Source organism: Lottia gigantea (genome assembly GCF_000327385.1).
Source record: "Lottia gigantea unplaced genomic scaffold LOTGIsca_49, whole genome shotgun sequence".
In the NCBI taxonomy this organism is placed as follows: Eukaryota; Metazoa; Mollusca; class Gastropoda; family Lottiidae; genus Lottia; species Lottia gigantea.
In genome coordinates this window covers 1,402,564-1,514,951 of record NW_008709687.1, presented here as the reverse complement: position 1 = coordinate 1,514,951, position 112,388 = coordinate 1,402,564, and the positions used below count along the sequence as shown (strand labels likewise).

The 112,388-nt window shown below is 34.8% G+C and overlaps 10 protein-coding genes across 10 annotated transcripts in view; 4 read left to right on the top strand and 6 right to left on the bottom strand.

Annotated features, from left to right (window-relative positions):
• The window catches only part of LOTGIDRAFT_234332 (hypothetical protein), an 11,063-nt gene extending 10,533 nt beyond the window's left edge, over positions 1-530 (bottom strand). The window contains exon 1 of the mRNA XM_009061630.1: positions 455-530. The gene's annotated coding sequence lies outside the window, so the exon portion shown is untranslated. The remainder of the gene's footprint in view (positions 1-454) is intronic.
• Positions 531-7,250: 6,720 nt separating this feature from the next.
• LOTGIDRAFT_218886 (hypothetical protein) lies at positions 7,251-17,451 on the bottom strand (the record flags this gene model as incomplete). Its single annotated transcript, XM_009061629.1, has 14 exons — positions 7,251-7,484; positions 8,163-8,342; positions 8,826-8,926; positions 9,230-9,329; positions 9,685-9,822; positions 10,135-10,247; positions 10,636-10,760; positions 11,168-11,271; positions 11,620-11,754; positions 11,987-12,119; positions 12,551-12,722; positions 13,127-13,267; positions 14,643-14,774; positions 17,241-17,451. 14 exons carry the CDS (start codon positions 17,449-17,451, stop codon positions 7,293-7,295), a joined length of 1,977 nt encoding a protein of 658 aa, XP_009059877.1. The 3' UTR covers positions 7,251-7,292.
• Positions 17,452-27,769: 10,318 nt separating this feature from the next.
• LOTGIDRAFT_165110 (hypothetical protein) lies at positions 27,770-49,369 on the bottom strand (the record flags this gene model as incomplete). The annotated part of the gene is made up of 46 exons (XM_009061628.1): positions 27,770-27,934; positions 28,085-30,104; positions 30,289-30,521; positions 30,923-30,979; positions 31,430-31,557; positions 31,830-31,881; positions 32,184-32,340; positions 32,573-32,790; positions 33,151-33,241; positions 33,602-33,760; positions 34,091-34,202; positions 34,514-34,654; positions 35,041-35,289; positions 35,452-35,571; positions 35,853-36,030; positions 36,402-36,503; positions 36,825-36,917; positions 37,216-37,272; positions 37,497-37,631; positions 37,864-37,958; positions 38,173-38,301; positions 38,457-38,591; positions 38,972-39,027; positions 39,211-39,284; positions 40,409-40,513; positions 40,755-40,841; positions 41,123-41,343; positions 41,491-41,617; positions 41,825-42,120; positions 42,439-42,622; positions 42,984-43,142; positions 43,359-43,477; positions 43,796-43,911; positions 44,012-44,216; positions 44,481-44,763; positions 44,898-45,098; positions 45,268-45,396; positions 45,516-45,602; positions 45,683-45,818; positions 46,204-46,357; positions 46,614-46,848; positions 47,149-47,309; positions 47,490-47,566; positions 47,825-48,031; positions 48,341-48,536; positions 49,324-49,369. The coding sequence occupies 46 exons, from the start codon at positions 49,367-49,369 to the stop codon at positions 27,770-27,772; spliced, it is 8,487 nt and encodes a 2,828-aa protein (XP_009059876.1).
• Positions 49,370-49,697: 328 nt separating this feature from the next.
• On the top strand, positions 49,698-55,846 carry LOTGIDRAFT_234330 (hypothetical protein). Its single transcript, XM_009061627.1, has 14 exons — positions 49,698-49,756; positions 50,189-50,291; positions 50,503-50,595; positions 50,911-51,020; positions 51,291-51,359; positions 51,833-51,918; positions 52,189-52,279; positions 52,529-52,594; positions 52,819-52,990; positions 53,263-53,323; positions 53,453-53,563; positions 53,877-53,941; positions 54,113-54,180; positions 54,550-55,846. Exons 1-14 carry the CDS (start codon positions 49,704-49,706, stop codon positions 54,566-54,568), a joined length of 1,167 nt encoding a protein of 388 aa, XP_009059875.1. The 5' UTR covers positions 49,698-49,703; the 3' UTR covers positions 54,569-55,846.
• LOTGIDRAFT_125127 (hypothetical protein) lies at positions 55,830-60,244 on the bottom strand (the record flags this gene model as incomplete). The annotated part of the gene is made up of 11 exons (XM_009061626.1): positions 55,830-55,974; positions 56,108-56,232; positions 56,366-56,494; positions 56,767-56,871; positions 57,307-57,408; positions 57,973-58,105; positions 58,200-58,288; positions 58,656-58,736; positions 59,171-59,311; positions 59,781-59,901; positions 60,117-60,244. The coding sequence occupies 11 exons, from the start codon at positions 60,242-60,244 to the stop codon at positions 55,830-55,832; spliced, it is 1,299 nt and encodes a 432-aa protein (XP_009059874.1).
• Positions 60,245-60,763: 519 nt separating this feature from the next.
• On the top strand, positions 60,764-65,669 carry LOTGIDRAFT_204335 (hypothetical protein). Its single transcript, XM_009061625.1, has 6 exons — positions 60,764-60,872; positions 61,935-62,002; positions 62,438-62,521; positions 63,068-63,142; positions 63,469-63,598; positions 63,869-65,669. The coding sequence occupies exons 1-6, from the start codon at positions 60,831-60,833 to the stop codon at positions 63,959-63,961; spliced, it is 492 nt and encodes a 163-aa protein (XP_009059873.1). The 5' UTR covers positions 60,764-60,830; the 3' UTR covers positions 63,962-65,669.
• A 1,622-nt stretch (positions 65,670-67,291) lies between these two features.
• On the top strand, positions 67,292-84,678 carry LOTGIDRAFT_234326 (hypothetical protein; the record flags this gene model as incomplete). Its single annotated transcript, XM_009061624.1, has 30 exons — positions 67,292-67,393; positions 68,818-68,918; positions 69,267-69,335; positions 69,777-69,861; positions 70,121-70,303; positions 72,983-73,225; positions 73,452-73,671; positions 73,976-74,110; positions 74,364-74,547; positions 74,834-74,936; positions 75,204-75,331; positions 75,722-75,853; positions 76,137-76,275; positions 76,552-76,673; positions 77,161-77,188; positions 77,356-77,455; positions 77,707-77,758; positions 77,968-78,121; positions 78,213-78,765; positions 78,897-79,004; positions 79,110-79,396; positions 79,714-79,775; positions 80,047-80,148; positions 80,359-80,505; positions 80,939-81,007; positions 81,556-81,676; positions 82,144-82,288; positions 82,541-82,681; positions 83,439-83,594; positions 83,868-84,678. 30 exons carry the CDS (start codon positions 67,292-67,294, stop codon positions 83,990-83,992), a joined length of 4,296 nt encoding a protein of 1,431 aa, XP_009059872.1. The 3' UTR covers positions 83,993-84,678.
• Positions 84,679-86,488: 1,810 nt separating this feature from the next.
• LOTGIDRAFT_125184 (hypothetical protein) lies at positions 86,489-86,662 on the bottom strand (the record flags this gene model as incomplete). The annotated part of the gene is made up of 1 exon (XM_009061623.1): positions 86,489-86,662. A coding segment is annotated over one exon (174 nt), but the record flags the coding sequence as incomplete, so codon positions are not given.
• Positions 86,663-91,528: 4,866 nt separating this feature from the next.
• LOTGIDRAFT_234325 (hypothetical protein) lies at positions 91,529-100,894 on the top strand. Its single transcript, XM_009061622.1, has 10 exons — positions 91,529-92,003; positions 94,018-94,190; positions 94,641-94,924; positions 95,467-95,659; positions 98,031-98,244; positions 98,514-98,657; positions 99,005-99,106; positions 99,459-99,709; positions 99,857-100,153; positions 100,359-100,894. Exons 3-10 carry the CDS (start codon positions 94,665-94,667, stop codon positions 100,380-100,382), a joined length of 1,485 nt encoding a protein of 494 aa, XP_009059870.1. The 5' UTR covers positions 91,529-92,003; positions 94,018-94,190; positions 94,641-94,664; the 3' UTR covers positions 100,383-100,894.
• A 2,482-nt stretch (positions 100,895-103,376) lies between these two features.
• On the bottom strand, positions 103,377-110,539 carry LOTGIDRAFT_218879 (hypothetical protein). Its single transcript, XM_009061621.1, has 10 exons — positions 110,502-110,539; positions 108,075-108,365; positions 107,723-107,813; positions 107,108-107,196; positions 106,827-106,919; positions 106,155-106,239; positions 105,603-105,878; positions 105,197-105,375; positions 104,753-104,925; positions 103,377-104,324 (listed from the first exon to the last, which is right to left on the bottom strand). Exons 2-10 carry the CDS (start codon positions 108,320-108,322, stop codon positions 104,086-104,088), a joined length of 1,473 nt encoding a protein of 490 aa, XP_009059869.1. The 5' UTR covers positions 108,323-108,365; positions 110,502-110,539; the 3' UTR covers positions 103,377-104,085.
• Between the last annotated feature and the right edge of the window lie 1,849 nt (positions 110,540-112,388).

The window sequence follows — 112,388 nt, the reverse complement described above, 5'->3', positions numbered from 1 at the left end:
TTATTAAATTATATACCAAGACAACAAGATAGGTCTCAAGAACTTTATTATATTTTTATTACNCCGAAAATTTAATGAGAACTTTTTAATAATAGCAGTTTTCTTCCCTTGGACAATATCATACTCTAGGAGGAAAGAGAATAAAATCTAACGCGATTTTGAAATTGAGAGTAGACATAAAAAATCCTGTGTAATCCTTTCGAGGTAAAACCTGTTCCTCAACACATGGGAAAATATTATTTACAATACAAGAACAAGAAATTTCCAGCATCAGAAAATCAAAGGTCAAAAATACTTACGATCGGTGATCACTTTGCTATCGAAATGGGGAGAAAATTCCCTACTGTGTAAAACTACGTTAAGACATACATACTTTTTAAACACATCTGTACTTCTCTAATGTTTTAAATTTAGGGCAATGTACAAAGCTACGATGAAACAAAAAGATAACATACTTTGAGCAACAACAGTCCAAGAGGTTATGCAGAACAGAACCACAGGGTACAATAATCTTCCAGCATGCATCTTCTCAGTTACAAGTGAAAATAAAGCAATAATTTGCCACGTCTATTTATACTCAATTCTAGGCATTTTTAACATAGTTTTTTTCCTATTTGCTTGTTTGATTAGTCCTTAACATCTTGCCTAAGCTATATTTGATCACAGGTTATGTAGTGCAGCACTGACTCATTGTGGCCGTTTATGGTTTTCATTCGCGTCAGTCAAATTTTCCGTCAGATGTCTGTGGTTCCTGTTATCATATGGTTTTTTGTGTGATAGTGTCTTTCAACGCCTAATTCTGCAAGAACCCTGATTGAACATTTGAATTGCGTTCGGAAATCATGGCTACTATGATTATTCGTAACCATACAGTTAACTGGCATTCGCTATGATGTGGGGGTACCTTAATTTCAGCGATGTCATAAAGACTGAACAATACTTTACCGAGACTATGTTTCAGTTATAAGGGGTGATGAACGACTAACACCACAAAGACAGAAATACCGTCCCTTTGTTTACAAAGACAAGCTGTTACTAGGAAGAATAACTGAAATTGAATGTGAATGTTGTATCTTGTATTGTCGTCACAGCTCTTAACCTCGTGGTTTATTTTAGTATATGCAATCAATTTAAAAATTAAATAAAAGTGGAAACGCAATTATGCAATTTCTAACTGTCGAGCGATCTGCACAGCTTGTAGCTCACGGGGTTTCAAAAAGTTGGGATTTGAACATTGGTTTGGGAGGTGAAAAGTAGAATAAATGTTTTATTTTATATAGCCCGAGAGGAAAGGGCAATCACAAGCGCCTAACTGTGCCACTGGACTGTCTCTTATTAATCTGCACACAACAATCATCGTAATTCAGTGAGTTAGACTCTGCAGGGTTCAAACCGGTTTTCTCCTAAATTGGCTAAGCTTTTATATGTAGAAAAATAACTAGACGTGGTAGGGGGAGTGTGTGTGTACAATTTTTTGTGAACGGCTAAAGATTCGTAAACTGTTTATGAAGAATGATAGCTTGATAGACTGGAATAGGGAAATATGACTTATTCAGTACCTATTTACAGCTGGGTAGACTGGAACGGGGGAAAGATGACTTATTCAGTACCTATTTACAGCTGGATAGACTGGGTTTACTGGAATACGGAAAAGTGACTTATTCAGTGCGTATGTACAGTTGGATAGGTTGGAATGGGGGAAGGTGACTTATTCAGCACCAATTTACAGCTGATTAGGCTGGAATGGGGGAGAGATGACTTATTCAGTGCCTAATTACAGCTGGGTAGGCTTCAATGGGGAAAGATGACTTATTCAGTACCTATTTACAGCTGGATAGACTGGAATGGGGGAGAGATGACTTATTCAGTGCCTAATTACAGCTGGGTAGGCTTCAATGGGGAAAGATGACTTATTCAGTACCTATTTACGACTGGATAGACTGGAATGGGGAGAGATGACTTATTCAGTGCCTAATTACAGCTGGGTAGGCTTCAATGGGGAAAGATGACTTATTCAGTACCTATATACAGTTGGGTCAACTGGAATACGGAAAAGTGACTTGTTCAGTACCTATGTACAGCTGGATAGGTTGGAATTGGGGAAAGATGACTTATTCAGTACTATCTACAGTTGGGTAGACTGGAAGGCAGAAAGATGACTTATTCAGAACCTATTTACAGTTGGGTAGGGAAGAAAGATGACTTATTCAGTACCTATCTGCAATTGGGTCAACTGGAATACGGAAAAGTGACTTGTTCTGTACTAATTTCCTGCTGGACAGGTTGAAATACGGAAAAATGACTTTTTCAGTACTATCTACAGTTGGGTAGACTGGAAGGCAGAAAGATGACTAATTCAAGTTTTGACAAAACAAAGCAACAATAACAAGGCTTGCTATATACATTTTATTTTCAATTCATTTCACATGCAAATAATTGAGCTTTTATAGAGCTTAATGACGAAATTTCTCATTGTACATTGCATTGGATTGGACAAACTGCGTCAATCCGTAAGTCAAAGTCCATAAGGCAACTTAATGAATGAGACAGAGATGAAATGAGTTCAACAGCTATTCTGGATCGAGCCCGACAAATCTGGAACTTCTCATTCCTCGGATGAGATATCGACGTGTAGGGGCAGTCATAAATGTAATTTTTTATTCTCTATTGCTCTATTTTTGAATCGCTAGTTTTTGAGAATTTCACCATAACAAAAAACAAATTTGGCATAATACATTAATGGATATTCTCCGAAGTCCCTGTGCCCCACAATACAGGCGAGGGGCAGGCTATTCCCCTTTTAATACAAAACCGCCATGCGATATTTACGTAAACGTGCCGATATCACATTCGTATATATGACGTCTGAGTAACGGGTACGGCAAGATTTGTTGGGTTATTCTCGACCATTGAAAGATGAAAATGAACAGCGCCTGATGTCTGTAGCAAGAGTAAGAACTTTCTGCTCCAATGCATGGAATTCTGCTGCCATATTTAGACATGGTATCGAGATTTGATGAAATGGCAGAAAAATAAACAAAGCTAACCTCAAAATAAATATACTGCTCGTGTTAGTTTTAAATAGGACCTAGTTATTCAGAAATATCTTTGTAGGTTTTTAATCAGTATTTACTTTAATAGTAGAATATAATGTCGAACTATATTCAAATGAGATTCAACTCCATTTAAAGATTTTGAGTATCTTGTACAACCACACAAGAATACTAAACCGGAATCAGTTGAATCCAAATACCTTGAGATTGAAATTAAACCCTGGCTTGAAATTATCCAATCATATAACAAGAATACTTAACTGGTATCAGTTGGGTCAGAATATCTCAATCATGATTGGCTGAAATAAAAGCAAGGCTTAAATTATCCAATCATGTATGTAGTTTTTCAGTCTATCGCTAAAAAAGAAGATTCACCTGACATGCTCCAGGATTGCTAATTGCCTATTAAAGCTTTCAAAATTTTCATTTTAGTCTAATTCGTTGAAACCAACTTAAAGGGAATGGAAAGAGGCTTTTTAATTTGATTTATGTGTATCAGGGACACTGATAGCATAGATTTGCACCTCTTCAAATTTCAATAAAACGTTAGTGGTTCCTGCAATTCCACTTAAACTACGTGTTCAATGAGGTCATTAGTCGTAAAGGTACTTATGTGATACAAGCACATTTGTGATTAGTGACATCTGATTGAAAATTGGAATAGTGCAAATTGATGCTATCAGTGTCCCCTGATACACATGAAATGTTTAGAAAACCTCATTACAATATCGTTAAAAGACAAAAAAACATTAACGAAACAACAATCCATACAACCATTTGAATATGACAGTTACATTATTTTTGTACACTATTTACATTCATTAACTGTACAACTATACATACAACGAAGATTTAGGGCCGTATGCAGCGCTCTTACCTTATCTAAAGTCGAACAAAAATAGGATTAAGGCTTTCATTTTCTACATTTGATAGTCAAAGCACGACTTTCGTAAAGATCGACCGGTGCATACCTAAAGTTCGACTTAAGTCTAACTTTAGCCAAAATTTAGGTAAAGTACGAGCGCTGCATACCTTAGTTCAGCGTAATTTGTGCAATGTTTAGAAACATTTCAGAAGTGGATTAATTTGTTCTAATAAAAATAAAAACCTGTTTCTTGATAAAATAATTAAAACCATGGGATAGCGAAAACCAAAAGGGGCTGCCATATTGTTCTATTATTAAGATATCCCACAATTCCTTAATTTAGTAAAAAACAGGTTTTACATGACACGCTTTTGATTGGCTGAGACAAACACGTTTGGTAGAAAAATTGTTAGATTACAATGTAGACTAAAAATATCAGAAAACAAAGAAAAAACGAAATTGTTATCTAATTTTAATAAGATATATATCTTTGTAGACTATTGTGTAAAATTTAAAAAACAGGAAATCGATATTCTGATTAAAAAGAATCAATACAAAAAAGCGGAAAGTCCTCTGACTAAAATCTAGAGAGTAGCTACAGGTTTTTTAACATGGTGAAACTGCTGGACATTCATCCTTTATGTACAGCTAAGACAAAGACAAAAGCGTTTAGTCGTTCGAATGGGACAATAAACCGAGGCCCCGTGTGCACGTTAAAGATCCCTCGACAGTTGGAAATTGAAAAAGAGCAGGCTTATGCCGCTGTCCTGGCAAAATTTCACTCACTGCACCCTGCATGACGTTGCCCATCTTCATTAGCCCACATGGTGCAGAAAAGTAGGACATAAAACTCCATTTCATTTCATTTTCATTTTCATTTTCATTTCATTTCTTTTCTAAAGGCTACTTAACTTGATTGCACCAAAATGAACCAAAATACCAAAACTGTTTCAATATACATGTAATCTGATAAAAGATTTGATTTTGCATATTTTCTGTGCATTGGGGTGATTTAAAATAAGTAAAGTCAGTGGAAAAAAATGAACCAAAATACCAAAGCTATAGTTGAATCAAAAACTGTTAAAATGTTTTTCAAAATATATATCATATTTACAAAACTAAACTTAAAACACATGATGTCAAAGTAGAACATAAAACTCCATTCATTTCATTTGGTCTGATTCAAAACATAAATGGCCTACTTTATTTTTAGGTAGTGCGAGTAGCAATGAACAGAATAAATCCAGCTTATTACGTGTCAATCTCTATCTATTCTACCTAAAAATAAAGTGGACTGGTCGAGTTTATGTTTTGAATGGAATCTGTAAGAGCAAACATAATTATCTTGATAATAATCACCAAGTATACTCTTTCAAAATAAAAATATAATGAACACATTTTTAATTCTTGCATTTAGATTTCAATTATCACAATTATAAGCATGAGGTACTTCAACAGGTATTTATATGGGTGAGGTTATACATAATTTACATTTTTAAGTTAATTTATACATTATTCTGGTTTTTATATTACTGAGGTTATACATAATTCAGGTTTTTATATTAGTTAATTTATACATAATTCAGGTTTTTATATTAGTTAATTTATACATTATTCTGGTTTTTAATTAGTTAATTTATACATTATTCTGGTTTTTATATTACTGAGGTTATACATAATTCAGGTTTTTATATTAGTTAATTTATACATTATTCTGGTTTTTAATTAGTTAATTTATACATTATTCTGGTTTTTAATTAGTTAATTTATACATTATTCTGGTTTTTATATTACTGAGGTTATACATAATTCAGGTTTTTATATTAGTTAATTTATACATTATTCTGGTTTTTAATTAGCTAATTTATAAATTATTCTGGTTTTTATATTATTGAGGTTATACATAATTTTGGTTTTATATTAATGAGGTTATAAATGATTCATGTTTTAAATTGGTGAGGTTATACATAATTGGTGAGGTTATACATAATTGGTGTGGTTATACATAATTCTGGTTTTTATATTAATGAGGTTAGACATAATTCTGGTTTTTATATTAATGAGGTTATACATAATTCTGGTTTTTATTATTATATTCATATATAGAACTTCAGAATCTCAAGCTATTGCATACTGCATCTAATACCTTGACTGTAATAGCCACTTTCTATTATCATCAAAGTAAAACAGGGATATGATTGAATTGTACACTACTGAATACAGCCAATCAGGAAGTCTGTGAACATTGAAAGCTGTGTATTCTATCATACAATCCAATCAAATTGCTGCATTCCATGATACAAGTTATTGTAGTTAGGGCTGGGTAAAAAGATTTAAATAATGATTATCCTTGCTAGGAATTTAGAATTTTGATTATCGAATATCAAATTTCATTATCGATTATCAAAGTTTCATTTTTTCCACTGTACCCATTAAGACGTAGAAACTCTTCCATGCGTTTCCTGTCAGCACATAACTTACCCACAATAAGCTAAAACAACCTATCAAAGCAAGAATATACTTCTATGACTCAAAAGTAACCAATGAAATTAAGAATTTTGCCATGTTTTTAATTTAGTATTTATAGGCTTTCTCAATTGAATTATTTCAATTACTCATAGATTAAAGATCAGTAGTCTGCCATTGAAAAATCAATCTCAATTTGGTTATTGATAACCAGACCTAATTGCAGTCAAACTTTAAGAGGCAGTTTGTAATTGCTTGAGATTGTCAAGATGGGTAATACATAGTTAAAATCTTACAATATAAGTTATCATGTTTCACTTCAGCAACCAGGTTTATCTCTGTATGATCCAATACAGTAATGCAGAAAGTTCATCTAAGGTTCATACAAGAACCAAGACCATATAAAATTTTGTTTTCACATGAAGAAATCAGGAAATAAGTCATGGATCTTGATATTGCGTATTACTGGGGGTGACTTAGAGTTGAGCTAGAGTTGATGGAGAAATCAGAAAAGTGAGGGTTGCAGTCGAATTTGATCGAATTACGGCAATATGACAGGATTTTTGACCATATATAGACATTTCATGCTACCATGTTAACTCGTGTTTGACTTTCCAAATAGTGAGTGTCCGACCCGAGCTTCAATTATTACATCACATGAATCTCAACTCTAGGAAATATTACAGTTCCGTTGTGACTCGAGTGTTACCCAGGCTCCAATTGAAGTCACCTACTGCTGCAAAATCTCTCACCATTATAAGAGGAGTTAAGTCTTTCCATTTGTTGAACTCAAGTCATACACACGTTCTATTCATGTATCATAGCACATCACGGCCAACTCCATCCCTCCTTTCTTGTCTTTTTTTGTATTTATTTCTTTTTATAAAAAAACACTAAAACACTAACTATCAACACTTAGTTGTTGGTTTTTCAGTAACTAAACTACTAAATTCACTACCATTGTTGGAAATTGTTAAAGGTATTCGAGAATTAAACGCTTCCGTTGGGTTTCTTGCTTTAGCTAGATCTTTTCTAGCTATTTGATCCTCTCTCAATGCTGGTCCCCACAATAATGTTGGTCTACTCACTGTTTTTATGGCCTGAAAATACAAAGCAACGATGCTGTAAGAAATGCTGGTATTCTAAAATAACTTAATTTAAACTATTTCATTGAAATACACTTTAATCTTTAATTTTCAGCAACTTTTGCAATAGTGCTTAGTTTTAGTGGGATTGCAATAATCACAGATGTCTGACTGAGTTAGTGGTGCAAATCAGTGCTATCAGTAACTCTGAAACATAAAGTCAGATAACCTCTTTGCAATTCCTTTCAGAATTTAAACTACCAGTAATCCTCATCTTTTCATGCTCGATTTTATCAATTTATTTTTTGTTGTTCTCTCTCTTATAAAGCTTTTATGCATATCATTCTACCAGATACCCAAGTAACGTCATAATCTAGATTGAAGTGTGAGATACCACGACAGTTGAAAATCGAAAAACAGCAGGCCCGTCGTCATTAGCCCACATGGTGCAGAAAAGTAGGACGTAAAACTCCTTTCATTACATTTCATTTGTAAGTAATTGTGGTCTTAACACATCAAGTCTTTATTTAGAGTTATCTCCGTAGAGAGAAAGGTGATGAATCTGAATAAAGATGGTGGCAGAATTTCATTGAGTCTGTTTTATCTTTGAATCCAAACCATCCTTGAAATCTTAGCTCTCAATATAAGTTATCTTCATGCCCCTTCCATTGTCTTATCAATAACTACCCTTACCTGAACCAAGCCCATCTCTGAGGATCTATATTGTTTGAATACAGTCCAGATTGCAAAACCAGGAATACACAGTATGGAGGACAGAGTGATTAACCAACCAATTCCATCAGCCCAACCTGGGAACGTTATATCACCATAACTTGTGGGGGTAAAATCTACCCACGTGAATATTAATATCACCTGAAATAAAATGAAATGGAATTCTATATAAGACTCTAATGCTCCTTAATGGGATTATGAAGATTAGCAAATTTATTCAATTTGCTAGAATAGTGGCATTAGTCCAATCTTCTTGATTATTAAATGATAATGAATCTTTAACCTATGTAGGCAGATTGCCATACTCTTAATATAGCCAATTGAATATGAGTAACTTTATGTCAAAGGTTCATCAGCTTACACAAATTACAGCAATATGAAGAAGGGGAACACCATGCAGTGTACAATTGGGAGAATTTTGCGACAACAGCAGCATTAGCCTCGTCTTTTCTATGACCTTCAGATTGTAAAGAACCAGACAATTTCCCATGTCAGCCTCTCTAACCTCTGATCATTGACAGAAGGGGGATCTGGTTGTAAAATCCAAAGGCTTAAGGATCCAACCCCTCACTTCTACGTTAGCTAACAAGTCTCCCCAACCCCTCAGAAAGAGTGAATACATACCAGTAATGCTGCAGGGGCAATAAATCTCCAACTAATTGACCATATAAGAGGTGGTCGTTTTCCTAACATTGTTTCAATATCAGTTAAAAATCTATCTGCTCCTGAAATTTTATAAATTCTCTTTTAATCTTAATCTAAGAGATTGTCTAGAGGTTTTTAAGTTTTTGAGGTATACTGTGGTTCCCGCAATTCCGCTAAAACTCAGAGTATGTTTATGCATATAGGGGACACTGATAACGTCAATTTGCACCATTCCAATTTTTAGTAAGGTGTCTACATTTCCTGTAGTTTTAAACTAACCAATCTTTGAGAGTCATTTTTTTTTTTTTTCCACAAACGTGAATAATAAATCAGGGGGAGTGGTTTAAACAATAATGACCTACAAGTAATGAAGTCTAACTTACCATAAACCCAAGATAACGCCATACACTCAGTAAAACAGACTATTAACAAAGAATAGGTAGCAGCAAAATTATCAAACAATTGTAGAATGTACATTCCTCCCTACAATACATATAACACCTTACATTATTACCTCCAGAAAATATACTAACGATCCAAATCTCAAAACATACATTCCGAAAATAAGTTTGGCCATATATTGGTAGGTGGTATATCAATAATAATGAGGAAGTATTTCATAATGAATAGTGGTATCCATTTAAATTTTTTTATTTACTTAATTCAAACATAAACTGAGAAGTTAAAGTTTGCAGCTTGTAGAAGTCCAGACCAAGTTCCTCAATAAAACTTAAGATTTGTATTCGTCAAAGGAATTTAAAAATAAGAATTCACATACTCATGACAACATTGATTGTAAGATTTCTTGAGGAACGAGCCCTTTAATTCCAAAACTTACCCGAGTACAGAAAGACAATCCAATCAAATAACAAGAAATAGCGATACCAAATAACAGAAACAGAGATCGTTTACCACCCTTAAATAAACTAGGAAACTGGTCTAACAGTGTAGTATGGACAGTTGTTACCGTGGCAATCTGTAATATACAATAACCAAAATTATGTGGTAAGAAAGGGAGTTTACATCCTAATTTTGCGCATTTTACTTGACTGAAGCCACTCAGCTTTCAGTCTTGGTGATTTGATAATTTATGCCAGACTAGTGCATCATGGGAATCGAATCAATGCCAAGATGACAATAGCTCAAACATGTCACCTCCGAATGAAGCTCGAGTTGAAATGGCAATGCAGTTTCAATTGCTCTCCCAAGGGAGATAACTAATAATGCAGACCACAGAATTGAATTATATTTCTTACACAAAAATATCAAAAAGCCTCCTAGACTGTACCTGTGTTCCCAGCCCAAGTGTCACTAACATGGAGAAGAATAATACAGCCCAGAGTTGAGATATGGGTAGTTTGGTTACTACTTCTGGATAAACAACAAACGCCAGACCAGCACCTATAAATATAGAGAAAGGTAATATACCATTCTTTGTATTATTCCATTGGACTGAAAATTAGACATGTCATTGTCACCTTGGTGAAAGTACTGTTGATATGGGTCTTGAATGTATGTAAATAGTATTCAGAACTTCTAGAAATGTACAAAAACAATTAATTCCTTCAAAAATACCTCACTTTCTATTTCTGTATATGTATTTTCTTTATATGGCAGAGTCTCAAGAAAAGCTGATAATTCTGGACACACATGGTGGATTTGACGCTCAAATTTCAATGGTAAACTATGAACACTATTACTGATAAGCTTAGCTAAAAAGGTCTAAGGTACGATTGGTCAAACGGATAGCGAACATGTCTCTTTAAAGTTATTCTTAAAACAGACCTACCCTCACTGGCTACTTTATCAATACCCAAATTGAGTTCATGAGCCATATAACCAATAATAGAAAATATAACACAGCCAGCAAATACACTGGTTAAACAGTCCAATATAGAAACAATTATAGCATCTCTGAAATAAATACATTGATATTTTGTCAAAACTAGGTGAGTTTGAGGAAAGCAATATCAGACAAATTATTGCTTGAATTCTGGTATCTCTAATAGTTAAATTAATCACAGATTACAATGGATTTGGCAGTGAAAGATTAAGATGTCCCCACCAGGCCAATGTTTTGCAAAAAATCTAACAAACGGAAGTTCAGAAATACTAAACTTTTGACAAAAAATGATTTTTTTGTGAGAATGAGGAGCAATTAATCTACAACTGATTGACTATATTGGGTCATACGATTTATAATGACTGAACAATATAATGAAATTCTTACTTGTAACAGTTGTTGGTGAATTTATTAAAACTGATTGACTATATTGGGTCATATGATTTATAATGACTGAACAATATAATGAAATTCTTACTTGTAACAGTTGTTGGTGAATTTATTAAAACTAGCTAGAGTTATTAATCCTCCCCATCCTGGAGACAGAGAGAAAAAAATCTGGACAGCAGCATCCCCCCATACCTATAATATAACCATACACAATCCTCATCAACAAATATACAGGGTTCTGTAGTTCAGTCAATTAAAGCGTTGGATACTGCATGATGTCATCTGCTGGGTTATGTTAAACAAATGGCTCTAATATCAGTCAGCTTGTGAAAGTCGGTGCGTCATCTTACCTCATTATTCCACAAGACCAAAAGTAAATGGCCAATGGTTACAGATTCAGACAGAGTGAAACGTTTATGTTTATATTGAGAGCACTTATAGCTTTCATTTGCATCAATCTGATTTTTGTCCAGTTTCTGTGGTTTAAGTAAATCAACAGGAATGGCCCTCAAACTAATTAGATTATTCTTGATAACTTACCTTAGCACTAAGTAGCTTGTCCCATTTTGGTTTAAAGAAGTATATAATACCATCAGTAGAGCCCTCTAGTGTCAGACCACGGACCAATAAAATAGTTAATACTACATACGGAAAGAATGCTGTAAAATATACTGCCTGAAATATACCATTAAATCACAGTTCAAGGCAATAGGTCACCATTTTCGAGGTTATATATGTAAATAGTCACCAGAAATACTAGAACTCATGATATATACCATATATGTCAGAGTCTCTTGAAAAGATGAATCGTTACTTTGATATTCAAACATGGGTAATTCTGGACACACATGGATTTGAAAGCTCAAATTTCGATGGTGAGCTGTAAACACTATTAGAAACACCTTACCTTTCCTGAACTTTTGATTCCTCTTGCTAAACAGATACAAACTAAAACCCATGCTAATAATAAACAGAGAGCTAACTCCCATTTCACTCCTCCAACATGCTCTATTCCATCAGTTATATCTAATACGAACTCACTGAAAATACATCAAATTGATGTGGTCTTAAATAGTTAGTCCACTAATAGGACTATACTGAAAATGGAGTTTTTCTTTGATAGTGATATAATTCCTGTGGTCTATAATGACAAAATTTTTTACAAAAATTAAACCCAATTACTGCATTTCTCACACCAAAAAACTTATCAAATAACTGTGGTCTTAAAATGATAGTCTTTCAAGAGTTACCTCCCATAATACACTGACATAGCCTAGCCTTACATTTTTAAGTCATTAAAAAGTTTCACTTTACAACTGAAAATACTTCTTCTATTAAGTAATATAAATTGTAACGTTTCCAAAAACACATTTTTTAGTCAATGGATCTGTCAGAAAGTAGGGGGTTGTGTAGGGTGTTGTTGAGGGGCATGTGGAAGGGGGATTGGGGGATGGGGTAGTTATATACTTACTGGAAATATTCATCACTTGGAGACCTAGAGTTAGATAGGGTGTGGTTACTGATATTTTTCATGTAGTCAAAAGTATCCTGTCCCACCATGTCTACTGTATAACAAGTATCGTTATAAAATGTACCGTTATAATTCGTACAGTTGTTTATCTGGTCTTTGTTTTCAAGACAGACTGGAAGACAAATTAAAAATAATTTCAGATACATCAAAATGGCAACCAATCAAATTTACAGTTTAACATCATGTGATGTGAGATAGAAAATCATCAGGAAATGTACATTTATATAATGCTATGTTCTAAACACGCAATGTGAACTTTCTGATAGAGATTCCAAGTTGACAATCACAGTGACAGAGTGGCATCAAGTGTTCTGAAAGTGTAAGCATGCCCTGCCTCTCTAAAGACGTCTGCCACAGTAATAATAATAGTGGAGGTCAAAGTCGTAGGAAATTAAACCTGAGCCTGCTAAACCTGTTAAAATGATCCACTATATCTTGCCCTTTTTTCAAGGAGCACCAGCTTGCAGGGTTATGGTGTACAATCTCTTATAAGCAATAACAAATAATAAGGCTTACCAGAAGTGCTCCAAACACCACAGAAACTCCAGGGTAAAACTTCAGCAAATGATGCAAAGAGATAATAGAGGGTCCAAGCTATGATCATATTATAATATATAGCTATTAATACAGATACAATAAACATGGCCCATCCTACACCTGAAATGGTACCAAATATGACACGATGATTAAATTATCATATTCATATATCTTAATATCTGCTATACCAACGAAAAGTGCTGATGCTAGTTTGTGTTGTGTATGTTGAACAGCTATGACGGGTGTGGCGCTAGGCAGGGTTTTCTTACTCTTCTAGACTCCTGGTACCACTATTCATTATGAAATACTTACTCACTTAATATTCATATACTTCCTCATGAGAAAAGTTCATTAGTCCCTACCAATATTTCTTCAACATGTTGTTACAGATTTCGGGTTACTTTTTGAAGTTTGGATCGTTAGTACTTGGTTTATTTATTCAGTGTCATGATAAATACCGGTAAGGGAATTTATAAATATTGTCAATAATACCGTCTGATTAAAATTACTGAAAATATCACCATTTTGTGATATATCGTAGCTATCATAATATATTATCAAATTTAGGTCAAGATAAATTCATTTGCACAATTCTAACAAAAATTTTCAACAGATGCTTTTTCACGATATCAAGGACTGACCCCTAAAAAGACTGTATTTTGTTTTTAAAGTATATTTTCATTTAAGAGCAGGAATGGGGACCCCAGTAGATGGGAACAAAGTAACACTTAATAGAATCAAAATCTGGCATATGATTTGTCTACCATAGTGATAACAGTTAACAGTTTCAGAGCATTATATGTAATGTTGAAATCTATTTGAAAATTAAAAGTAAGACAAAAAATAAATACTCGATCGAAAAAACCCATCTGTTTAGATGCTTAGTTTACTATCAAAAATTGGTAAATGATGCATATGAAAATTTTATTGTGCTTGAAACATTAGTTAGTATTTCTATCTATTTTTTTTCATGGGAAATTTACATTATATAATTACTCATATAGACTTAAATTCAATAGCATTAATCTTTCATTGAGCATTCATGACACATTGTCATCAGCTGTTAAATAAATTAACATTACATATAGTCATTTTTTTCTAAGCAAAAGCAAATTAAAAAATTCGACCAAACTTTCATTCCATTATTTTATTAGCTTTATTTTTCAATATAGCTACTTCAGTTAGGGTCTATCAACAGCCCTCTTTTACGTTTGTCAACTTAACCTTTTGACCTAACTTGATGACGTCTGTTTTAACCAATCCAAGTTTTACCCTCTCCAGTGCTAGCATTTTGTGATGGGGTGTTTATCAGGTTAGGTCAAAAGGTTAACTTGACAAACCTTTCAGAGGGCATTAGTTGGCCTTGTAAAATCATTACCAAAGTTTTGGCCACAAATTCTCAAGAACCTATGTTGTTATCCTTGTACAAAATGGCTGTTTCTTTCTGAACTAGTCTGGGAGAAAATCTCTTAAATACCCAAACTACTGGACTTACCCTGAAAGATAGGACTGACTGACCAGATAGAAACCACACCTTGGCTGGCAAACTGACCAAACGACAGCTCTAGAAATACCAGTGGTATACCTGTTATAAACAACATTACTAAGAAAGGGATCAGGAAGGCCCCTGGAATATAAAACAATGCTGTAAACAATGTCAGATCAATTAAGAGAACAAGGGGTTGAGGGCTACAGCAAATCCTTGGTATTCTTAAAAAAAAGATTGGATTATTACTGGCCAGAGTGGTGTTATCAAGATCACATGGATGCACAGGGGAAAATGCTGCTACTAATCAGAAAAATGGCCTTGAACTTGATTGGGAGTTATTTTGTTATTAGGAGGAGAGGAGTTTTTTACTTTATTGGTTAAGGGAGGTATTTTGTTATTAGGGGGAGAGGAGTTTTTTACTTTATTGGTTAAGGGAGGTATTTTGTTATTAGGGGAAAGGGAGTTTTTTACTTTATTGGTTAAGGGAGGTATTTTGTTATTAGGGGAAAGGGAGTTTATTACTTTATTGGTTAAGGGAGGTATTTTGTTATTAGGGGGAGAGGAGTTTTTTACTTTATTGGTTAAGGGAGGTATTTTGTTATTAGCGGGAGAGGAGTTTTTTACTTTATTGGTTAAGGGAGGTATTTTGTTATTAGGGGAAAGGGAGTTTATTCCTTATTGGTTACAAGGGAATCTTTCCTGAGAATTAATTAATCATTATAATCTAATAACATATATATATATATATATATATATATATATATAACTTGATGTCAGTAGAAAGATAGGCTAGTTCAACTTTTTATTTAGTGTATGATAAAAACCAATCTTTAATAATCCAATATAAAAAACAGATTTAGATATCGTGTCTATTTTATTAGAAAGAGTTTGTTAGCCACTATCTCAAGATGTTTTTTAATACTTGAAGTACAATATCAAAATTTTAATCTTGTATTTGATGGAGAAACTTATGTGCATTTATATAATATTTGTACGTCGTTATATTTTTATTTTGCTTTGTGATTTGGACAGAAGAATGTTTTTAAGGATATGAATACTGGTATCATATATAAGAAATGTTAAAAATTCCCAATCAATAATAGATTTTTAATTTGTAATAAGCTATAGTTGAATGATTGTGAATTGAAAGCCATATTTGGAATTGGATAGAATAACGATAACAATTGTCAAATAGAATAGAATTTAATTATCTTAATATTAAAGGCGTTGTTTATTTTATATAAAAAAGAGAGCAAATCCTAGTCCAGATATCTCTTCCCTTATTTAATCATATTGACAATGTCAAGCTAATAATGAACCTTGTCTTATACCTTGTCTATAATAGCCATCTTTCATTTATCACGGAGGTTTGTAAATACAGCCAATCAGGGTCTTCGACTCAAACTCTGTAAACAGTTAAGCCATAATGTTTATTGTCTGCCGAGAACTCTAGTGGCTGCATTTACAAACGTGCAATTTAACCAAATTGCTGCATATACAAACTTATGTGACAAATGAGAGGTGACTCTTGCAATCTTTTAAACTCTCCGTCAAGAATATGACAAACGTGTTTCAAAATAGAAGTCAAGCCTATTAATTGGTCAATGTACCGGTAACAGTATTTTAAGCCTAACAATAAGTGGAGCATGTTTGATCACAGTATTGAAATATTATTAAGACATTCAGACAATTGCCACATAAAGTAATTCATAAATTTGAAAAGAAAAATAAAGTTGTTTAAGTTGAAGTCAATGCTCGTCTCAACATGTCTGTTATAACCCAATTATCTAAAGGGACAAATTCGTACGTTATTAATATTCTCAGAAACGAGAGTTTGTTTAGCTAAGCCAATCAGTAATATTGTTCACAGCTTACAGTCAAAATTTGAGCCTTTGAAACCACGTGTATCCATAATTATGTATGTTTGAAAGTTATTTTAACGAGTAGATATTAAGAGACTTTTAATTTGGAATAATAATAGTTTCAATGACGTGATGTGAATACAGTAGGCTCGATCATCTTGTCTCATATCGTATATGCACAGCTGCGATGGAAGATGTATTGGTGTCAGATACTTTATCAACAAGACCCCAAATTTCAGACAGAAGATAAGCTTGTGAAGGAAATAAATAAAGCATTAAATTTCTTGTTTTGGGTCTATTTGAAGGAATCATACTATTTTCGTACAGTTTTAGAAGTTCTGAAGACTATAAACATATATGTAGAGTCCAAATCAACCCCCAAATATGCCGCATCTGTTCTTTTAAAAAAAATATTATTAAACAGACATCTTCACAGCTAAGTAGACCTACATATATTTTTGTTTTAAACTGAATTGCCTTGGGCAACATAAATTTTCCAAGTTAAAATATATAATGCGACAATTACAGTTTTTTCGAACAGTTTTCAACCCAACATGACGTTTACCTTTTAAAGTGCAACACGATCATGTAACAATATAGAAATTTTCATTTAATTCAATATTTTGAGGTTTTTGATTCCCAACAGTAGAATTGAACTACGCAAAGTTTGCTTGCTAAAGTGAAACACGTTAGAAATACAGTATGCATGATGGAATGACTAAATAACTTTAAGAACACCTACCTCCTCCATTTTTATAACACACGTAGGGAAAGCGCCACACATTCCCTAATCCAACAGCATAACTCAAACACGAAAGTATGAAATCTAGTTTATGGGACCAACTCTGACGTTCTATGCCATCCTCCTGTGGCTGTTCACACTGCTGTTCACAATCATCCTCATGTTTTTCAACTAGTTTTGGATAAATGGCTCCATTATTCTTATCATCCATCATTTTTGTCTACCTCGCATCAACACCTGAAAAATTTATACATGAAATAAAATATATAAGTATTAGAACAGAATTCAAAGATAGCTTTCCAAGCAAGGTAATATACACACACTGGCAGCTTTGATTTTGAATAAAAATATTTGGCAGCACAGTAACTATCACCAGTAAGAAATGTTCAACCTTCAGTCACATTCTTCTTTGGATCTATTTGGGGTGATACAGAACAGTTTCACCAAGTTTCGTCAAAATCTGTCAATAGGAAATATCAAACTGTATGTTATAAAATTACAACCACTCTCTTGTGCTTACTTTTGATTGTTGAGATAAAATTACGAAAGGAAAATCAAAACATAACAGTACCAGTACATATTATATTTTATCACACAATAGTTCTGTTCTCAGATTCATAACATGGGTGCATTAAAACGTTATGAACTCATAGAACAGGTTAATAACTATTCAAATTAGGTCATGTACCCATAAGCTGTGTAAACAAACAATATGCCATCCTTTGAAATTAACAACTCTGTTAAAATGGAAGGAAAGGGCATGGAATTGCTCCAAATGACATAACTTTGACTACAGTAATCAAGATCCAAGATCTTTTTTGTTACACGCTAAGACATTTTGTAGAATGGAAACATTAAAACCTACTAACTCATTTCATAAATTTCAAATGACATAAGCACACACGTTCATATAATATACAAAGACAAATAATCAGAAATATAACATTTAATGAGATGTTTTATTAAAGATGGAATACAGTGGAGCCTCGTTTATGATCGACAGGTTTATGGGGACTGTACAGAAGGAATATTAAAATAGAACAGTGTACAATATAATATTTAATAAAAACCAATGACATATGACAGGAGATCTCAATGAGATAGCAGATTTCTATCACTTCTAGTTTAAATTACATATAAAACATGAGACAGTAACATATGCTCCTCAATAATATATTGTATTAAATAAATATCACAGCGACATTTATTTGTTATTTAATTGAAAATGACGCAATATCCACCATGTTTTACATCACTGAGTTATAAACTTTATACACCGTAGGCATAGCAATGTTTTTGAAAGGGAATTTTACCATTATCACCCAAAAAATAATATACCGTCAGCAGTTTTTGCTCAAATTTTACTCAGCCGACTACCAAAAATAGATTTAATTAGTTGGCTGCAGGCGATGAATGTGTGATATTCTTAATTTAAAGTATTATTACTTTATTTTAATTTTTCAGGCTAGGCCTATGCGCTATCATCATTCGCCCATAAGGTGCAGAAGAGTAAAACTTATAAAACCTCATTCAATCATTTCATTTGATTTTTTCAGTTTATGCAGGTTGCATCGCATGAAGTAGCCTTTTCCACTATTCTAGTAGAATTTCCCTCATTGTCACAGCATGGTGTTACCTAGCCTCATTCATGTGAAATAAAGAAATAGGGAGCGAATACAATACTGACAATGAATACAACTTTATGTAATATAGGGAATGAGGTCAAAGTCCTACCATATTATGTAAATAATTATTAACAACATGTATGTAAGTCAGTGTGTTGACAGGTAATTTCATTGTATTAAATGTTAGAATTGTTAGAATCTGACTAGAGGTCCAAAAATTCAGATCCATCAGTCGATTCTAGATTTAAAGATTTTTCCAGTCAAGTTATATTATGTTTGAATGAGTCTCTTATATTTCTGAGGCCTTTTAAAGGGTTAGGTGCGCCATTTTGGTGGATTGATTTTATTCTTGAATATATGTAAATAGGCTTCAGAAGTACTAGAAATATACTAAAACCGCATAATTCCTTTAAAAATATTTCAAACTAGGAATTTTACTCACTATTTCTTTATGTGTCTTTTCTATATATCACAGAGTATCAGTATAATTCTGGACACACATGGATTTAAAGACTCAAATATATCGACGTGAGCTGTGGTCACCTTTACTGATTGGTTCAGCTAAAAAAAACATCCCAGTTCTTATACTAAAGTATGATTGGCCAAAAAAAATGATGCCTCTGTCCCTTTAAGGTTCTGTAGCAGTAGGATAGAGTGTCATTTGCTTCAGTACCGGTACGTCAAACAATAGACTGTTTTAATGTCAGTCGATGTTGGCATGTGAAATTCTGATGACCTTGAATAAGCCATCTTCACTAAAAATTCCAAATATGGGTAAGGATAGTCTGGGAAAGTTCCACTGCAAGAGGTTTAACCAAGGATCAGCTGGTAGAAAGGATCCTTTGTGTTAAGGCAAGAAGACCCTTCTTCAAGCCTGGTTTTTTAGTCGTCTGAATGTGACCAGTTAAACTTAAGCCCCCTTAACTTGCACCTACTAAGCAATCATGTCTCTAGAAAGAAATTATTAATGTCATAATGCACATGTGCGTAATTATATTGTGACATATAACTTTGGTTTGGAGGTAATATCAAAGCCGGCATACAATCCATAAATCAGGCCTGACCCTGAACAAATAAGGTGAAATAAACTTATCAATGACTTTAATTAAGCTTATGTAATATAAGGATCTGTTCCAAGATATAATAAATCAAGAATGTCAAGGTTACCAGGTGTGACCTGTCTTTATCTTAGTGAACATTGATCAAAACAATAACAACAATAAAACTTGAACTAACTAGATTAGTACCGGCAAGTAGGACAAGTAGGACGTTAAAAGGGAGACTCGGAATAAATGACATTTTGTGTCTAGTCCTAATCGTGCCGATATCCCATCTTTATGTCACGTATAAGGAAAGAATAAGGCAAGATGCCCTCAGAAAGCATGTGATAAAAAACTTTGGATTTCACAAGACCGTGTTGCTCTTTCTATTTATTACCCAATTTCAAAAGCGCACTCAAATTTCAATAAAAGTTTATTTAAGTCAAATTTAACATTTCCTTGTAGGCCAACAAAAACATACATTTGGTTAAAGATTAAGAAAAAAATCCAATTTATCTTCACCACTTATATAACTTTCAAAACTTTTACTAGCGAAATATATCACTTATACATCTATCTCAGAAGAGAATGTGTCTCTTTACTATGTAGAACTAGAGCATGTTTCTGTACTAAGCTTATAGTACTCTTAATCTAGTCTGGTTCTTCTCCATGACAAGAACTAGACTTTACATTCTGTTAAATTGCTATATTTAACAATGCATTAAAAAACAAAATGATGCAATCTACCGTCTAGCTGATTTATGGGCTGAGAAAAAATTGTTGGCTGATAACATAATGGCTTTCTGTCTCCTGTTGAAGTCAGTTTTTTGAATTGAAGTTATAAAAATGTAAAAATGTAGAACAATCCATTCATTTTTGTTGTAAGTAACAATGTATCTTGGTATTCAGTGGTTGCATCCTGACACCAGACAGATTTTCAAATGAACTGTTCTTGGCTTCAGAATTTTACCTTGAGGAATCAACCCACAGCACTTAATCATCTGGCAGAGGGCTTGAATTCAACTCGCTACCAACTGAGCTATTTCACTATTCTAGCATAGGACAATCCAACTCGCTACCAACTGTCCCAGCAGACCACACTCCAACTAGCTTACCAACTGAACTATTCCACTGCCACTGATTGATGTTAGTGATATAACAAATCAATCAGATTTCTAAAATCAAAGTACTGGTACTACATCAAAAAAATACGGCCTACTAGTATTTTGACAACCCAGACACCAGAATGTTTGTGTGCTCTACATGTATAAGATTCATTTTCTTACAGTACATAAACTGCTAAACTCATTATTTCCCAAAGCAAGTAAAAGTACACACACATACAATAGTCTATAAAGCATGATGCAATCTTGGCATCTATTGTCAATTGTCTTAGAACTAGGATGTCCTAGGGTCTTTACTTCTAACACTGTTGCTAAGGTATCCTAGCATCAAGATCAATTTGAGAATACAATGACCCATCTTATATAAGCTTACCTACTTTGTCTTGATGTCTGACAGAAGCTTGTAATTCTCAGACATAATAGCTTCCCTGTCAATCAAAAAAAAAGTCAAGTCAACAGCCCTGTTTCCAAGGATAGTGAAGATGACACAGGACAGAACATTTTTCAGACATTCTGTCATTATGATTCATTGCATCATTCCAAGAAATCTTGACATATTTTCATGATTCATGCCATGGATTCCATTCCATAGATGAAGTCATGAAGAATTTAGAAATCCTTTCTGTCTGATGCCAAAATTAAACCTTATAAAATAAGACAACACTCTTTCTTTCTAGTCTAATTTTGTGTGTTTTTAACTGCCGTCACACCTGAAATTGACCCCGATTCTGTTATGAACTAGGTCATTGGGTCAAATCTGGCACCACCAAACACTGAAAAGTTATAAACGGGGACTGTCTTCCATCGTTTAATATATTATACCCCATTCCACACATGTATGATCTTCTAACCCAAGTAAAATTTCAACACAGAATTAAGTTTCTTTCGAAAATATTTTACCATTTACTAGTCGCGGAATTATAATTTGTACAGAGGAGTAAAACGGTATCAAATTACATACCAACGTGCCACACGTTTTGTTTCGGATCTTTACAAAACCATTCTAAACGCTAAATTCTGAATGGAAACTACGATGGGACATTGAAATTGTTAATTGAATGAATAAATTAGCCACTTACCTTTACAAATATGTCAGTTTTCGGGTAAAAATCGTGGAAAATGTGGAAAAACCGCTAGCAGACAGACTATAACGGTAAAGCTATGAATGAGTTGTAACAAATTTCGGATCGCACGAGCGGTGGTATAGTAGAAAAAGAAACGAAAAGATTGGTTGATTTATGAATCAAGTTAGTCACGTGGGGAATATAGATATCGTTAATAAACAAAATAATATAGATGGTTTATACATGTTTATTTGTCGTAATCTAAACACAATATCAATCCAATCTAATACATGCTGTCTTAATTGCGTGGGTATATCATACACAGTATGCTTAGTAAACTCACAGTGTGACTGAATGCAACAGTAAGACTCCCAGCGTTGTAGAGTAGGGGGAGACGAGGGTGAGGGGCTGATTATGGCAATTTATCTCGGCTCCCTGTTCAAAATGTAAGCTACACAGCAATTGAAAAGTGCAAGAGAATGCTAATAACGCCACTGTCTCCGCAATATTTCATCATTTTCCCTTTGGCTTTTCCAATAAGACATTTTGTTTTAAATTAATTGTAGACGAACAAGGTGCACTGACTTGTAGGCCTACTATTCTGAAAAGTTATAAAGAAGTAATTTCAAGATTCATTTAACTCTGTTTAAAATCATTTTCATGACTATTATAGTTTGGCCTAGTGGACAAAAAACATTTTAATTTAGAAGTTATATAAACCCAGTAGGCCCTAATGGAGAAAATATGTTATAAAATAGTAGTTAAGTATTCAAATTAGTCTCCATACATCACTGTCTGATATTTTGACAACCACACTGATCAGTTGGTACAGAAAGTTGAATATATTGTCGGCTGCTGGGCAATTATATAGGTGTCGCTGGTTCGAATCTTCTGATATTCATATATTCAAACACTCTCAGTTCTGTTAGTTTAGATGATTTCATCCCTTGAAAAAACATTTTATTTAGTAATGTTATTTGATTGTTATGAAACCATCAAAATTGATTCGGGTCAGCAAGTAATAGTTTGGACTGTGAATCACTATCCTTAGAGAATACAATGAAATGACTGTAAGCTGAACTAACCAAGTGACCCACTTGGTGTGTCTGTACTTAGAGATGCTTCACTAACCCCTTCACAATATCAATCTCAGACTCCTTGCTAAGAGATGACCAGGCCCCTATTGGGCTGAAATCCCCATTTTTGTTTCTTGTCCATTTTGGGAGGTTGATTTTAGCCTTGAATATAATGTAAATAGTCTATAGAAGTTCTAGAAATGTATGAAAATCACTTAATTCCTTTAAAAATCATTTTTTAACATTCAAATGTAGAAAATTCTGGACCCACATAGATTTGAGGGCTCAAATTTCAATGGTTAGCTGTGAACATACTGATTGGCTAAGCTTAAAAATTCCCGTTACTGAGAATAAAGTATGATTAGTCAAAAACAGATGGTGCATCTGTCCCTTTAAATGGACCAATCATACTTTATTCTCAGAAACAAATCAGATTAGTAAATCAGTAATAATGGTCACAGGTCACCGTCGTAATATGAGCCCTCAATTCCATGTGTGTTTGAAAGTTAAACATAGGACTCGTCTTTTCTAGGGACACTGATAAATATATTAAAGAAGAAATTCATAGTTTAAAGATATTTTTAAAGTAATTATGTGATTTTCGTACATTTAAAGTACTTCTGAAGACTATTTACATCTATTCAAGACTAAAATAAACCACCACAATGGTGCCTCTGTACCTTTAAAGTAACCCAATCTGATAATATTTGTGATTTATTTGTTTATTTTGAGATATATATAAATAAATACAAAAAAAAGGTAACTATACAATTTGAGTTGAATATAAAAAAATAAGACTTTCTGCTAGAGCACATGACACACTAGATAATGAAAATTTCCTTTTTGTTGTGGTAATTTTAAATTGTGCAAACTATATTGGCCTCTTTCATCCAGTCCCCTATGCACAGCTGTCACTGGGTGTCCAAGACTAATTATATATGCTGAATAATCTAAAATAAATAGATCAGTTTTAATCGCTTCTATTCTGCTTCAATTGAAGATATTGTAAAGAGGTTTTCTAAACTTTTTATGTGCATGGGGGCATCAATTTGCATCATTCAAATTTTTTGTCAGAAGATTGTAGTTTTTGCTAATTTGCTTCAACTAAGCTTTTAGTTGAGAACACCTCTTCAAAATCCCTTCAATAGTCCTACATTAAGATATAAATAGACTGGATACAGTGTACAGTGTGGGACTATTGAAACAGCAGAAAAAAAGTAGAAGTGGCTCCTTCCTTGTCTTCGTGCTTTTTCTAATTTTTTCTTTACAGATATCTCGCACTGGACAAAATAACTCAGATTTGGTGCTCTCGGACTTAAGAATCAAATAGACAAACTTAATAAAGTTCTGTTCTATAGTGAATATACAAAACTATACAAATAAATACTATACATTAATATACAAAAACTAAATATACAAAAACTAAATATACAAAACTTAATATACAAAACTACATATAAAAATAAGAAATATAACTGAAGTCCTACGGATCTGGAGAAAAATACAAAATGTGGCCAAGACGAAATACAGGTTGTTCATCTAATGTACATGGAACAGTAAGAATTGAGAAAGATTTGAGAATTTGCTATTTATTGATTATTTAGTACGGTAGCCCTATATTAGTTTGTTAACATGTCTTAATCTAAAATAATCATATGCATGCTAAATCAAAATGGCCCACCCCTTTTTTTACAGGCTTTTCCTCAAACAAATTTTGATTTTACAAAATCCTTACAATTTCTCTGATGTGGGTTTTTAAAGGGATTGTAAAGAGAATTTCTAAACTTGGGGACACTGATAACATCTGTTACACGATTTCAATTTTCAAGCAGAGAAATTTGAATGGTGCGAATTGATGCTATCAGTGTCCCTGATACACATTAAAATTTAGAAAACCTCTTTACATTTACTTTCATAAAGTGAGTTTTAAAATGACCAACTTATCAGGTAAAAGGAATGCTGAAATTATTTGAAGGTAAATAGTTTTTATAGGACACCTTGGTGCTATTAGGGTACTAGTATCATTTTTCACATAGCCACAATTAACAGTTTCTTAACAACAGAACAAAGCTTATCAAACTACTAAAACCTTGAAAATTTTTGGGGTCTACAAAATTTTCCATTTGCCTATTTGGCAATGAAGCGTAGGGTAACCAAGGATGTCATACAAATAAATAAAAATGTGTGCCATTGTAATTCAGTTCAATAAATTTGCACAGTAAACAATATATTCAAGATTATGAAATGCAAAGTTACTAAATTTAAAATATCACTAGAAATCTAGGAGACAATAACAGTAATGCAATTTAAAGGGATACTAGCTCTTAGAATGAACATAAATTTAGATTTTTGAATTTGGCCTATTAAGAGAAAATATTCATCAGTTGGACGTAACTGGTGTGTTAAATATACAACAGAATCCCTGTTTAATCCAATAAATCTAATTGAATTAGAAATTACTGAAAAATGCTTTGACTCTATCAGCTGGTAAATAATTAGTTGAGCGAGTCCCTTAAAATGTTGGTTTTTTTTTAGTAAAAATGAGAAGTGGTTCAATTTCACACTAAATGACCTGGAAGCTGTTCTACGTAAAAAGTTTCCATACTACAATAAACCTGTTGACTCAAAACCAATGATATATACGGGCGATTGTCTCTAATGCTCTAATAACTTTTCATTCATTCAATAAATTTGAGTTGGTATTAATAGGTAAATAAGGCTATTATGTCAGAAATCCTGTCAACAAAATACTTAAGACCAAACAGTACATTTTGGTCAAGGTTGAATTTTTTTTAAATCAGGACTGGGCGAAATTAAAATAGAATTGAAGAAAAAGAATTAATTAAGTGATGATGACATCACTATCTCAAAGGCTGCTTATAATATCTAATATTATAGATAGTAACTTAGTTTTCAGGGCATTGCAAGAACCACTGATGACTGACAGAAAATTGGAATGGTGAAAATCGATGCTATCAGTGTTTCCGAAACACATAAAAAGTTTAAAACCCTCCTAACAATCCCTTTAAAGGATTTTTCGTACATTTCTAGTACTTCTGAAGAATATCTACACATGTTCAAGACCCAATTGAAAATGGTGAACCTGTCACTATAAACTAAACATTTTCTCGTAACCAAATGACTCAAAGATCCAAAGCAAAATAAAGTAAGGGCTGAAGAGAATTCATTCATGAAAATAACGAGGCACTTTTGATTTATTTTGGACAAATATACTGAGGCATACTCTACAAGGCACATTGTTGATGGCTAAATTGAATGATAGCTTGCCAGGCAAGGTAATATATACGCCCAGTGGCAGCTTTGATTTTGAATAAAAATATTTGGCAGTAAAGTAACACCAGTATGAATATTCAACCTTCAGTCATACACTTCTTTTGAACTTTTGGGGTGATATCGAACAATATTAATAAGCTAGAAATTGAGCATGTTTTCAAGATCGAGTCAATAACTCATACTAAATATTTTTCAATTTTTCTGATTTTCAATAGGGTTCATCCTTGGATGATTACGAACTCTCACACTAAGTTTTGTCAAAATCCGTCAAGAATTGTGCCCTCTTACGAGCAATTATGGACGGACCGACATAGGTGATGACAATTTATGTTCCCCATTTCATGTGGGCGTATAAGAAGAGCTAAAATTAGATACTAGGGTAATAAATAAGAGAGCTATTATCATAACAAACTACACTAGGCTATAAAAATAAGTTGGTATCAAATTTCTACAACAATTTCAATAATTTCCTTTAGGTCACTGTCCAAAAAATGACCTTTTTCTACTTTTTCATGATTTTCAAACCGACCCTGACCTGATAGCCAAAACAAGTGCAGCAAAGTAGGACTTAAAGGCATTGTATGGTGGTTTCTCATTTTTTTTATGTGTATCTGGAACTCTGAAAGCATCAATTTGCACCAATCCAATTTTAAACAGACGTCTGCGGTTCCTGCAATTCCACTTAAACTAAGTATTTAATGACACCACTAATCGTGAAGGGCTTTATGTAATACAAGTATATTTAACAATTAGTGAAGTCATGAAACACTTATTTTTTGTGGAATTGCAGGAACCACAGACATCTGATTAAAAATTGGAATGGTGCAAATTGATGAGATGACAGCAGTGTCCAAACAGTTTGGATTGTTTAAAACTCATTACCCAAAACAAAGCTATTTTGATACAATTCAAGCATGTAACTATAGATGAAGGTGGTGTGGTTTAAACAACTATGTCTTTGGATCAATTGATACTGTTAGGAAATAATACCAACAATAAAATATATATATTATGATATCTATGATGTGTATTGATAAAATGAATGCTAAACTTATCTTGATATTTTCAGGTTATTTACAGCTCCCCCCACCCCCTCCCTCTCTCAACTCTCCCCTTTTCAAAATACATTGGAGAGTTTAGAAGACTCTCCTTTTCTATTGACGTTGGATAATTAACAAAAACAACAATATACAAATTGGTAGTCCTGTCTAACGTAATTAACTAAATAAATACAAGTTTGCCCTAAGTTATGGCAGAATTACATATCATGTGATATTTTTCTTTCTAGATGACTGTATTAGATTACTTATTTGTTTAGTTTTGCTGCAAATATCTTGGCGATACGTTTAGCTTCATCTGCAGTAGGTAGCTGCCTGGATTTGGTTTTTGCAGCCGTTACTTTGGTTTTTGAAGCTATTTTAGCCGCTAATTCAGAAGCTGCGTGAGCTTTATTTGCAGACCTTGATGTCAGCTGAAAAATAAATTAATTTAGTTAAATTTATGCGCATATATTTAGACACTTGAATTTGCAATTTTTTAGGTATAAATGTGCCAAATTACAAATATCTGAGTGCATAGGGACTAAGACCATTAACCAAATAAAATTATTAATCCTTCTTACCTTCTCTGTATCAGTTGCTTTCCCAACAGCTGATGTTGCAAGTTGTAGTGCCTTCATTGAGGCCTGCATTTCTCCAAAATCAGGGAAAAAATTCGGCATTGAAGCTTTTTCTGCAACGGTATCATCAAACATTGAAAAGGTCTCTTTATCATCTTGAGAAGATTTCGTTGCCGATTCTAGACCACTGTCAGTGGTACGATCACTGTGTACTTCCGTCTGGACGTACCCTTCTACTGTCCTGGATGTCGGAAAATCATGGCTGCCCAATTTCAAGCCCTCTCGGAACTGGAATGGCTGGGAATCATCAGACGACATGGAATAAATTAAGTGTCGGTTTTGACCTTGAGAGATATAGGTGTCAAGGTCATCTGTTCTACAGGTCACCACACCTTCATCATGTGACTGGTCATGTGACATCCTTGCATCATCATGTGACTGATCATGTGACATTCTTATACAATCACGTGACTGATCATGATCATGTGACATCTGTACATCATCATGAGATTGGTCATGTGACATTCTTGCATCATCATGTGACATCTGTACACTGTCATGTGACCGGGGTGTGCTTTCAGACTGGGGTCTCTCTTCCGTGTGCGAACAAGGGGTCAAAGAAGAGGATTCTGTTGTAATTCGATCTTCATTCCTTGCTGCTGCTGCTCCAGAATTCCGACTTTGAGCAGACGACTGTCTTGAAGCTTTGGAACTGCCAGAATCTGGAAGATGAGTTGTACCCGAATCAACAGATTCCAGTTCCACTCTGGACAACATATTCCTGGAATGATGATACTTTGGATTTTCAGTGGATTCCACCATGACTTGCTGATTAAAGACGAGTCGTTCTGTTGTTGACGTCAGGGTGTCGATCAATTCAACTCGCGATAGAAGCTGATTGGCTGCAGAGTCATGTGATTCTGTGGATTGATTCGTTGTGTGGAACTCACTTTCATGACGAATTTGAGTTGGCGTCTGACATTCAGGGTCATCGTCTGATAACCAACTATCCTTAAAAGCACTAGAATGAGGCTGTCTAGAATCTCGCCTGTCATCATCACCTCCCGGTAAAGTTTGTTGCGATTCATTTAAGTCTTGACCATGTATTTCTATCACAGATTTTGATTGATCGATTTCACTAGTATATCGACCAATGGAATTTAGTATTTGTTCATCAATATCATAGGTATCCTGTTCAGGCTGCTGCGGCCATGTTCTAGGTCCGTTACCTCTTTCTGAATAATCACGATTCTTAGCATAAAATCCAGAAAAATCGTTGATTGCCCTCGGAGTGATGACCTCTTGACCTTCATCATCCTCAAGGTCATCACCATCATCATCATCCAGTATATCACGATAACGGTGATAATTTTCAACTCTTTCATCTTCTGACTCCTCCCCTTCACTATTCCAAGCATTTTCATTGGTTCCTAAATGACCATTAACATCTTCTGATTTGCTCTGTGACCGTGCAGTTGGTGGATCAATAGGCATGAATTCAGATTCAGACGGAACATATGATCGAGGAACAAATCCAGTGCTGTTTTCGGCATCGAACTTCTGATTTTCATAGCTCAGTGCTTGCGTTACTGTCATAACTGGATGTGAATTCAACAAAGTTTGAATATTATTCCTAATTGAGTCACATGTAGTGATTTCGATCGTAGAATTTTCAACTGAATTTGAAACTGGCACATTGGAGGAGGTGATAATTGGCAACGATTGATAAGTTGGCACAGAGTTAGAAAAGTTAGAATCCTGGGAACGCGAATGATCACTTTTTGAATTGTCAATAGAAAAAGCACCTGAGTCCACGGCTGAATGCGTTGAGCGTCCGTTAGAATTTATCACAGTGTTTACGAGAACGTGACTATCAGCCGAAGACTCGGACATCAAGCCATTTGATTTTTCATCAGATCCATTCTGATAAGAAGAGGTTTGTGCAGTTAGGACTTGAGGCTCTGGATGACCAAGTCTATTCTTAAATGTTTCTGTAATTGAGTCCAGATCATCAAGTTGTTTCCTGCAAAAAATCATTAGAACATCCAGTAATAAATTTAAAAGAAAAAGAAAACAATTGACAAACCAACAGCATTCACAAATACATGAACAGTACGTATAACTTTGTTATGGCTGAAATCAGTTAAATTAGGTCATTGCCTAGCGTCTGAAAGCTGCGTCAAAGTTTTAGATTTCAAGGCACTGACCTGAGAGATGAGAAGAGGAAGGATTTTGAAGAAGAGTTATCCATCTTGAATGAGAAGTTGGGATTCCAGTGTTGAGTTGTCATGGTGACTGTTGGTTGCTGTGTTAACTGGGATTGGTTGCTAAGTGTATCTAGATGTATCTGTGAAGGGACGGAAGACGTATCTGGTATAGCCGTGCTATATATAGAAGTCCATGGAGTAAACAGAGGAATTGAAGGCACAGAGGAATTAATCTGAAAAATAAAATTTAAAAATGTCAATGGCAACTGGCGATGTTCTCATACAATTTTTCAGAAATTTTAAATTTCTCTGATTTACCAATCCATTGACAGGTTTTCACTCAACACTTTTTTCAAGTTACTTTTCTTCTTTAGTCAAAATCTTCATGCTAATAAAGAGCACGATCATCTTAACCCTTCCAACACACGCTGTCATTCTACTGGCCACATCAATATGTGATATAGATCCGAGAGTCTGGTGAAGCAACCATTCCAACTGATCTCACATAGCCGTCATTTGTTGTCAAGTTGTAGGCCTTGTGAGGTTTTTTTTAAAACTCAGTGCTTAAAGTGTTAGGTTAATTTTGTAACATAGCGCCCTTAAGAAGTAATAAGAAAAAAAAACTTTTACGAACCTGTTGAGAATCTGTATTTCGTTGAGGAGAAAGATTTGTTTGTGGAGTGATATTCACCTGTAAAACAAAAGAATTTCAATTTGTACCATTTCATCACTTTCCTCTGGTAATAAACCTGACAAAAATATTCTCAAAACAATCTTAGCGCTAGGATGTCCTAGGTTCTTATCCTAGCGCTAAGATCGTTTCGAGAATACGTGGCCAGGTACTTGATTACTGTGCTATATAAAATAACAAGTGCTCTCATACCTAGGCCAGTGCTTTTATTAGATTTTATCTCATTGCAAATTAACACTGTGGTCTGAAGCAATGTTTATAGTGGGAGTGGTCTCCCTTTAAACTTCAGGTTGAGCCTTAACAAAATAACACAGGCCTAATGATCTTCTAGTAGTAGTATAGTAATATTTTTTCGGCACACTACTGAACCATGTCCCAACCATCTCAATCAAGCACCCCTCGCTCCCTCCCACCCCCCTTCCCCCTCAACAATGATGAAAGCTAACTCACCTTCATCTGACCTTGACACTGGCCATTAAAATCTAATATATTATACCAGCCACAGATCTGTAGTAACCCTGACGACAAGGGAGATAAATCAACTGATACAAAACCTAATACACGATCACTGGACTTGTCTAGGGAAAAAAAAAACATTGGTTCATAGGCTAGTTCTGTAGTTCTTCAGACATGATATAGATTGTAATTTCACCACCCATTTGATTTGGGAGTTCAACTTCGCCCAAAATTTGCTGGTTTTCGAGAATTTTCACCATAATGAAAGCCAAATTTGCTAATAACTTGGTGAATTTACAAAGCTGAATAATTAATGAATTCTTAAAACATTAACAGATATTCTATGATGTTGGAATACCACAATACATTCTATGAAGAAAAACATAAAATTTACCTGGGCTTTTAGCAGCATCAGATGGCTTATGCCAAACTTTCAACACCAAATTCTGAAACGAAAATGATTTATCCTTATAATCTTGGACCTCCAAGTTAGCAGACATGCCTCCAACTTACTGAGCCACGGTGGTGCCTTCAAACTGGTGATAGGTCTATAAAGTTTGCAGTATTCTGCAGACATGACCTTTCTTTATTGTCCCATCTGAGACACTTAACACATTTTCCATGTCAGCCATTATCATCATGGCACCCTCAAACTATGGCGCCTACCAAATGTGGGTTATTAAAGAACAAGATTTCTGTGTCAGCCCTTTTGAATATAGCAGTTCCAAGCTTTTAAAGAAATACATACCTTATTGTCTTGGATGAGATAGGTATTAGGTATTCTGGTCTCCCGACTGTGGTCCCAGATTGGTGCCGTAGAACTCGGGAAGATATCAGTATGTATTGGTTTGCTCTTGTCACTGATCTGGTAGGATACATAGGAAGTTGGCGCCACCTCTTCTGATCTGAAAAACAGAGAATTAAATCCAAGTCATACTGGAAAACTTAGTCCTCAACAGAACAATACATTGGGCCTGTTTGATACTATCCTAGGAATCATGGTGTTGAAGATATAGAACAGTTCAACCGATAACTAAATTATCTTTACGTGATACTATGGTAATTTCATGGATCGTTTAAAACTCTCTCATAAGAATTGCAATGTTTCAGGTATCATATCCATCATCAATAACTTACCTATCTTTGTGTGATACAGTAGGCAAATGCATGGCCCGTTCGATGCTGACATGCACCATGAAACTGTTCTCGGTGTTTAACCCTGCTGTTCTATCGTGTTGTTTACTAGGACTGGTACCGGTACGTGATGTCAACTGATGGAAACTATCCTGAGAATCATAATCTTGTTCTGTATCTGATACTAGGAGGTCTATCTCTTCGTCTGATGAATCCCCATTCTAGATAAAAAATAACAAAATGGAGAAATTGAGGGACAAATACTGGGAATTTGCAGGTCTGCAATACCTCTGAGCCCAAAACCGGCAGATTTACCTTGGAACAAGAAAATTACTGCTTAAGTGCCACGCAGACACCCCTTTTCATTGTCTAGGTCTCTGAGTTGCAGGTAACCAAAATAGAAGAATAGAAAGATATTATGGTGTCTGCGTTATGCTAACTTGTTGATCAGGTCCTCGAAAGGGTGTATAGTACAATCTCTATGTACGGTGACAGATTTTTCCAAATTTACTAAAAGGTAAGAAGGGCTGTGCATTATATTCACTTTTTAGGTGCGCAGTATATTCATAATTATACAGTACCTGTGTATGATGAGGCTTTATACCAATCTGTAACTGTAAACAACTGCCTCTCATTTTATTACACCCTGGTTTTATTAAGGGATACACACCACTACAAATATAAAATTGTGGTAAGGAAACAACACCATACAGTGTGCAATATTGGAAAGTTACCCAAATTAGGACAAAGGTTTTACTGAACACATTTGAGACTTTTTACTGTTGTGTGATCCTTAGTACAAAGGTATTATAGAACACTTAGAATCTTTAACATGTACAGCCTGTGGCCAATAAATCCATAAAACTTGCATACATCTTATATAGAGATTCTATTCTTTAGTCATGGCAACTGGTAAGTCTAACTGATGAATAAATAAACTTATTAACCATTGGAACAAGTTTCAGATTCCTTTAAAGGGCTTGTGATGACTATGCACTAATTTTTCACACACAAAAGTACTAAGAAAGTTACCTGATTCTGTGCTGTGATCTATTGTGTCTAGACAGCTGCTCTAACTCAATAAACGCTGACCCTATCAACTTATCACGCTGTTTGGGTCGTTTCTCTCCACGATCTTTACGGGAGTATGTCACCCAGACTTGAACTTCCAGTCTTTCTTCTTGTAAATACCTTTAACCAAAAAATCGACTGACTACAGATGCTGTATAATTTTATAAAGCAATAAATCAGTCAAGGGCAGTAATTTAAGAAAGATTGCCAAATAATTTTTTTACAGAAAAAAAAAACCATTTCAATGCGCAGTCTAATGAAAATTTGACCAAATTGTCGTCTGTTCTTTCAGCATTATTTCTGGCGTCTTAAACATATGTCCAATTGCTGAAATCACAATCGCTATAGATGGGATTTTGTGACGAAAACAATAAGTGTATTCTGATGAGCATTAGACACTGAATGTACCTTTTATTCACGAGGCCTGTCTTAAATATACTAAATACCTACCATTGATACGTAGAAGATTTGGGTAAGATATACTGATGTTTATGATTCAAACTACACACAACGTAACTAGCATCATTGGTTTCCATGGTAACATTCTTAGATATTACAGCTCCTAAACATGTTAGACATACAATTACATTTTTTTTATTTACATGGACTTTTTTGTTGTCCATTTGAAGCATATATTGGGTTTGTCAAGGGCTGTAACTTAGGGAAAATTTGTCGCATCATTCCCAAATTTGAACTTGTCCAAGAACTTGTAGTTATAAACCTGCACACAAAATTACAAAAAAAACCCAAAAACAAATCGTTGCTCTAATTGCTTTTCATATTTCAGTATATCAAGGGCTGTAACTCAATAAACATTAGTCAATCGGACAGACGAATAAACAGAGGCAATGGTAATATAAAAATCAAACTTACGTTTATCGTAAAACTTATATCTAACGTAACACCTAGCGTTACGATCTAACACTGTCTGGCCTGTCACTATGGCGTTATTTAACGGGAAGCAAATATAATCTATACCAATCTTTATCTTACTATAGTCTTTATTACTTACACCTAAAATAAAACATCATTTTCATCAGAAAAAATAACCATAGGCTAACCATAGTTAAGCAACACAGCAAAGTTTGGTCCCTTTTTCAGAAATGGCAAATTCCATGATTCATCTGGAATATGTAGCAACTCGTGAATAGAGAACTGTATGTAATGTACAATCAGGGAAATTTAGACAGAGAACTTCTTTTGAATTGGTCTGAAAATGATCACATGAGTGCAGTGCGCAATGAGGGAATTCTAGCAACATTGTTGTTCGAATCTGAATTTTCAACTGTTTAACTAGGCCCTTAGCAACTGTATAAAGGGTCTCACTAATATGGCCCTTAAGGCTTCCACCATATATTCCAAAACAACAAAAATATAAACAGAAATCGTACAACACTCACCATCTAAGTCCCAATCTACAGTTTCTAGATTAGAATCTATCGGTGACCATCCCACACTTCTACCTGATGATATCACATGGTCACGATCTTCCGGGTTAGCAAATCGGACTGATAACTCTAACCCACCAACCACACGGTGTAGTCCCGTAAACTCACTACTCTCTGATTGGAGGAAATTATCTTCTGATTGATCAACTGACTGATTCCAGCCAATCGTTGGACGGATAATTGGTTGCCAACCATTTATACCTTCAAATAAGAAGATTTTTCATTTGATTTTTTATTGACTACTCTATACATCTTCATTTTCTACACAGTAACTTATATTCCTTGGAGTTTGGGTTATTTGACGTGTAACTCACACTCACTGTTAAAAGGGTTAATTAACTTTGAATAGAAAACATTACTCACCAGTTTTCTTGGTCAGTAAGGAATATAAAGAAAGAGTTACTGTTCCTAGTAGTGTATCTGAAGTACGATTGGACGTCGATGGCTTGTAATCATCTGATTGGTTGGATGGATTAGCAATACCTATAAAAGGAAGCATCATCGAATAAAGCTCAAATCATTTTTTGAAATCAAGTTTTATTTTAAGAGCCTTGGCCTCAAAGACAATATCAAGATTATCAGAGATAGAGTGTTTTGGAGCCTCATTTTCCAAAACTTAATTGAAATAAAATCCAGCTCTTAAGAAAATTAAACAGTAATTTGATTGGATGAGAAAACTTAATTTCAGTGATCGTCCAATAAAATCTTCTTTCTTTAAGTTTTCAAGAAGAAGACCCTGGGGCAATAATTTCTTGAATACTTACCCATAGACCCAGGAACTTGATGCCAGACTTCAAACACAGCCTCTGCCGATTCTAATATCTCAGCTAAACTTTGTGCGTCTGCCAAGGGTTGTGTGAAGAGAAGAGGACAGGGAAAATCTAAATAATGACTGAATTCTGGAGCAAATGTTCTGGCTACGGTCTTCGTCAGTCTTTCACCCTAAGAGATAAAAAAAACAGCACATATACTGTAAAATTGTCAATATAACGCACACCCTTTATTACCCTAGAGTAATTATGGGAAGATTTCTGTCACCATAAATGATATATATCTACAATTGCTAGTATTGTGCGCACTTCTTTAAATTTTAAAAAAATCTGGAACAGTTGCATATCAACAGAGACAAAATTTGCAGAGTTAAGAAGGAGTAAGCCTATTCTTGAATCCATTTTCAACTGTTGATAGATTTTTAACATGTACAACCTGTAGGAAACAGGGCCTCAGTTTCATTTCTATCTAAGAAACCAGACGCTCCTAGACTCTCAAACCTCCATCACCATCAGGGAAAGCAAGAAGTTATCAGTCTTTACCTGTTGTAAGAAGGAGAGTTTGATTCTAATATAAGTATTAACACCCACTTCACTGGGATATTCCATAGATTGATCAAACCTGGCCACGTGTTCTGCTGCCGTCTGAAAATAATATCAGTTTCATCTCAATATCATACAAATCAATAGGGTAATATGGCAGGATTATCATAAAAAAATAGCGGAGGTACAAGCACTTAAATGAAGATGTTAAATCAGATAAGAAATATAAGAAAATGGATATCTAGAATAGCATGTGTTAAAAGCAGGACTTAATATGTCAATCAAAATTCTTAAAGCTTTGCATCAATCCTAACTATTGGTTTATATAGAAATTACCAATTTTCAAAGAATAGTATATGATCTAAAGAGGATATTGAGTTGCCAAATCATGAGGAAAGAGGCATCAGGTGTTCTGGATCTTACCTTGAGACCGGCAGCTTTGATTACGCCAACTGATATACACACATTAGAAGTATTGATAGATCTTGATATTGGTCTATTGAGGTTTACATCATTCTAAAACAAATATTTATAATTCTTCATAACAATTAATTCAAGATCAATCTGTCTAATATAACTGGTACATTAAAGTTTTAGAGAATCTGTCTCCAGGGCTTTGTAAATCATAAATATAACTTTTGTTTATCTCATTTATTTGCCAGTTATATTCAACTTTGCTTTATAAATAATGGATACAACTAATGGTTTCATTAACAAGCCTAGTTCTTTAAAACTTGAAACTAGCTTTCACTTATGATTTGAAGAATTCACTTTAGGAAAATATTAAACGATATAAAATTAAAAGAGTGAATACCTTTAGAAGTTGTGTTTTATAATGTAAAGTGACGTCTAACATTCCAGAGTCCATACACTAAAAAAAAAAATATATAATAAGGTAGAGAAATTTGGAGATTTACATGTAATTCTGACCAGGATAAGTTATCAGAGTTTAGTGCCCAGGATTAAAAAATATTTTTCACAAGGATAACAACTTAGGTTCGCGAAGATTCCTACTATCAGCTGTTCCTTTGCCAAACCTCTTGTCATGTGATGTGACAACTGCAACACAATACAACATAAATACAATATACTGACCTTAGTTTTTAATTCAGGATCAGTATTGGTTGTCATGGTATTGTGTGATAAAGGAAGTTGGAATGTCTGTATGGATGGTTCTCCTCGTTTCTGCATAGTAACCATGGCACATAGTTTAGCTAATGGTAGAGTAGCCTAGAAACAAGATGAAATTAGAGCTTTATATCTACTTTTCTGCACCTTATTTCAGTCAATTTTATGAGAGATCATTGACTCATTGTGGGAAAATCTATCAGTCTACTATTCTTCAACGTCCAACTCTTTTATAACGGCCCTCTGACCAGCATCACTAGATGTTGCCTCTTTTCAAATTTCAGCTGTGGATAGTTTGTAAGCAAGAGATATGCGTAGTCAAAAAATAATTTACTTTAGCTATAACTTGATCTCGAACATTAGGATGATAATATCGACACCAAACTTCAAATGGTAGACCCCCACTTCCTCCACTAGAGTTGGCACAGGCTGTAAATAAAATTATGATGAATAAATGAAATGTTGTTTTATTTATTTGTTGTGTGAAGGAAACTTTGACAGTGAGGCAGCAGTTTAAACATTTATGACAACAAAAATGGTATTTTCCTAAACCCATCTCTCTGAAAGTAAAGATACTCTATTCCTCTACAACTTCAAAAAATTCAAGGCTCCTCTATCATCAATGAAAGTATAACAAAGTTACCTGTAAGTAGTTCCCGCTGCACGGGAACACCCTGATCTAGAGTGATTCGGTGTCTATTACCATCATTAAATACAGGATCCGGAATACATAAAGTAGTCCCAGTACGATAAGAACGTAAAGTTGGTGTTGCTAAAAATAGAAGCATCAATTAATAATCTGTAATCAGATCGTAAGATAAAACTGTAATTAATGATTGACCAATCAGATGACTAGAAATCTAAAATCATCTTAAGTTCGGATTTCAAGAATGAGCACTAAGTGTTTCAAGAAAAAAAGGCTCTTACCATGTTTGACTCCATCAGTTTCAAGTTGAGTAGGAAAATGATATTGAACAAAACAATCTGCTTCTCCCCAAATCATATTCTCAAACAATTTCAAATTCTTGATTCCTTCAATACTCAACTCAAAACAATGTTCCACTGAAATACAGTTCAATTTAAAATAAAAAAAAAAACAAAAAAAACCATGCAGAATATAGGCGAATCAATGTAGCAGCTAATGGACTTTTTCACATGAGGAAGTATATCATCAATAATAAGAGAGTAAGTATATAAATTATCTGACATTCTGAGCAGCTTTTGAAAAATCAAAATTAAGAGAATGAAAAGAATTCAAATTTGGCATGTTCATACTTCCAAGTCCAAGGCTTAATTTTAATTCAAATTTCACATTTATTTCAATCAAAACTTCATGACGAAAAAGTTTTATTAGAATGATATGCTGGTGTTTGATGAAGACTGTCGGTTAATATTTATTTTACAAAAGATACAACAGTGAACATGTTGTAAAATATACTTACCAGAGTTTGGTTGAAGATCTGTTTTATAAATTGCTTCTTTAGAAAACAAATCTTGTCTAAAAACATACACAAATCAAAATAAATAATTCAGATATTATCAAAATAATGCATGCTGAAATTACGCTGTTATCATGTAATAATGCTTATAATCAGAAAGTTTATACACAATAACAAAGTACTGTTGATTTATATAATTTGTGAAATATCAATTTTAGTTGGTTAAATATCTGAACTCTGACCTTTCTAAATGGTGCTGTGGACGTTCAGGTGCAGAATTCTCACCCTCGATTCTCTGACGTTGTAATACTGTTACCTGAAACAAACACAATGAAATGATACTACCACAGATAGTATTACAGAGACATCCTTAGTTAACATATCTAATTATCTTAACCTTTGATACTACCACAGATAGTATTACAGAGACATCCTTAGTTAACATATCTAATTATCTTAACCTTTGATACTACCACAGATAGTATTACAGAGACATCCTTAGTTAACATATCTAATTATCTTAACCTTAGATACTACCACAGATAGTATTACAGAGACATCCTTAGTTAACATATCTAATTATCTTAACCTTTTATACTACCACAGATAGTATTACAGAGACAGCCTTAGTTAACATATCTAATTATCTTAACCTTTGATACTACCACAGATAGTATTACAGAGACATCCTTAGTTAACATATCTAATTATCTTAACCTTTGATACTACCACAGATAGTATTACAGAGACATCCTTAGTTAACATATCTAATTATCTTAACCTTTGATACTACCACAGATAGTATTACAGAGACATCCTTAGTTAACATATCTAATTATCTTAACCTTTTATACTACCACAGATAGTATTACAGAGACATCCTTAGTTAACATATCTAATTATCTTAACCTTTAATACTACCACAGATAGTATTACAGAGACATCCTTAGTTAACATATCTAATTATCTTAACCTTTTATACTACCACAGATAGTATTACAGAGACATCCTTAGTTAACATATCTAATTGTCTTAACCTTTGATACTACCACAGATAGTATTACAGAGACATCCTTAGTTAACATATCTAATTATCTTAACCTTTTATACTACCACAGATAGTATTACAGAGACATCCTTAGTTAACATATCTAATTATCTTAACCTTTTATACTACCACAGATAGTATTACAGAGACATCCTTAGTTAACATATCTAATTATCTCAACCTTGTTTTACCATAAATCTTTACTTTGAGACCTAGGCCAGTGCTTTCATGAGACTATTTTCTCATCACCATCCAACACAAATCTCAAGAACATCTTTCGTTTTTAAAAATAATGAATCTTGTAGAAAAAACAGTCAGACGTTAGGCAGACTCTTCTCCAAAAGTTTCTCGTCAAACATTGTCTTTACAAGAACTTGATAATGTATTTTTACCTGCTCAGTACTTCCCATAGCTAATAAAACATGAATCTGACCAAATTGATAGCCAGTAAAAGGATCTAATATTGGTAGAAAATTATCAACGGCTACTACTGGAAACTGAAACAGTCAATAAAATCATCAACAATATAATCAACAAGATTATGGTAGATATAAAATTTGCAATCTATTCAAACTTGATCAGGCTATTGGACACACCATTGGACAGTAACGCCTATATCAATAAAGAACACCTTTTAGTCATTAATATAATATCTTTAGCATATGAATTCTATGATAGTAAAATTATATAAAATCTTTATTATAAATAAGCAAACAAACATAAAGAAACTATATTTACCTGTGATTTAATGAGTGCATTAGCTATTTTCCTCTCTCGAAACGACATAAAGAATTGATGTAAACTGAGTTTTATAATACCAATTAACTACAAAACATCATACAAAATACAAAATATTCCATGCTCCAAATTCAAACGCTTATAGAAATGGCATCATCTTTAAAAGGGTCACCAGGCACCACTTCTTTGTCTTCTTGACAAGAGCTCATTCCACATTTTGAACATTAGCTTTTCATATCTAAATGCCATCAAGCAGGGTAAAGACATGCTTGAATCATTAGACCTAGGCTTCTTAATGGTGACAAATGGGAGATAACTCTTTACATCTTATCAATACTACAGACTACAATAATTGAATTTTACAATACCTTATCATTTTCTGCTGTTGTTTTCTTATCCCACACTTCAATAATCATAAAATTGTTCCTCATTCTTTCTAACAAAGATGGAGTCATAAGAACAGGAACGATTTGTAAGAAATTATAATTAGGTTGACTCGATCCCCAGCAGACGTTAGACGATACAGCATCATTACACCAAAACATACGACACACTAGATAGGTATTTCTGGCCGTCATATCACGATTACCTGTGGGAGAAAAATAAAATAAAAGAATTATATGGTTTATCTCATATCTAGGCCTGTGAAATTGAAAAGGCCTGTTAAGGATGAAATTTGAGATTTTTCTTAAAGACACAAGACATTTATGAAGCATAATTTGTTAATAATACTTACCCAATTGTTGTTGTTGTTGTTGATGGATTAAGACTGGTCGTTTGTTTACCATGTGTAAAGGGGGAATACCCTGGATGGTTATATTACGCCCATCAGGTATAAATAGTAACATATTTAACGTTAATGCCTGTAAATATAGTAACAATATATCAGCTAGAAGCTTGGCAATATTGACCTATCAAAATGTTTAGTTTTAGTAGAATTGCAAGAAAAAAAGACATTCAAATGGTGCTTTCAGTGTCCCTTATACACATAAAAAGTTCTTTACATTCCCTTTAAAGCTAAAATATTCACGCTATCGAAGATGTAATTTGAATTCAATCAATTTACAAACCTCAACGTCATCAACAGTGATATTTGGTCTGCTCGTTGGAAGTTGATACATAGTAGATGATGGATTAGGATGACTTCTTAATTCTGATTGGTTAGGCACAATATCTTCTACTTGCTGATTGGTTGTTGAAGGCAGTTGATTGATGTAAGGCTGTTGATTGGTTGAAGGCAATATATTCTGTGAAATTTGATTGGACGGAGCTGTATTTGGTTGACTATTTTGAGCAATATGATTGGTTGAAGATGAAGGGTATGAATCAGAGATGGGATGTTGTTGGACAGACGGTTGAGATGTGACTGAAAGATGAAAAATTTTAAATATGGGAGCAGACAAAAAAATTTAAATTTCAAATGGATATGATAAGGCCCAGTCAGCCGTCGAAAATATTAAAAAAAATAGAATGAATGCACAATAATCATATCACATGTATCTTCAGATTGGCACCCCAACATTGTTATGTCCTACCTCAGAAAAATGAGTTTCTCACATACCAGAGTTTCCCACATCATTTTAGTGGTTTCGAATATTACTTCCTACTGAGAAACTTTTAACTTCCCATTTTTGCGAGTGGTGGCGAATACATTTCCCTTGATTGAAAGATCATTTTGACCTACCTATTTGAGTGTTTTTGATATGATTTTCAAGATCTGATATAATAGTATCAGAAACTATTGGGGGTGGGGCTGGAGTGGGTTGAGGTAGGGGTACAATTTTGGTTTTTCCAGATATCTCAGCTATCTTAGTCCTAGCCAGAGCAGTAGCAAAATCTTTGTGGTCTGATGCTAATTCCACAGATACCTGAAATAATATTGTCATAGAAAACTAAATTTTGATTGTATTGTTCTGCACAAATAAATCTGACGGAGGCAGGCAACATCATGCAGTGTGCAGTGAAGGAAATTTAGCCATGGCAGCAGCAATAGCCTACCCTTATTCAATATCCTACTTTTGGGGTATCTATAACATGCACAGTCCACTTTCGTTTTAGGTAGTTTAAGTGGTAACCAATACAATATTAGCTTAATATATTTAGTAGCTATTACAACTTATGCCACCTGAAAATAAAGTGGACTCGTCTTCTTTGATCAACTGTACCTTGAAAATTAAAATGTGACGTAAATTCCACAATAATAAAATAACAAAAAGTATGTCAGCATACCTGTAAGTTACCAAGAAGAGATCCGGAGCCTCGAGCCGACCCATTCACCACTGAACCAGATCTTCCTGTTTCTCTAATCTCTATACTACGATTTATAAACAAACCATCAGAACGAAGGATAGATTTCAACGGAAAACCACAACTTCCTATTGCTGTTGGCTGAAATAAATTACAAATGAAGTCAACTGACTGAATTTTTACTGAGTAATAGTGTCAAGCACAGAGCACACCATACTTCAAAACACCTGGTGGAACATTTCATTTGAGGAGTCAACCAGTATTCAATTATTGCTCTTGATTTTGCTTCGGATGAAATTTTTGCTTTATTAAATTGTTTTGCTTTTTAAAACTAAAATGATTTGGTTAAAAGCTTACTGTTTTCTGGCCAGGTTCTCGTGCGAAGATTTTAAATATTAGAGCTGATTTCCACCATTTATCTACGGATGTACCATCAAACATTATAGGAAATACTGAACGATGGTTGAATGATACCACTGAAAAAAAACACTCAAAAATAAAGAATTCATAGTATAGAAACAGTATCTCCACCTTGAGGGGTGTTAATTGTTTCGGCATCTTTCTGCCCCGGAGAAACAATCCAACAGGTTTTTGTTTCTCACAAAATGTTTAATATGTTTTATCATTAATGGGGTATTTTTCAACTCACAACGAAGTCTTTTAACACAAGTTCTTATGGGAAACAGGGCTCTGCAGGGTACCAAGAATGGCTCACACTAGCTTTCAGGCACGTGAATCTGAAACCTTTTTAATAGTCTTTATCAAAATGATGGTGAAATATTGTGAACACTTACCACCATTTTTTATATTTTTGGAGGCGACCCTCATGACTTCGGTTGCCATGGCATTAGGTGAATATTTATCTCTTGATGTGGCCACAACAGGAAACTGATATTCAATAAAGTACGTACTGAAAATAAAGAAGAGAAAAACAAACATGTTAGAAATAGTATTCAAAATCCTGCAAGTTTCAATTTTGAAAAGAGTTAAGGATAAAATAGAACACTTACTTGTGGCGCTTTGTTTTGGATGCTGGCCTTGGTGGTTTCCCTGATTTTAAAGATTTAGAATTCTTTTTACTGGAGATGGACAAATTCAAATCATTCAGATCTAAAGAGTCGATGGAAACTCTTGCAACATGAACGCGTCCCAATAACGTTAATCTCTCTACACTCAATCCATCTATAGATTTCTTACTGCTAGATGCAGGTGGTTCTGAAAAATACAATACCTAGATGCTAGTACGAAGTTGCTAAGTTACAGTAAAAGAGGCTGACAAGTTGGCGCCAAAGTTGGTGTACCTCTGGTACAAAAGCATCTCTGTTGTCTTCACAGATGATAATCAAACTCCCTTCTGACTGAAATATGCCACTGGACTAGCGTTCAACTCGCTAGCAACTTAATAATTTGACACAGCTGTAGATAACAGCTTAGAAGGCAACAAATTGTTGCAAAATCAACGCATTTCAAAAAGCATACCTTTTGCTGTGTCTTCTAGATCTGAATCCATCATGTCGAAGGAAACTCGAGATATTTCTGATCGAGGCGTAGACGCCATTTCATTTTCACTAAAGTCACTGACACTACTTCCACGACTGCGAGTTTTTGACACGCTACGTTTTTTACTACCCTTTCGTTTAACGTTCGTTGAAGTTCCTGATTTTGATGTAGATCTAGATTTACGCACTTTCTTCTTTTTCTCTGGTTCCAAAACTGGTATGTTCGATAACGTGGATATTGATGACCTTCTGGACGGTGGGCGCTAGAAATAAAACAATTATGGGATAGATCTTATGAATTTAATTAAAGTGTAAAAAAAAATCTTTAGACTGTGGGCTATTCCAATGAAATATGCTTAAATCCCCTAAGAAGCAAAATATATCAAATTTTACATACCATATTTCCAGCATCTTTCAATGATGAGGCAGAATTTGATCTTGACCTTGACCTTCCTGTAGAGTTTGACCTCGACCGTGACCTTGCCCCAGACCTTGACTTTGCTTCAGACCTTGACCTGCCTCCAGACCTTGACCTTGACCTGGCAGCTCTAACAGGTTCTTCGGGACTGAAATCACTCAAGGCACTTCCCTCACTATCCTAAAAACCAAAATTTAAGTTCATCAAATGATTGAAACAACAATTTTACCGTGAAACAACGGAAAGTTTGGTGATGTCCAATAAGTCATCTTTCTTCATTATTCAAAAGGAGTATAGATAATCCGAAATATCAATGCCAAGAGGTTGGGTCAAGGACCAGATGACTTACTGAATATTTATAGAATAACTCGTTAATGATGTCATCTTCCTGTAAAGGATCATGGGAATCACTGAGTATCTCCGGATCACTGGACAGACTGGAACCTGGACTTCGATTGGAATTCACCATTTCTAACATCTACAATACAAATATCATAAATAATACCGTTTCCCCAATATAAAACAAGAGGGCAAGAATTGCTAAGTTGACAAATTAAAATATCAAATTAACATCGTTAGCAAAGTGGACTCTCTCACCATGTTGACAAACAAAGTGGATTCACTCAAAGCAAAATGTTGATAATCCAGTATCAAAGTGGCATCAGGTGTTTCCAAATTAAGAGACTGCAATAGAGGAACACAACTTCATTCAGGAGCAGCATAGGATCAAAATATTTTCCGTAATGAAATCTTTTTACTCTTACCTGAAAATCTCTGCTGCGAACAGGAGAATGAAGAACAAGGTCAACAGCCTTGACCCCTGTATCAGTATTAGAAGAAGAGGATGGCACAATGTCTCTCTGCGATGTATAATCTTTGTATAGATTCCCTGTAGAGTGTCTGAAATTATACAGAAGTAGGTTATCTTTTCACATCTTAATAATTTCCTCTTGGAATTTTAAAATTAAACAAAACAAGTACTAACGATCCAAACCTCAAAACAAAACACAAAGTCAAAAACTACACAGTAGTGAAACATTGGTAGCAGATAATGAGGAGGTATATCCAACAGACTTTTGAAGTGATCTAAATGCTATGGACTTTATGGTAAATGTTGACATTTGAATGAATTTTAAGATCTGAACAACCAGCGTGTAATATCATATTTATATTTCTGCATTTGAAAATTTGAGGCAAATCATATTTTTCACACATTGCGTTTTGGGAGAGAATATCTATGCCTAGTGTTGAACTTAAATATAATTGTGTCAAATCTTTTACCTACCTAAATGATGTATCGTGTATATTATTCAGGTTATCAGGTTGTGATGTAGATTTGGTTGGTGGTAGAGTAGAGACTATCATAGCATCACGTAATTTATTACCACGATTTAATAACACAGATAATACATCGGAACCTTCAGCACTTCTTCGTACATCTACAAATACAGTCATAAAACTTTCTGTTTAATTGAAATTTTAGAATGGCGTTTCCCTAAAAAGTTATAAGGCCACACAGCAATAAAGTTCATGGCACATATTTGTAGAATTAGGTTGAGAAAGGAAATAACTAGCTTTGACAGACAAGGATAACAATTCAGGGTCAGGAGGATCCTGTCTACCACATGGTTCTTGGCTAAACTCTTTACATACAGACCTGCTGGCAGAGTTAAATAAAAGTGAAATTCTCCTTACCTCTGACAGAATTAAAACCAGAATCAACACTGTGTACGAGATGTTTAGTAGGTGGGGAGAATTTGTCTCTAGTCGTCACGACTTCACCATTTTCAGTTATAGATACAGTGCTGCCATTGGTCACTGGTGCAATGTCCTTCACCTTGACATCAGGCAGGTCATAGTTCAAAGTCTGACGAAGGTCATCAGCATATCTCAATGATATTCCATTTTCAACTCTTTGGGAGTCATCATTCTATGAAAGATACATAATATAAATAATTGGGATTTCAACAATGTCTGAGTCGATCACGTGCCTGGTATTTAAAATTTAGAAGGCTTAATGCCTAGAGAAAGCCAATGCCATGGACTCCTCATTTCTCATGAAGTGGGAAAGACTCTTCCAAAAAGACCTTGCCAAGAAAAGTAACTTATGTACACACCATTAAGAAACACTAATGCTTTCCATGGCTGAAAATTCAAAAAATTTGATAAGCTTATTGAATTTTTCAATATTTACATGTGACCACCCAATAAAAGAAAAAGAGACTCTTACCAAATGTGAAGCCGGTGAAACAAACAGATCATCATCTGGTTTGGGCGGGAGATGAGAATGAGGCTCTGGTAAAACACGGTGAGGTAAAGCTGATTCTTGGGTAACATGCATTTCCATGGAAATATCTGTAGTTGGTATTGATCCCATACTATCATACGAAGCTGGAAGTAGAATTTGTTACATATGAGGTATAGGATTGTTATTAAAATTGGCAAAAACATATCAATTCTTTTGAAAAAAAATTTTGACATGATTTTGCCCGAGACATGAGTATTACTGATTGGGCTAATGAAGACAGCTTTTGTCAATCAAGATGCGTAAATAAATGTAATGTAACTTACCCATTAAAGGTTCTATAACAATTGAAACTTTCAATTCGGCAATCTGCTGATCTTCAGGGTTAAAAACTGGAATCAAACTGTTAAAAAAAGAAATTAAAAATTTTGAGTGTTTAAATTGTCAAGGTGTCTGCTTTTTGTCTATTTTGTGAGATTTTCCTCCATATGTTGCAAGGCCTACGTTGAAAATCACACATTTGAACAGTAGAGTTACCCAAATTAAATAAGGGGAAAAGAGAATTTGAATAATGAAAAAACATTTTGATTGAACAGAGCCAAAAGTTAGCCGATTGACTTGGGCCTTGGCAATGAGTCGAATATTTTCAAAAATTTCTTACCCACTAATTGGTTTCATATTAGACAATGAACTAATCTCTGTTATTTCTGCTGTACCAACTGCTATGGCCATTGGACCAGACAATACTTCTAGAGTTAAACAACCCATATCATTTAAATAAGAAGTAAACTGTTTTAATCCTGAACGTATTGGATATCTAGCTGTCGTACAGAAAGTTGTCCTCCCTTGTTGTAATACATCTACTGGCCTAGAATAAATAATTCACAGTCATGACATGGTTATAAATGAAATAATCTGAAAAAATCAAAGATTCTGCTGAAAAAATTTCAATTTTTTTTTTCATTTGTTAAAAATCAGAAAAGTTACATAATCATGGACTGTGACTATACTGGTCAAATGGTTTTTGTTTCAAAGTAACAGGTCACACATTTGCAATAAACATTGTCTTAGGGTTAATCAATTTGACGCTTGACCCAAGAAAAAAGAAGCACTGGCTATGGCATCAGAATCAGATAAAATCATGTAAAAACCTGTCCGTAATTTATTTTCAACATACTTGAATGTAGATCCTTCTCCATCTTCTCCCCACCATTTTGTCCTGACTAAAGTTAAAACAGGGGGGTTAGGAATATCTGTACTCCAAATAATTTCTTCTACAGCTACCTTACAGAAACATCGTAGCTGTCCATCAACTTGAGGTGGCAAACTCGTGAACACTTTTACATCTTCTATCATTTGAGCACCAAATTTATCTGCAGAAATAGAAAGTTTTGAATTTAAAGAGTAATATCTAAGCCATGAAGGGTCAATTTACAGCTTTAGAATCATAGAAGTACCATAGTTGTACAACATTACTGAATAAATTAGCGCCACACTTTACTACACTACAGTTATTCAGTAAGGCATAATAAAGTCAGCTTTATTGGTAGGCTCATAGTCTTACTTGACAGTATTAGATCATCTCTTAAAACTTCATCAAGACTTTAAGACCACAAGGACAACGAAACAACAATGAAGCAGAGCATGTTCATACCAATTTAAATCCAGGTACATGCATTTCAACAACACAATATAGGGAAACTAAGTCCCAATCTTGGACTTGGTCAATATCATTATGACGAGCCTGTACTGAAGTTAACACTTTAACAGTGGGTGTTGAAAGATCTATTCATAGTAAAACCCATTAAACTATATGTCTATTCAGCATTAGGCCTATTACCACTGAGTAATGTAAGAATGTAGGTTAACAGCTATATCCTACTATTGGTACCCCACCCCACTCCTTTTAATCTTTAAAAATTCTTTAAATATTCTTCAGCACAGGGTAGCAACATTAATTTGGCTTGAAATTTGGGATAAGATAGCAGTTTGTTCTCAAAAATTATGATATAAAAGAGTTGGCTAGTATGTGGAGACCAAAAATTAAATCTTTAACAGAGTTGACACTTCGCCAAATAGCCATTGTAAAAATGCCGCTTGACATTGTTGACATGCACAAACACGGTTTTTGACAGTTTAAATTCAGATCAGGGTACATACCTCGAGTTTTAGACGATTTCTCGCCATTTCCTTTTTTCTTGGGCATGGTTATAACAAGTCCTACATTTTCACACTTTTTCCATTGTCAAATAATCCTTGTATTTCTCACAATTCAAGAAAAACTTCGTGTTACTATCCAAACATTCGTCTAAACTTGTCCGCCATTTTCTATGGTCTCGGGCAACAGTGGACTGAATTTTTGTGAGAATAATTTTTGATTTTAGACAACAATGACAGAAATGGTGAAATCTTATAAATCAAAAATCATTTTTGAAGTTTGTTTTCAAAAATTAATTTTTATTTAACATTATAAGTTTATGTCGGAAGCGATTAATAGATCATGTGACAGGAACAAGATGTCTGCTTTTGAGAAGGATTTAATGAAAAAAAGATTTGGATTGCCTTCTAAGCCTCCTATTGGCCTTGGATTGGGGTAATTTTTCTGCAGACTTGTTGCTCAGATTATAAGGCCTATTTGTAATTTAAGTTCCACGGCATAAGTCACATAAATCCTTTATAATTCATGTCATGGAATAAAAATTTGAGCAGTATTTGTTTGTTTACATTTTTCAAAAATCTGTTTTCTGCTTTACCCTTTAAACATGACTGTCTCTGTCAGTAAGTCAAAAGAATTCAAAAATATTTCTACAGACTATACAATGCAAAACCTGGATTTGAAGTAGTAAACCATCAACATAAGTTTAAATCACTGGTTTAAATGAATGATTGCTTTGTCGCTTTGAAACTCAATAGATGTTGTGGGCCGGCCGATGTTGTGTTACTCTTTTGGCTGTATGTTCTTTATCTTCATCCCCCTTTGACCCCTTTGGCTTAATCTAAATGATTCTTTGACCATCAATTTCAGTAATTCTGGTAGAAGAGCCCAGATCAAGAAGAGAGATTATACTCCGGTGTATTGGGATAAATATTTGGAATCCAAACATGATATAAAAACTAAGGACAACAATGTATCCTTTCTGAATTGAAAAGAATTTCTTTTGAAGACAACAAACACATTGAAAGCTACAAATCTTTCAAAAATCCTATTTAAACTTTCTTTTCATAATCTTTCAGAACAAAACAGCAATTTTTTATCTTTTAAAAAACAATTCTTCGTTTCAAACCTGGGCATATTCATTCTTTCTTGATTAATTGCCTTTGTTCCTTAACTCCATTAAGACATTTCGTGTATATGAATGTGGTGAAACAGGGCCAGTGTTAGTCTTTCTTCATGGAGGGGGATTCTCTGGACTGTCATGGGCTTTATTAGCTGTAAGTTGAACCTTTTATAATAGTAATAATAATATTGTCTCTATTTTATTGGGTCTGAATAACAGCAAAGTGGCATAACATTTTTCATATTTAGATTCATGCAATATTAACAAAGTTATCTTTCCTCATTAATGTTGACCCGATTTTAATAGTGCAATTTTGTTATTTTATTTTAAGACCACTGTAAACAGATTTGGCCAAGTTCCATCTTGTAAACAGAAACTTATAGATCTTATAAATGTTATTACTATCCTTGTAAACTAAGGAGAAATCCTGTATTTCTATTTTGTTAAAATGATATTTTGATATTTTTAGAACATGGTGTCTCATCTAGTAACTTGTCGTTGTGCGGCCATTGATTTACGTGGCCATGGTGACAGTGTGACATCAGACGACAAAGATCTTAGTGCTGAAACAATGTCAAGGTTAGAAGTGACTAATTTTTTTAATGTTTAATTTATCATTATTGCCTTTAATGTTGATAATTTGAAGGACTTTTAGTTTAGCCATGCTCTAATACTCAACTTCAAGGCATGACAGCAAGGGCAAGAAACTCTATCTAACTAGAAGGGAAGTAACTCTTGTTAAGAAGGGACTAATCAAGACCACAATATGACACTATAAGCTTGAAAAGCACATTATCAAACAAAAAATTCTTAACTCGTAAGATATTACCAGTTTATATTTTGTTACAGTGATGTTGGTGAAGTTATTAAAAGTTTATATGGTGAAGATCCTCCTCCCATTATTCTCATTGGTCACAGGTACCCTAGTTTTAATACATTTAGTTCTCTGATAAATTGCTTTATATCAGTTTTCATGATCATTTTGAGATAAAACTGATGTGAAAAATAGATAGCCCTTAAAGATATAGTTCCATAAACGAACAATAATTTTAAATATATCATTAATAAAGTTTTAACTTGTTGATGATGATTTTTATAAAAAGGAACCATCTTGGTTTAAATAATAAGCAAAAATATCTTATGAATGGTACAGTAATGAATGGTGTGTTAGGTGAAATGCAAGAAAGGCTTTTGAGCCTAATATCTTGCCTTAATAAAGCGATTATTATTATTATTATTATCCTATACTGGCATTATTGAAAAACATGAAAATTATATAATCACAGTGGGAACAAATGTTGGAAGAATGTAAATATAATGTATAATTGCAAGTATAATGCGCACAATGTAAAACTATAATTTACATGACCTCTGTTTGATATATATTACAGTATGGGAGGAGCTATAGCTGTCCATGTAGCAGAGAAACAGTTGATACCATCTCTAATAGGACTGTGTGTTATTGATGTTGTGGAAGGTTAGCTTAAGATATACTCTAGTGATAACAAACTTCTCTTATCTGACAACCATAGGCATAGCCCCCCATCACTCCTCCCTCCCTCACCTTTCAAAATTTTCGTGTAAGCAAGTTTGCCCCACCAACAGGCCTAGGGCCTGACCATTATGCTTCAAAAAATGGCTTATTATATATAAAATGATATTTAAATGTGTTGATAATAACCATATTATATGTGATGTTATGTTATGTGAAGTATATTTCTCTCCACTGCTTTGATGATTTTTTCAGGAACAGCTATGGATGCTCTAGCCAGTATGCAGAGTTTTCTACGAGGACGTCCCAAAATATTTAAATCTTTAGACAGTGTTATAGAATGGGCGTAAGTTTAAGTTTTAACTTTAGGTAGTTTCATAGATTAAACTTCAAATTGGAAAATGTGTAGAATTACATTTTATTTATTGTTTTAGTTCTTATATCTAATAATTATGATTTATTTCTGTAAGCTTACCTCTAATCTATCATAATTTTAAGTTTGGACTAGTCACAATATCTCATATTTTCACCTGGAATGTTTTTCTAAGGTTATGTATTCCTAATGATAAAGTAAGATTTAATTTTTTTTATTTAGTGTAAGAAGTGGTCAGATTAGAAATGTAGAATCAGCTAAAGTCTCCATGGTTGGACAGGTCAAAAGGTGAGATGATTAGTTTCGAACTTTATATAGAGGAAAGATGCTGGGTCAACCTTGTAATAGCCTATCATCTTCTTGCAAACTTGTGCTTTCAAACTTCCCTCATTGTGCTCTGCATAGCATTGCCAACCTAATTCACCCTACCACAAGCAGAAATATAGGACAGATATATTGTAGAATTATTTGGAAGCCTTGACAAAAAGCCTCATTGCTTACTTCCCTTTCAGAACTGATAATGACGAGACAGCTTCAGCAGAATTAGAACACAATCATGATATAGAGGCAGCCAGAGTGTCACATACTACTGATACCATACTAGAAGAGGAGGTCGATTCTGCTGGCAACAAAGGCAATAACTCTTCACCATCTTCATCATTTAAAACACCAACTTCACCAGAAGTAAGTCATAATCAATTCAGAGCATGTTCATTCTCAGACTTGTCGGCATGTTTTGGAGAGCCTACATGGCCAATATTGGATTTTGGATCCATGGAGATTCCAGATGGCTAATATTGATTATTTGGTATTCGGATTTGTCCTACATCCCTTTTAGAGAGTCCACATAAAAAATATTTTAGGGTCTATTTATGTTTAATCTGGTATGTTTGATTATATGAATTACCATTATGGTTTGTTCCTGGTGTTAAAATTATTCTATTGTCTATTTTCAGAAAACAGATGGACAGTATACATGGAGGATTGATCTATCAGAAACAGATTGTTATTGGAAAGGTACATATTAATTGTCTTTATCTTGAGGGGGGTACAACTTTCAAAGATTGGCTGGTAATTGAGCACCTAGTCTAATTATTTCGCAGTAAGTCTCATGGAAGATGAAGTTAAGGTATTTTTCTGTTTCAGGCTGGTTTGAAGGTTTATCTAATAGATTTCTATCTTGTGACGTTCCCAAGTTGTTATTACTGGCTGGGGTTGATAGGTTAGATAAGGATCTGACTATAGGACAGATGCAAGGTATGGTAGTTTTATCAATCAGCTATGTGAACTCTACAAATTAAATGTTATTGTCTATATGAAGTTAATGAAAGGGATGTTGAATTGATTGACAGAATCCATTAGATATTTGGAAGTGTGAGCTTGCCTTGCCATGCAGGTGATAAGATTCTTGTATTGTTGTTATTTGTGATAACCCTGATTCTTACTGTCGTTAAATAAACTTTCTGGTTGTTTGAAGATGATTCATGATTAAACTTGAATTCTTTGAAATGAATAAATAGGAAAGCATTATATAAGCATTTAAATTTGGTTTCTTTTTTTTTTTTTGCAGGAAAATTCCAGATGCAAGTATTGCCACAATGTGGACATGCTGTACATGAAGATGTTCCAGATAGGGTACGTACTTTATTTTCTCTCTGTGTAGAAAAATATACAAAACAAAACATCTGTCCTATTGATTTAATGTAACATCCTCATCATTCTGTTGTTTTTTTCGTCTTAAAACAAATTTATTTGACATTTTCTATTCAAAAGGAAAATATTGGTATTTTTTTAATCCTATTTTAGGTTGCCGAAATTCTCGCGACATTTATGGTCCGTCACAAAGTAGCTCAAGCAACAGCCAATTTTGAACCGTAAGATTTTTTTATTTCATTTTTTGAATTTTCTATGTTGGTTATAAGTACATCAAGATTTATGTCTTTGTGTACCTTATGAAGTTGCTTATAAATCCCATACAATGTGAAATAAGAGGAACTTGTCATGAGAGTGACATGAACTCAAGTTTTGAAGACTTCAGGAAAACCTTTCTGATAGAAGTGACAGAAAACAGAATACTGTCTACTATAGCAGGTCCACATTATAAATGACACGTTAACTTAAATTTCAATTCAAAACGAAGATGGTCAGCTACACCATTTGCTGCCTAAAATGAACATCTCTTTGGATTTTTTGAATGAACCTTTGTCCAATGAATTACTCTGCATTGCTTTTGTACATTCCAGGTCGTTTCCAGCTTGTTGAAACAGGCAGCGCTGACAGCAAGAAAGCGTCTCTAGTAGTGCTTCAAGTTTGCAAATTTGAAAGTTGGCTAATGTATATGTGTAAGAGTGCTTGTAGATGTTAAGGTCAGGCTATCACTAGCTCAGTGGGCTAAGATTATGTATATATATTATGGCCTATATCACATGTACACTTACGGTGCTGTTTTATTAATGAAGCAATATCAAGTTCACTCAACGATGTGCCATTTTTATGATCTCATTTTGTAGCTAAAATTTGAGGCTAAATGTTAAAATTCTATTATGCACGTTAACAAAAATATTTTGAACTGTCGATTTGAATAATTCTGAAAATACTTTGGAAATGTCGAATATATCGTAAATTATATTAATAATTTTGTGTTGTGATTGAACATTAAAAATTTACTGCAAGTTTTGAATTCCAATGGAACAGGTAATACGAAGAACTTAAAAATCCTTGATGCTTTACAAGCGCATGCCAAATAGAACAATGCTATTTGTATATTTTTAATATTAACTTCAACATAGGATGTGAAATGATCACACTATAGTATTTTGAATGTGACATATCCAGTTCCAGATAAAATGGGTAGAGACGGAACTTATTATTAATATGCTAATTGAGTAAGAATAAAGAATTATATTTCAGTCTGTATAAAATTTATTTATTTATAAACTCTGAATGTACACATTAAAGAAATATAAACATTTAATGCATATCTTCTTTATGTTCTGTTTTTTTTTCGATTACAATGATAAGTTTTTAACTATCATTTTTTCCCAGTGTACTCGGCTTACACTATATTGGTAGTACATATTACATAGTCTTTGTTGTTATCAAACCCTTTTCTATGACCGTCTCTTTTCTGTGCACTGATTATTGACTGGGATGAAGGCACGATATCTTTCATATTGTCCTTGATTGGAACCCAGTATTCAATCCTGTAAGAAATTCCTTCAGAGTATGCAACATAGGAACACCTTATCCCTCTCCATGATATGGTATTCTCCACTTGCAATAAACAGAGCTACGTGCCCCTTGTAGAGTTATCTTTCCTTGACCATGGGTACATCTTCGCCTACTTTCGTGTTCACCCGACCATGATGGGGAAAGACTACTATACCATAGCCCAATGTTTATTTGGTATTTCGTTTTATTATAAACTCGGCATGACTTTCTGAGAGTCCGTATGATGTGTTTTTGGTATTGAGGTTCAACAACTCGACATGCCTTCCGAAGATTCCACATTATATTTCTTTATCTATAACTGACAATGTGAAGAAGATCTTGGAAAGGGTATAACATCTCTAATATTAGATACACCTAATAGAAACTGTAGATATCTCTCAAAGCCTAGACCATATCCACCATGAGGATTTGTACCATATCTTCTTAGATCCAGATACCTATAAATTAAATTTAAATTTAAAATTCTAAAAAAATCTCAATTGAGCACATATCTATTTAACTGGCTGAGAAGTTTAAGCCACATTTTCACATGTGTAATATGAATTTATAAAAAATGTTTAATGAGCATACCATTGATATTCCTCAGATAGTTTTAGTGACTTCAGTTTCTCGTCCATGAACTTTAACCTTTCCTCTCTCAAACTTCCACCAATCAGCTCTCCTACTTCTGGTACTAATAAATCCACTGCTGCCACCTATTGGAGAAAAGCGTAGTATTGTATTCCATTGAAATATTAAGTGGACCAACAAAACCAAAGTTGTTATCCTTGAAATAAGAATGTTTATTTTTCTTTCTTTAGAGTAGAAATAAAATATTGTTTTACTTACTGTCTTGCCGTCTTCATTAGCTCTGGCATAGAATGGTTTTAACGTTGCTGGATAATCTGTGATAAAGACTGGACAATCAAGCTTCTTAGTTATAAATTTTTCATGTTCTTTTGATAAATCATCTCCCCACTGAAAAATAAATTAAAAATCTGTCACGGGTTCTGTAAAGCTCATAGTTTGGTATTCTTCTTCAGCATTATCAGATGCAAACATCTGGAACAAGAGATGGTGGATAAGAACAGCATACAATTAGTTGACGGTATAACAGAAATGCGTACTAGTTACCATGACAAAAACTCATGACCACATATATGGTACTGACTCTTTATTTTTCGGTCATGAGTTGGTATATTTTCTCGGTCTAATTCATGAAAAAGTTACTCAAAATCTAAAAGTTTCACCTTGATATCAACTTTAAATTTCTGTCGATTTTTCTGCAGTAAATCTACTGCCTCTGTATACCTCATTCTTTCAAATTTACTGTTTAACACTTTATCTATCAGAGTCTGAGAAAAGAGACATTTCATGAGAACAAACCAAATCTGAAACCACTGTCTCAAATCTCAAGGTTCGTGAACCCTCTTAATGTAGTATGGGATTTATGATTTCATATACTCAATACCATATAACAAAACCAGTATTCACTTCATTTAACTAACGAGAACTGAATCATTTTAATTCCCAACAGAGGGATAGTAATAATATGCACACAGGACCTCAGTATTAGGTCCTTGTTTCCTTTCTCATGTCTCTATTCTATCTGACATGACTGAAGTAGTCTTATATTTAACCTTCTAGTATCAGACTTAAATAACAGGGATAAAGTAATGGTATGCACACAGGACCTCAGTATTAGGTCCCTGTTTGTTTTTCCATGTCTCTCTATTCTATTTGACATGACTGAGATAGCCCCTAGCATTCCACTTAAAATAACAGCTTACCTTATGTTGATTAGGTGCTATATATTCATAGAAATATTCTACATCACTGTGACTTGTAGTTAAAATACTACTTGTTATTGTCTTTATCATATCTTCCATAACCTAATAATAGAATACAAAAGTGATGTCTGTTGTAAATCATTTACAAATCAATTTATAGGATAAAAGAGCATTATAGTGATGTCTGTTGTAAATCATTTGCAAATCAGAATAATAGCAAACAATAGTGATGTCTGTTATAAGGCTTTATACAAATACAGATATACCTTTCAAAAATCAATGATGTAAATGATTCACAATCAAGATACAAACATTATAGTGATGTCTGTTGTAAATCATTTACAAATCAATTTATAGGATAAAAGAGCATTATAGTGATGTCTGTTGTAAATCATTTGCAAATCAGAATAATAGCAAACAATAGTGATGTCTGTTATAAGGCTTTATACAAATACAGATATACCTTTCAAAAATCAATGATGTAAATGATTCACAATCAAGATACAAACATTATAGTGATGTCTGTTGTAAATCATTTACAAATCAAGGAGCATTAAAACATTATAGTGATGTCTGTTGTAAATCTTTTACAAATCAAGGTATAAGAATTAAAACATTATAGTGATGTCTGTTGTAAATCTTTTATAAGCACCAGGATTAACTGACCTCCATCAACTGATCTAAACCATCAAGAAAACATAACTCTGCTTCAATCATATAAAATTCTGCTAAATGATGTCTCCCTTTAGAGTTTTCTGCTCGAAATGTTGGACCAAAATTATATGCTTTGTTCAATCCCCTAGAATTGACAAACATAGACAAATTATACTTCAATTTGCTGTCAAAGCTTAAATCATGCTTCCTGATGTCTGAAATAACAGAAAGATAATTACCCTGTGATAATTTCTAAATGAAGTTGTCCTGAGACTGTCAAAAATGTCGGACATCTAAAAAATTCTTCTTTTTCTGATTTCTTCATAGGCTTAAATGGAAAAAAAATGTCGGCTATTTTATCACATGATTGGCTTTTAGAATCAAAATACATAACATTATAATCACCATTTGATATGATCCAAACTAATTGACATTGGTCGTTGACCTATGACATTGTATGTGCCAGTTTTTTTTAAACTTATCTCAGGTTGATTTAAGTATAATCTGATTGGACAATAACTAAAATCTATTTCAAAATTCAATTTTATCAACCAATCAGATCAATGCATGTCTTGTTGGTTTCTAACCATTAAAAAGATTTCATTGAAGTTAACCAATCAATTGATAAGCATACACAACTAAGGAATTTTGTTCCTTAGTTTCATCATGTAGTTGAATAGTAAAATAGTTGATACCTGTATTTGAAAGACTTCTCCTGCTCCTTCACAATCATTGGTTGTCAATATAGGTGTATGAACAAAACAATATCCCTTGTCCTACAAATTCAAACTAATAAAATAACCAGAGTTTTTAATCAGATTTTTACAGGGAAACAACCAGCTGGTCCATCTTCAAACCTCTTGACAATGGTTTTATAGGGATAACAACTCTCAAGGTTCTCAAGGATCCTGTCTACCAGCTGCTTCTTCTTCAAACCCCTTGGCAATGATCTTTCCTGGATTATCCATTCCCACTACAGCTTGGTTGACTGGAATGACCGGTGAGGAAAGACGTTTCTCAAATCATCAGGCTTTGAACACTGACCAAGATAAGAGGCCAGGACCACTAGGTGTTCAACGATACATAGTAAATGATGTCATATAAAGATTCCAACACTCTAACTGTCTGTGCTACAGCCCGAATCAATCAATAACAATATATTTAATATAATATTAGAATAGTGAGAATGAAGAAGATATCACAAACTGACCTGATAGTACTGATGTACCGCCATTGAAGCTGTATTTCTCACCCTCAATAAACTACTGTGTGTTTTAGTTTTGGGGCGAAGATGTAAATGATTTCTATCATAGTCTAAAGTATGGTGAGTCCTCTGTTGAAACGGGAAGATCTGAAAGAGAGTTAGTATTCACAGGTAATCATATACAGGGCACATAATTACTGGATCCATTATTAAGCGATGCTACCATCTTATGGTATACATTTATGGCATTCATGGGTTTTTGACACAAAGTTATACTGGTCTGCCATTCCATCTTAAGCTTCGCATGGAAGAAATGGGTTCTATTGTTATCTTGGCACTGATTGGACAAAATTCGAGTCATAAACTACACTCATTGAAGCTAAATAGTCTCGCTAAATCCTGCAGTCAATATTTTGACTATTAGATTTAGGCCTTGCCTGTTGTTAATGTAGCAATAATGGAACAAATCAAAGGTCAAGTTTAGCACTGTTCAAAGTGTGAATAATGTATTGTGCTTTGTTTGACAAAATTTCACAACAGTGGTAGGCCTACTCATTTCTATAATAAAAATTAAGACAAGTCAAATGAAACAGAAATTGTGAAAATCTTTACCAACTTTTACATCACATTCTCCAATCACATCAATAGTTTCAGCCACCAATTCCAGTTTCTGATTCTGACCTATACTCTCTACAATCTGACCTTTGACCTTTACACAACAACCGTAAGTCAGGTGACTGAAATAATCAATTAATAAAAATTATGGAGTATATCATGAGTCTGACAATTGTAAATGTAGGAAACCCATTTATGAGATTCTTTTCTGCCATAGTAAATTGACTTTTGTTTAGCCCACGGCAGAAGTAGAGAATGGGCATGTTTCGCATGCTAATATAACATAATTCCGAACTAGAATATGATAGCCAATCACAGGTATGATAATAGCTATTACCTGCAGCTGGTAGTCTTATCAATAACTATCTGTAATGGCTCTAAACTCGTCCCATCACAAACATGGAGAAAAACCACATCAGTTGATTTTCTTATTGACTTCACCCATCCCTGCAAAATATAACACATGATTTGCTTTTAAATCCATCTTCTTTAAATGGAATGAGCAATAGCGGCAAATGTTTCGGACTAGGATTACCTCTATGAAATTCAGTGTGCCTGTCAATATTTCATGGAAGGAAACGGTGTATATTGTTATGTACCTGAATCAAAGTGTCTTTTTCTTTCTGTTCTATTCCTGCTTTCAAAATGTCTTTGACTGAGGCTTTGTAAGTTGAGTATTGGGAATATGACAGGCCACATCTTAACTTCAAAACCTGTCTCAGATGTGGGAAAGTTTTACAGCAAAGATTGCCGAATATTTTCATGTGCGCTGACATTTTGTTTCTGCGGAGCTTAAATGTATATTTAGCACTGATTTTGCCTGTTATAAACTATTCAAAAACATTTTTCAAACAAGTATGCAATGCAGAAAGTAATTAAACAATTTTTCGAATTATTCGTAGGAAAAATGAATTTTTGATCAAATTTTTAAAATCCAAAAAATACTTTTTGTCCAATCAGCGAAGAGAATTTTCAACGTTTACGGTAAAAGTCATGTGAGTAAACTTTTAGCAGACAAACTTCGCTGCGATTGTTTTGGTGTCAAATCGAAATGGGATGCTGTTTTAGTGAAGAAGAAGAGCCAGATTATGGGGTTTGTGATTATTTTCTTAAGTAGCAACCAGGTTTTCATCTTGCCAATGCATTGATTTGGAACGAAAGGTAAAACACAAGTGTAATACCCTTGCCAATGATGAAAAAATGGAGGGGGAGGACCAAGAGTTTTGACATTCCTGCACCAAGGCCTAGCTGGTCATACTCAAACTACATTCCTCAGTTATGTCAAATAGTCGTCAAACTAACCCTATGCTCTAGCAAACGGAACAAAAAGGGATTTGTCATTAGACTGAAAGCTTTATGCTTTAATGTTATAGACCTAGTGTGATGTTGCCCTTGTTTTGATGATAAACTTCAATTTTTAAACACTTCAAATGTTATGGTTAAATGATGATAGGCCTACCTGTAATTTATACTAACTATTGTGTCTTGAGCACATGGTAGGCTACAATCAAACATTGTAGCCTAGCCTACGTTTAATGGATTGTATTATAAAGAGAGTTTTATATTTTTATTGTGTATCTGTGACACTGATATCATATTACAACATTCCAATTGTCAGTCTGACGTCTGTGTTTCCTGCAATTCAAAAATCATTAATCGCAAAATATACATTATTACATAAGGCCCTTGGCGATTAGTGACGTCATCAAACACTTAGTTTTAAATCAATATTTCATAGACTAATGACATGTCGTATCTAAGGAACGTTGTGTGACAATAGGCTAGGTTGTATATTTTATAAAAGATTCAATTTCAGAAATATAGAGCCTATAGATACCTTTGACATTTTTTCAGGTAACTATCAAACCTTGCTTGACGGAAAAAGTTCATTCTTATTAGTTTATTTGGATTTTGACTGACACATTATGCCGCACATATACAGTTACTTGCCAAAAACAGACATTTGAGCTGGTCTGTCAGTCATGTCTGGAAAATACAGCCAAATTAACAGCCCTGCCCTTTATGATTGCTTTATTTTTCTTAGCATATCTACTAAATCAAACAAAGCTTCTACAAGGCTTGTCTAGATTGGTATGACAGCAATGATAATATTATATCATCAATATTTATACTGTAAGTATGTGTTATATTTCAGCCAGTGAATCCCAATGAAAGAACCCCACTTATTAATCCTCCCAGTAATAATCAACAGACCAGTAATCAGTGAGTATACAACTTTAAGATCTCTTCATATGATAATTCTTTGTCTTTGTAAGTCAATACAGGATATAAGATTAGTCACTGGATGAAACAATGATTTTTGTTTTTGAGTGATTGCAGTAGTATTTGAAAAGCAGAGTGGGGGGGGGGAGGGGTGGGGGAGTGCCGTAAAAAAAAAATTGGATAAAAATATTAGGCTCACTACCATTAAAATAGTGGTGGATATTGCACGTCAAGCAGGCCAAGCTTACTTTGATGGTACTTCTCCTTGGAGGAGTCCACTACTATACAACTTTTATTCCCAATTTTGCCATTATTTGAATGAGATTTTTGATTGATTTGATTCTTGTTTGTACAGACTTTTATTACTCTGATATCAGTTACTCTGGGTTTATCATTGCTGACTCTCTCGATTTTTCTAATCTCATTCTGTTTCAGTGAACGAACAAACTCAACTAACCAATCTCAACAGAAAGGTGATGAACAGTCAGCTCTCACTCGAATATTACATAGGAATGCACGGTAAGTTGCAGCTTGATATCCCAAATTAAGAATTAGGTATTGGATTCAACAAATAGATATGTAGTAGAAATACTCTTCTTTCTAAGTTTCTAGGGTATATTAGTAATGGTTTGAAGGGATGTTTCGGGAACAGTGATAACATCAATTTGCATCATTGCAATTTTCAATCAGAAGTCTGTGGTTCTTGCAATTCCACTAAAATTAAGTGTATAACTGAGTTATTTTGAATCTGCATGGTATATAACTATTGCTTCACAATAACAATTTTAGTATGATTATGTGTCATAAGTGTCTGGAAAGCCAAAACCCTGGTTTACTAAAGAAGCACTGGCCGTGGAATTAGAAATTTTCTTACCTTGAGAAAATTTATTTAAACACACCTTATCTCCTTGAAGACGACAATCAAACTCGTTACCAACTGAACTATTCCACTGTCTGGTACGACATTCCAACTCTCTACTGATTTAAGCTATTGCACTGTCCCAGCAGATGACAGTGATTACCAACTGAGCTATTCCACTGACCATTTGATTATTTTTGTTGTAGAGAGGTGATAGATGTTACAGCTGATTCTCAAACATTACAGCAGAGTGAATACCACGACAGACAGAGGCAGTATAGGTAAGGTCACTCTCTCAGCAAGGGTTAACAAAAATAGAGTTTAATTAGAGTTACGTTTCGAAATAAATAGCACACAATATATACTTCTGAGGACATGATATTTGGTTTCCAACCAGCAAAAGATTTCACTTTGTACCTTGTATAGAAACCATAAGTTACAGACCAGCAGATCATGATTCCAATGGGGAAAACTTTCAAAATCAATCGACATAAAGCCATTTTTTTAGTCAGATATTTGAGTGCTTATGTTTGAGTGACTTATGTCTCTGTCCTGACAAAATTTCCCTTATAGCACACTGCATGGTCATGTTGGGTTCTTTTTTCAGTAATCGGTTAAATATGGTGATAGCTGATTCAGGGCGTCAACCCAATTATAACAAACCCTTACCCCAAGGCGTGACGTCGGCTCATACTGTTTTATCAGCCCCCCCAGTCTCAGCTGCTGATGTTCAACTAGTAAGTATGAATAATTTTTTTTAATTTTGCCTTCCTGTTTAAAAAGAAGTGTTTGATGTCATTACTAATAGCCATATATACTTTATCATATTAGGCCCTTCGTGATTAGTGACTTCAGCAAACACCTCGTTTTAGTGGAATTGCAGGAACCAAGCTGTCAGTGCCTCTGATACTGCTCATAGATTTAGAGAACCTCTTTAATCCCTTTAAAACTGTATGTTATTATAATATCTCAGCAAAATAACAAGTATTTACTGGTATATTTTTCAGATAACTAATGCTACAGACAAGGCGTCAAAATTTATAAAAGATATAAAAGTCCAGCATAAAGAAGATTTAGTGGCCTCCTTCGGGGTGCCGTAAAAATACAAGAGGATAATTAGCCATTACATTATGTATATTATATCACCCTTATCTTTCATTGGTTTATTTTAAAATATTTCACTCTTTTGTTGAATCACCTTAAAATTCATTCATATTTTAGAAATATATAGAATTGGTTTAGGATATGTTTTGCCCATAGTTGATCGTCTTCACTTGTAGCTTTTTTTGTGCACTTTGCAGGAATGAACTCCTTTAGAATTTTTGAAAATTAGATTTAGAGAGATAGGATTTAACCTTGAAAATTTATTAACTTCCTCTATTGGTGGAAATTTCCGTTTAAAGTATGAAATTTTCCCTCCAAATATCACTTTAAATTTGAAACTCCTGTGTGTGGTGATGTTGAAAATTTTCTTCTAAGTTATTTCAGTTAATAGTTGAAAATTTTCCTTATTGAAGATCCTTCCTCAAACTAAGTAGAAACTTGTGATGAGAAGTAACTAAGATGTATATATTATATGGAATATATGATGTGTATTATAAGATATTTTTACTATAAGGGTATAACTGATTATTCTAAATTATACAAAGTGGAGCTCTGTTATATACCTATATTTTACTTACTCTGTTAACTCATTCTGATTAATTGGGTATTTGCAGTGGGGGTACAGCTAGAAAAATGGTTTGCACCCCCAATTGTACCCCCACTTTATTTTCAACAAGTTATGAATATGATTTTTATACTTCTGTGCCCCAAAATATTTGTCAGAATGCAACAGATCAATTCAATTTTTCAAAGATTTTCTTGGGGAATTATCTCAGACGCTCAGAGTGGTTTGAGACTACGACTCCGCCACAGGGTTGCTTCATTTTGAATCAGTTGAGTCAGTCTGCCGTCTATTTTACCCTAAGTCTCAGAAGACTGGCACTATCACTGTATCTGATTGACCAATTGAAAGCAGACACCAAGCTGACATGCAGGAGCACTGGCCACGGCATCACATTTTTCGGTATTTTTGGTGAGCTGTGAGCTCTTTGAGTCCATTTTCGATACAAAGACGAAGCTGAATTTAAGCTTGTTTTTATGGTTGGATATCTAGTGAAGTAAAGGTATATAATGGAACTTGACTGGGAATCTATGAATGATATTATGTTGAATGAATGGATATTTATAAAGCATAAAAACCTTTCTTTAGTTCAATTAGTTTTCTTTTCATAAACTCTTACTTGTAGTTTCTTTTTTTATTGAAAAAATATCTTGTTTTCTTCTTTCTAGTTGAAAAAATTTGTTATAGAAAACTTTGAAATACTCTTACTACATATTGAGTGAAAATTTGTTTAGTGTCCTTCACGCCAGTTGCATATGGATGCCAATAACACACATGAATTCATGGCCACTTTCATTATTTGCAACTATACGCAACTGGTAATTGGAATGGTGTCAGGGCACCTTTAGTTTACTTGATAGAAAATTATGATTAAACTTAAAATTTTTCCTCTTTTTGGTGAACTTCTTTGCAATTTAATATGCAAAGCAGAAAAAGACACATTTCTAAATGAATTAACTGATTTGTTTAATCAAATTTGTTTTTGAAGATGACTTGAAGATAAATGAAAAAGTTAAAAAGATGTGAAATGGACCCCCAGTTAGCCTGCTGGATAATATTATATTTTGGTATTGTACAGAAATTGTTTAATTCTACACAGAATTATTTATATTATAGACAGATATTAAATATCTTCTAATATTGTCTGGTCTTATTTAATACCTGGCTTCCCCTGTCAGTGATGCGGGTCCTGGTTTCCCCTGCCAGTGATGCGGGTCCTGGTTTCCCCTGCCAGTGATGCGGGTCCTGGTTTCCCCTGCCAGTGATGTGGGTCCTGGTTTCCCCATATCAGTGATGCTGGCCCTTGTTCCCCCTGTCAGTGATGCAGGTCCTGGTTTCCCCAGTCAGTGATGCAGGTCCTGGTTTCCCCTGTCAGTGTGGCGGGTCCTGGTTTCCTCAGTCAGTGATGCAGGTCCTGGTTTTCCCATGTCAGTGATGAGATTCCTGGTGTCCCCATGACAGTGATGCGAGTCATTGTGTCCTCTTGTCAGTGATGAGAGTCCTGGTGTCATAATGTCAGTAATGCGAGTCCTGGTGTCATAATGGTGTAATCTTCAACACCACCTTAAAGCCCAAAAGAGAACGGAAGCCGTTTGACTCTGAAGAGGAAACGGCTTTGATGAGCTGATTTACAAAGGAGAAAAATAATATCAAATTGTCATTTAATATATCATCATGCAATAGACGTCAAAATATCTCAAATAATTCAAAACACGTCAATCAAATATGTCAAAACCTTTCCAGCGGATAGTCAAAACCTGTCAATCAAATATTTCAAAACCGGTCGATCAAATATTTCAAAACATGTCAATCAAATAATTCAAAATATATCAATCGAAAAATAGCATCTGTCTAATTAATCATAACATGTCTGTCAAAATATTATGTCCTCAATCATAAAGACTAATTATCCAAGACTACACATAACGGTGAATTCCGTCTTGATATCTGTGTCTACGTGACGTAGAAACCGGGAGTTATGGACGCTTAAATCGTTCTGCATGATTTGAGACCGTTTAATATCACTGATATTCACTCATATTGAAACTGTATACCGTTAGATTGAAACTTTACTCAGGGATTATGGTGATTTACTGTGATTTTTAGCTAAATTAAAGGTAATTAGCTTATTATGATTAAAAATAGATACATGAAGTTTGACTAAGTTGCCCTGTAAGTTGACTACTGTATAATATAGTAATTAAAGTATAGACGATATATTAAGTATTTGTTAGGTGCCCAAAATTGCCAACAAGTAAAAATGCCTATCTACTGTCTGTTATGAGATCCCTGATATAAAAATGTTGCCAAAAATGTCTTTATATATCAGCATCTATTTTTGAAAGGTGTATCAAAAAATTAGGCCATAAAAACTTTGTTATACTTTGTTCGACTGTATACTGTGAATATGTTTGATAATAGACTAAACCTGATCTATATTGTCACTATACAATAGTACATGTTCTTTATTCATATATATATATATATGAATAGACATTGTATGGGTCACTAGGCAAAACAGAACAAATTCTAAAAGAATGGTGAAGGGGATGGGGAGTGTGTGTTTTTGGCCATAGGTTTTCGCCCTCTGAATAGTATATTTTGAACTGGGGCCATGCAACCCCTACCATATAAAAAATATACCATATAGAAAATTGTGTCTCTTACAGATTAATATGAAAAAAACGTTCAGTGGTAGACATCTTGAATTAAACTAAGTCTGAGAAAAAGTCTTTACAAGTGGTTGAAGCCCTGCCCAGTCACAATGCCTACCGCCATACTTCAACAGACAACTGGCACCAGTTCGCGGGGATTGCAGCAACCTCGACCTGGATCTAACGAAATCAAATCCATGAGAAAATCAAAGGTAGGCTCATGTTTTGTATTTTCTTATTTTGTATCCAAAGACTAAAGCATCTATTTACAATATTCTGGTTTTCTAGTCTTTGTATGTGTATCAGGGACACTTATAGCTTCTATTAACACCATTCTGATATTCTAGTCTTTGTATGTGTATCAGAGACACTTATAGCTTCTATTTACACCATTCTGATTTCTAGTCTTTGTATGTGTATCAGGGACCACTTATAACTTATTTCTAAAATAGGGGTGGCCCTGCTTTGGTTCCCCCAGTTTCAAATTTCATTTCATGAAGATCTTAAATACATTGTGCTTTTGGCCCCCTTGGCAATTGTGTTCCTCCACCAAATGATATTTAGAAAGCCACTACCTATTGTACCTGATACACTATTATAATGTCTATCTCCATGTCATGACCTGACTAAGAGTTAATAAATAGTTAATGTTGTATTGCCTCGTAAAATCTGAGATATCAATAGAGAAATATTATGTAAAGATCGATTACAAATTGATTATAAATACTGTATTTATTCTGCATGTTAAAGGGTAATTTAAAATCAATCTGTTCTAATGACTGGATAATAGAGACTTTAAGAGATTATGAATAGCGGTTTATTGTTTCTACCCATGATTCATGTACCCACTGACCTTCCTGGACATGACTTGCAAAAGCTGAATTCTAACGCTGATAAAAACATCCTTCAGAGGGCCTTTAACTACTTGTCTTATAAGTGACAAAGCCCCTTTAAATCAGTCACTCACTCTCCCTGTAGGACATGTCTGGCAAATAGAGCCAAATAAATCTCCTGAATTCTGCTCAAAAATATTCCTTTTCTAATATCTCTTTAATTAAGACTTTGACCAGTGCTTTAAGTAGGATTTTTTAGGAATTTCTTCACTCTTAATACTACTCCTCTTATAAGTGACAATGCTCCTTTAAATCAGTCAGCCTATGCAGTATTAGCAGACAATGAGTGTATTTGTCAAGACAATATTGATATTATGATAAGCCTGTTTAAATCTCTATATCTATTATACACAGGGCAATAACACAGGGCCATATTTAAATATTATCTAATACTTAACAGTTTCTAGCTGATAAAATATGCCTTTGAACACCCAGTATAAATTATGATTATAGATAGGGAATATCAATATTGGCCCTCTTCAATCTCATATTGGACCACTTGCACAAAATCACATTTTTTTTAAAAACATTTAATTAAGAGGAATGGGAAGGCAGGGCAGAAGAGCTAGAAGTGGCTTCATATCCTTACTTTTTAAAATTTTCAAAATTCTCCCGTTATTTCAATCCTCATTTTAAAATAAAATTTATCCTGCCCACTTGGTAGGGAAGGGAGCTCAATGTTAATTAAAAAATGTATGGTGCAATTAATGGCATTCATTTAGTCATAGAAATGATTATTTCAGCTGATGAAGAACCCAGCATTCAAGTCTATGTACCATGATATTGAGAAACATCAACAAGACGTCAAATTAGCTCATTTAACTGGTAAACCAAAAGACTTAATGTAAGTTCTATATCTTTGATTCCTGACTTAATTATTTTCTGAAATATTTTAGAAGCTTAATTCTTTCAGTAACTAGATCTAATATTGAACCTGGAAATGAATAGCACTTTTTAAAGGGACAGGTTTGCCATCCGTTTGACCTGTCCTAGTCCTTAGTCTCAGAAACATATTTTATTTTAGCTTAGCTAATCAGTAATAGTGTTCACAGCTCACCGTCGAAATTTGTGCCTTCAAATCCATGTATGTTCAGAATTATTCGCGTTTGAAACTGAAGTTGAGAAACACCTATGCCTAAAAAATCTTTCTGATGATTTATAAGTAAGTTCGCTCATTTTTCAAATATTTCAGAGAAAGTACAGAAAAGGATGCTAAATTCTACAATATTTTATCTAAGATGCTGTGTGAAGTCATTCAACAGTAAGTTTTTTTACAAGAGATATTGGAGGGGGTTGGGGGAGTATGTGAAGGGGAGGGGGTGTTGGAGACCTTAAACCATAATCCAAGATGTATTCATATCCCATTATAGGCCCAGGTGTATAAGCAAAGATTCCTGTTTCACAAACTTTTAAATAATTTCAAGAAATGCAATATTCTGATTGGTTAATAAAATTTAAAATCGTTCATGATGATTGACCAATCAAATGACAGGAACACTAAGATATGGTTGAGTTTTTGTGAAACAAGGCCCAGTTTTTTATTTGGTTTTGGAGTATCTGCTCAAAAAGCCACTCTCAGACAGGCCCGTAGCTAGTCCAGTCTAGCTTATATTTCTTAGGAGTATGCCCCCCTTTTTAGCTATGGGCCTGATCTAAGGTGTTCACCTAGCTAGTTATATTAATAAAATATTGTTATCACCAGGAGAAGTGACTCGGAACAGAAAGGTGTGCTACAGAAAGTCTATCTATGGTATAAATCTAACAGACATGTGTTATATACTGGTCCAGTAAGTACCCTTCTTCAACTTAAGGGCCCTATTCTCGAGAACATATAATCCAAATTTTAAGAAATGCGTCATGTTAACTGAAATAAGAATTTATTTGAGTTATTGACCAATCAGATGACTGTACAACTAGAATAACTGATTATGAAATGTGGCTCAGAGGATGCAATGTGTGTACTATATGTTTTCTGGAGTCCCACATTGTACACTGCATGGGGTTGCAAATCTTTATTTAATTTACAGTATTTTTTATGTTTTTCAGAGATTTGGTAAAGAGTATAAGAAGAAAGAGGCAGAGGCTGCATTAAAACAATCTCGGTCGCCACGGAGACAACAATCTGACAACAGACGGAAATCTTACGATATTGTATCCCAGCATTCCAACACTGTGTCTCATTCTACCAGTATATCACAACGATTCAGATCTCCACCACATTATGACGAGGTAAGTACAAGAAGGTTAATAAAAAATCAGCATTTAAGCTCATAGATCTACAAAGGGTAGAGATTTTCTAAAACTTTTATGTGTATTGGGGACACTGATAGCATCAATTCCAATTAAACTAAGTCTTTTAGGACCAAAGATATTATTAACAGGTCTTGTGATAGTGACTACATTAAACACTCAAAGGAATTGCAGGAACCACAGATATCAGACTTGTTCCAATTGATGCTATCAGTGTCCCCGGTGTACATAAAAATTTAGCAAACATCTCTATACGATACTGTCAATATTCAACAACGATATACAATTAAAGGGATTGTAAAAAGGTATTCTAAATTTTACAATCCCTTTAATTTGAGTCTGATATAAATTATTGATATTAGTGGAAAGAGATTTATAAAGTAATAAATGATATTTTTCAAACTATCGTGATTACTGATTGATTTTATTGATTTAGTTGTGAAATTGTTTATTGTTGAAGTTGTGATATGAATATTAAGATATTGATTAGGTTTGTTTTGAAAGATTAATATAATCGAGACACGACAGAGAGTGAAACAAATCCTGTTAGATCTTAGAAACAATTCTCTTGACACAATAATACCATCAAACCAATACATAAATCTTAATCTCAATGTCAAGTAAAAAATGACTTTAAAAGAAATACCATGAACTTTTGGTTTTGGAGGTCTTGGTGTGTCCATATCATGGGTAATTTTCATTCACCATTTTGGCATTGCCTATGTTTTGTTACCAGTTGGTATATTGGACAGTTGGTATATGGTTTTATAGGAGAAACTCATTTACAAGTAGGGACTGAGAATTTCAGCATTGTAATACATCAATTTGATAGAAAATTACCTACTTCTGGAGAGATTTACAAGATAAACAAATAATTCAGAAATGCAAAGTGATTGTTTCAGGGAGTTAATGAAAAGGGATCTAATCTACCATGGACAAGAACATTACTCAGATTTTTATTCCTTTTGTAAGCAGTCACAAAACGTTTAGTATATAGATGTTAGGAAATTGGTCAGTTGGGTGTCATATTTAAACTATGGTTATAATTATATCATATTGTATTACTGATTTATAGACAACAAGGTAATAATCTTAAACCAAGCCCTAGAGATTATGTAATAATAATTATAATAAATTTATGACAGGTACTTGTTGGTTTTTATATAAATATAGATTAATATTTCTTTATATGATAGGTTTAAACAAGTTCTTAATCTAGTACCTATTAGTTCACAAAGATTTATTTTGCTATGTTGAATATAATAATATTAATTGCTTCAATGTAGATCAGATTATCATCTGAAGACCTTAGATAGTTTTGTAATTTTGTAAGGTATGAGAAGGAGGCACTAAGGATTAGAGGAATTCTTTAGTCTTCATAGTATCAATACCAATTTGAACAATTTTACCTGAAATTATCTCAAAGCTCTCATTAACAAAACATCAGGTTTTCAGTTCTCAAAAACTTGTACGATCTATTTTTGTTGCTAATTGATATCGCAAACTAGGTAGTTGTTGATAGGTGACAAGTTAACGTCCACTTACAACTAACTGATATCACAGACTAGGTAGTTGTTGATAGGAGACAAGTTAATGTTTGCTTCCATCTAACTGATATCACAGACTAGGTAGTTGTTGATAGGAGACAAGTTAATGTTTGCTTCCAGCTAACTGATATCACAGACTAGGTAGTTGTTGATAGGAGACAAGTTAATGTTTACTTCCAGCTAACTGATATCACAGACTAGGTGGTTGTTGATAGGAGACAAGTTAATGTTTGCTTCCAGCTAACTGATATCACAGACTAGGTGGTTGTTGATAGGAGACAAGTTAATGTTTGCTTCCAGCTAACTGATATCACAGACTAGGTAGTTGTTGATAGGAGACAAGTTAATGTTTGCTTCCAGCTAACTGATATCACAGACTAGGTGGTTGTTGATAGGAGACAAGTTAATGTTTGCTTCCAGCTAACTGATATCACAGACTAGGTGGTTGTTGATAGGAGACAAGTTAATGTTTGCTTCCAGCTAACTGATATCACAGACTAGGTAGTTGTTGGTAGTTGGATTGTGGGCTGAGTTGAACAGTTGGCCAAATTTATAGCAATGAAATCATAGCTGTCATAAACATTGTATTACTCTAATCTGTTAATCTGTTAATCCAATAATCCAGCTTAATCTATATATTATATAGTATTTAATATTATATATTGTTATAATACAGTGATATTGGTGTAGGATCTCAATGTTAGTTGTCTTTCATTTATACTGTGTCTTGTTCCCAAAACTTGGAATAATGTAAATTGTTGAAACATTGTTTATTAGAAAATTCAACAGGAGTGGTATAATACTGTAAAAGTTTATGAAAATGGAAAAGAGTTGAAGCTAACGTTGAAAGGTTATGTACAATAAAACCAAGGATTAGTATACCATATACACTGATGATGACAATGTAAATTGTAGAAACATTGTGTACAATAAAACTCAGGATTAGTATCCATTAAGCTGATGATGGCAATGTAAATTGTTGAAACTTTGTTTACAGTCACCCAGGAGTATATCTTAAAGTTACGAGCAAATTATTTGCATCCATTGAACAGGAATACAAAGTGATGATTCGATTCTCATTTTCAAATTTGTTTTGAATTTGATTTTACAGGAAGAACAGTATGCTGAAAGTTGTGACGATTTCTCGGTGAATAGCGTAAACAGTGCCATTGACCTTGACCTGACAACGGAGGTGGATTATGATGAAGTATTAAATCGTGAGAGTGAGTGTGGAGAAAGTGTAGAGGAACAGGAAGTCATGATGATTGATATTACTCAAGAACAACCTGTACGTCCCAGACGGACTGGAACTGCCTATTCTTCACCCCTATATTTTAAAGGACGAAAGATACAGGTAAGCCTCTTATCAATTCATAAATTATTCTATACCATTACCATAGTCCTAGGTGGTCAAATTTCTTTAATTTTCAGGAAGTGAGCTCTGAATAACTCCAATCGTCTGTGAAACCCTCAGATTTTCCCGCCGCTGCCAGAAGATGAGTTTACTTTCTGCTGTCATAAATGGTCATTTCGTAAAATTCAAAACATATCCTATAATTTTGTTTATTTTAATTATTCAGCAACCCGTTAGTCGAGGTCCACAAAAAATGGTTCACTCCATAGCCAGTCTGGTTAACCCACACTTAAATACACCGAGAATGGGAGATAACTCTAGTGTAGCTGATGGAAGTGTCTCGACAGTAGTGTTTCGACCGACGACTGCTCCCAACTCCAGAGCTGATATGCTACAATCGTGGCAGATGTTTAACAAAGAAAGAACATACGGTCAAGATATTATAGGTAAAAAATAAGTGACCTTATCACTTTAATGATCTTTTGCAAGGTGCTTGGTTGAGGGACTCGTGGTCCTTTTTTGAAATTGTAAATAGGTAACTAAATGTGTATTTGGGAGACTGATAGCACTAGTTTGCAACATTCTGATTTTCAGTCAGACGTCTGTGGTTCTTGCAATTCCAATAAAACTAAGCGTTGTAACCTCACTATCTCAAAGATATTATTATTTCAGATTGAATTATAAATATTTAAACAATTATATCTCTTTGTCTTTATAAGTAAATAAATTTGTATTTTTCAATATTTTCAGGTAAAATGAATTTTGTTGGACGTAGCGGAACTGGGCTAGATGTAAGATATAATGCTCATGAACTGGGTGAAATGCCTGAACGGAAAACTAAACAGGTCCTTAAAGAGGCATTTAAAGAGGGTAGGAAACAAACTGGTAAGATATGTTCTTTGTTACTGACTTTGCTCAGGCAAACCAAAAAGCCTAGAGAACACATTTCTAAGGCGCTAAAATCCCATCAAAAAGAAACCTGATGAACACACTACAAATTAATGAATTACTGCTGAACTGAAGAGGTCAATTGTCAGGGTTTAATTCTCACATGCCAGAGCCCAGCCCCCATAGTCCCCACCCTGGGGTTCCGATTCCTGCAAGTGTAGGCCTATTAACTTGAACTCTTGAATTTTAGAGAAAACAAAGGGAGGTAAGGAGAATGTGCTAACCAGTCAAACTCTAGAAGAATTTTATGAAACAGCTGATAAATTCTACCCAGTCAAAGTTCCCAAATTACATATTGATATACCACGATCTGGACAATCTAGACTCAGGACACCTGTCACTCCTCTTGGTAGAAACTTTATCCAGTCTGAAAAGTAAGTGCACGAGCAATTTCACATTATAAATTGAGCCGTCCAGTCGTCGGATGGGTCAATAAATTAAAGCTCATTAAAGATATCTTAATGCCACCGACCATGGAAAATTTCCCTCATTGAACACTGCATGATTTTCTATTATCCAAACGCCATTCAATTTCTTGGAGAAGATTTTAGCCTACTTATTTTCAGTTAATTTTGAATATCCAAGATAGCTTAAGCAGAGATAAGTGCTTTTGTGAGGCATTCCATTTTGTATGCTTTACTGAGCTACTGTATTTTTCAGTAGATCACCAAGTCCAGTCCACACCAAACCTGACCTAAAACTGGACACTGTGGTCAATATGATAGACAATGTTACAGATGAGATGGAATTCTATAAAGAAAAGGTAAGCACCTTTGAGCATTTTGACTGAGACTAAAGACAATAAGCTCGCTTTAAAGCTACCTCTACAGATGGAATCAGAGTAAGCTAGTGCTACAGTTCCGGCAAAATGTTCCTCATTGCTCACTGCATAGCATTGCCCATCAGTGTAGAAAATTCTGTAGGCTACAGACAGCTAGACAAATGTGGTAATGAAGAAAGAACAGGCTTTTGCCCTGTCCTGTCATTTAAAAAGAAACTTGTGTTTTCTAAGTCATGTAATTTGTTTCAGTTAATACAGCCACCAGCGTTGGGATTTCGACGTCCAGCCGTTAGTGATGTTCCAGTGACACCTACACCAGTTATGACCCCTGCTAACTTTAGAACATCCAGTGTGTCAGAGAGATTCAATACTCCAATGTAAGTTTCATGGGCTGTACTCAGTTTGAGCATTAGAATCTTGACATCATTTACTTTGCTTATATGAAAGATGGTTATGGGTTATTATCTCGATCAGTGTGTGAAAGTTATCTTTCCTCATTATTCCAGTTGACCCAGCTGTAAATAGGTATGGATAATCCAGGAAAGATCATTGCCAAGAGGTTTGGACAAGGACCAGCTTGTAGACAGGATCCTCATGAACCTAAGTTGTTATCCTTGTAAAACAATTACATGTACCAAGAGATTTGGCCATGGACCAGCTGGTAGACAGAATCTTTGAGAACCTAAGTTAATGTTTCTTGTTTTCTCACTCATTTTAAAAAAAACAAAAAAGAGCCTTGATAATTTATATTTTTTTTGTCTTTTCAGACAACCACCTAGTTCACTGATAGCAGAGAACACTTTTGCATCAAATATTTCAACGTCGACACCAGTTCCCCAAACTCCCCTACCAGGAATAGATTGGAGAGGAAGAATAACACCAGAACCAAATAGATACAGGTAATTTACTGTCCTTTCTTCCCCAAACTCCCCTACCTAGCATTGAGTAGAATTGAATGTAATTATATGAGAATTCTTTATGCAGGGAGAGTTTTTGTGGGGAAAAAGAAATACAATCCTACGAGTCAATTTGACAAATTTGCTGAATACATGTCAAAGGTCTCAGAGTCATCAAAGGCAAAAAGGTCTTGGAGTTGTATCAAAGGTCAAAAAGCCCGATAGTCAGAAAGTTTTAGGCTGATTTGGAAAAGTGCTTAGGGATGCTTCATCTTCTATTCTGCAGATCAAAACAGAAATTTGGTAATCATACGTATGTTAAAAAGAGTGAGAGACCCTCATTAAGATCAGCTGGTGGTGTTACAGCAGGACATCGACCTAAAACAGCTCCTGGTCCAATGAAGAGCAAATGGAAAACAGAACAGGTAAAAATCGCTGAGAATTTCTTACAAGAGGTTGTTGTACAGGTCAAGTCTCCCAAAGCAGGCTGCAGAGGCTCAGCAATTGCTTGCTACCCCGATAGTCCACCCAGAGCCTCCATTGCTCTGATACACTTGGTTGCACATTTTGTATTTGCTGGCCAATCCTGAGACAAAGTAGCATAGAGGATGAACGTAATTTGCTTTGCAAGGGAATCCCACTGTTGAGCATTTTATCTGCACTCTCTTTAAACTGATTCATAGAATTTAGTGTTTTTTTAGGAGACTGACCCAAATGAACGAGTATCAGCCCAAGCTTCAAGTCACATGACCACTAGTGTTAACCAATCAGATTTAGACAATATGATGGTCATTCAGCATTTAATCGGGGATTCCGCTTCTCAGTGAGTTAGTTTTCTTAGTATCATGGCTTGGCTTCAAGGTTGGCTGGTTGGTAGATGACAAGTTAACGTTCGCTTCCAGCAGGTGCTGATATCACTAATGTTGTTGGTAGTCGTAGTAGTTGGTAGTTGGATTCAAGCTCTGCTTTAGGAATTGTAGCAAGGCATGGTTAGGGCCTACTCCATTTCCTCCATTTCTATCACTAGCAAGGCAGGGCATTCCCAATTGTTCTTTAACACCTGATACCAATTGTCATATCAACACATCATCTCCACAACCACTTAGGAGAGTCCACATAGCTAAGTTACAACAAAGCTTATATGATTATTATTGGGTTTGTTAATTCAGCATCTCTTGTAGAGAGCCCCAATACCAAATAATATTTGATTAGTATTTAGTGTTTGTCAACATCTCTTCAGAAATTCCACATAACTCAGCATCCTTTTGGAGAGTCCACATTGCTAGTAATTTATATTTTGTATTTTACAGAGGAGGATCTTTGTATGAATTTGATATGGTAAGTTGGATTTTTGAAATTTGGCTATTTAAATATTTTCTTTATCAGAAGTAAAGAGCTAAATTTCAGCAATTTTCAGAATTCGAAAATCGGATGTTTTTATTTGATTGCAAGAGAACTGCATGTCAAAATTGAGGTTGAAAATGTGACTTTTTATTTCCATGCAGGAGTTTTGGCGCCGAATGAGGAGAATGAACCAATCAGCAGGCAGCCATTCAACCAATCAACAACTAGAATATCTCTCACTTTTGGCTGCTCAACAACAGGGTAGGTAACTTTTCTCCTTTCCAATAAGTTTGGATCACAGAATTGTTGAAAGTAGCTCACAGCACCAGGCATTTAAGAACTTAATGATAAGATATATAGGTGTCAAATCTGGGCTAGTCTCACTTATTTGGTTGGCAGCATAGTCAGTAGCGTTGACCAGTAACCAGTATCACCTTTTAAAATGAACTTCTTACGGAAGGATAGTTTGTAATTTATCAAGAATAATTCATAAAAAGTTTTGAATATTTCAGGGGAGGCTACAAACAGATCAGTGAGTGCTCCAGTAGGCCATCATCAAGTTAGGTAAGGTTTAAATTACTAAAATGACAGACAGTCTAATAATGGCTGCCATTAAATACAATGATATGATACAGAGCACTAGAGGAACTTTCATAGAAAACTGTTGCGGAAAATCCTAAGCTAGGGAGGTAGGAGCATGGATATGGCTAAGTTATGCTTCTAATTTTTTTTAGATTTGACAGTTTTAAAGCTGAATTTTCTTTGCTTTTCAGTAAAGATATATTCAAGATGGAGAACCTGCCAGAGAAGATGTGCTGTTCACCTGCTGGAATCTCCTCAATAGGAGAGTACAATACAGGGGAGATAAATGAGGTGGAAGAAGAATTGAAGGCATTACACGATGATCAAAGCCAAACTGGAGAACAGGTGAGAACAATAACCTTCTGTAAATGGATTTTGATTTTGGATTAATGATTGTGACTGAGATATAGAGATTTTATTTTTTTGTATTTTCCAGAAAGAAGAAGCTGAAGTAGTATACAATATGGCCATTTCTGCCATTCCATCAGAAGGTCAAGGCCCCTTACCAGCTAATCGTAGAGACCACCCACTACAAACCTTGACGATATCAGACGCTTGGCAATATTCCATGCAGGGTGGGACCAAGCAGACACCAATTTCAAGAGCTCATTCTGCTCATAGTGCTAATAAAAGTGTCAAGGGAGGTAACTCTGAAAAGATACTGAAACAAAGAGCGAGTAACTCTAAACAAGCATTAAGAACAGAAACATATAGCCTGGAATATCTGCCAGATGGAGTCTTACCAAAAGTAGAACGTTCTGCAGGCCGTATGCCTGGAAATGTAGATCCTGTCATTCAGTTGATGCAGATGGCTCAAAGACAGAAAGCCTCCCTTCATAGAACCCAGCCTGTAAGAACTCCACCATCTATTCCGAGTCCGTATGGTACATTTGGAGCTCGCTCTCCGCGATCTGGACATAAACAGTATCAAAAGGAGCTGGAAGAGCATGCCAGGAAGACCCACAGTCCGAGAAGATTCATGCAGCATGGTACGTTGGTGTTATTTCAAATTATAATCAGGGGCAAGTCTGTGGTGATGGGGAGAAATAACACTGGTCTGGCTCTGACCACACCAGTTAAAAACTGTTCTTCTTTTTATAATAAGGATGTTTTATTTCAGTGCATGATCTTCGCCAGGGGTTACAGACAGCCCCAGCTGGTACCATGACGATAGAGGAAGAGGGGTTGATGGGAACTCTACAAGTTCAACCAATGACAGCTGCTGGAGGTAGGTTGGATGAGTTGGAATTTAACAAAATTTTGTTACGTGTAAAATTGGGTGTCTTGTGAAGATGAGAATCATTGATTCTTATAAAATATTAACATTTTTAAGATTACCTTTACTCCATATTAAAGCCACAATCTGCTGTTCCATATTCTCATTTCCCCACCCCCCAGAGACCCGTTTCTGGATTTGACAGACAAGTTACGTTTGGTTCAGAACTTACAGATGGTATGGATGAAATAAGGGTCACTCCGGATCATTCCTTACGACAGAAGTTACAAGGTGACCCAGTTGAAAAGGTCAAAGTGCAGAGTTCAAGATCCGTGGAGTCACCACCCAAATCTATCGCTAACATTGGACGACCTATTGCTCAAGTTGCTCAGATACCAGACCCTGTAAGTATTTCTCCAAACAATGCCAATTTTCTAAAAATGATTTATCAGTCAAAACACCCCAGTGCTTAAACACAGCTCTTAGCCCAGCTGTTTTCTCCGAAAATCTAACAAGTATGCTCATAGCTACATGCCATCTTCACAATGTCAAGCTATTACGAACTGCATCTTATACCTTGACTGGAATAGTCACTGTTCTTGTATCATGGAAGTTTATAAATACAATGTGTAGATGGGCTCCATGCATTCACAATGCCAGTTTCCTGTCGTCATAACAAAATGTCATCTGTATAGGTTAAATCTAATTTATTTCTCTCCAGGATGATGTCATGAAAGCAACAATGTTACAGAAACAGATGTCGGCTGCTGTGGATATACAAAGGTAATATAAGTTACCCACAGACCTACTGACGCTAGAATTTCTAATGTAAATGACCTGCTTTATTCTGAATATTTGGGCAAAAGACATTTCATTGTCTTCATTTTGGAATAGCTTTGAAAAATTTTTTAAAAGCAATTTCCACTTGCTTGAAAAACATCCAGATGGAAGGGAGATAACACAGTCTGTGTTATCAAACAGAATCTGCCCACAACAGAGTTTGATAAATCCCTTTAGCTTGATAGGCCTATAATTTTTAAACTGCCTGTTTCAGAATATTTCGAGGGTACGTTGCTAGGGAGAATTATAAACTATTGTTAAAAGATTACAGAGAAGGAGTGGAAGATTCTAGAAAAGCTGCTCTTCAAATTCAGAGGTAAGAAAGCACTGCATATGTAATTCGTCTCTAAAACAAGAGAGCTCTTCATAAGAAATGCATTTTCTAGGAAGATATTATCAATCACAAAAAAAGAAAAGAATTTCAGTTGCAAACAATACTATGGCATGATATTCTAGCAAATAAACCATGTTTACCTTTCTGATACACCTGATTTCACATTTTTTCACAATGATAATTATTTTGCAGACATTACCGAGGCCACCTGTCTAGGAAGGCCGCCATTTATAACAGACATCCTAATACAGAGACCCTAGAGTGGGCTAGACAGTATAGACAGATATTGATAGACAATGAACACAAACGACAACAAAAGAGAGAGGAACTAGCTGAAAAGTAGGTTTTTTTGTATAATTTTTTCAGTATCTTGCTCAAAAAATCAGAATTGATAGGGACAATCAGTCCGTGTATTCTGGAAAGGATCTTAGTGCTAGGATGTCCTATGGTCTTAACTTCCAACACTTGGATATCCTAGCGCTAAGATCTTTTCAAGAATATGTGGCCAGCTCCAGTGGAATCTAAGTGGTGGCACTGAGTAGGGGCCACAGAATTGTCTAAGGGGGCTCACAGCAGCAGGGATTTAAGAACTGAATGAAAAGAATTTGAGATTGGGGCATCAAAGCTTCAGTTCTGGGGTGGGAGGAGGGGTGGCATATAGCTCTTATGTTCAAGAGGCCATGATGTGAGCATTTTGATGCTCCAATCAAACATGATTGGTAAGTACAACTAAATAACCATCCCTGATTCAGGATACTACTGTATATTTCAGAAATGTAAAGAATTATGTTAGTGCTGTCAATAAACTAGAAGTTGTTGGTCCACATGTTGATATCTATCAGTGAGTATCGCCTTCTTTTATCTTGGAGGGGACATTGCCGGGACATGGAGTAGAGGTGGTTCATAGAGCTAGAGTGGGGACTGGTGAAATACAAGTGTATGATGCCATGCATGTTACAGTGCACTTTGCTAATAATGTCTATTTTTTATGTAGGTTTGTCAACTTGACATCTCTGTCAGAAAGTCCACATAGCTAATGATGTTCAACTTGACATCTCTGTCAGAAAGTCCACATAGCTAATGATGTTCAACTTGACATCTCTGTCAGAAAGTCCACATAGCTAATGATGTTCAACTTGACATCTCTGTCAGAAAGTCCACATAGCTAATGATGTTCAACTTGACATCTCTGTCAGAAAGTCCACATAGCTAATGATGTTCAACTTGACATCTCTGTCAGAGAGTCCACATAGTTAATGATGTTCAACTTGACATCTCTGTCAGAGAGTCCACATAGTTAATGATGTTCAACTTGACATCTCTGTCAGAGAGTCCACATAGTTAATATTGTGTCTTGGTATATGTTGATTATCTGTATTTATGTTATAGAGTGTATCATCCAATGCATCTTGGGACATCAAGAGCTGAGTTGAATCAGGCGGCCGTCGTGATACAGAAATTAGTACGAGGCTGGGTGGTCCGACGTAAACTGGAAAAGTTAAAGAGAAAGGTACATTGTTACAAAATTAGGCTTTTTCTTATACTCGTAACAAAATTAAAGAAGTAGAATTGGGAATAGGCTTTTGACTATAAAAATCCTCTCTCAATCATGGCTGGGGTTTGGCCAGAAGTTAAGTTAGAGACTTATTACGACATAGAAGAAAGGGGTCACAACTGAGTCATTTCTAGGTATCAATAAGTGGGAGGACCAGGCAAGGGCCACAGAAATATCAAGGGGGCTCCTAGGGATATTTTTTAGGATTAGAAATTTGAGAGTGGGTTGTAGGGAGCATGCAATGCGGGGCAAGCCTCACCTTAATAGAGATCATGCTCCCCCTCCACTCCTCATACCATCAGGGGTCACTATTGAAGGGGCCTGCGTAACAGGGACATTTTAACCATTCCATTCAACATCTGAAATTCCAAGATCTTTTATTTTCCTGTACAGAGTTTCATTATGAAATTTTGTCTCCCTAGGCTGTATGTTATGGCTCTGTATTTCCCACCATGGTGAAAGAGTACAAAAATATGTTAATCCGTGTCCAGAAATTTCATGGAATAGAGAAATTCAAAACTCCATTTTGTATCGCAGAAATGAATGTGTACCTGGACAACAGAAGGCGTAAGTTATATATAGACCAATCAGATTTCACTGGCTATGGTTCTGTTTCACAAAAAGTTTTACGATCAATTTTTTGTGAAAGGAGACTAGAGTTTGTTTTTTAATATCCTAATTATTTTAAATACATACAGAATGAAGAACACTATTCAACTCAACATAAAATCAGTTTTTAAGAAAGAAAATTAAAGCTTGTATTTTACTATCTAACTTCACCTAAATGCTTGATTAACATCACTCTCAAACTCATTTCAGGATATGAAGGTGTATTTGAAAGAAGATCATTCGGTGGGGAGATTGAGGCAGGGGATGTAGAACAATATTTTAAAGAATGTGATCTGTTTCCATCTCAAGTTGAGATAGAGGAGGCTAGAGAAATGGTCTGTAGAAAACCAGGTATGTTGGGCTAATGCTCTTACAAATTTAGCGAAGTACATTATAGCTATACAACATATACTGTATAATTGCGAATATAATGCGCACCACTTCTTGGTGGTTCCCAACCTTTTTCAGCCTTCACACCCCTGAAGCAATCACCTGGACCTTTTACAACCTGAAAAGTTTGTTTCATCCACATTTTCAGCATGTCATGTGAGGTGCTCTCTCAACTCAAAATAAATTCTTCTCCTACACCAGTTGGTCACACCCCTGACACTCTAGACTCACACCCCTGACACCCTAGTCCCACACCCCAGGGGGTGAAAACATCCCAGGAACCTGAGGGCTCTAGAGAAAGTCTGGAAAAATCTGTCAACATTAATGATATATACTGTATAATTGTGAATATAATGCACACCTCTTCTTATCCTCGAGTAAATCTGGAAAAATCCTTTACTGGAATTCTTTTATTAAATAGAATAGTTTAATTCATTGAATGAATTTACTAAATGACCAAGAACATGAGATGCATAACAATTTCATCAGATCATGGATGGCAAGTGGATTCACATGCAGAAAAAACACAAAACATAAAATCAAGATTTGCATTTTACTCAGATAGTGAACTTCAGTACTTGTGTACTTGTCTAACATCAATATGGACACAGGCTGAAATAAATCAAATAACACAGCATGAAACTCTGAGTAACAGCATGTTTTGGGTTCCATTTTGATATTTCAAAGTTATAATTGATATAAATTTGATACTTTTCAGGTGAAGTTTTGAACAGTGAGAAAGGAATCAGTAAGAAAGAGATCTTAGATATGTTGTATTATATATATGTTCCTAAGGCAACCGGACTGGCGCTGAACCGTAAATCAACTTGGATGAACCCCATAATAGATGGAGTGGAAGCAAAAAAATTGATAGGTACAAATTGAATATTGAAAATTTTCTTCCCAAAACCCAGCTTCAGGTCCCTGCAAAAATGTAACCTGGTTTGTCTTTTATCTTATCTTTTATCAGTGTGAATTGGAAGGTTTTGCCCAGCCATTGAAATCAGGAATTTGAGTAGTGCAATTTCTTTTTCAATGATGATGTAGGATATGTGATCTAGTACGATCTAGCCTATTTTCTTTTGCATAGCTATGTAAAAAGGCACAAAAAAATAGAATGTAAAACTTGATGTTTTCGGCATTGCAGGTAGTCACCTTGTAGAAGATGCCCCTCTTCAGAAATGTGCCGACTTGGTTATTGAAGCTCGTAGGGAGGAGAGACAGAGAGAAATGGAAAGAAAGAAAATGAAGGAAAATGAAACAAATGAATAGCATCATAATCTGTATAATGTCTGAATATATGAGGCTTATTTCCCGCCTCCTAACTACGGTTTTTGTTGGTACTGTTAGGGCTATAGGTATCCCAGTACCCCCTGGTTCCCCTAGGGCTGCATATACCTCTGACACGACAAGTACGTCTAGCTGGGATGTTTGTTGGTATCTCTAGGGCTACAAGTACATCTAGCTAAGATGCTAGTTGGTAGACCTAGGACAACAAAGTACGCCACGGCCAGCTAGCATGTTTGTTGGTACCACTATAGCCTATAAATACAAATCACGTTCCTCGGGCGTGATATACGGATGTGATAGTATCCATTATCATCCATATATCACGTCCAAACGGGCAGAGACAGATTTGTCGGACTAGTACCACTAGGGCTACACAAACCCCTTAGCTGACATGGGCGTTTGGTGTCCCCATGGGTAAAAGCACCCGGAAATAGGAACTAGTTCAAGCCTACTAGTGCTTCTGTGATAACTTTTCTTTTTTCTACTACATGTATTTATTATTTTTTGTGTAAAATTGTATTTTTTAAGAGTTTTAAAGCTTTGATTTATCTTGCCAAATAACGTTTGCCAGACTGTATCATATTTGATATACGACATATCACCTTATTACATATCGGTTTATATAGATTTTGTTAATTAAATTAAGCTTATATATAAAATTATTTCTTAAAAAAAATGTATTCATTCAGAAACTGAATCGTCATTTATACCACGCCCCTTTATCCAAATAGCTGTGGGCGTCGAATTTGACCAATCAAAACGACCTTTTTCATACCAAAGGTGTGGCCCATAATAGCACAATATTTTTGAGCGTTGCATCGTGCTGTAGGCTATAAATCAACCAATCAAAGAAATCATCAGATTCGCGCACATGTTAATGTTTACAAAACAAACCAAACGACTGAAAAAGCAAATTGATTGGTTGGTTTAAAAATCACGTGTTATCATGAATATTTATTAGCCCACTTCAGCCCGTAAAAGAAGGTTTACCTAGTAAAGAGAGAATATGTAAAAGGTTCGGACTTGCTGAACATTTCCACTGAAAATCTAATTCCAATCCCACTAATGTTGAACTAGACATTTTATTTCAATGTCTACGACACCTCATTGTTGCTTATTTCCGACAGTTTTGAGTAAAACGTCAGTAGTGTGTATTACGTCATCGCATTATGTCGTAACAACAAGAACAGTACGAAAGGGTTTCTTGTCACTATTCTAGTTTTAGAGTTCGGACAAGGCCGAATACATTTGTAAAAACACAAAAAGTAAGTTTTTTGTAGACTTATATTCCAAATCTAATCTCTCACGGCACCCCTTTCTTAAGAGAAATTTGATTCTAGACGGCTTACAGTTCACCTACAATATGCTACAAACGTTGCTACTCTATGTTGATGAAGTACAAAATAAAGGCCAAAGGGGGAAACTCTTTTCGCTTTTCGTGGAATTGAGCCATTAACCCGAAGGTCTGTCTTGTCGGCATTGGTTACTTTATGAACAAGTGTAGGCTATATCATAAGATGTTAGATTCGGACTAATAGTATGTTATCGTGGGTCTACCAGCAAAATGCGGAGTATGATCCCAGCTACAGACTATCCCCACCCTGCAAGGTGGAAGTCCAGTGAACTGGAGAAATAATCGCTCAACACTGATTAAAGCTATGTTGTTTATGCATAGGCCGCATAGGAGTAAAATGAAAGCGTTGAAAGCAATATGGGTTGGTTGGTAAATGACAAGTTAACGTCCGCTTCCATCTAACTGATATCACAGACTAGGTAGTTGTTGGTAGATAACAAGGTAACGTCCGCTTCCATCTAACTGATATCACAGACTAAGTAGTTGTTGGTAAATGACAAGTTAACGTCCGCTTCCATCCAACTGATATCACAGACTAGGTAGTTGTAGGTAAACGACAAGTTAACGTCCGCTTCCAGCTAACTGATATCACAGACTAGGTAGTTGTTGAAAGATGACAAGTTAACGTCCGCTTCCATCTAACTGTTATCACAGACTAGGTAGTTGTTGGTAGATGACAAGTTAACGTCCGCTTTCATCTAACTGATATCACAGACTAGGTAGTTGTTGGTAGATGACAAGTTAACGTCCGCTTTCATCTAACTGATATCACAGACTAGGTAGTTGTTGGTAGATGACAAGTTAACGTCCGCTTTCATCTAACTGTTATCACAGACTAGGTAGTTGTTGGTAGATGACAAGTTAACGTCCGCTTTCATCTAACTGATATCACAGACTAGGTAGTTGTTGATAGGAGACAAGTTAACGTCCGCTTCCATCTAACTGATATCACAGACTAGGTAGTTGTTGGTAGAGACAAGTTAACGTCCGCTTTCATCTAACTGTTATCACAGACTAGGTAGTTGTTGGTAGATGACAAGTTAACGTCCGCTTCCATCTAACTGTTATCACAGACTAGGTAGTTGTTGGTAGATGACAAGTTAATGGCCGCTTCCATCTAACTGTTATCGCAGAGGTAGTTGTTGAAAATGACAAGTTAACGTCCGCTTCCAGCTAACTGTTATCACAGAGGTAGTTGTTGGAAGATGACACGTTTGGTTACAGCGGATGTTGATATCGTTGTTGGAAGTTGTAGTAGATGGTAGTTGGATATGGGTTGGGGTTGTTGTATAAATAGTTAACGGGACTCGGACTATAGAGAATAAATAAAAGTTTTGGGTGTACCAGTATTGATATAAATTATGTCCAGTAGATATGAATGTATGTTTATCAATATACTCAAGTTATTTATGAACTGATTAGGGGTTATCGCTGGTATTTGGAAGTTCAAGTAGCCCGGGTCACTACATTGTAATAATATACATGGATTAAATCAAGTCAATTTGTAAGTTTTTTGTTTGTTTAAATATTTGAAATTAATAATCGTATTATGTTTGTTTATTTAAAATGCTATACGCTATATATTTTACCATTTATGGTTCAAGAAAAACTTTTCTTCGAGTTACAATTGATATGTTACAATATTGTTACATTGTTAAGGTTAAAAATATAAAATGATCTCGCCGTTGTCATTGGCTATAAATTTGTATTTGATATAATGTAAATTGGTTTAGTCTTCAAAAAACAAACTAGTTTGGAGTTATATCTTATCTGAATAGGGATTACAATTTCAATAATTATTTAATTCTAATCTTATTAAAATCCAGATTTAGGTGTTCTATTTCCTATTTTTTTCAGAGGGTGGTTATATCTCAAATACTAGCCTGATCTGGCCCTTCTCGTTACTTTGACGTGATACACGGATGGGATATCGGAACATTATGGAGCGGCTACTTAACTGCTAGAATTCGTAAATTTGATTAAATTGCTCTTGGCACGATTCTGATTGTTCCCAAACGTTCGTGGTCATTCTCAGTTTAGGTGTCAGTGTCAAGGTTTGTGTCCACTTGTTATAAGCTCCAAGATTCTAGGTTTCTTGTAAATGTCTTTGCGTTTATCAACAGCTCCGTTTTAGAACACATATTTATCTGAAACACTTGTCGCATCTTAATCACTACAATTTTGGGTTTTTATTTTTGACAAACTTATTAATTCGAAGCGGTGATTAAAATGTTAGATTGAAAATTAGGGTTCTATAAGTGTTAGGCCTTATAAATGTCAATCCTCTTTTCGTTAACCCTTTCGAAGGTGAAGGTATATCCAGGTAGCGGTGTGCTCATATCATGTACCCCGTCATGTTCAAGTCAATATTCCATTTGCCAATGATGGATCGGTTCGTACTTATCTCGGATCTCGGTCATCCAATTGCCGAACCTATTTAAAGATTTGTCTCTGTCAAATGGAGAAATATTATGATTTGTATGTTTTTGTGGGCGTCTATTTGAATCTTTATGGGCTTCTGACTTTTTACAATAACACAGACTTCATGTATGTATTAAAAACGAAACGACCATATACAAATATAACAACTTAGATTCACGAGGATCCTTTCTACCAACAGTACTGATCCTTGGTCAAACCTCTTGGCATTGATATTTCTTGAATCATCCGTTGAAGTCTCCAAATGACAAATCACCAAATCCACGCCAATGTATTTGAAGAAGGTTTCATTTTAAATCCCAAGAAGAGCACCTTTAACCATGAAACCTGTCTAATTAGTGTGAGAATGAATTATTTATTAATTGACTTTTATTTGCTTTTCATGGCATTAATACGTCATTCTCATTAGTCATTGTGTCATCTCGTGTGGCCTTCTCAGCTGATAGAGATACAGCATGCTGATTATTCACCTAAAGGGGCCCTCACACTATAGCCATTACCAGTCGCGGTCATAAGTTTCGAACGCAACTCTCATGCAAATGAGTTGTGAGTTGCGTTCGAAACTCGTGACCATTATCATTATTTGCAAATTTTGTGAGGGCCCCTTAAGGGATATAGCCTTCAAGTAATTTTAATGAAAAAGATAAACAGTTCTATATTAATTCTCGTAAAGGGTTTGAGTCGTCTATGTATTTATGTTACTGACTGATACCAATTTCAGCTACCCGTAATACTTATCAAAAATATAATTCGACGTCAGTATCACAATTAATATAGTGCAGTGGCGTACCCCTTTTTTAAAAATAGTATATAGTATAATATAATAAATATGAGTGCATGCCCTTTTTACAACAGTGTACAATACATTAAGGGTGGGACAGTACAGTGCATGCCCTTCTTACAATAGGGTAAATAATTTAACGCCTTGCTTTATGAATGACAATGTTTTCTTTTTTGTGGTACAACAAAGAGAAAAGAATCGAATTGAACCTCCTATGAAACAAACTTTAAAACAAACGCAATTTACAATCCGAAAATATAACCAAAGTTTACATTCAGTTGCACCCGCTGTTTACCCATATCCCCTTTGCCATTATAATAATGTTTGTCGAACGACGAATAGTTGTCGCAACATTACGCCTACTCTTAAAGCGTAAACAAACGTTTTGAGTTCGATAAGATAGTATAAACTACACCCTATTCGATTTTCAATATCCCTTTTTATAATGAAGTGTAAAGGTACTTGTTATGTTTATTATTTTAGACTTAGTTTATGATTTCTCTATCGTCTACCTGAATAGACTATATTATACCTATATAACTGTTGTAAATGCATTAATAGTCTTCTCAACTTAGGTCTTCCCGCCTCGGTGAGTTATTAGATATTAGTATTATGACTTATCTTGTCTTTCCAAGACTTCTGAATTTCCTACCTTTCGGCTTATTTCTGACTTATTTCTGACTTATCTCGACTTCTTTCTGTTACATATGCTGCCAATGACTTCTTCTACGCCTATTTCATTTTGGCCTTCTCTGAATTTCTCTTCTGATTTGCCCTGACTTCTTATTGGCTTCTTCTTCTGACTTATCTCGACTTCTTCTTAGCTTCTTTCTCTGACTTATTCTGACTTCTTCTTAGCTTCTTTCTCTGCCTTATCCTGACTTCTTCTTAGCTTCTTTCTCTGACTTCTTCTTGGCTTCTTTCTCTGACTTATTCTGACTTCTTCTTGGATTCTTTCTCTGATTTATCCTGACTTCTTCTTGGCTTCTTCTGACTTATCCTGATTTTATTTTGACTTCGTCTTCTGACTTTCCAAGACTTCTTTTATTTCTTTTATCTGATGTTCAATGAGTTCTTCGTCTCATGACTTCTTTCTCTAACTTATCCTGACTTTCGATGAATTTCATGTGACGTATATAAGTTATTCTTCTGACTTCCAATGACTTGTTCCTTTGACTTTATTTTCATGGGATTGTTCCAATCAATTTTCAAGTCTAAAGTTCAAGTTATCATGTTATTGTTTGACACCTACTTGTAAGGATGGGTCAGTGATCACCGGATCATGTTAAATTATTATTTAACAATAGAAAGTTATTGACCCCCACTGATTATCGTGTAATATTGGATAATTTTCAAACTCAGATTTAATAGAGTGATTCCACGGTTGGTGTAAAATACCAAAATATTGTCTTTCAGGATCTTTATGAAATGAAATGGAGTTTAATGCATTTTTTACTACATCTGTTCATCTATGTCTATATCAAGATATCAAGTTTGTCTGTTACCTTGACTGTAATAGCCACTAATTTTGTCTCACGAAATATGGCAATTCGATTGGATTGTACGTCAGCGATTACAGCTAATCACAGCCATTGACAGACTGTAAAAACTGTAGATTTATCTTAGGATTTCGAAAATAAGAGACCAACTTTAAGATTCTAGTAAATGCGGCCATATAGGCATATCCAACCAATGTAAAACTAATCATGAAAGATAAGGAAAGGCCAGTAGTTATAGAATGATATAGTCTAGCCTAATCCGAGGTTATTGGTTATTTTACCTTTTAATAATTCATTATCCGTGTAATCTTCTTATACCTGACACCCACAGAGCAGAGGTTCGTCAGTTCAGGCGCCAGTACGACGAACAATTCTTTACCTTAAATTTAATATGTATCACAAAAACCTTATCTAGAATTAATCGTTATCCAAATTTGATAAGCTTATTCATTAGAGACATCTTTAAACGGGAACAGGATGAATGAATGAACGAATAATAACAGTGATTAAAAAATCCACTAATGAACGAATGAACGAACGAATGAATGGATGACAGTGAACAAAAACCCCAAAAGAATGAACGAATGAATGGGTGAATAAACGAATGAATGAAGGACAGTGAACAATAAAGAGATGAATGAATGAAAACAAGTCAATATCAAAGTGTCTTGGGAATGCTATTCAACAGACGTTATATAAATTATTCAGTTTTTAATTAAAACCACCGGCCGGTCTGTACCTGCTGGTCTTTTTAATACATAGAATAGTTTTACGCCCTCCTTTTGATGCTATATATTGGGCTAATGAAGGGAACGTCATGCAGTGTGCAATGAGATAAAGATAATCTGAAACTCCATCTATTCTAACTTGTCGAGAGTTAACCGTGCAAAATTTAGCTCACGAGTGGTGGCATTTCTGTGAAGAAGAGTAAGGGGTTATCCCCACCCCCGTAGAAACCCTTCACCCCACGAGTAGGCCTACTCAGTTTTGCAATGACGATCCTCTGATCTGTATCACTGACAAAGTTGATCAACTTAAATTATAAATTCCATAATATATACTTCTAGATCAATTTTTGGCAATTTTTAACAGACTATAATACAGATTACCGATGTATTTAATCGAGGTTAGCGACGAAATTTTAAAGATAGTTTATAACAGGAGCAAGGTACGAGTTTCCGAAGAAAGATCCGAGGATATATTCTTTACCTCTCTATATCTCTCTTTTTTACATTTCAGAAAACTTGATAGAAGATGATTGATAATGTCGGTTCCATTCTGAAAGGCACGCGACAAGATATCGTCTGCTGTAGGATTGACTAACAGCCAATCATATCAAGGTATTTCACCAAGCAGCCAATCACAGAGAAGATTTATCAGGATCTAAACAACAGCTATTGTGTATTCTTCGGACTGGAAATTAAATATAAACCGGTGCCAGCATAATGTCGCCCATTACAGAAGGAAATGTGAATGCGAATGCCTTCACCGGAAGTCACCATGGATCAGATCCGGGTATACGAAATCGTGGCGACGGAAGATTGTCGTTTGTTAATAGTGACAAAAGACCGTTATCACGAGCAGGAAGCATGGAATCGAACGCGCCTGGAACTCAATTAAAGGAAAATTCAAATCTGGGAAGCATTCGGAACGGTGTATTCCATTCATTAGTAGACATGAGTAACCTAAGCAAACATAAAATGGAATTTTTCCACAAGGAGGAATGTTTATATTCACACGAAATGTTTCTTAAAGCTGGGAAAATTTACGATTCTTTAAAACACGAAGAAACAGATGTTAAAAAAACAGAGCACACCGAGGATAACGAGGAAGTTGGTTTCAACAGTCTAGCTCAATTAGATTTTGAAAATGAAAATGAAAAACGTTTAACGTTTGAATTGGCCTTTTCTACTTTAAAATGTAAGTACATTGTAATTTTTTACGCTTTTTTTTAATTCATCAACGATTCTATTTGCGACAATTCCTTTTATATTTGTCGTTTGATATTGTAGATGAACTGAATTTTCATTTTGGGAAGTGATACATTATAAGCTGACAGTGGAAATAATGTTTTACCTGCCGGTTAACAAATTTAGCGTTTAAGCGCCTGCCTCTGCCCCACCCCCTGCCAACTTTAAAATTTCTAATCAGGGAACGACGTGCCTGTGCCTCCCCCCTCCCCTTAGCAATTCTGACCCCAACACGAGCCTCTCACCTTTGATTCATAAAAACGCCACTGTGAACCATGAACCAGGAAATATCCGGGATCCCCAAAAATATTCAATTTTCAGTTGATAACTTGCTGTGTTTGTTCACGACTTGACTTTCTGACACGAGGAATTCAAACCATTGTTTTATTGGGTTAATCGAATACTAAATAAACAGTGGAACTACACAAGATTCTGTTTGTCTATAATTTACAACTAAACAAAACAGTAATTTATAGTAAATGTATTGAGGCTCATATTACAATTCCAGTTGATAAAGTCGTTATTTTTTTATCATTTGAAAGGGGCAGTCTGATTTTTAAAAATTAGGTTGGTAAAGTTAAGTGACAAAATTAATAAAAACTGTATATACAAAAATCTAGAGAAATATGTCTTGTACTATACTCTATCTAAAAGTTTTAACTAAAAGTATCTTGTTTGATTTAGAACGTTTTAACTAGTTAAAAAGTTTACTCAAACCTTTTAAAGTGGCTTTGTTTTTGGATGGTGATGGAAAACCAAGTGAATGACAAATTGTAGAGAAATTATTCCTCTACATTATTATTCTGAAGGTTTCACCTTAAATTCGAATCGTTATAATCCAAACCATTTTTTAATTAACCCTTTTAAAACGAATTCAGGTCGATCAAGTGTAAATACACTTAGAATTTTTTTTTATAACATTTTGAATGATAATCAGTTTGCAAACTGTCTCTCAAGAACGTACACTTGTTAACCGAGTTGAACCGGGTCAGTACGACATTCCCGTTCAATTCTTTCTATTATAAATGATCATGTTACTGTGGTCAACCAACAATAGTCTTGTATATTCAATATATTCTCAAATGCTTGAACTGTCCATGAAGTAATTCTCTATTTACGACTAATCCGGTCGAAATTACTATGACTTAGTCAATTAAGTCAATGAGTGGTAGTTTATTTTGGCGTGATTGGCGATTTTCTGTTGTGCTCATCGTCGCTTGAATCATACCCCTTATCGATAACTAGATGGGACCATGTTTCCCCTTGCCAAATAGTGTGGAATTTTTACTAATCAAAACGACGTTTTTCGTACGAATATATTATTAATTTGTGTCTTGCGTATGTCCTTATTACAAAACAACCCGTTAAATGACTTGATAGAACCTTATTGATTGGTTGTTTTAAAAATCATGTGACATCATAATTTTTTAAAGGAATTTAGTGGCCTTATTGAAGCAAACAGAACTTTCTGTTGCTGATATCTGATATCTTCATACATAGCTTATATTATTTTGTGGTAACAAAACCTTTCAATGTCTTATCGTCACATAATATGACAATACGGGTCGTATAATTTTTGATATGTTCTTCAAGTTTACGCCCAAGCAAATTTGCTATTTCAAAATGTCAATAAAAGTTTTTATCGGCATGTTTACATGTCGTCGACTATTTAAGTGCTCGTTTACAGTGGTCAAACAAAATAGTCATTGACTATAGATATACTGGTCGTTACTAATGATGTCAACTTTGACCTTGACCAGGGCATTGTAATTAAAACAGATCAGAAAGGTTTCCAACAGAGAATGTCGGATACCATAGAATTTCTTGTACTGAACGCGCCAATTGCAACGCGCACTATTCTGACTATCTTACATAATGTAATAACATAATATTTAAGGAATTGATTGTATATATTTGTAAGTACTGTGCATTATTGATTACAATTTAAGTCAACTTTGATCTAGGTGAGATAATTACAACTGAAATAGAAGGAGAATACAATACATATACTGTATAACGCCTAGTGTAATACGCACACAAACGCAGTTATGACTGACGTGTAACTATTTGTATTACAGACCAGTCCTTATTTGAAGATATTGTTTACGAAACGTCGTTTTATAATCATTACCCAGAAGTAAGTACTACTGTATATCCTTTATAAACATTACATAAAATCATGCAATACAGAAGTGTGTTTGCTTATGAAAGCTCCATTATGGACAGTGATGAATCTATATGGCATGGAAAATTGCCGGTCATTACATCTTTTGATATCAGAGTAAAAACCAACGAATTGCTAAATAACGCTGTGCTAGCTGAACGCAAGGCTATTGGAATGACACGATCCATTCTTCAAAAAAAAAAAACCATATCCTAACGATCCGAACGGCAAAACGAAACCCGAAATCAGGGGGACATTGTTGACGACTAAACGGCGAACGTCATCTCCCGTGCTCTTGGAAGGGACCTGGGAGTTTTTTTTGAGCCCTGAAACTGCCCATGAAGACCGCTAGCTAACCTCGACGAGAGATCAGTGGTGTTTCGAACAAAAGCTTCAGCGTCTGCATTCATTTTATGCTTATAGCTACAAGAAGATGAAGGCATCGTCATGGTGGTGTTATACGACTATCAAAACCGTCGGTTCCAGTACCGCGTACCGTTTCCAGACGAGGAACTCAACGAAATAGTCACTAAGGTAGAAACAGCTATAAACGATATGAAAACAAAATTAGCTGCAGCAATAGCTCGACATAGAATCAAAGCTAGTGCCAGATCTTTAGAGTTCCTCCTGCCAGAAAGTGTCCGACACAGCGACGAGGCGAAGAGCAAGATGCCGGCGTATTTCTGGATTAACCAGTTACGGACAAGGTGAGTTTATTGAAATGAAATTTTCGTTTTTTACAGTGATTTTATCATGTGGATGAATAGGACTAGTTTAATAATACATCTTTCTTGTATAAAGCAAGCGAAAAGATGACCGGAAAGCCAGAAAAAATCAATATTTGAATAAAATGCAATGTGTTGCCCTATACTTGATGTATTACGATACAAAAGACACGAAATAGATAGGTTTAATTCTGTAGTTTTTAAAATGCACGTTCATTGACCTATATTGTAAGTTTATTACAGTACAGGACATGCAATGGATCTGTTGAATCCTGTAATTTTTAAATGCACGTGCATTGACCTATATTAGAATAAGCTGTTTTGAAGACACAGTGGTGCTGTTGAATTCTGTAGTAATACACGTGCCATGATATATATTCAATTTATCGCAAAGCAGAAGATTGATCTGTTGGATTCTATAGACTTAAGAATGCACGTGCGCTATCCTATATTCAATTACTCCAATACAGAATTCTGTAGGTTTAAATTACACGTGCGTTGACCTATATTGTAATTTATTATAGTACAGAAGACGTGATGGATCTGTTACGAGTGGAAGGGTTTAAGATCGTGAATTCTGTACGGGAACTGGGTGATGATGGAGACAAGTTTTATTGTTTTGATCACCATTGTCCAGATCTACTGGTCGTGGCCTCACATCAAGTTAAATCTCTACAGGAATCTGATATTGTTAATGATGGTCTAATAGTCAGACAGGTAGGCAACAGTATAGCATAATTTTCACTGCGTTTTCCCCACCCACTCTCTCGAAAGAGCAGACCCTCAATGTACATGTATAACATAATATACTAGCATTACAGTTTATATGCCCACATCCCTATACAAACGTCAAACGTTCGCGAGTCCGTTCAATCCAAGACATTTTTAGAATGACTCGTCAAAGTCACAAAATACACTTAAAAATTAAGAACTAGGGAGGGGAAGAAGCATTCCCGCGCCTATACCTACAAGTGATCCATCGACCCCCTCTATTAAATATTTAGACCGGACGACTGAATCCCCTCAGTTGGAAACATTACGTACAAGCTATTCCCGACAAAAACTTGACATTACACAATATCTTGTTCGTCGCTAATCTTCATTGATTGTATCTTTGATATGGGATTTAGGCCAATTCTGACATTTCTTAATACACTTTCATTTCATCTTGAAGACAAGATATAGGTTTTTATAGATCGATGTATTAATGTGACAATTTAAAAAACTTTCATCTCGGTTCTTTTATTGTAGAAAAACTTGTTTAAAAAAAACTATCGAAAATTGCCATTTGATTTGAAAAAAGTTTTCTGTAAATACAGGAACCACAGAGTGGAAAATCACATGAATACAATGATAAAATTATTACAAAATATCTTTTTCGTTTGACTTCTGGTTGCAAAATCAGGTATCGAGCTGTTTCGCCTGGTTCCATCCATCTGGATTGTGCATTACGCCGTCTTGGTTTTTTTTTCACTTGAGAAATATGACAGGCTGCGAGTTGTTTGTAAGTGATATTATCTCAGTTACCATGGAGTTATCACGATATATATCATAATTAATTTCATATCCATAGAATCTGAACACAATAGTTAATCTTAAATCACATTAACTCCATTTAACTTCCATGACGTTTGCCTTGTTTCGGATCTAACCGATCTGTCATGGTTATAGCGCGACTAAGCGAGGCGCGGGGTCGGTTTTAGCGTCGGTTGTGGGTACGGTATGATGTATTGTTGGATTGCCGATACAGTAGAGAATCGAAGAGACAAGGCGTTGGTAGTGTACAGAGTGGGGTTATCGATACAGTTGAAATTTCGAGAAGCGAAGAGACGAGGCACGGGGTTGGGGGTTGTGTACCGTGCTGGGTAATCGATACACTAGAAACTAGCAAAAGCGAAGAGACGAGGCGGGGGGTAGGGGGTTGTGTAAAATGCTGGGTTATCGATACAGTAGAAAATTGAAGTACAGAGGCGAGGCGCGGCGTAGGGGGTATTGCGTAGTGTACCCTACATGATTATTGATGCAGACAAGAAGAGCTAAGGTGACGAAAGTGTCCCTTTACGAAAGCCCCATACCCCCTCGCTCTCTCCCTTAAGGACTGCAAGATTTGTAACTAATGAACCCCTATGTTTTAGACACCTTGAAAGAAGATATCAAAATGTATTGAAACTCTCCAAAACTTAAATCAGTAATTAATTTCACCTGACCGAATTTTATTTACCAATCAATCAAAACTGTCCAATATTAGCGTTTTATGATAAAAAGAATCAAATGGCAATATCGATCAGCAGGAATCTGTTCACCTAGCTTATTATTTCTTTTGTTTACTCGCTTTTTTATCTGGTAATATTCTATAATCTAAAATCTCAAGTACGATATCCTTATCTATAGCAAAGGTTTTCGAGTTTTCACAACCTTACCCTTGCTATAACCAGAGCCGTCATGTGTTGATGATATATTTAATTGACATATTTTGATTTTTGATGGACATGTTATGAATTATTTGACAGATCTGTAATTTTTGATTGATATGTTTTGACCAATTTGATTGGCATGTTTTAACTTATATGGAGGCAAGGTTTTGACATATTTCATTGACGTGTTTTGAATTATTTGAGATATTTTGACGTCTATTGTATTACAATCTATTAGATTACAATTCTTTTTCTTTTTGTACAGCCCATCGCACATGATGGGCTTTAGTCCGCAAAATAATATTTTTTGTTTCATGAAAATCAAACTTGTCGTGTGCGTTGAATAAAAACATTTATACGAAACATTTTCCGCCCTCAACCAATCAACATGTAATATCTCGTCACGTGAAATAAAATAATATTTGAACTTTGTGGTCACGTGAGACAAAAATCGTGTGAAAACATGGCATACACAATGTTCATTGTATGCAGTTAATGAAAACTTGAAAACATTAAAACGTTTTTCGTTTGCAACGAACAAATATCCGTCGCATCTTAAAACTAGGAGCAAACAACCGATTAACCGTTGAAAACAAAAAAATTCTTATGTTCACGTTTCATTAGCATTGATATTTACTACCCATCTTTATATGAAGATGCTTTTATATTTCCAGGATAAGTCAAGCTGTTTGGCGCCACATACAGTTAAATATCTACTAAACGAAGATGATGACGTCATTCACGTTAACGCGGGATTTGGTTTGACTTCTGGTCACATAGCCAGCTTATTGAAACCTTCCAAAAGTCACATCTTTGCTTTTGGCGCCACCGGTGATGCAGATGTGTACAGAATTCACAAAAACCTTGGCCGATTGGGCGTCGGGAAATGTATCCTTTTGTTAAATGAAATATCTGAAACGTAACAAATAGATCTACGTATGCAGATGGTTATGCACAAATACTTTATAAAGTATACCGGATACTTCTGCCATTGTAAGACCTTTACCGTCTACTCAAAACGGTCTACTGTGAAAGTTTTGCTGGCGCTCTGAAACAGCTATACAGAAACTGCCGAGATTGGTAAAAATTGAAGAGGTTCGGGCGCGTCCAGCATTTCCAACCCAAATATACTACTAAAATTCTTTAACAATTTGAAGGTGTGAGAGTAATATCGGAACCATTTTTAAACATAGAGCCAGACGATAGCCGGTATAAATCAGTTCGTATTGTCCTAGTCACAGCGGACTGTACCAAATCAGCAGTCACTAACCCTGTAGAGTTTGTGGTCAGCGAGGGAGAAGGTAAGTTACTAAGTTTATATTTTAGAATCAAAAACATTCGGACACTGACATTTCCAGACTCTCAGATTACCACTTTCAAACTATGCTTGTAGATTTTAGACTTTTTCAGACACTGGGATTTTCTTTACTCTTGCTATCACGACATCCATACGCAGACTTTGATCGGCCTAGGCTTTCAGAATTTGAAAGTCCATTTTCGGTAAAATTTCTGATATCTTCATGCTATTACCAATCTATTTAGGATTTACGGAGCATCCATCATGGCTGATTAGAGGCACAGAACATTGAGATATACACATTGTCAGTTCTCTGTGGTCAGAATGTATTTGTTTATGTTTCTATTGTAGATATGACGATATTAAAGGATCTATCAGTGGGTGATAAAGATGCTATGAAAATAAACCAACTAAATAATGAACATTCTAGGATTCTAAAACACGCCATGAGATGTGAGTCCTTATTAGAATTTATCTCCTGTTCAGTGATTTCTATTATTAAAACGAACTTTATCGTCACTTATTGATATATTTTCACGATTTCTTTCGTCTTATACCTTGAGTGCAATAGCCAATGTCAGCGAATACAACCAATCAGATCCAACAAGCGGTACTATCAGAATAAAAAGATCCGAGGCACCTAATATAGTGTTTATTAACACTTTCGCAAGTGGCAGCTCAGTTGCCACCCGTCCATGTGTAAAGTTACACTTTCGTTTTAACAGTGTATTGTATATCTTAAAGAAACTATTGTTATCGAAAGGATGGGGATGTTTATAAATCCAAACCTCTCGTATTATTACAGTTTCGAAAGTACAGGCGGTAGTGTATATGACCAGGTCGGTCCATGAAGCCGAGAACGAGATGGTGGTGGAAAAAACAGTAGAGTATGTGAACTCGATACAACAGAAAAAGATGCCATTCCGTCTGGTGCCACCGGTTCTAGCTTTCAGTGCAGATGAGATTGAAAACAATCGTGGAATCTGCGGGAAGTATATGAAATTTAAACCATCCAATACAATGAATGGTTGTTTTGTGGCCGTCATCACAAGAGAGGTTAGTTATTTAAAATTAAATCCTACTTTCTGTACTTTTGAGATAATGAAGGCATCATCTCAACGTATACCACGAAAGGTGACAAATACCTGGAAGTCTAAACATGATTTATTTCATTGTTCAGTCATATCTTTTTTCTATTTCTAGCCAGAAGATTTGAAAGATTCCGCGAAGGATGCTATAGCACGTGCCAATGCTAAAGGACTTTTGGGCGCGAAATCAAAGAAAGGTCACGATTCGGATAACCATCATGGACACCATATCAAATCTAAAAAATCTCGGAAAAAACTTCGAGCTAGTGCTAGCGCTGGATTTAAACCTAATATGACAATCAGTTCAAATCGGATGCAGATGTATCAGAAATCGTCAGGATTGAAGCAAGTCATATCGGCTGCACGGAAACGGGACCAGGACGACAAAACTAAGCATCTGAGTCTACCCAGAGTAAGTTCAATGCCCGTTGCCAGAATGCCTGAACACATCCGCATCGTCAAACATCCTGCACCTTTCAAATGATACGCATGACGTCACTACGTCACATGTACTTCACGTCATGACTCCATTTTTTGAATACGCACGTGCAATTGACGTTTTTTGTAAAATGCTTGTGTATATGCAAGTCCTGCATCACGTAAACTTTATTTTACAGCTTTGGTGTAGAAAATGGATATAAAAAAAGCAAAATGAAAAGTCTCACACTAATAAACTGTTCCTAGATTATTTTGCTCATCCGGTGACTTAAACAGTTGAAGCATCAACAGTCCACTTCATTTTTAGGTAGTGTAAGTAGTAATGAACACTATATAGGTCTGGCTTGTAATGTTTCATTTACTATTTATTCTACCTCAAAAATGAAGTGGACCGCTCCTACAATTTGGCATCGTTCTCCAAGGTGCATAAATATCCATGTAAAGAAAGTGGGTTAAAGGTATTTTTGCACGTCCATTGGCATTTCCAGACTTAAAAGTAGAGTCCATTATGTTCCAGAGGTAGAATAAGTGACACATGATCTTAACAAGCCAGAGTAATATTTTGTTTATTTCTGTGGACGGTCTTTGTTACGTGGTTATGACTAAAATGCAGTCAAATGTAGTGCGACATTGAGCATTATTATGGTTTGTTACATTTCATACATGACGTCAATATTATGGAGGATTATTTTTACTAATAAATATCTGTTTCGTTACAAATTTGAATTATTGCTGAATTCTCGGTGGATTATAGGCAGCTTGTGGACTATAATGCTGTCGATCCAGAAAATGTGTGTTTCGACAACAAACCAGTAATTTGGGGATTGCATGACACAGTTCTCGCAGATACACACCCTCCCCCCCACCTCTATAAAATGGATACCTACACCAAAAATGTAAGCTGTTACGACAAGGTTAAAAAATTTGCCACTTTCACCACCTTTGTACCTTTAGAAAATCACACACAAAGCACTTCATAGCAAACAAAATAATCGTGTCCAGGTATTAAGAAAATTGTTTGTAGCATGCATGTAATATATTTTTACAAGAAGTTTCTAATAAAGAGGTAGGTATTATATCTATTATATTAAGGTAACGGTGAGCTTAAATACTAAGGACCGTAGCCACAGATGGGGCAAGGGGCAATACTCGCCCAAGGTACCTTTCTAGATGACAGAATTGTATTTTTTTTTTCTGAAAACCGGACCCAGAATTCTAAATTAATGCGGTATTTAAATTTCTTTTTTGCAGTTCCTTAAAAATGCTAAGAACTCGAAAGCATCAAAACCGTCACCAATACCGTCAGCTGGAATTGCAAGATCACCGTCGCCTAGGTTACCAAGATCTCCAGTGTCATCTCCAAGGTTACCAAGTACCCCGGCACCATCTCCTAGGTTACCGAGTTCAAGGGCATCATCAGCTACGAGATTACGTTCTACAAAATCAGAAACTTTGTCGTTGCCGTCTGCAAACTTAGGCGGCGGCAATTCTCTACAAGTGTCGTCTGAAAGTCAACTACTTACGCCCCCTAGGGAGGTCCGACAACGAAGATTATCACGAGAAGATGTGACTCTGGATGGGAAAGACGTACATTCAAATGAAAGTTGATGATGGTTCTTTTGATGTACAGTGTATTTTAGTAAAATTAAGGTGCTTTGTTAAGATAAAGATATAATTGTTCAAGGGCGGTAACTCTAATTTCCATCAAGATATGCATAGTGGATGCATGGACACATTTTTAAGTGGTCTGAACTAAAAAAATCAGAATAAAAATAGTTAAATCCAAATTTTTGTCATTATTTACATAAGAGACGAATTGCCTCTAAGCCCCCCTTGACAATTCTGAGGCCCGTAGTGCCACTGAACTTCAATTTCACCATGGAAACAACATTTAAAAAATAAAAAGTTTATTTACAAAGGTCAACAATAATGTACAAATAACAAATTTTATAACCTTATTACAGTTTAACATGGTTTCTACATGGTTTAGAATAATTTAAAACACGTCTTTATTGAGAGTATACTTGGTAAAACTCTGGTGGCATATTCTCGAAACGATCTTAGAGCTAGGATGTCCTAGGTTCTAATCATCAAACACTGATTCTAGGATATCCTAGCTAAGATCGTATCGAGAATTGAGGAAATATAGAGAACGGAAATGAGTGAGTAAATGAAAGGGAAAACTAAAATCATCTCTAGGAATATGAGAATTGGGTGTAAGGGTTACCAGGTCTTCAGGCCTAAGAGTCGTCTGGTCCAGCAGTCTCAGGATCTCCAGGTTAAATGGTATTTGTCCTAAGGAGTTCGAGAGTTTTCTGGATTTGAAGGTCTGCTGGTCCGAGTGTCTCTGGGTCCAATGGTATATGGGTTAAGAGTCCAATGTTATCTTGGTCTAAGGTTTCTAGGTCCAATGGAATGGTATCTGGAATAAAGTGGCTCCTGAGTCAAGAGTGTCGATCTCTGCTCTATAAATTGCCCATTTGATGAGGTAATAGATACAGGCATGCTATATCTTTCTAAGTGAGCTTCTAAATCAATTCAATTACACAAAATGCTATCAAAAAGTGAACAAAAAATTAAATAGAATTCCCTGAAGAAAATTTGAGTTGGTAATTTTTGTTCAAATAGTGGTAGGGTAAGTGTGGGTTGTTTTTTGTACAACTAAACAAACGGAAGTAAGAAGATATAGGTAATATTTAGGAATTCAGAATTTGAGGCACAAAATGATCTTTGTTTACAAAATAAACTTAAGTTAAATTCTAAGTATCATTGTTGTTTTTTAAATGATTTTCAAAACAGAAAAAAACAGTGGCAAGTAAAAAATCACTTAATGCATAGCTTTGTTTTTGTAATATGCGCCTCTTCTCCCCCAATTTTGTTCAATCTATGCATAGCAACAGAGCAGAGTATGCCCTCCTGCCATAGCTATTACCAATTGTGTATGGTTGTGAATAAAGAAAGTGGTCAAATGGTCGAATGCCACTCACAACTCACTGAAGCCCCGTTAGATATCTTTCAATTTGCATAAATTTTTATTTTATTTTTGTTTAGCAGCTGATGTCAATTCAACTTGACAAGTACTTATCTTTTCACAAAATTAAAGTAAGCATCAATTAAATATGTGCATAAATTAAATATGTGCATAAATTATATGTTCATAAATTAAATATGCACATAAACTAAATAAGTTCATAAAAAAAAGTTAGCATGAATTTAATATGTTCAGAAAATAAAAATGCACTAAAATTAAAAATGCCCATAAATTAAATATGTGCATAAATTAAACTTATTAACTGCATATTGTGAGCTCTTGCTAAAATAAATCCATCATTTAACTCAATGCATAGTGTTTGAAGCCTAAGTACAAAAGCAAAATAAACAAAAATTAAATATGCGCATAAAGTAAGGCTAAAAATAATATTTTGATCTTTTAAGGAGCAATTGACATAATTTATTGCTGAAAAAGTTTTCCTTATTTTTTTCAGAGAATCGCATTTAAGAAGCTATATAAAATGTTTAACATTCACTACTTGCATCACATATACCCATTGTTGGCTTTTGTCATTTATTCATAATATTGACTGATAAAGAAAAGATAATTTGATGAGACAATAAACCAATCTCTCTACTATTTAAAGTTGGAATGGAGAGGACTAAAGCTGCGAAAACACAAGATAAGATGTCCAGTGCTGTGTATGATGTGGGATTATGGATACATGAGTAGAAGAAAAGCAATACCAGACACCATACTTTATCTATTATGCTGCTGTCCTGGCAAAATTTCCTGCTGCCAATTTCACGAGCCCAATCAGATGCAGAAGTAGAATGTAAAAAATTCCATTCCATTTCAAATTTAATACACAACTGAAGATTAATTTAATCACAATATTCCTAATTTCACCATCATCAAAATTTCTGTATGATATTGAGAAGAGCTGTATAGGTTCCCGTAGCAAACCCAATCACTCCAAATATAATAATCAACACATCTTTTACTTTAGTCCATCTCGATAGAATTTCTCCTTCAGCAGAATAAGTTATAAGCTCTATAGTAGCTGGAAGTATTAAGGCTAGGGCACTGCTAGCAAAGGCACCAATTAAAGATATCAATAAATCTAGGTGGGGGACACTTATGGCAAATCCACCTAGAAACAGAAATTTAAATGGATTATTATGGAAAATCAGCAATTTCAAAAAAATCATTTATACTAATAATTTGCCATCTGCCTAAATTATTTTGTATACGAATATGTTAGTATTTTTATCAGCCCAAAGGAATTCTATTTCTAATCTGAAATCGAAAAGTGATTCAACTACGATCTGCACCATTCTGATTTTCAAGCCGTTGTATGTATATCAGGGACACTTATAGCTTATATTTACACCATTCTAAATTTCTAGTACTTAAATGTGTCGGGGATACTTTTAGATTCATTTTTCCTTTAAACTATTTGCCATTTAACTACTGTCTATTGTCTTTTTGTTCATGTGCTTGAAACTAACTAAAGCAGCCAGATTACGTAAAATTAGAATTAGAAATTAGAAAATCAGAATTAGAAAATATGGTACTCACATGTTAAAAATAAAAGAAAAATGCGTAGAATATATTCTCCATATTTCTGTAACCATGGCGATTGGGTGCGTGATTTTAATCCAGGCCAGATAATTTTAACAGGAACATAGAGTTGTATACCATAAGATATAAATACACAGACGGCAAACATCAACTTAGCAGAGACATACAACCTATAGTATAAATAATCAGTGTAGTTCATATACTGAATAATTACGAGTATAATGCACACATTCTTACCCCACCGTATATCTGTCACTGTTAATAATAATCACTCCATCTGGGAAATTAATCAACCAGTTGGCATAACGCAGACACCACAATATTGAGTGAAAATACCACTCTACTCTTTGAAAATATAAATTAATGCCTTTATCGCAAGAAATTTCAAGAAATTGTCGCAAAGTAATATTTGACAAATCCTTCAAGCAAACTATCTCTTACCATTGGTCGTTTGGTAGATTGAGCGTGATACTATCTTTAACATTCTCACCATATTTCAGGTAACCATAGAAACCGGTAGCGGTGTATAATGTTGCTACGGTAACCATACCTAAATTAAGAACTCCTGCTTTCCCGCCAAACGATTCTGGTTCTTTCATTTTATTTTCTAATGGTAGAACCTACAATCAACATTGAAAATTAAATTGAGCACTATGTGCTTCAGGCTGTACAAATTCTTCATTTCCTTCATCTCTGGTTTCTCCCCTGTCTGAATCTTGTACGATTTGTTTACATGGTAAAAGCTATGTGCATCTACTCTGGTGGAAATGGCCTTACAACAAAATATCAAAATTTCAAAGAATTGAAGAAAGAAAAGTCACTGAACAGGAGAAAAAAAGCCACTTACCAAACTGATGCCCTCATAAGCGTACAGTGCAGTTCCAAAATACAACGGTAAGTCGGCTATCGTGCCTACAGCAGGTCGTGTGTCAGCATTTGGAAGTCCTTGAAGCACTCCATAGAATATTATAAATAGTCCCACTGCTGTTAATAAATTAGCAAACGTTGAAAATGGCGCCAGGGCTCGAAAGTTTCTCACAAAAACATAAGGAACCAGTAAAGCAGCAACGATAATCTCATAGACTCTTAGATCTGGGTCATCTTTATAGTAATTATTAACAATCTGAAATATACAGTAAAAAATGGAGGTCATGGATTCTAATCTCAGTCAGTGTGTCAACTTGAATAAGTCAACTTTTCTTATTATTCCAGTTGACCTAGCTGTACATCAATTCCATTAGGTATGGCCAAGGACCAGCTTGTAGAAAAGATCCCTGTGAAGCTAAGTAAATCTACCCATAAAAAGGATAGTTTCTATCTTTGGTACATCTATCTATACACCCTTTGCAGATTCAATTGTACTCATGCCTCTGAAAACAAAAAAGATCTATCAACAAACCTGTTTTACGCTTGTAGCAATAAATACAATATACACACTACAAAACCCAAACTGGGTAACAATTAACAACACAAACACTAAATATCTGAAAATAAAACAGAATTTATAATCATACCTCAAAGCATGGAGGTTTGAATCACATTGTTGTCGTCAATTTAGAAAAATGAAAAGTTTTTTTTCAAGATGGCTCTCAGTATCAAGAGTTGACCCTGTGGAACAGGAAGTTGGAATGTCATCTGCTAGGTTATAAGGTACCACTACAAATTGAGAAAGATTTCTGACGTCCAACCTAGAATGAAGCATTGCAAGCATGTAGGTGCAGAAGTTACCTACTCAAGGCTTAACAAATTTCTGAAGACATAGCCAATGTTACAGAAATTGCCTTTCACAGTCTTGGTAACCTTACATGTATACTTCATCCCACAATTTCTTGTGTAGTAACTGAAAAGTTCCCTTAAGCACACTTCTTTAAACAAACGTTCTGAACTTGTTTTGAAATGTAGACATGAGAATAATTTCTACTTGTCCAACTTCAGTAGGGTAGCAGACTGAAAATAGGCCAGTTGTCTGAAGACTGCACAGCCTGAAACTCTGAGTTTAACAACATGATGATTTAGGTTCTGTTTTAACATCTCTAAATTCAGCTATAACTTTTGTAAGAAAATATTTTACCTGGAAAACTTTGCAAATTTACGTAATCTGATGTGACCAGTTTTAACACTAGTTTCCATGACATCAGCATAATCCATAGCAACAGATCCAGTTCTGAATAAAATAACACTCTAATTTGAACACTCCTTCAAAATAGCATAGCCAACATTTAAGAAGCATTTGTGAGAAATTAGATAGAGATTGCACAATTTGTAAAAACTCAAGTGCTGGGTTTTTCTGAGTGCCACAGAACAGCATTTTGTTTCAAGACTAAGAAGTTATTTAAAATATGAATAATTTACCTTTTACACATGATTCGACTACATTTCACCAAAAGATGCATACAATGTACAGCTATAACTCCTATTAATAATAACCCTACTGTTCCTAGCTGAAATAACATTGGAATTAATACAATACCTGGTTAAAACACAGTCAAATAGGTATATTATAACATATTTTAGAATAAAGTCTTTAAATGGCATTAAGCAATTGTAAGCACACTGTACAGGCACAACTTTAAGGAACAACAATCACTGGTTAAAGATTTATGCAATGTTTCGATGTGTGACTGTGCCTGAGCAAACATTGCATAAATCCAATCGGACATGACTGGCAAATACAGATAAATCCCTGAAAACATAATTATATGACATCAACGCAATCAGTTAAACAATTTTAGAAAAAACTATGCAAAATCATCAATCAATAAGGTGTCTGCCTAAGTGTTATGCAAACTTGTTAATTTTTGGGTTTGATGGGGCATAAATGTTTAATAACAGTGACAGACACTTTTACAGATTCATTTCATGTTATTAACATGCGTATTATATTCACAATTATACAGTATATGAACACAGCAAATGAACTCTCCTATGACGAATGAATGCTAAGAAGTGAAACAGATATCCGCTTACCCAGAGCCCAGCATTTTTTATAGCAACAGGCATAGCCAGAATACCAGTTCCAATATTTCCTTTTAATAGATGCATCAAACATTGTAGATTCCTGGAATTAAAAACAGGCTAAAAAGTATTTCACTCTGCTATTTATATTGGCATCAATTATTGAAAGTAATATTCTGAAGATCGCACAGCATGTAACTGAGAAACCACATGTTTCAGGTTCTGTTTTAACATTTTTATTAGAAATTAATACTAATTAAATTTTACAGATTTATTTCAGTGAAATGGAATACATGTATATATATAAAATGATTAAACCTCGACCATCTGATGTGGTGACAAAAACCTGTGAATGAAAACTTACGATGTAGCGTTTTCGACGGATCTTCTGCTGTGTTCATACTCAATCTGCGGCTGGTCTAAAGGATATTCGAAACTATTGTTGGCTATTATAGGAAATAGATGAGGTTCAGGGGCCACAACTCCTGAATCAATCTCTGGCTCGGTAGATACAGGAGGTGCAGCCTTTACTGGTCTTGTCTCCTCCTTTCCATCTTTTGGTATTAATAAGGTTGTCTCCTTGGCAACATCGTAGTGATCAGGTTCGGCCATTTTGATGGCTTCATTGGATTTTTCTTACTTGTTGTTAGCTCATCTGGAATAAGTAAGAGTGATATTTTAAATTGTGGAAACACTCTATGAGCACTTTGTGAAATAATATTCACTGTTCATAAATTTGTCTCTATGATGATTACTACAAAAAATCTTTGAGCACTTGACCAATCAAAAAGAAATAGTGTTTGTACATTAGTTAGTATGATGCTGTCTATCCTCAGTCGTTCAACATTGATAATAATCAGTAATTACAAGTTACGTGTCCTGATAGATAAAGATAAGTTACTTATCAATTATAAACCAAACACTTATCAGTCATTTTTTACCACTAAAGGTTAAGGGTGGGGGTGGGGGGTGAAGTATTGGAACAGAGTACTGGTATATAAAGATAAACAACAACCATAGTTAGTTTGCAAGAGGCATCAAGGTCATTAAACACAAATATCTTAGTGATGTTTGTTCTTCAACTAAATATTCAAATAACTGAAGAGATAAAACTTGTCCATCCATAAAAATATTATAAGTATCATCTTCAGGAAATGGCTTAGTATAGTTTCCTGTGACCTTTGACCCAATATGTGAATTTCAGTAACCATAGAAAATTACTTCTGCCACCTTAGTTTTCTTCAGCTTAAGCTTTTTTTTTTATCTTTTGTTTTGTCTTTTGTAAGTGTATTGGGGACACTGATAGCATCTATTTACACCATTCCAATATTCAATAAGATGTCAGTGGTTCCTGCAACTCCACTAAAACTAAGTGTTTGCTGACGTTACTACTCGCATAGGACTTTATGTGATTAAGCATATTTTGCGTTTAGTGACATCATCATCCCAGTCGACCCAGCTGTAGGGCTTACAATAAACTCCCAAAAAGGAAATTTGATTCTTATTGTCCAAAGGGGGTATTATCACTTCGCTAAGTAAAGACACTACTGGTACTGCTTTTTCTAATAAACTCTAATCAAAACAGCATCCATACAATAAATCAAAGGAAGAGGAAGGGTTGATTCCTTCGAATATATGTAAATAGTCTTCAGAAGAATGAGAAATGTACAAATTATGACGCTGAGCTGTGGACACTATTACTGATTGGCCTAGCTAATAAATTTCCGTTTCTGAGACTAAATTATGATTGGTCAAAAAAATGGTGCACCTGTCCTATTAGTCATTACCACAATCTCTTTCTACTTGTAAAAAGTAAGGAACAAGATATCTTTTTCTTCCTTATTATATCTCAAACAAACTCTTACTGAAATAACTTCACATGCACAGTAACTAATATCGACTTCCTCAGTTTTGTTGAAAGAGCTCATAGGTCATTGTGATAAGCACTGAAGATAAAAAATTATATTTTCCTTAACTTGTTTCATCCACCTTTGTCCTTTGATATGTCCTTATGTGATAAATTAGCAACGCTTGCTCACATACGAGAATCAAAAAAGCATCTTAAAGACACATTTCACTACATGTCTTTCTAGGCCAGTATAAAACATAAAACTATGAAAATTTAATTTTATTGTATTAACTTTTTACCTTCTGTCTTTAGGATTTTAGGATAAGTTTAAAGGTCTCACTTATCGCCCTATGGCCTCTGATTATCACATTTTGTTTTTTCGAGTACACACAAGATGAAAAAGTTCAAAGAAGCGAGAAAAAGTAAAGGTTTGATCCACTGTCAGGATCTCAACAAGCACTCTATGTTAAGCCTTTCTACTGATATTATTGCACATGCATTCTCCACCCTGCAGACTTACTGATACCTTAGCCATCCTTAAGTCCTACTTGCAAATTTGTTTTTTCAAGAACAGAAATGTTCTATCTTCTGTTCTAGCATAACAATTTATTTTATATGCACCACTTCATTTTGAAAGAAAATGGTACAGCTCTAAAATATCTACACTGTATTTAGTCTGTCAAAATGTTGTAAACTGCCATTGTTAAATCCCATAACAGCCCCACCCCAACTTTTAGTTTTAAAAGAAAGTTAAAATATAAACAAGTGACATGTACCGGTATTCATAATGTCAAATGAAAATGCATCTCGATTCATTTACCTCTGAAACCTGGCTCAGTCTGAGTTCGTCTGCACACCAGGGCTGAAGTGTCACTGAATAAAACTACGTCTCCAGTAATCAAACTGGTTGGGAATAACAACCAATTATCTGATATTACTTACATTTGTATAAGTTGTCATAACTTGATAAGGGATATTTCCATTCACCTGTTTTAAGACTGTCATGTGATCGTGCATCACAATCACGATACGCATGCGCAAATGCTTACAGGAAGTGAGAACTCTGACATCTTTAACAAGAATTTTCAGACTCAAAGACAATGTGTGGATGTCTTGAAACTGTCCTTCATTAATGTATCTTGAAATAATCACCTGAGTCAACAACTGATAAAATAAAATATCTTGAATATAAAATGAGAACTGTTATCATTCTTCCAAAGTTTTACTTTCGGCCACCTGGCGACTAAACTACAGGGAGATAACTCCGTATAACTTTTATTTTTATTTAAAGGGATACAGTCCTCTTATTTTTGTACATTAACACCAGATGAAGTCTCTGTGTTATTTTAACTTAATAAGAGCATGGTAGCTTTAAATACGAAATTACGATTCTTAGACTCATAAAAATATAATAAAATCCCGATGAGTAAAATAAAACGATAAAAATTTGTAGCCTACAAGCAAGACAATTCATCAGTCAAGCAAAAATCTCGTTCAATGAAAAGCGAAATCGAGAGTAAAAGTTGTATAGTAGTGGACTGGCCCAAAGAGAGGTATCATCAGGTGTTTCAAAAAGAGTAACTATGGTCTGCATCACGAGCGAAACCCGCCACTATTAATAGCAAAATCATGATCGAGATACAACCAGATCAATTCATGCCTGACCAAACAAATCAGCCAAAGGGTTAAGAATTAGTGATGCAAAGACAGAAACCTTTAATGGATTTTTTTTCAGTTCCGAAAATGATAAAATAAATAGGATGAACCACATTCTACAGTCCCACATCTCCCCAGTCTCCCCTATTACCATAAATACCATAAGAAGCTTGTTTTTGGGTTCAATATACACTTCCACTGGTGAACGATTGGTTGACTGTCTACTGATTTCGAAGTCAAATTTCCTTCATATATCGTTTTTGGTGATTTTGATCGTTTTTAATCGTACAGTTGTTAACGGCCGTGAAACAGTCCTAGAACAGTGGATTTTTTTAAATAAATTGGCGAAAAGCTTATGCCATATAAGGATAATCGTTTCATTCGATGATCACTTAACAATAATACATTAATTGATAAATGATAATACCAAAAAATTATTAATCTAAATCAGGTCCGAAACGCCCACGGACGACTGGGCCATCCGCGACGGGTCGACGGGTCTTGTAGAACTACCCTGTCATGATGGTACGAAACAATTAAATGGGTTGAAACGTCTCGGGAGGCTGAATATAGGGAATGGGTAAATGATGTCTGATGCAAAAAGTAGAGTGAAATTTTAAAGATAAGTAGGTGAGTGAAAATGTGTCACTTCCAAGCAACAATCATGGGTATATAAAACAAGTTGCCAAAGCAGGCCATACCTTTATCAACATTATTATTATCTCACACGTGTTGTGTATTGTGGGGTATATCAGACCCGTTACGTAATGCTATACTATATTGTACAATACAGCCTGCATCTTCACAATTATCAAGTTATTACGAACTTCATCTTATACCTTGTCTTGTATCACAGAAGTTTGTGATGAAGAGATTAATTGGATTGCAATGCAGCAATGAATTGGATTGTACACTAAAGAATACATTCAATCAGAGTCCTTCTGTGAAGCATTGCCCATCATCATTAGCTTTATATGGAAAAAAAGGACAATATACGATTTGATGTAATTTGTTTCAGCTATTATATAAAGGTCAGTAGAACTATAGCTGTGGTTTATTATAACAATATATCATGATTACAATAAACTGACATACTAGGCCTATTCTGGAATGTGACACTATTTATTAAAGGGATTGTTATAGAAGAGATTTTTTAAATTTAACATGTGTATC

Excerpts from the sequence above, each read along its gene's own strand:
- LOTGIDRAFT_234330 (XM_009061627.1), top strand. The coding sequence starts at position 49,704 with ATGAAAAAAAGATTTGGATTGCCTTCTAAGCCTCCTATTGGCCTTGGA. Across the intron at positions 52,595-52,818 it reads ATGGTTGGACAGGTCAAAAG|AACTGATAATGACGAGACAG; the intron begins GTGAGATGATTA and ends CTTCCCTTTCAG. Across the intron at positions 53,564-53,876 it reads GACTATAGGACAGATGCAAG|GAAAATTCCAGATGCAAGTA; the intron begins GTATGGTAGTTT and ends TTTTTTTTGCAG.
- LOTGIDRAFT_204335 (XM_009061625.1), top strand. The coding sequence starts at position 60,831 with ATGGGATGCTGTTTTAGTGAAGAAGAAGAGCCAGATTATGGG. Across the intron at positions 60,873-61,934 it reads AAGAAGAGCCAGATTATGGG|CCAGTGAATCCCAATGAAAG; the intron begins GTTTGTGATTAT and ends GTTATATTTCAG. Across the intron at positions 62,003-62,437 it reads AATCAACAGACCAGTAATCA|TGAACGAACAAACTCAACTA; the intron begins GTGAGTATACAA and ends ATTCTGTTTCAG.
- LOTGIDRAFT_234325 (XM_009061622.1), top strand. The coding sequence starts at position 94,665 with ATGGTGGTGTTATACGACTATCAAAACCGTCGGTTCCAGTACCGCGTA. Across the intron at positions 94,925-95,466 it reads ATTAACCAGTTACGGACAAG|TACAGAAGACGTGATGGATC; the intron begins GTGAGTTTATTG and ends AATTTATTATAG. Across the intron at positions 100,154-100,358 it reads AGCATCTGAGTCTACCCAGA|CTTTGGTGTAGAAAATGGAT; the intron begins GTAAGTTCAATG and ends TTTATTTTACAG.
- LOTGIDRAFT_218879 (XM_009061621.1), bottom strand. The coding sequence starts at position 108,322 with ATGGCCGAACCTGATCACTACGATGTTGCCAAGGAGACAACCTTATTA. Across the intron at positions 107,814-108,074 it reads TCCGTCGAAAACGCTACATC|GAATCTACAATGTTTGATGC; the intron begins GTAAGTTTTCAT and ends TTTTAATTCCAG. Across the intron at positions 105,879-106,154 it reads TTGCTACAAGCGTAAAACAG|ATTGTTAATAATTACTATAA; the intron begins GTTTGTTGATAG and ends TGTATATTTCAG.